The following is a 117,325-nucleotide window of genomic DNA, read 5'->3' on the forward strand; positions in this document are numbered from 1 at the left end:
CGAAGTCAGACATCTATTAAACACTGGAGTCTTATGGATTACTTTTGTTTCCTTTATGTGATTTTTGAAACTACAAAGGTCTGATCACCATTCACTTGCATTGTATGGACCTACATAGCTGAGATATTTAAAAAAATAAATCTTCATTTGTGTTCTACTGAAGACAGTCATACACATCTGGGATGGCATGAGGGTGAGTAAATGATAGAATTTAAATTTTTGGGTGAACTATACCTTTAAACTACTTATATATGTACATTATGCTTATGTAACAAATGTAAAATATATTGTTTCTATACCAATCTAAAATTAATCGTTTTATATATTATACATTACATTGCTTCATGGAATTGTATTTTGTGCCTTCATGAAAGACAGCAAGTACACAGTCTTGGACCTTTGTCTTTTTGTCTGATTTAAAAAAAAAAATTATCCCCTTTTCTCCCAATTTGGAATGCACAATTCCCACTACTTAGTAGGTCCTCGTGGTGGCACGGTTACTCACCTCAATCCGGGTGGCGGAGAACAAGTCTCAGTTGCCTCTGCTTCTGAGACAGTCAATCCACGCATCTTATCACGTGGCACGCTGTGCATGACACCACGAAGATGCATAGCACGGGAGGCTCATGCTACTCTACGCGATCCACGCACAACTTACCATGTGCACCATTGAGAGCGAGAACCCCTAATCACGACCATGAGGAGGTTACCCCATGTGACTCTACCCTCCCTAGCAACCGGGCCAATTTGGTTGCTTAGGAGACCTGGCTGGAATCACTCAGCATGCCCTGGATTCGAACTTGCGACTCCAGGGGTGGTAGTCAGCATCAATAGTCGCTGAGCTACCAAGGCCCCCCTTTTTGTCTGATTTTTAAAATATTATATGCCTCAAAACATTCATGTCTTTGAACACTTTTATGGAGGATTTTATGAAAAGCCTATGCAAAAAATAAATAAATAAATAAATGGGGAAAAATACTTCCAGAACCCAGACAGCTGAAAAAGTAGGCGGGCACTGTTGAGCACAAACAAAAGGAGTAAAATTTATGAAGACCCACAAAGTATGCTTCTAAATGAGAATCTTTGCCATGTTCAGGATAAGAGTGTAATCAATTAAAGTACTAAATTATAGCAACAAACTACACTCACCGCCCACTTTATTAAGTACACATGTACATCTACTTATGTGATTATATAATCAGCCAATTGTATGGCAGAATTGTAAGGCATAAAATCACGCAGATAAGGGTCAGGAGCTTCAGTTAATTTTCACATCAACCATCAGAATGGAGAAAAATGTGATCTCAGTGAATTTAGACCGTGGCATGATTGTTGGTGCCAGATGGGCTGGTTTGAGTATTTCTGTAACTGCTGATCTCAACATGGTCTTCTGATGTTGTAGGTCATCCGCCTCAAAGTTCGACATGTTGTGCATTCTGAGATGCTATTCTGCTCACTACAATTGTACAGAAGGTTTATCGGAGTTACCGTAGCCTTTCTGTCCAGTCTGGACATTCTCCGTTGGCCTCTCTCATCAACGAGCCATTTTTGCCCACAGAACTGCCGCTCACTGGATGTTTTTCCCCACACCATCCTCTTTACACTTTAGAGACTGTTGTGTGTGAAAATCCCAGGAGATCAGCTGTTACAGAAAAACTCAAACCAGCCTGTCTGGCACCAACAATCATGCCACGGTCTAAATCACTGAGATCACATTTTTTCCCCATTCTGATGGTTGATGTGAAAATTAACTGAAGCTCCTGACCCATATCTTCATGATTTTATTCATTACACTGCTGCCACACGATTGACTGATTAGATAATCACATGAATAAGTACAGTTGAAGTCTAAAGTTCACATACACTTAGATTAAAGTCATTAAAACACATTTTTTAACCACTCCACAGGTTTAATATTAGCAAACTATAGTTTTGGCAAGTTGTTTAAGACATCTACTTTGTGCATGACACAAGCAATTTTTCCAACAATTGCTTACAGATTATTCCACTTTTAATTGATTATCACAATTTCAGAGGGTCAGAAGTTTACATACTAAGTTAACTGTGCCTTTAAGCAGCTTGGAAAATTCCAGAAAATTATGTCAAGCCTTTAGACCAGGGGTGTCAAACTCGGTTCCTGGAGGGCCACAGTCCAGCAGAGTTTAGCTCCAACCCTAATTAAACACACCTGAAGTAGCTAATCAATGTCTTCAGGAGTGCTTGAAGATTACAAGGAGGCATTTTGGAGCAGGGCTGGAACTAAACTCTGCAGGGCTGTGGCCCTCCAGGAACTGAGTTTGACACCCCTGCTTTAGACAATTAGCTTCTGATAGGTGTACCTGTGGATGTATTTTAAGGCCTACCTTCAAACTCAGTGCCTCTTTGCTTGACATCACGGGAAAATCAAAAGAAATCAGCGAAGACCACATAAAAAAAATTGTGGACCTCCACAAGTCTGGTTCATCCTTGGGAGCAATTTCCAAATGCCTGAAGGTACCATGTTCATCTGTACAAACAATAGTACTAAAGCATAAACACCATGGGACCACACAGCCATCATACCGCTCAGGAAGGAGATGCATTGCATTCTATCTCCAAGAGATGAACGTGGTTTGGTGCAAAAAGTGCAAATCAATCCCAGAAAAACAGCAAAGGACCTTGTGAAGATGCTAGAGGAAGCAGATAGACAAGTATCTATATCCACAGTAAAATGAGTCCTATATCGACATAACCTGAAAGGCTGCTCAGCAAGGAAGAAGCCACTGCTCCAAAACAGACTACAGATTGCAAGTGCACATGGGAACAAAGATCTTACATTTTGGAGAAATGTCCTCTGGTCAAATGAAACAAAAATTGTACTGTTTGGCCATAATGACCATCGTTATGTTTGGAAGAAAAAAGGTGAGGCTTGCAAGCTGAAGAACACCATTCCAACCATGAAGCATAGGGGTGGCAGCATCATTTTGTGGGGGTACTTTGCTGCATGAGGTACTGATGCACTTCACGAAACAGATGGCATCATGGGGAAGGAAAATTGTGGATATACTGAAGCAACATCTGATAGCATCAGCCAGGAAGTTAAAGCTTGGTCACAAATGGGTCTTCCAAATGGACAATTATCCCAAGCGTCCCTCCAAAGTTGCTTAAAGACAACAAAGTCAAGGAATTGGAGTGGCCGGGGGGGTCACGTGACGCCATGCAAGGAGCAGACGTGTGAGCGACGAGCTCTGCGCACTTTGCTAAATTTTCAATTATTTTCATATTATAATCTGGTGAATTTGATACACCCAGTTACACAATTGCTCTTTGATGCAAAACATAGCAAAAAAGTCAAAATCCTCGGGCTCTGGAGACATTAAAAGACACTTACGTGTTCAGGATGAAAGCCCTGACAGACCTACAGACCTGGGACTCGATTTGGATGGCGCGGTGGGAGAGGAGATCCAGCGTCAGTTGTCCAACATGTCGGTGATGTTGACGATGGTTCTTGCTGACTTGGAGGGTCTCGCTGTAATACGTCGAACGATTATGGTGATGGAAATAAAATTCTCTGAGTTAGTCACAAGAGTGACTGATGTTGAGAGACGAATTGATTTTCTGGAATCTTCGGAGAGGGAATTAACCGCTAATCCGCCCGCGACCAAAGTTGATTTGGAACATCTCCTTGAAAAGCTTGAAATTCCTAGACGAGTTTTTCCAGAGTCTGCTCGACATAACAGGCCACAAGCTGGAAATCGAGCGAGCTCACAGAGTCCCAGCTCACAGATCTGCTGAGGGAGACAGGCCCCGATCGATTCTGGCCAGATTTCTGAGATCATCCGATAAAGATCTTGTGTTGCGCCAGGCGAGGAGCAAAGGGAAGCTTTCTTGGAAGAACCATAATATTTTCTTGTTCCCGGACTTTGCGAACTCGACAAGAGAGAAACGCGATTGGTTCAAGGAATGTAAGAAACTCTTACATCAGAAAAAGATCTCGTTTGTTCTGATGTTCCTGGCCAAACTGAGAATAGAAACGAAGGTCGGTCGCAAAGTATTTACATGTCCAAATCTGGCAATGTCTTTTATAGAATCAATGACTGAGTAAACCGTTGGATGTTTCTCATATGAGTGGGTCAACTCGCTGTACTTACTCTTGTGGAAGCTGGGTGACATTTTGGGTTTTTTGCATTGGCTCCGCTGAGCGGCTGGAGCTTTTGTGAGTTACACTTTTCCTTAAAGAAACTTTTGCATTGAAGTTCCCTGCCGGTTCGAGAGTGGACACTACAGATGACCGCAAAATATCTACATGCTCACACAAAGGATGTCTTTTATAAAGCTGATGGATTGTGTAAGTCATGGTATATATGTTTATAAGGCCTCCGAGTGAATTGACTTGACCATCCGGGGAACCAGGATGCCGGTTTTGTTTCTTTTTGTTTTGGTTTCCACCTAGCGGCTGGAACTTGTTCTGTTGAATAACACTCCTTTGGAACAGCTGTGGATTAATCTGTTCATTCTTCGTGCTTATTCCTCCTGCTGGCTGTAGTTTGTTTTGTTGAGTTTTTTTACGGGACGTTGGAATGATTACGACATCCGCTGAACTCATAACAGCCGGCTCACTGAACATTCACTTGTCTGTCCGAGGAATCTGAACGGTTTTATATCAGCTGCATTTGTTTTGTGGAAGATCACACCTTTGAGACAGTTCTGTGAATGAATCTACACATTCTTTGTGTTCATTCTTCCTATTGACTGGGTTTATTTTACAAAGTATTTTCTGTTATGTAATTTTGCTTCACAAATTTGTGAGGCAAAAGTGAGCAATCCGATGGCAAAGTTGTCGTGGGCTCTCGTGGGCTTTCATGGACCTTTTGAGTTTAGAGGGATTGTCGCTGGTTGGCGCTTTCGTGCGTGGGGTTAATGCGCACGTTTTTCTTTTTTCTGTTTGTTTTGTTCGGGGAGATGTTCGGGGTTTGATTGTTTCACTAATGGGGAATGTGGTCTGTATAATTTTGTTTTTGACACACAATTTATTTTTTCTACTATATCAAAATGTCATATGTTAATATGAGTGTACTATCTCTCTCCACATGGAATGTAAATGGGTTGGGGCACCCCATAAAAAGAAGGAAGGTTATTTCTTTTCTTAAATGTAAGAAATATGATATAGTGTTTCTTCAAGAAACACATCTCTCACCGCAGGAAGCGGAAAAATTTGGGAAGATATGGGGTGGACATGTTTTCTTTAGTGCTGGCTCAAGTAAGAGCAAGGGAGTCATTATATTAGTAAATAAACATCTACAATTCAAATGTCTCAAACAGACTAAAGATAAATTAGGAAGAGTAATTATTGTTTTAGCTGAAATTCAAGGGCAAAGTCTGATTTTGGCTAATATTTATGCACCTAACGCTGATGATCAGGACTTTTTTATAGATCTTGAAGGGATGTTGCAAGCCGCTGGCTCCCCTCATGATATAATATTGGGAGGAGACTTTAATCTTTTGATGGATTCAGTCCTTGATCACAGTGAAGCAAAAGTGTGTAAACCCCCTAGAGCAACATTGACGCTTCACAGGATGTGTAAAAATCATGGTCTTACAGATATTTGGAGACTTTTGAACCCATCCGGTAGGGACTATACTTTTTTTCATCAGTCCGTAAGATTTATTCTAGAATAGATTTTTTTTTTATATATATCCAAATCCCTAATTTCATCTGTTGTTGATTGCTCAGTTGGAAACATTTTAGTCTCAGATCACGCCCTGGTGAGTTTAGAGGTGATGCCTCATATAGAGAAAAATAAATCATATAGTTGGCACCTTAATGTATCCCTTCTGCAAAATCCTGATTTCCAACAAATGTTAAAGACTGAAATCAATGTTTATATGGAGACCAACTGATCCTCAGTATCCTCTGTGGGCATGGCTTGGGAGGCACTTAAAGCGGTTCTTAGGGGCCGGATCATACAGTATGCCTCATTCATCAAAAAATCCAAAGCACAAGAACTTGTCATATGATGGCCTCAGAGAATTGACCCGATTGAAATATAGATATAATACTATTTTGTCACGGAAAGTAGAGTTTTGGTTATTCAGGGCAAGACAGTCATACTTTGAGTCGGGTGACAAAGCAGGGAAGCTTTTGGCTAGATATATGAAGCAGAGAGAGTCTTTTTCTACCATTCCCTCAGTGAAATCTGCTGGTAGTGAAATTTTTACTTCAGCCATTTATATTAATAATGCCTTTAAATAATTCTATATTGATCTTTATAGTTCCACGCCTTCGTCTACTGATGAAGATATTAGAAACTTTGTGGAACCATTAGATCTTCCTAAACTGATGATTGAGCAAAAAAACTCTTGATTCTGAGATATATAGGAGGAGCTTGACGAGGTTATTAAGGCCTTACCTACAGGCAAGACTCCGGGGCCAGATGGTTTTGCTGCAGAATTTTTTAGATCCTATGATACAGAACTGGCTCTACTTTTGTTAGAAGTTTATACTGAATCATTAAAGAAGGGAAAACTTCCTCCAACCATGACACAAGCCCGGATCAGTCTGATTCTTAAAAAGGACAAAGATCTAAGTGAGTGTAAAAGTTACCGTCCAATCGCCCTGATCCAACTAGATGTAAAAATATTGTCAAAAATTTTGGCTAACCGATTAAGTAAAGTTATGACATCTCTTATACATAAAGATCAGGTGGGGTTTATTCGGGGCCTCAGCTCTTCTGATAACATCAGGCGTCTCATTAATATCATGTGGTCAGTGGCGAATTAACAATCTCCAGTCGCTGCCATCTCACTTGACGACGAAAAGGCGTTTGATATGGTAGAAATGGATTATCTTTTTAAGATTTTGGAAATGTATGGGTTCGGGAGTACATTTATTGGTTGGATTAAGTTATTTTATAAACACCCTGTAGCAGTGGTACAAACAAATCGATTAATTTCAGATTATTTTACTCTGAATAGGGGCACTCGGCAGGGTTGCCCTCTTTCCCCATTATTGTTCTGTCTTGCCCTGGAACCATTAGCAGCCGCGATAAGAAAGGAGGATGATTTTCCAGGGGTGGTGGCGGGAGGTGTGGCGCATAATCTTCTGCTTTACGGAGATGATATTTTATTATTTGTCTCTGAACCTTCTAGATCTGTGCCTTGCCTCCACAGAATTATTCATTCCTTTTCCAAGTTCTCAGGATACAAAGTCAGTTGGTCTAAATCCGAAGCTTTGGCGCTGACAGCGTACTGCCCAGAAATGGCTTTCCAGCCGGGCGCCTTCCAGTGGCCCAAACAGGGCATTAAGTATTTGGGGATTTTATTCCCAGCAAATTTGTCTGATTTAGTTAGAGTTAATTTTGACCCTTTAATATAAAGGTTTTCGAGCGATGTGGGCTGGTGGGCTTCATTACCTTTATCGATGATTGGGAAGGTTAATGTTATTAAAATGAATTGTATTCCAAAATTCAACTACCTGCTTCAATCTCTCCCTGTAGATGTCCCCCTCTCTTATTTCAAGCAATTTGATAGCATAGCGAAGTCCTTTATTTGGAATGGTAAGCACCCCAGGTTAAATTTCAATAAGTTACATAGGCCGACTGACAAAGGTGGGCTAGGCCTACCCCAAATTTTGTTTTATTATTATGTGTTCGGTCTTAGACATTTGGCTCATTGGTCGCATCCACCTGAGAGAGCCCCTCCCTGGTTTTGTATTGAAAAGGAAGTTCTTGCCCCTATCTCGCCACTGCAAAACCTTTCGATCAAACTAGCCGGAGAGGTTAAGTCACACCCCGTTATTTTGCATTTGCACTTGATATGGACAAAAGTGTCCAGAGTGTTTAATTCGGATATTTATTTAAACGCAGCCTCGAGCATATGGCTGAACCCTAAACTATGTATTAATAAGTCCCCTTTTTGTTGGTCAGATTGGATTGTGAGGGGGGTTATTGCACTTGGTGACCTATATGAGGGTGGAGTATTGAGACCTTTTGAAAATTTGGTTCAACATTTTTGGCATTCCCAGATCTCAGTTTTATAAGTATTTACAGCTTCACCACCTACTCTGCACTGTTTTTGGGAGTGGCACGCACCCCCCTAAAGTGGCAGGTGCTTTGGGAGAGGTGATTACTGCTTTTGGAAAAGGCCATGAAGCATCAGTGTATTACTCCGTACTAATTCAGAGTCTGGGGGATGGAGCCTTGACTTCTCTCAAGAGAGTATGGAAAAAAGACTTGAATTTGGTATTGGAGGAGGGAGTGTGGACTAAGATTCTTAAAAATGTCTGTATCTAGAGATGCAAGGGTTCGCCTTATGCAATTTAAGATTTTACATAGATTTTATTGGACCCCCTCTAGATTATATAGGCTTGGTCTTAAAGACACACCCACTTGCTGGCGATGCCAATCAGAAGTTGGAGACACTACCCATGTCTTTTGGGGGTGTGTTAAGATCCAGGAGTTTTGGTTGAGTGTTCAGAGGTATTTGTGTGATGTTTTGAATACTCAGGTTTTGCTTTGTCCCAGACTCTGTATTTTGGGTGATGGGGTGGTCATGCATTTAGGGGATAATCACATAAATAATTGGGTTCTGACCAGTCATGATCGTCAGGCAAGTAATTTTAAGGGGTTGGAAGTCAAGTGGAGCACCCACTTTATCGGAGTGGTGTGTGAAAATGGGGAGGGTAGCTGCATTTGAAGAAGCGGTAAGTAGAAGGCTGGGGTTTAGGGACTATTTACAAAAAAAATGGGGCAAATATTTAGTTTTTTTGGGGGACTCTCAGGGAGGGGATGTGGAGAGTGTAGTTTAGTTTAATTATGTTTGTTTATTATTATATTTATTTATTTGTGTATATATATATAATATAGTATATATATATATATTTTTGGATTGTGTGTGTCATGTGGGACTACAGGGGTATTCGTTAGGGGTCAGGGTGGGATTGTACTAGTAGGTTTTAAATGTAAAATGTTGATTATATATGTTGAGTTTTTTCCACTGTCATGTGCATATGAATCAATAAAAATGTTAAATTGCAAAAAAAAAAAAAAGGAGTGGCCATCACAAAGCCCTGACCTCAATCCGATGGAAAATTCGTGGTCAGAACTGAAAAAGCGTGTGTGAGCAAGCAGGCCTACAAACCTGACTCAGTTACACCAGTTCTGTCTGGAGAAATGGGCCAAAATTCCAGCAACTTATTGTGAGAAGCTTGTGGAAGGCTACCCAAAACATTTGACCCAAGTTAAACTATTTAAAGAAAATGCTACCAAATACTAACAAAGTGTATGTAAACTTCTGACCCACTGGGAATGTGATGAAATAAATCACTCTCTCTACTATTATTCTGACATTTCATATTCTTAAAATAAAGTAGTGATTCTAACTGACCTAAGTCAGGGAAAGTTTTCTACGATTAAATGTCAGGAATTGTGAAAAACTGAGTTTAAATGTATTTGGCTAAGGTGTATGTAAACTTCTGACTTCAACTGTAGATGTACAGGTGTACCTAATAAAGTGGCCGGTAATAATATGTTAGCTTGTTAAAAACCTTACTACATCTACTACTAGTACTGCAGCAAAAAAAAAAAAAAAAAAGAAGTGTAGCTTCACTTTATCCAATACCTTCAATATCACTGCACTTATTTCTCATGAATAACGGCACGGTTTGAAGTTGAGGTGAAATGCAAGTTGCCATATGTTTATTTTATGGAAGTGCAAAAAATAAACTTAAGTACACTCAAGAGTTGCTTGGTCTGAAGAAAAAAGATTTAAAAATTGCAAACTAAACTGTTGTGGTTTTGTAAAGCAACTCGTAAGTCAGATGAAATACAGCAAAACTGTGAGACTATTTTAGCTTTGACTAATAAAAACAAGACTAGAGTATAAGTGTGCTGGGGTAGATCATTAATCAAAAAACGGCCCATGCAACAAAGAAACCCAACCTTCAAAAAAATTCATTCTGTTCAATGTAGTCCTCAAACTTAACATGAGGACACTGTTAGAAGCAACTGTGCATTGAGTTAACACCAGAACATACAAGTTGAAATTAAAATATTGTCATAATGTAAATGCAATTTTAAACCAAACCTAAATTAATTCTTATTGCCAAACTCCACTGGGTCCCAGTGCTGTCAACTTTATTAATACACAAACATTGAAAGGAGGCGAAAATAAAACCAATACATATACAAGTTCTCATGTACATTTACACAACAGTTCAGTAAATATAATCCCACACCTCAGATAGGACAAACAGCAGAGTGTCAAACATTTTGTAAAGTGTTACAATTGTCCACAATCTATGATGGTTATCTTTTTTCTGGGTTTGCCCTCCTTAGTGCCCAGTTCTCCCATCTTCTTCACCACATCCATGCCATCTTTGACAAAGCCAAAAGCGACGTGTTTAAAATCTAAGTGCTCTGCCTTTTTCAGGGTGATGAAGAACTGAGAGCAATTGGTATCTCTTCCATGATTGGCCATAGACAGCAGTCCTGGACCTGTGTGCCTCACGTCAAAGCACTCATCTTCAAATTTTGCTCCAAAGATTGATTTTCCTCCTGTTCCATCCTGGTCGGTGATATCGCCCCCCTAAGAAAGCAGAAAATAGATATAAACACCACAATTAACTAACTAGCTAAATTTTTGTATTAAATCAAAAATAAACAAGGGCTTAGGCAAAAAAATGCCACCAAAAATGCCAAACATATTTGAAATGTGTGGGTAATAGGACTGGGTGATATGGCTACAAATAAATAAATACACTGGCGTCCAAACGTTTGTATAATGTACAGATTTTGCTCTTATGGAAAGAAATTGGTACTTTTATTCACCAAAGTGGCATTCAACTGATCACAATGTATAGTCAGGACATTAATAATGTGAAAAATTACTATTACACTACTTCAAAGATTGCTCATCAAAAAATCCTCCACGTATTTTTCGTACATTTTTTGAAGGGTCTCATGGAAACCAGTGATGGTTCATGGTGCTCTGGATATATTTTTCATGGTATGTTGTAGAGTATATAATATTCAACAAAATGCAATAATGTATAGCTTTGTAGAATTGGGTAATCTATTATGTACTATTGACACTGTAAACCCTTTTTTTTTTTTTTTTTTTTTTTTAGTTGTACATCTGGTCTTTCACATCTCTTTCTGTCCTTGTTAGAGCCAGAGACTGTAGTGTACACCTTTGTATGATATCTTCAGTTTTTTGGCAATTTCAAGCATCGTATAGCCTTCATTCCTCAAAACAATGATTGACTGATGAGTTTCTAGAGAAAGCTGTTTCTTTTTTTGCCATTTTTGACCTAATATTGACCTTAAGACATGCCAGTCTATTACATACTGTGGTAACTCAAAAACAAACACAAAGACAACGTTAAGCTTCATTTAATGAACCAAATAGCTTTCAACTGTGTTTAATATAATGGCAAGTAATTTTCTAGAACCAAATGATCAATTTAGCATGATTACTCAAGGATAAGGTGTTGGAGTGATGGCTGCTGGAAATGGGGTCTGTCTAGATTTGATCAAAAATGACTTTTTTCAAATAGTGATGGTGCTGTTTTTTACATCAGTAATGTTCTGACTATATAATGTGATCAGCTGAATGCCATTTTGGTGAATTAAAGTACCAATTTCCTTCAAAAACAGCAAAATATTTACATTATTCCAAATACATCCGCCAGTGTATGTATATACACACACACACACTTTCTTTTTTAGCCTACTGACAATATTCAATATTTATTGATTAAATATGCCTTTGCTCTGAAATGGCTTAACTCTTAGCATTTTAACCAACAGCCACTGTAACCAAATAGACTACAAAATTTGAATGCATGAAGTAAAAATCTAGTTAAATTGTCTTTGAACGCAAAGCCTGTCATCTGCTCTCGTTGGTCTGACTAAATAGTCTGACTAAATGGTCATCAAATAGTCTGCAGCTGACTGTTCCCGGGTCACGCCTAAAACTGAAGGGTGACTGTGCCTTCTCAATTGCAGCCCCACGACTCTGGAATAATTTACCTCCCCATATAAGGTCTTCCCCAACTTTTGATGGTTTTAAATCTCTTCTTAAAACTCATTTGTTTTCTGTAGCTTATGGAAATATGCAGATTTAGTGGTACTCTTATTGTCATTGTGTCTTTCATGTTGTCCTTGTGTTTTGCTACGAATTTTGTAATTACTGATTTTGTACAGCAGTTTGGCCAAGTGTCGTTGTTTTTAAATGTGCTATATAAATAAGTGACTGACTGACTAGATGTGTTTCCAGTATAGCTCAAGCTGAAGCCTCCTTCTGACTGCAAAAACATCAAGGCTTTTAACAGAATTTAGGGGGCATGATTTATTGCATGGTTTATTATTGGCTTTTTTTACATTAATCGCACTAAATTAACGTATTAAAAAAAATCTACGCAATTCATCATTGCACCCTTAATTCTGTAAAAGACAGTTGGGCAGAGCACAAAAGAATGCAGGAATCTTGAGACATGTTTTTAAAGCTTCAATCTGTTTTTCATTGACACAACGTCTTAAAATGTGCACTTATGGTGCAAGACAATGAAGCACAACGCAAGCAATGTGAAATGCTCTAAGAGTGTCCATCTTGTGTACACACTGAATAAACATTTTAAATCGCACAGACAATTTAATGGCATCCTGTGAGATTGTCGAACTCAATTGAAATTGGATTACTGTCTAGAGTTTGCTAACACAATCATTTATATATGGCCACTTTTTGTAAAGTCACAATGCAATATATTTTAATAATCTGAATTATTGTATTTATATATTATTTAAATTACATTAAATCATCTTTATTATCTTTCTCAGCAAATATTGACATAAGCAATTAATTGCAATTATTTAATAGCCACATCACAACTTGTTTGAAAATTTGAATCAATTTACTTTCAGTATATACCAAAATTTTTTTTGTGAATGACCAGGGTGTTCATAATTTATTATTATTACTATTGTTGTTGTTGTTTTGAGGATTCAATTCGTTTTATACAATAGTATAATATTGTATACAGTTTATGTACTATTGCGTGTCAACCGTTCACATTGAAGCACACAGACATGTATTAATTTAATCAAGTTGTAGCTTTTTGTGGTTTAACAAACACTTATCACAATACCGTGATTTTGATGTTATTTTGATTAATTGTGTAGCCCTGAAAGATAGTGAAATCAGTCTAACTTCTAGGCCCAGGGCTTTTTAGGAATGAAGTGGCCCAATAAAATGTGCATAAAAACCATTACGATATTCACTATATTCCATAAGCAAAATCATCACGATTATACTGTGAATAATATTCGAATTATTCCATATTGACCTGTAGCTGTCAGATATCTGGCATTAGCTGTCTCAGTGTTGTTGAATGCATAAAAATATTTAGTGATGTTTAATTGGGAAAAAAATAAAAATACAAATCAAAACATGAAAGCAATTCCAATGCAGCACTTACTTTAAAATAGAGCTATGCAATCTGAATACTAATATCATATTTATATTTTATGTAATGTGTTCTATTAAAACACTTATGTTATGACAGCTTGTGAATCATTTACTTTTGAAACAATATTTTGATGACGGTCAGACAGTAAGAGGGACTGTCCCCTGAAATTTAAAATGAAGGCAAAAAAATGCCCTCTGAAAGAAGTTTTTTTTACTTGTAACATCTGATATAGTTGTTCTTAAGTCAGTTGTAGTCCTAGTTAAACATATTACGTCATAAAATATCGGTGTTGATTAAATTCTTAGGGTAAGAGGTAATACATTCTCAATCTTGACAATTTATTATAAGTAATCGATTAAATTGACATTTAACAAAATGGGTAGAAAAAAAAATGCCCTCATGCCTCAAATCAAATCCAGGGGGCAAATATTTTCTCTTAAAAGTACATTTCTGACACTGATTTTGATGTTAATGTTATATTATAGATTACAGCAATAATTGCTCAGAATATATTTCAAATAACTGATTCACGTTTTGGTATTTGACATGAATGGATGTCTTTCTCTGTGTCTTTTAGGGATGTGCACGGTTACCATTTTTAACATTCAGTTAATCTTTTTTTTTTTTTTGTCTGGAGTTGGGACGTGGGAATAAAGGATGTTTACTGTAACTGAATTTCCTTAAACACCATTTAAAACAGCTGCAAATAAAGTGCACAGTGTGCTATGAGTCTAAATGGCATACTACATACACTAATCAGCCACAACATTAAAACCACTGACAGGTGAAGTGAATAACATTACCTCGTTACAATGGCACCTGTCAAGGGGTGGGATATATTAGGCAGCAAGTGAACAGTCAGTTCTTGAATTTCATGTGTTGGAAGCAGGAAAAATGGGCAAGTGTAAGGATCTGAGCGACTGTGACAAGAGCCAAATTGTGATGGCTAGATGACTGGGTCAGAGCATCTCCAAAACAGCAGGTCTTGTGGGGTGTTCCCAGTATGCACTGGTTAATACCTACCAAAAGTGGTCCACAGAAGGACAACTGGTGAACTGGCGTCAGGGTCATGGGCGCACAAGGCTTATTGATGCTCGTGGGGAGTGAAGGCTAACCCATCTGGTACGATCCCACAGAAGAGCTACTGTAGCACAATTTGCTGAAAAGCTTAATGCTGGCCATGATAGAAAAGTATCAGAAAACACAGTGCGTCGCAGCTTGTTGCATACTGGGGCTACATAGCTGCAGACCGGTCAGAGTGCCCATGCTGACCCCTGTCCACCGCCGAAAGCACCTAAAATGGGCACGTGAGCGTTAGAACTGGCCATGGAGCAATGGAAGGTGGCCTGTTCTGATGAATCATATTTTCTTTTAGATCATGTGGAAGGCCGGGTGCATGTGCGTCCTTTACCTGCCGAAAAGATGGCAGCAGGATGCACTGTGGGAAGAAGGCAGGCCGACGGAGGCAGTGTGATTCTCTGGGCAATGTTCTACTGGGAAAACTCGGGTCCTGGCATTCATGTGGATGTTAATTTGACACGTATCACCTACCTAAAGACTGTTGCAGACCACGTACACCCCTTCATGGCAATATTATTCCCTGATGATAGTGGCCTCTTTCAGCAGGATAATGCGCTCTGCCACACTGCAAAAATTATTCAGGAATGGTTTGACGAACATGACAAAGAGTTCAAGGTGTTGATTTGGCCTCCAAATTCCCCAAATCTCAATCCGATTGAGCATATATGGGATGTGCTGGACCAACAAGTCCGATCCATTGAAGCCCCATCTCACAACTTACAGGACTTAAAGGATCTGCTGCTAACGTCTTGGTACCAGATACCACAGGACACCTTCAGAGGTCTTGTGGAGTCCATGCCTTGATGGGTCAGAGCTGTTTTGGCAGCACGAGGGGGACCTACACAATACTAGGGAGGTGGTTTTAATGTTGTGGCTAATTGGTGTACATCTTCAAATTATAAAATTTTGCATTAAAGTCAAACAAAAGTAAATCAAACTTTCACTGTATATGTGCTCTGCACCGGCAGGTTCACACAATCATGAGGCAGCAAATGCAAATATATCATGTCCCTGCAGTTATACAGCCTCTTCAGGGTGCTTTGATTTTGAAATGGTTTTAAAATCAAATTACATTGAACTAGTCTAATTATTGTACTAAATATGCACACCAGAACAATAGGGAAAAACACTCTTACTGTTTATCAAGCGCTGAAACGTTGCTTAGTGAAAAACAAACTGTAATCATGTTTAATAGTGTAACAGTCATTTAAAAGTACTCTTCTTCAGAACGCAGCACTATATATGAAACAACGCAGGTGTTTCGAGATGTACAGTGCATCCGGAAAGTATTCACAGCGCTTCACTTTTTCCACATTTTGTTATGTTACAGCCTTATTCCAAAATGGATTAAATTCATTATTTTCCTCAATTCTACAAACAATACCCCATAATGACAACGTGAAAAGTTTGTTTGAAATCTTTGCAAATTTATTAAAAAAAAAAAAAAAAAACACATGTACATAAGTATTCACAGCCTTTGCCATGACACTCAAAATTGAGCTCAGGTGCATCCTGTTTCCACTGATCATCCTTGAGATGTTTCTACAACTTGATTGGAGTCCACCTGTGGTAAATTCAGTTGACTGGACATAATTTGGAAAGGCACACACCTGTCTATATAAGGTCCCACAGTTAACAGTGCATGTCAGAGCACAAACCAAGCCATGAAGTCCAAGGAATTGTCTGTAGACCTCCGAGACAGGATTGTATCGAGGCACAGATCTGGGGAAGGGTACAGAAAAATTTCTGCAGCATTGAAGGTCCCAATGAGCACAGTGGCCTCCATCCGTAAATGGAAGAAGTTTGGAACCACCAGGACTCTTCCTAGAGCTGGCCGCCCGGCCAAACTGAGCGATCGGGGGAGAAGGGCCTTAGTCAGGGAGGTGACCAAGAACCCGATGGTCACTCTGACAGAGCTCCAGCGTTTCTCTGTTGAGAGAGGAGAACCTTCCAGAAGAACAACCATCTCTGCAGCACTCCACCAATCAGGCCTGTATGGTAGAGTGGCCAGACGGAAGCCACTCCTCAGTAAAAGGCACATGACAGCCCGCCTGGAGTTTGCCAAAAGGCACCTGAAGGACTCTCAGACCATGAGAAACAAAGATTGAACTCTTTGGCCTGAATGGCAAGAGTCATGTCTGGAGGAAACCAGGCACTGCTCATCACCTGGCCAATACCATCCCTACAGTGAAGCATGGTGGTGGCAGCATCATGCTGTGGGGATGTTTTTCAGCGGCAGGAACTGGGAGACTAGTCAGGATCGAGGGAAAGATGAATGCAGCAATGTACAGAGACATCCTTGATGAAAACCTGCTCCAGAGCGCTCTGGACCTCAGACTGGGGCGAAGGTTCATCTTCCAACAGGACAACGACCCTAAGCACACAGCCAAGATAACAAAGGAGTGGCTCCAGGACAACTCTGTGAATGTCCTTGAGTCGCCCAGCCAGAGCCCAGACTTGAACCCGATTGAACATCTCTGGAGAGATCTGAAAATGGCTGTGCACAGATGCTCCCCATCCAACCTGATGGAGCTTGAGAGGTCCTGCAAAGAAGAACGGGAGAAACTGCCCAAAAATAGGTGTGCCAAGCTTGTAGCATCATACTCAAAAAGACTTGAGGCTGTAATTGGTGCCAAAGGTGCTTCAACAAATTATTGAGCAAAGGCTGTGAATACTTATGTACATGTGATTTTATTTTTCCGTTTTTTATTTTTAATAAATTTGCAAAGATTTTAAACAAACTTCTTTCACGTTGTCATTATGGGGTATTGTTTGTAGAATTTTGAGGAAAATAATGAATTTAATCCATTTTGGAATAATGCTGTAACAAAACAAAATGTGGAAAAAGTGAAGCGCTGTGAATACTTTCCGGATGCACTGTATTTATAAAAACGTTTTTTTTTTTTTTGTTTCTTTCCTTTTTCTCCCAATTTGGAATGCCCAATTCCCAAAGCACTTTTAAGTCCTCGTGGTCACGTAGTGATTCGCCTCGGTCCGGGTGGCGGAGGACGAATCTCAGTTGCCTCCGCGTCTGAGACCGTCAACCCGCGCATCTCATCACGTGGCTTGTTGAGTGTGTTGCCACGGAGACATAGCAACCACGCTCAACTCACCAAGTGCCCCACCGAGAACGAACCACATTATAGCGACCACGAGGAGGTTACCCCATGTGACTCTACCCTCCCTAGCAACTGGGCCAATTTGGTTGCTTAGGAGACCTGGCTGGAGTCACTCAGCATGCCCTGGGATTCGAACTAGCGAACTCCAGGGGTGGTAGTCAGCGTATTTTTACCACTGAGCTACCCAGGCCCCTAAAAATGTAAGTCTAAAAAAATGCGTAGTTCCTGTGAGGCGCTGAAAGAAAAAAGTGAGATTCAGCCAGCGCAACAGTCAAAGACGACCGTTCAGCGCATATCAGTATCACTGATCTATAACAGAAAAACAGCGCAGATGCACACAAAAGCATGTTTGAACAGCCCCTAACTCACCCTTTACTTGAAAAACTGACTCAAGCCCGGCCAGAAAACCTGCCGGTTTGCCAGAAATAGTCAAGCTCGGGTCAGGCTGCAGACCTGTATTGCACGTGTAGAATAACCGAATAGTGATTTTGGTATTCAAATAGTACCGCGTCGAATGGTTAGCCAAATGTTGACTATCCCTGTACATCCCTAGTGTCTTTATATAGTTAATAAAACATGCTTACTTGGGGTTTAGAGCACACAAACAAAACGCTCAGACAAAACGAATGTTTGTTAGCGTTAAGCAACCTTACGTCTGGAAGAAAAGTGAATCAGACATTTCAGGGAGGTAATAGCAGACAATCATTTTGATGACTGGCTGTGGCATTTCAGAATAACCTGAGCAACATTTAAAATGCTATGCAATGACGATGATATTCTCTGAGCAAATGATGTATTCAGATGGCTTGAGGCAGTCACATGACTTTTTTGATGTGCATCTACACTCCTTTGTAAATTCTATAAGTATTTATTCGATAAATGTGTTTCCATCATAGTTTCTGCGTATGTTTTACATAATAAAAATGTATCCACCTTAAGCTTATACGTTTATTATGTGCACTTTGTAGATTTTATTTGCATCTTGGTGTATCCATCTAGCATTTGTGCAATTTCCCAAAATTCACATAAAAATATGTGGATGGATAACCATGTAACACATGGACAGTATATCCTCACCTGACACATGAAGTCAGGGACGATCCTGTGGAAAATTGAATTTTGGAATCCAAAACCCTTTTCGCCAGTGCACAGAGCCCGGAAGTTTTCTGCTGTTTTAGGAACGATGTGAGTGAACAGCTCCATTGTGATCCTTCCTATTGGTTCATCATCTACAGCGATGCTGAAGAACACCACAGGGTTGGTGTCTCGTGAAAGTCCTTCAGCTATGGACATCTGAGACGAGTCCACCTGAGACATGCGTCTCTGACAGTCAGTGAAAATTCTTCTGAAGGACTCGGCCAGTTCAGGAGTTTTAAACTTGGCGGCGAGCTGCTCAACTTTAGCATCTCCCTCTGTTGGTGAGGAATAGAAATACATGCAACAGTTGGCAAACATTAACATTAAAGCAATATTTCACCCAAAAATGAAAATTGTCAATTTATTCACTCTCATGTTGTTCCAAAGCCATATGACTTCTATGAAACGCAAAAGGAGAATCTGGGATCCTAACTACTTTAAACAGCTCTTTCCGAAAAACACTTTAGTGACCATGTCTGTCAAACACCAAACAGAATAAAAAAAAAAAAAAAAAAAATAATAAAAAAAAAACACTTAAGTACTCCATGTGTGCTATATTCAAAGTCTCAGGTCAAACAATAACTGTGTGAGGAACAGACCCAAAATTAAGTCAGGATTACTAAATCTGATTTTATGTTTTTTTGCATGACCAAACTTCCAAAACTTTAAAATATTCATCACTGTTTTGAATAAGTCAAATCATACTCCTTATACATTACCACAAAATGAGTGACAAACAACATCTGCTTATTAATAACTCATAAGCTTTGGATAATTATTTAGAAATATGACAATTTTGAATGTGGCAAAACTGACTAATAACAGCCTGTAAAATAACATGTATAAATCTTAAAAAAAATACAACCCCAATTTCAAAAAAGTTGGGACAGTATGAAAAATGCTAATAAAAACAAAAAGGAGTGATTTGTAAATTTTATTCCCCCTGTGCTACATTGAAAGCACTACAAGAACACATTATTTGATGTTTAACCTTGTGAATTTAATTTATTATTATTATTTTTAAATATACACTAATTTCAAATCAGGTAACTGCAATATGCTGCCCCCCCCCCCCCAAAAAAAAGAAAAAAAGTTGGACCAGCCATGTGTGCACTGTGAAACATCATTTCTTCTAATAACACAAGCATTTGGGCACTGAAGACAAGTTTTTCAAGTTTAGCAAGCAGAATTTTCCCCCATTCATCCATTATGCAGGTCCTCATCCGCACAATTGTACGGGGCTTTTGTTGCCGTATCATGCACTTCATAATGCGCCACACATTCTCAATTGGAGACAGCTCAGGACTGCAGGCCAATCTAACACCTGCACTCTCCGATTACACAGACATGCACTTGTAATCTGGGCAGTATGTGGTTTGACGTTGTCCTGCTGGAAAAAGCAAGGACATTTCTCGAAAAGACAGCATCTGGATGGCAGCATTTGTTGTGCAATGATTTGTTCATATCTACCAAATATCTACCAAAGTATTCCCGAGCCCATGTCATGATATCCATTAAAGATGAAGGTTAACACGGTGATGTCTGAGGGATTAGAGATTGCACGCATTCAGAAGTGGTTTTAGGCCTTGTCCTTTACGCACAAGATTTGACAGGATTCCTTGCATCTTTAACTATATTGTGCACTGCAGAGGGAGAAATTCCCAAAATCCTTTCAATTTGTATTTGGGCAACATTGTTCTCAAAGTGCTGGATTATAAATTGACACATCATTTAGCAAAATGGTGAGCCTCGACCCACCCTTGCTCTTTAAGGACTGGGCTTTTATTGGATGCTACTTATATACTATAACAGGACTGCCTCACCTGTTTCAAATCACTGTGATATTTCAACTCATCAGATTGTTATAAGTCCTAAATTGCCCATCTCAACTTTTGTGGAAAATGTTGCAGTCATCAATTTCAGAAAAGAACGTACATCATCAAAAAGCAATGTTGTTGATTAGGTGATACATGAAGTACCTTGTCTTTATACTGTTTTTGTTTGAACACAAGTCAAAGTACATTTACAAATCACTCCTTGTTGTTTGTTTTTTTGCCATTTTGCACACTTTCCCAACTTTTTTGGAATTGGAGTTGTACTTGAATGTTTATATTCTTGTCAAAAGATACAGCTGCGAGGTAACAGTCGCAGTTAGAAACTGAAAACTCAATTTCAACATCATAGATAAAGCTGGGAGTTAACAGTTAGAGCTGTCGAACTTGTATTGCAAAAATAATGTATTCGAAAAATCCATGACTTTAAGTTGTTTTTCCATGACATTTCCAGGCCTGGAAAACAATTTCTAAATTCCCTAATGTTTCCTGATGGATTTTCAGCGAATAACTACTAAACTTCGAGTCTGTTCCTCATACAAGTCCATCAGATGACTACATTTGCCACATGAGTCATATGGACTACTTTCATGGCCTTTTTTTTTTTTGATGGACATCACTTTGAATAATTTTTATTTATTTATTTATTTTTAAAGGAAAAGAGCTGTGGAAATATTCTTAAAAAAAACTGGCTTTTTATGTTCCACAGAAAAAATAACAGTATGAAAAGCATGAGGGTGAGAGGATCTTAATTTCTGGGTAAACTCTCCCTTTAAACATTTTCTTGTGAATATTATTGTGAGTTGGACTGCTTTGTACCTGTATAGTCGGTAGCAGTCCATACCAGCGCATTGGTTGAAGTGTTCATGGGCTTGAGCTCAATGTTCTTGGTGATGGTGTGGTTGGCACACACTTTCAGCACCTGATCTCGTCGCATAAGCACACGGTAGTATTTCTTCAATGGATGGAAGAGGATCTTGAGGTCTCCCACACCACGCTCTTTCCACTGGTTGAGCTCACGGTCCCAGCGGTAGAGTTTAGTCCTCTCCTTGAATAGGATCTCCTCGTCCTCCTCACCAGACTTCACCTCAACCTGCAGATGCACACCCACAAATCCAACAGCTCCATCATTTAGCTGTATTACACTGCTTTACCAATCAATTTATGACCTTTCCAGTTATTCATGATTACCGGATAAGGAGTTTTTAGAAATTATTTTATAGATTGTTTTATAAAGATTTCCATTTGTATGTCAGGTATCAATCTTTTGAGTTTTTATGATTAACATTTTTTATTGATTCTTATACACAGAACAAAACATAAAATACAGTGCATTCATAAAGTATTCAGACCCCTTCATTTTTTTCACATTTTGTTATGTCACAGCCTTATGCTAAAATGCTTTAAATTAATGTTTTTTTTTAACACATCAATCTACACTCCATACCCCATAATAACTAAGCAAAAACCAGATTTTTTATAACTTTGCAATATCACACTGACATAAGTATTCAGACCCTTTGCTATGACACTTGAAATTTAGCTCAGGTGCATCCCATTTCTCTGAATCATCTTTGAGATTTTTCTACACTTTGATTGCAGTCCACCTGTGGCAAATTCCATTGATTGGACATGATTTGGAAAGGCACACACCTGCCTATATAAGGTCTCGCAGCTGAAAATGCATATCAGAGCAAAAAGCAAGCCATGAGGTCAAAAGGAACTGCCTGCAGAGCTCAGAGACAGGCTTGTGTCAAGGCACAGATCTGGGGAAAGCTACAAAACAATGTCTGCTGCATTGAAGGTTCCCAAGAGCACAGTGGGCTCCATAATTCTAACGTGGAAGTTTGGAACAACCAAGACTCATCCTAGAGCTCGCTGCCCAGCCAAATTGAGCAATCAGGACAGAAAGGCCTTGGTAAGAGAGGTGATCAAGAACCCGATGGTCATTCTGGTTGAGCTCCAGAGATCATGTGTGGAGATGAGAGAAACTTGCAGAAGGACAACCATCACTGTAACACTCCACCGATTTGGGCTTTATGGCAGAGTGGCCAGACGGAAGCCTCTCCTCAGTGCAAGACGCATGAAAGCCTGCTTGGAATTTGCAAAAAAAAGCACCAAAAGGACTCAGACTGTGAGAAGCAAGATTCTCTGGTCTGATAAAATGAAGATTGAACAGTTTGGCCTCTATTCCAAGCATCATGTCTGGAGGAAACCAGGCACCGCTCATCACCTGCGCAATACCATTCCAACGGTGAAGCATGGTGGTGGTAGCATCATGCTGTGGGTGTGTTTTTCAGCAACAGGGACTGGTCAGGGTTGAAGGAAAGCTGAACGCAGCAAAATACAGAGATATCCTTAATGAAAACCTGGTCCAGAGCGCTCAGGACCTCAGACTGGGCCGAAGGTTCAATTTCCAACAGGAAAACGACCCTATGCACACAGCCAAGACAACGCAAGAGTGGCTTAGGGATAACTCTGTGAATATCCTTGAGTAACCCAGCCAGAGCCCGGACTTGAACCCAATCAAACATCTCTGGAGAGACCTGGAACTGGCTGTCACTGACGGTCCCCATCCATCCTGACAGAGCTTGAGAGGATCTGCAGAGAAGAATGACAGAAAATCCCCAAATCCAGGTGTGCAAAGCTTGTCGCACCATAGCCGAAAAGGTGCTTCAACTGAGTTACAAAAGTACTGAGTTAAGGGTCTGAATATTTCTGTCAATGTGATATTTCAGTTTTTTCTTTTTAATACATTTATTTGCAGTTATCAAAAAAAATGGTTTTTGCTTTGTCATTATGGGTAGGGGTGCACCGATCGAAATTGGCCGACCTTCGTCTTAAATCCATGATCGTGCCTAGAATCAGGGCCGATCTAGGAATCACACATACATTGCTTTTCTAATAAATGAGCCCTTGCTCAGCCCTTGAAGCATGACAGAGTGACCTTTGGAGGGTGAGCTGTTGGCAATTCTAAGCATTCACGAATTTAAACTTTGACATGATGCAGTTCACATGAATATGCCGTTTTGTTTTTAAAAATGTGTAAGAATTACGCTTGTATGAAAAGTTAACCATTTTCTAGAGTCATTACGGTAGTAATGCTGACTGCAAACGGGTATAAAAACAGATTAAACAAATAAACAAGCGAATACAAATCTGATTACATGTGACAATCAGACACTGTGTGGAGCAAGAGAGACTTTGAGCCATCATGAGTGCTCTGTGTCAATCAAACATGCGGCTCTCCAGGTGCTCTTAATATCTCATCATCAGTCACTCATCTCAGTGCTATTCTGTGAGGATCCCCATTTAAATCAGATTAATGTTGGTCACAATACCACTAATAACAGATGTAACTGTTTAACCTTCAATAACGGCACCGCGTCTTCACGCATTTGCTTAATAATTAGCGAATTATGTTCCAACAAAACGCCAAAGACAGTAAACAAATCATAGATATTAATGATTTCTCACTGGAGCAGTTTTAGAGCTTGTAATGGATATATTTGGATTATTTTTGAAAGTATCTCTGCTTTTTACTGGTTGCCAGTATGTCACATCAAAAGGTCATTATTGACAGCAGAACTATTAATAACTGTTTTCAATACAAATAAAATGTTAGCAATTCACAATGTAATTTTAATGTAATTTTGGTAACACAATAAAAAGGTTTCATTTCTTTAACATTAATGCATTAGGTATTGTGAACAAACAATGAACAATATATTTTTACAGCATTTATTAATCATAATGTTAGTTAATATAAATACAATTGTTCATAGTGAATTAAAGTTAACTTAAACAACTTTTGATTTTAAAATTGTATTAGTATATGTTGTAACTTACATTAAGTTCATTAGTTTATGTTAACTACAGTAATGCTGTTAAATAATGTTAACAAATGGAATCTTTTTGTAAAGTGTTACTGTAATTTTACTGTGGTGCATAAACATAACTGCAGCATATAACTTGCAAAAGTGTGTCGGTATCAGTATTGGCTGATCTTAGTGTTAAAAAAAATTGGAGATCGGTATCGGCCTCAAATTTCAATTATGGGGTATGGAGTGTAGATTGATGTGAAATTTATTAAAGCATTTTAGCATAAGGTTGCAACATAAAATGTGAAAAAAATTAAGGGGTCTGAATACTGTTTGAATGCACTGTACATGTACAGAATCAACCATTAAATCTTTTGAATTAATAGATTTAAACAATTACAGTAATAAGTGTACACGTCTTCAATATGATTGTAAAATCTCATTAAACAATGAGGACTGATATTTCACTCTGGCTTACATGCAATGGAAATCTCAATTTCAAATTCCCTGACATCTGCAGGTTTTCCATGACCATGGAAGAAACTATTAAAAAAGCTTAACATTTTGCAGCAAATTCATTAATGCGAAGTGCGTACAGTAAGTTCTGTGTTAAAATACTTTCTCCTACTCCAGCTTAATAAGCAGAGACAACCATAAGTTTGCCATTTGTAGGTTAATTTCCTTAAGCATAAACACGATCTTTGTGGCATTATAAAAATTCCTCTGTTTTAAGCAACCCGTCCAACCAGACAAAACAGCATTGACTCAACCAATGACATGAGTTTGGGTTGGGATTCTGATTGACCAATGGAATACGGGTAAATTCAGAAAGCTGTTTGAAAATGTTTATTTTTGCAATTCGTGAGGTTAGCAAACTGGCTAGATGGGAAAAAATATATAGTAATAAAGAGCAGTGCACCTCTGGCAAGGAAACAATAGGCTCAAAGTGGATATCATCATTCTTAGGTGATTCATCATCACTGTCCTCCTCTTCTCCTTCATTCCGTTTCTCCGCTGGTGCACTTCCAAACACCGTCGCTCCAGCATTTGCCCACAAAAAATTAGTATCTACACAAATAAAACAGCTATGAGAAAACCTAATAGATTGCAAAGATAAGAGACTGCCAATTAGCCAAGACAAACACTTACACTTTAACATTAAAATAAGGTAATTAGTTTGGCTTATAAACACAGTAGTGAGAAGATATTTAAATGTACAGCAAGGACTCACCTTTTTGGCCAAAAGCAAATTCGCCTGAACTTTTTGCCAAGTCTGCAAATGAAAATCCACTAACAGACTCAAATGCAAAGAGCGGGGCACCTGTCAGGACACCAAAGTGGAAAACAATTCAGCAAAACTGTGACAATCCCTCAATATTATAGTTTACCCAATTTATAGGACCATTTTGAAAATGAAATGCTGGTTACTGCATGATGGTACATAACATATATGTCGATATATGGGATTTCAATATATGGCGAACCAAAAAAAAACAAAAACATGACGAACCATATCAAGGCAAAACTCTATATCTCGAAGATTGGAACATTGTTTTCTGTCCATGTGATCATAAATGACCCGTCAAACATAATCTCTCCCTTTTGCGTTTTTTTCTACACCGTTTACAGGGTTCACACAAGGTCCTTGAAGTACTTTAAGTCCTTGAGTTTAGCTTTTAGAAATTTAAGTACAGGAATACCTAGAAAATCACCTTTTGTTTTGTTGAAAAGTGCTTGAGATTAAAACGAACCATTTCTTCTGTGTATTGTGTGTCCATCAAAGATGAGATTCCCCACTCCACTTCCATTGAATAATGTGTCTTAATATCCTTTGTTCATTACAGTCAGAAAAAATTAAAAAGAAACATTAATTTTAACAACAAATAGGCCGGATGCGCAAAAAAAAAAAAAAAAAGACTTCTCCCTCGTTAATGAATGAACAGAAAAACCTATGAGTCTGTGAGATGCACATTAAACTCTTAAAGTGACAGTACCATTACAGCGCTTGTTATGCAAATGAATTTTTTATATTTTAAAAAAGTTAAATGTGATATCAAAATCAAAATATTACAAAACAAATATACACTTTCCTATACTTTTTCAGGACAGGTTCTGTTCAGTTCTATTGTTTGTTCTGCACCTGATCAGCCCGAGTTCATGCCAAATTTGCCGCAAACTTGCCACTGATCATTTTCACATGTAAATGAGTTTTGCTGCAAATTGTCCATTGTTGCAAAAGGTATGCTGCAGGTTTAGCACTACCGGCGAAGAGCTGCAAACATTTGCACCAAGTTTGCCAGAACTCTAGATTTTTGAAGGTTAATTTTTTTGTGATCTTTTCTTATAGTGAAAGGTATATGAGAAACTTTGAGCATACTGTGTATCAAAGGGGTCATGACATCCTCTTGTTTTCTTTTTTATAATTTCATTATCTTCCCTGAGGTCCACTTATAATATCAGTAAAGACTTTTGCACCAAATCAGTCATAATTTCAAAATATATTATCTTTTTTCATCCTGTCTCTGGCCCTCTGTCTGAAAGCTCAATTTAACGCTATCTGGCCCTTTAAGACTTCAATGTAAATGTCCTCTGTTCTGACTGGCTAACATCATGCAGTCCCTCAAATACAGCCATATTTGAAACTTCACATTATAATTGTACTCATTAAACTATATTTCAGGGTTAACGACACACAGCTAACACATTTCATCTGAATGTATCAAAATGTTCACTCAAATGTTCAGTCTTGTAGTGTTGAACTGCCGCATCTTTCAGTTCCTTTGCAAATCTTGAATCATATTGTGACTGTTCACAAGTAATCCACTCTGATATGAGCCAAAAACACATACAATCCACGATGAAATGTTCTGAATATGCAAATGTAATGCAGTCCATGGTGATGTTGGGTGCTTCAACAGGCCAAACGCTGGTCTTCACAGGAGCAACAACTCACATCTTCGGTGTTTGTTTACACACGGGACCGCATGTGTTTCTCCCAGTCAGTGGCTGCAGCTGAATGAGACGCGTTTTTAAAAGTTGTGCTTGTACCACTATTAAAACATGGCACACATCGCCGGAAACTTATCGAAACGATTAAAGACGTCCATCTAGTCCATGTTTACAAAAGACCAACAATTAGAAATAGCACAGATGTGTGCAAAAACGCCTTCAAAACAACAGGAAACAGCGCAGCAGAATGAAACACAATGGACTCCTACATAGAGTTCGAACTTGATATCGCATCTTTTAAAAGCAGCGCATGATAGCAGTCAAAGCCGTTCATCTAGTGTAGAAAAACATTTCAATCCAGATAGGCACATGAAGGTGTCCTGTGTAAGTCCCCTTTGCTATAGATGAATCTCCCATGACAGACCCATGTCTCTCCTCTTCACCTGTGTGACTGACTGTGAACACCAGTGGGTGAGGCCAATGGTGCAATGATGAAAAATAGGCATTGATGTCATGCTGAAAAGGCAGTCATTAGCAGATGTATTTGGTCCTTGTGACGTCACAAGTTCCACACATTCCAAACAGCCCGTTACTACAGCCTGGTTTAAATAAATGCTTTTTTTCTATTAAGGAGGTGGTTTTCAGTTCTGAAACTTACAGTATGTTTTTATAGTACACTGACCTCTTATGTCAAAAGATCAAGGAAAATTTGATTCCTCATGTCATGACCACTTTAAAGAACTTTAGTTTGATGAGAAATTAAATGTGCATTTTGCGCAAAGAAATAAATTAGACAATTTTCTGCCATACTTTGTCATTTAAGTGTTATACCAAATCGAGATATCGAAGCGTGAACCTCATACTGTATATCGAACCGAATCACGAGATAACCATCCCTAGTTGTCACGATCCTTTAATGTCTTGCGTTATGATACCAGTGAAAGTATCACGATACAGAGTACTATCACAATATCATGTAATTTGAATAATGGGCTGAATGCAGCAGTTCTGTTCTTGTATTAATTCTTTAGTTTCATACTATTGTTATTAAGTACAAAATAATGTGGTTCTGAACTTCTGACTTAATTTATTCACTTTCACATATGATGGCAAGTCGGTCTGGTTAAACCACAGAAAACTGAAGGCAATGCATTCTTATTTTCCATCTGCGCCATTTCTTTACACGTGCAGACATGCAGATGGAGATCTTTGGCTGTTGCGTCTTGCACCATAAGCAATGAGTTTTGAAAATGCTGTTTCTATTTGAAAGGAGTTCAATTTCCAAGTGTCTCTCGAGATCCCTGCTCTCTGTTCCATTCTGTTGTGTTTCATCTAGCATTCTGTGTGAACAGCCCCTGTTGCAGCAATGGGCCCATACATACTGTGACAACGGAGAGAATCAATGCCACTGCACAACTGAGTTCAGCTGAATACCAGTACTATCTGGGAATAATATTTCTGTATACTGTAATTATGGAGTACCGTAAATATGGTACTACCATTTGAAAAACACACTGGTACAGCCAGTATTCTGAAGAATGAGTACTGTCACCAGTATGCCGTGCAACACTAGTCGATACACTTACTCAACTATCAGTGGGAAGGACTGCCATTATTTACATGTGAGAGCAACAAGGAGGAATGTAAATACAAAGCAGGCCATGCAAAAGCAAATTATTCATTCGTAGCAACCCTTTATGGGATTATTAAAGATGTTATCAAATAAAAAAAATGGAAACTATTGATTTAAAGTTGTTGATAAGTACATGAACAATATAATTTAATTGCAAAAAAATAAGTAGTGTGAGTGTAGGGAGAACAAAGGTGGTTGAATAGGCCGATAACTGATTAATCAGCCGAAAGTTTTTCAAATCGATTTATAGAAAATCTTTGCTTTTCCTTACTACAATGGGCAGACATAGAGAGGCTAAGAGTCCAAAATGAATAAAATCCCAGATGCAGTTATAACAAGCAGAAAAGAAGAAAAAAAAAAGATCTGGTACATAATGTGGAAATTTTAACTAACACACTGGGGACTCTTATTTTAAAATTACGGCGACTTAGCTCCGTTACAATGCTCTATATTTAAGTAGGCTATTTACCAAATTAAGTTTTTAAATGCCTATAGTACCCAGACGAAGGGATTTTATATATAGTTTTATTTCACCACATGTTTTAATGAGGAATAAGGTTTATTATTATTCACAAGAAATGAAGCTGGAGACACAATGTATGTGCTGACGGAGAACATTTTTTTATACAGATGGTTACATTTTTGTTTGCATGCCAAGGCTGCTCGATTACAGAAAAAAAAATCATAATCATGATTATTCTGGTCAATATTGAGATCACGATTACTCATTGACTTTGGAAACATCATGCATTTATTGAACTTTTTTTTTATTGTCTTTTTAACAGTGGATTTCCTTGAAATGTAAACTGCACTGGGAAGGGGAAGAGGCTGCAGTCATATGATAATTATTTTATGTTAGGTATGGTAGTCAAATAAAGAAAAGCCTCCATTGCCACCATTAAAAGCAGGGGTGCTCATAGTTCTATGGAATGAGATCTACTTTTTCATCATGTTATTGCAGCAAGATCTCCCATGTATAATAAAGGCTATACATTATCACAATATCAAAATTTCAGTAGTCGGTAGTGAAATTTGTCGATTTCACTATGTAAAACAATTTTTGTTCCTGGGTAGTAAGTGTTATTTCCTAATTGCTTATGGCTCAAAAGTACAGAAAATGGCTATTATTCCCCACAAACTTTGCTTTTGTGACCAGGACAGTGATATTTTGAAATTTACCTATTTCCAATGAGAAAACAGGTGAATTTGTGTCTTTTCGTTCACATAAAGTCTGAAAAACCAACAACATATGATTCCAAATTAACATGTATTTATACTAAAGTAATACAAAAATGACTACAAAAGATTTAGGAGCGAGTAGTTTTTCGAGAATTACATTTATACTGTAAATCACTTTCATGAATCAGCCCCCAAATGTAGTCTCCCATCATGTTCTTGTTATACTGTCCTTGGTAGCGGCGTTCAAAGTCCAGTATATCCTGATGGAAGTGCTCGCCTTGCTCCTCCGAGTACGCTCCCATGTTCTGCTTGAATTGATCAAGATGAGCATCAATGATATGGACTTTGAGGGACATCCTACTGCCCATTGTGCCGTAGTTCTTCACCAGAGTCTCAACCAGCTCCACATAATTTTCGACCTTGCGATTGCCCAGGAAGCCCCGAACCACTGCGACAAAGCTGTTCCAAGCCGCTTTCTCCTTACTAGTGAGCTTCTTGGGGAATTCATTGCACTCCAGGATCTTTATCTGTGGTACGACGAAGACACCGGCTTTGACCTTTGCCTCAGACAGCTTAGGGAAAAAGTCTTGAAGGTAATTGAAGGCTGCCGACTCCTTTTCTAGAGCTCTGACAAATTGTTTCATAAGGCCCAATTTGATGTGCAGTGGTGGCATAAGCACCTTCCGGGGGTCCACCAGTGGCTCCCACTTGACGTTGTTCCTCCCCACAGAGAACTCTGTCCGCTGTGGCCAGTCCCACCTGTGGTAGTGCGCCTTGGTGTCCCTGCTGTCCCAAAAGCAAAGATAGCAGGGAAACTTGGTAAAACCCCCTTGGAGACCCATCAGGAATGCCACCGTTTTGAAGTCTCCTATGACATCCCAGCTATACTCGTACTTCAAGGCGTCCAGCAAGGTCTTGATGCTGTTGTAATCCTCTTTGAGGTGCACCAAGTGAGCCAGGGGAAGAGACGGGTACTTGTTATCATTATGGAGCAGCACGACTTTGAGGCTCCTGGATGAGCGGTCAATGAAGAGGCGCCACTCTTTCTGGTTACAGGCGATTCCGATTGCCTCGAACAGACTGGTCACATTGTGGCAGAAGCAGAGCCCATCTTGACGGGTGAAGAAGCTGGAACAAGATTGGTGATGCTCCCTCTGTTCTGCGACTTGCACACTTTCATCCAACAAGTTCCACTGCTTGAGCCTAGACGTCAAAAGCTTGGCATTGGACTTGGTGAGACCAAGATCTCTAATCAAGTCATTGAGGTCTTTTTGGTTGGGGTAGTATGGGTTTCTCTCCTCAGCTCCACCTCTGAAATCCCTCAAACTCCATATCATTGATGCTCATCTTGATAAATTCAAGGAGAACATGGGAGCGTACTCGGAGGAGCAAGGCGAGCGCTTAAATATATACTGGATATTGAATGCCGCTACCAAGGACAGTATAATGAGAACATGATGGGAGACTACATTTGGGGGCTGATTCGTGAAAGTGATTTACAGTATAAATGTAAATCTTGAAAAACTACTCCCTTCTAAATCTTCTGTAGTCATTTTTGTATTACTTTAGTATAAATACATGTTAATTTGGATTCATATGTTGTTTTTTTCTGACTTTGTGAACGAAAAGTCACAAATTCACCTGTTTTCTCATTAGAAATAGGTATATTTCAAAATATCACTGTCCTGGTCACAAAAACAAAGTTTGTGGAGAATAATAGCCATTTTCTATACTTCTGAGGTATAAGCAATTAGGAAATAATACTTACTACCCAGGAACCAATAAATAAATACAAATTTGTTACACAGTGTTCTCAATACCAGCTTCAAAACCACAAACAATAACACTAATATTTTAATTATGGAAGAATGGTTTCAAGTTCTTAAGTAATTAGTCAAGACTAGAAAACAGTCAGTAATAAAATAATAAAAAAAACAGCAATGAATCGAAAGATTAAAAATAATAGAACAAAAAATAAAAATTAAGAAAATTCAGTGCTTTTTTTAATAGCTTTAAAAGTTTTTAAAAGCAGCAGGCTATCAAGTATTCAAGTATACATTCAGAATGGAATGCAACAAAACTACTACTGGTCTCCACTGTATGATTATAATACATTAATACTTTTTAAAGCTACTAAAGTTACTCAGTCAAGAGTTTTCTTGTTCTGGTTGTTTGATTACTATAATGACACACTAGACAGCAGCAGGCCTATTAGTATACATTTAAACGTACAAGTCCGACATTTTAATAAAAATCCGTTTTTTTTCTCACTGTTTACGTTCACTTTAGACCTCACCAAGATGGGCATTTTGGTGGAATTTTTAAATGTATTTGACCGTTCAATCTGTCAATCAAACAGGGCGCAGCTGTTACTAGATTGCTAGCGAATTATAAAATTACATTCTGCAATCCAGAGCATAAGGACTTTCTAATAAGTGACACAGGCCTAGGCTATCACAAATATAGCTGGTTATTTTTTCGTTATTGACGTTTTAATCAGTCTGCTTGTCCGGTTGGGCAAGTAAAATTCTCTTTCACTCGCCCTTTCAAAAATCCTTGTCCCAGACAAGCGTTAATGTCGAGCCCTGACAAAATTCTTTCTTCTGCAGTATAGCTCCAGAAGCAAATGGATGTTGTTTTAAAAGGCGTTTTAGATATTATTTTGGAAAACAAGCCAAAAAAAGACTAATCAAAAACTTTTGTTCCAGTGTATAATGGGCCAAGACTACACTCTCTCACCTTTATGTTCACTTCGATCCATCTTCAGCTCACATTTTTTTCTTCTCTTAATAGAGCTGCGTATCGCCAATTTTCTTCATGATAAGGTACACAGTGAACGTGATACATATATTATGATTCACTACGTCGCGAGCCATCACGTTATAATCTAGCTGCAGCAAACGCACGTGAGTAACGAGTCCCCGCGCCAGAGTGTGCATCAGTCGGGAGAAGATTCAATCTCTTCCCCGGTCACGTCAAGCAACTCATAGACGCGGTGCTGACCGCACAGAGAAATGCCAGTTTCTGAGTTTATTTTTATAACAATCTTCCTTATTATTTGAACTGTAATAAAGGATGCTTTAAACATATAACGCCAGGGTTTTTCATTGTGAAACAGATTGCGGCACAATAATAATTTTATCTCGATTATCTTGTTTTCATAATCTTTGGAAGCCAAAATCGTAATTGAAAATTATATTTGATTAATCGCCCAGCCCTATTGGATGCCCTCGCTTCAATTTAGAACACTTGATAATCTAATTAAAATAAAATATGCAATGAAAATACAACTATAGATGAATATAGTCAATGATGAAAGATTTAGAAATAGCAAAATCCCCACAAGGTGTCAGTGATTGTTTTAATTTCACCTCTAGAGGCTGCTGTTATACTGTAGAACCAAACCGCTCAAACTGTAGAATTCTACAGCAATGACAGAGGAACTCGAAGGAATAGAAAAATAAAAAAATAAAAATACTCGTCAACTTTTAACACTGATTTTTTGCCAATAAATGATAGTTACAAAAAGCAACAATTGGCACAGATTAATCAGTAAAATCTTTTTACTGGGGAAGCCAACTTGATTTAGTCATTCATAGTACATCATAAAATTTAGCTCTTTTGCTACGGTTTGTTTGACAAGATTCTTCGATTGTTCTTTCTTCTTAGGATTCATGGGTAAGTGTAGTTCCAGAAATCCTGCTATTAAACAAGATTTTTTTTTTTAAATGAAGTTGAAATAACAGACTGATGGCTTCAACAGAAGCATATACCCTCGATTAACAAACTCAGAACTGAAGGAAGGATGGTCTTTAAAGTTTTGAAACAAGAAAGAATTAAACATTAATTCATCCATGGAGGAAATGAATGGGATTTTTACTTCCAGAACCAGACAGCTGTGCTCAGTAAGGATGTGTACAATTATACAGCGATTAGCCACATCATTTCCCTTTTCACACGCAAGTTTCTCCTGTACTGACGGATCTCCCAGCACGAATTCTTTAATGCGCACTACTTAAATTACATTTGACCTCATACTTCACAGCAGATGCACTGGAGGACACATTATATCACAGCTGGTGCACTGAAGGTCCGATTATATATTATCAAACATAGAATGCACATGCCGGCTAAGCACGCCACCATATTTTAGTTGCTATGCAAGATGGGATTCTGAGTTTGTATCATCTTAGAAGCATACAAAAGGAGGAGCATAGAAGGTTCTAAAAACCTAGCCCTTCCACTCTCCCAGCCCCGGAAGTGGTTGTGACGGACGAAATGGGAGAAGGCTCGAGTGGAGTGTATATTCTTTGACGTCAGAAAACATGGCCGCAGCGCTGCACCTAAACAGTGCGCTCCGACGGTAACGGTTTTATCCTTTTATTTAGTGATTGTTTTAAAGTTTGTAACATATAAAATTAAAGATATTGTGATGTTGAAAAGACTATTTGAGCAGCTGGTTCATGATGACAACCGATTTTGCTGGTAAACGGCAGCACGAATGCAGATAACACTGGTTTGATCGTCCGTGCGAAAGGGTTAAAATCACCTGCCTGATATCGTGCAGGTCTCCCTCATGCTACCCAAACAGCTCTGACCCGATCAAGGCATGGACTTCACAAGACCTCTGAAGGTGTCCTGTGGTATCTGGCACTAAGACGTTAGCAGCACCTTCTTCCATTGCTCCATGGCCCAGTTCTGACGCTCACGTGCCCACTGTAGAAACTTTCGGCGGAGGACAGGGGTCAGCATGGGCACTCTGACCGGTCTGCAGCTACGAAACCCCATACGTAGCAAACTGCAATGCATTGTGTGTACTGACACCTTTCTATCATGGCAAGCATTACGTTTTTCAGCAATTTGTGCTACAGTAGCTCTTCTGTGGGATCGGACCAGACCCTCAGGCCTCAATGAGCCTTGGGTGCCCATGACCTTGTCGTGATTCACCGGCTGTTCTTCCTTGGACCACTTTTGGTAGGTACTAACCACTGCATACTGGGAACAACCCACAAGACCTGCCATTTTGGAGATGCTCTGACCCAGTCACCTAGCCATCACAATTTGGCCCTTGTCAAAGTCGCTCAGATCCTTACACTTGCCCATTATTCCTGCTTCCAACACATGAAATTCAAGAACTGACTGTTCACTTGCTGCCAAATTATCCCACCCCTTGACAGGTGCCATTGTAACAAGATAATCAATGTTATTCACTTCACCTGTCAGTGGTTTTAATGTTGTGGCTGATTGGTGTATATTTTCAAATGGATCTGTGGTTGGTCAGATGGCCCCTTTCAATCTTGGGCAGTTTGAGCATTTACGCAGTGAGCAGGAGATATCATGAATATATTCAAAAGATATGTTGAAAATTAATGCTTTTCTCAGGCATGTTAAATGTATAGAAATTTTCAGTGTTAATTTCAAGCACTTTTAAGCACTTCAACAAAATGTCAATTTTCCAGTTATTCCAGTACTTAGATTTCTAAAAGATAAATTCAAGCACTTTAAGGACCTTGTGCGAACCCTGAATGAAACAATGTTTACATTTTATTGCGCAAACTGTCTAAAGCACTATTTTGAAATGCTCAGAGGACAGGAATCTTGCTTACTTGCAGTAGAACTGGAGTCCACCTCACTGCTCTTTTTTGTAGAGAGGTCAATTGGGCAGCTGGCATCAGTGTGCTCTGGTGACTGCTGCTCTTGCTGACTGTCTGCTGCATCATGGGAAGTGTTTTGCTTTACCTGATTAACCAGAACAAGCCATAAATCCTCTAAAGCGTTAATTCACCCAAAAATGAAAATTGTCTTCAGGGCTTCATAAAACCCCTATATGAGGTAAACATGATGCGAGAATGCCATTTCACCTGGGCTTGCAGTAGTTTCTGCACCTCAGTGTTGAAGTCATCTGGTTTATCCACTTCAGCCTCTGAATCACTGCTTACTCCACACAGGAACGTGGGGGGCAGCAGCAGGCGTCGGGCTCTCTGCTCCTCCTCTGGGGTGGCCTTCTTCTCCCACACAAGTGTGCACTCAAAGTCTGCAAAAATCACACATCAAATTAAGAAACGGAGACAAAATATTCAAACCCAAACTCAAATTGAAAGCAGTCAAACACATTTCACAGAAGCGATCTTCATTACACCCGTTTCTAAACAACCTACCGTGATCAGATGCTCCGTCACCTCCGTCAGGATACAGTTTTCCTTTCAGATTTTTCACTGCCGTTTCAAAATCTTCATCTAAACACAGATCCATGAGAATACAACAGAAATTAAAACACAGGAAGTGTTAGGAAAGAAGTTTAGGGTGACCAGACAGTTCTGTATTTGAGACCATTCTTTTTAGATCAGTTTAAATGTGTCCCATTTTTGTATTTTAGATCTAATGCTTTTAACTTACATTTTTGGGGCGATTTTTTGTCTTTATTTGACTGAACAGAAGAGACAAAGGATAGGAAGGAGAGAGTCGGGGGTGTGAACTGCTTTTTACTAAATATCTGTTTTGCACCTAAATAACAATTAGTGATAAATAGAAACATTTACCTCATATATTTGTACAAAAACTAGGGCTGGGAACTGCCACAGACCTCCTGATACTACAGCAATATTCAGCGGCCGAATCAATTTACATATAATGGGATTCTTTAAAGCTGATGTAACTTTTTCGGTGTTAAAATACTTTCTTCTATCCAAGCTTAATATGCAGAGACGACTATTTGTTATACATTTTCTCAAACTGTAAGCACTGTCTTTCTGTGGTACTTTGAATATGTATCTGTTTGTTAAGGACTATCTGACTGTTGGCACGATTGAAAACGAGCCGTATTCAAAAAGCTGTTTTAAAACCCTTGTTTACTTTTGCAATATAGGCCACGTCCACACTAATACGCTTTCATTTGAAACATCTTTTTCTCTACGTTTTGCCGTTTCAGTGTGGATGCTCTACCAAGTGGATACATTTTAAAATGCCGTCTTCGCATTGTAGTGTGGACAAGGAAAACGGATATCTGAAAACGATTACATATTTGTTGTCATGAGATGCAGCCATGTGATCCGTTCAACCAAAACAATCAAGATGGTCGTGCCTGATTTCCACGTTGAAAGCATTGTTTTGTTTTTTATTTTCCTCCCATTTTCTCCCCAATTTGGAATGCTCAATTCCCAATGCGCTCCAAGTCCTCATGGTGGCGGGGGATGAATCTCAGTTGCCTCCGCGTCTGAGACCTTTAATCCACGCATCTAATCACGTGGCTTGTTGAGTGTGTTACCGTGGAGACATAGCGAGCGGAGTCTTCACGCTATTCTCCGCAGCATCCACGCACAACTCGCCACACACCCCACTGAGAGCGAGAACCACATTATAGCGACCACGAGGAGATTACCCCATGTGACTCTACCGTCCCTAGCAACTATGCCAATTTGGCTTCTCTTGGACTACCACCCCTGGCTGACTACCAAGGGTGGTAGTCAGCGTCTTTACTTGCTGAGGTACCCAGACCCCCGTTGAAAGCATTAAGGATAAATGTTACTTTGCACAACCTTCACATTGCATTGCGACAGGAAGTTTACTCGGAACTGGTATCTAGTGACAGAACACAAGGACATTTGCGTTTCAGACTGTACATGCAACGCCGATTTTTTGCATGCACAGTAAGGGAATTTAAGCGTTTTCATACTTTTCAGTGTGGACGGGCAACTTACGGGTAACCGGAGCGCCTAGAGTCACAGAGTGATACCAGTTCCACATTCAAAGGTGCATAACTATTAGATTAATAACATTGCGGGGGCAAAACATGTACCTCACTGCATCCAACAGTTTAGTGTCTTTTTTTTTTTCTTTTCTGCAACTCCTGAAAAATACTCCCCAGAACTTCACAAATAAATCTGTTGATTATGCATAACAGGAACATTTATCACAGCAGAGGATTTGACTTCCGAAAGAGTGACGGCCTTAGAATGTATTATTGAATGCAGTGAATTTGAATAAGTGGCACTTTAATGGCTGAAGCAGCGGTGCATTAAAGGACTAAATGTAAAAAATTAGAGACAAAACTTCTGAGAGAAAACCTGTTTGTGTGGATCTCTGCACAAACATAGCTGCCTATATCAATCTGTAACTAACTTTTTATTGAATTTAAAACAGGTTTTTCCCATCAGGAAGTCCATTTTAAATGTGCTTGTCTCAAGAAATGCGGTTTGTAACAAATGTTTTTCGCCCACCCCTAACAAAACACTCCATTATATGATAAATTACACATTTTTGAGTGATGTCACTTGTCATATTTTGAGTGAGTTGAAACATAGTTTTGACTGATTAACAGAAAAATCACACTTTAACTAGACTAATACTATACCATATCATACAATCCAATGTACATTTCCAGTCATATTTTTTGTCTTTTGAAAAAAATGTCCTTCAAATTTTGTCCATATTTCATCATTTCATATACATACATTTCTGTAAATTTTACTGACTAAAATTGCATTTTATTTTAAAGGGGTGGGAATCCTTTGGCACCTCACTATTCGACACGATTCCAAAACAATTCCTGATGCATACATTTTTTCTTATTGATTATTCTGCTGTGATAAGGCAAAACACAGTAACTTCACATTTTGACCAAAATTTGGGGTTCTTAGACTAAGTTGTCCTGTGACTGACAGATCCATCTCAACTATAACAAGGGACCTGTTTACACTTGGCCACTTCATACATTCAGTAATCGAACAGCTATACGATCATGAAAAGACCAGCTATAAATGCCCTCTGAAACGCATTCGAGACAGATTGCATTCGATCGCTCAAACCACTTCAGGAGGTGATTTGAGACGCATTCCAGATGAAACTGGTCAAGTGTAAATGCATCTGGCTGTTCAAGTCACATATGTAAACTTTACTCCACCCAAACAGCATAACAGAAGTAATTGAGAATTTGCGCAAGGTACATATTGCTGAAAAACTTAATGCTGGCCATGATAGAAAGGTGTCAGTACACAGTGCATTGCAGCTTGCTACGTATGGGGCTTCGTAGCTGCAGACCGGTCAGAGTGCCCATGCTGACCCCTGTCCTCCGCCAAAAGTTTCTACAGTGGGCACGTGAGAGTCAGAACTGGGCAATGGAGCAATGGAAGAAGGTGCTGCTAACGTCTTAGTGCCAGATACCACAGGACACCTTCAGAGGTCTTGTGAAGTCCATGCCTTGATCGGGTCAGAGCTGTTTGGGTAGCATGAGGGAGACCTGCATGATATCAGGCAGGTGATTTTAACCCTTTCGCACGTACGATCGAACCAGTGTTATCTGCATTCGTGCTGCCGTTTACCAGCAAAATCGGTTGTCATCATGAACCAGCTGCTCAAATAGTCTTTTCAACATCACAATATCTTTAATTTTATATGTTACAAACTTTAAAACAATCACTAAATAAAAGGATAAAACCGTTACCATCGGAGCGCACTGTTTAGATGCAGCGCTGCGGCCATGTTTTCTGACGTCAAAGAATAGACACTCCACTCGAGCCTTCTCCCATTTTGTCTGTCACACCAGGGCTGGGAGAGTGGAAGGGCTAGGTTTTTAGAAATGACTGTTACACCATTAAACATGATTACAGTTTTTTTCACCGAGCAACGTTTCAGCGCTTGATAAACGTTAAGAGTGTTTTCCCCATTTTTATCTGGTGTGCATATTTAGTACAATAATTAGACAAGTTCAATGTAATTTGATTTTAAACCACTTAAAGCACCCCAAAGAGACTATTTAACCGCAACAGTGTAACTCCACACATGATAATATTTGCATTTGTTGCCTCACAGATGTGTGAATCTGTCTGGGGCAGAGCACATATACAGGTCAGGCAGTCACTGTATGATTATTTTTGTTTGACTTTAACGTGAGATTTTATCATTTAAAGATGTATGTATCATGCTATTTTCACTGTGCACTTTATTTGCAGCTATTTTGAGTATTGTTTGAGAAAATTCCACTACAACATCCTTTATTCCCGCATCCCGAAGAAAAACCGAACATGAAACCTCACGGTTAACCGAATGTTAAAAATGGTAACCGTGCACGTCGCTAGTGAAAATAAACTTTACTAACATTATCAGTGGACCTCAGGGAAGATAATAAAACTAATATATATATATATATATATATATATATATATATATATAGTATTTAATAATTACTTAGAATAAATCTATCCCAAGCCTTTTAATTTTTTATATTAAGTATAACTAGAGGTTGCTGGTCCAGGCTACATGATCTGCTTCTGTGAGAGTGCAGATGACAGCTTCTTTTTTCCACACCAAAGCTGATAGTAAAGTGACACAAACAGCGGGATTAAGAAATCTTTTAAGCATTGTGTGTGCTGTTACATCTGTTTGCTCCGCGAGAAGTCGTCTGAAATTTGTCTGAGTCACTAGGTGTGTACACTATCCCGACAAGCGAGAGACCGGCAAAGAGCAACAGCCAAAGAAAGAGCACAAAAGGAGATAAAGACATTGGGAAGAAGCAGACAAGAAATAATTAGAAAATAAAAACATCACCCATGTCTCCTGAACCACTGTCACATCATTTTCAGCTGTTATTTCCCCATTCTGTGCAATAACGGGTGCAAGCTCATCTTTCATGTTGTTTCTTAACATGAGTTTGTAAATTAATTTTGGGATTGTAGTTTCTTTAGAAGACGAATGGTTGTGTGGTTGATACAGTCTGTGATCAGTTCTGTAGTGTGCGCTTCATTTTTGTAAGGTATATGCAGATTTCTAACATCTGTCTCTGGCGTATGCATTAGCGTCACTGCGCTGCCACAGTTAAAACTGATCTCAGAATCTATTCTGAATTTTTGAGAAACTATCCAGAATCGTTGGAGAATCACAATGCATCAGATAGTAAATTTTTTTTTTAATTATCCCACCCCTATTATTTTAGTCAATTTTTTGTCTTTTGACAAAAATATCCTTTAGATTCAGTCAATTTCATCATGTAATTTTCATTAATTTTAGTAAATTTTACAATGTGTTAGAGTGAGGTAATTAACCTACTAGTAAAGTTCATTGTACAGGTGTTCAGCTTTTTCAGGGAAATTCCCAACATACTATGACTGGATATACAGTATATATACACACACACATATATATACATACACGTGTGTGTGTGTGTGTATATATATATATATAAATATATATATATATATATATATTACACACACACACACACTATAAAGTTAGTGCACTGTTAATACCTTGCATTCTTTTTTCTCATTATTGTTAACAGCATGTTTTTAAGAAAATTAAAAGATTTTGATGAAAAAGATGAGTCATTAAGATTGCAGAGATCGGGGCCTGGGTAGCTCAGCGAGGGAGTCCTGACGTTTAACTCAATGAAGCTGAATATAGTACTCTCATACTCGTCAGATGTAAAACAAGACTAAGACAAACTCTTCAGGAAACTTAAATGTCAAATAAAAATGCATTAATATCATCTTTATATTCACAATACTACAAACCATTTATAATATCTAGTGAATTTTCAATATATTGCACAGCCCTAGTTAGCAGTACTGGTGATGGAGGTCATGTGGCATTTATTCACTTCAGAGGATTTGTGCTTAACAAGAGTTTAGTCCGGACTTGGTGTTTTGCTTCTACTCACGGGCTATAGAAATTATACATAAAAAAAAAAACTACAGTAGTTTTGCATGAATAGAGCTAAGAAATAACAGTTTGAAAAGCAGTGCTGATAGTTTAGCTCTTACTGTCATCATCATCATCATCATCACTGATGTATCCAGGCACGTTTTTGTAGCAGAAGAATGTAGGAGGAAGCCCGAGTCTGGCAGCCAGTTCAGCTTGATCTTTAGTTGGTTTACGCTCAAATATAATCTCAACATCAGCATCACCAGCAGCAGTCTGCTCTGATTGAGAGGAAACTACAGGACAAAAAAACACACAAAATAGATTTCAACTAATGAAACAACAAATGCTCTAAACACATTTGTGGTATTAGGTGAGAGTATTCCCATCAGTAGCACACCTAAATACTGACAAGCTTTAAAGAAACTAACCAATCAGGTATTAGATGGACATAAGGAGGCCACAGCACAAAATTACTTATTGTTCTATCTTAGCTCTGCTATGACATAACACTTCACGCATTAAATCAATGACTTCAACAAAGTGAACTGCATGCAAACATTCTTAAAAGGATCTTGAAAGTGTTTCTCAATAACACTTACACCTGCCACAGCTCTCAAAATTATCTTCTGTACGCACCGATTTAAACTTAAAAATGCATTACTCCAGGTTTGACATCAATAATGGTGAACAACATTGGGCAAGTTGTTGATGTACAAATGAGATTTGAGAGCTGCTGTGGTGGAAGACTTTCAATGAATGACTCATTTTCGATGAATGACTCATTCTCAAGTCATACCGACTACTTTTCTGGTACTTTGTCCATTTTGGAGCTTGAAAGCTCCTGGTGACTGCATGCATTCCTACCATTAACATTCATTTGAAAAATATCAAAACTTAAAGGAAATACTTTAGCTGTATCAAAGTTGGAAAACATTAGTTTGTACAACATTTGTTTAAACAGTTTTTAAGGGATAATGTCATGAGGAATCAAATTTTCTTTCAAATCTGGACATATTAGAGGTACTATAAAAACATAAGTTTCAGAACTCAAAGCTTCCTCTCCAGTCCAAAAAAAAAAAAAAAAAAAAAGCATTTATTGTTCCCACTCAGCAAAAATGACTCGTTTTGAAATCTACTTTGTGACATCACAGTGCAGTGTAATTTGAATATGCCCACCTCCACAACATACATTATGGTTGCAGTGAGTTGACAAAGAGAGCGGCTGGGGTAATGCAACACTGAAATGGTAGCAGTTAGCTTTTAACCAACAAAAAAAAAAAAAAAAACAAGGTTCCAAACCTGCATCTCTAAATAGCCTTCTGTAAGATCCCTGCATTAGGAATGAGTAGCTAATTCCAACAAAGTTCCTGAACGTGTCAATATGAGATTATATGTTTGGATTCTTTGGATTCAAAAATGAATTCTTTTGAGATCCAAGGATTCCAACTTTGCAAAGAAATATGTATTAGAAAATTTAGCAGAGGCAACAATATTGAACAGGACAGTAATGCCGGTGAGTAAGAAGTGTAATTCTAATGTTTCATCTGCCAGAGTTTTTTTGATATGTAAGGAATTGTACAGATCAAGACATGGAGAGGATCATGCTTATTACAAGGTTACTTATCAATGAACTAAGGAATTCCTCACGAAATACTGATTTGAGATTATTTAAATAAAGTAGAAGAACGTGTAGCGCAACAAAAAGCAATTGTGTATATATAGTAAAGCTGTCTGCTTTCCCATCCGTCTCGTATTAGCCTTGATGTCCCGTATTTTGGCTTAAATTAACTCAAGACACCCATTTTCCTGTATTTAAGTGGCAAATTTATCGAGGGAGACCCACTACCCCGGTCGACTGGCAAATCATTTCAGGGAGATTCCCCAACCGACGAACATTTCCAGACACGGGATGCGTATTGAAGCCGGGAGATCAAACAGAGGAGTCCCCGGGCCGGCTGACCCTTATTACACTCTGCCTACAGCTTGATACACATTAACCCAACACATTCACAGCTTGAGATCGTCTGGATTATTTTCGTTGTTTATATAGCGTTTATCTCCAAACTTTGTATGCCTGATTAATACTGGGAAGAAACGGTGACAGTTTTGTTCAGTTTTCTATTGTTATTTCAGTCAAACAAACTGTTGTAATTTGATTGTGTGCTTAGAACATATTAGGATATTTAGCTATTAATGATTACCTGGACTGATTGCTTTTAGGTGATTTTGTAAATTGCTTGTAAGTTTTCATTTTTTTCATTCTAGGAAACAAAATACATTTCCACACTTGTAATGGCAGGAGGGCATGTTTTTCCAATCATAACAGTGGGAGTGTCTTAAAACATAGTACACAGAAACAGAGCGTTTCAGACAAGAGGGGCAAAAACAGGGTGTAAAAAGGTCATGCAATACAATATTATAACCGTTTGTTCTGCAAAAACCTTACTAATATTACAAGTGAACCTCAAGGAAGAAAATAAAAGCATGACATGCTCCTTTAAGACTGGGCTCAGCTGTCATCCTGATCAGTGTCAAAATGATGAAAAATAGGCCTAAATGCTTAAGAATGCAGTTTTATTTTACAAACAGTTTGTCACATCAATCCTTTCACTCTGCAGAGCATGCACATCCACCTGATGGTTAGTTAGTTAGCCGATTAGCAGTCTCAACCAACCACAACTATACATACAGTACAGGGACAGGCATCCTGCATACTTTATCCTGATCTAGACAAACATTTCAGTGTCTAACTGATCAAATGTTTGAGAATTTTGCGACTGTGAAACGCAAAGCGACTATCTATCCACCATCATAATTACAGAAATAATTTGCATAATTTCTCTAGTAAATACAGCCAAAATGAAGCCAAAAAAACTATGACAGTAATCACCATATGTTTTTGATGGGTCATATCAACATCTATAACAACACTGTTTAGCCGAGATTACAGTAACTGTGTTGAATGGTGACTGCACCACCTACTTGTCAAAATGTTAAAACTAGCCAAAAATGGTCTTAAACTTTGGAATAACTGTCTAAAATCTTGCTTCATCTCTCAATATTCACATGGGGGCCTGCAGAATACTGCAATTTCCATTTTACGGTCTTTGAAAATGGCTTTTCTGCCACTTTGAACGGATCTGTGTTTTACTTTCCAACTTATTCAACGTTTGTCTAATCTTAATATTGCCTCAGATCAGTATTTTGTCTAATCCTTATAAAACCAACTGGATGGATTTTTTTGTGTGCGTGTCTGACATAGCCCAGAAATAACCTAATAAATTTGTTGGTAAAAGCGCCAAACAGAAAGCTCTCTTGACATCCCTTCTGCGGTTTGAAAAAACTTTGTATGTATCATCGTTGCATTGCCCTAAGAATTCCAAATAAATTGGGTTACAGCAATACCTAATGGCCAAAGTACTTATGAATAATGGTAAATCTACTCCATTGATTGCAAACTATACATTTATTCCATAACCACTGAATTTCTTTTCCTTAAATCACCACTGGGGGTGCTATGATGGTCATTAAAAAAAAAAAAAAATTGTCACCATGCTCTCCCAGCTAGTTCAGGTGTTGATGCCAAGGAACGATCACAATTTTTTTTTTAGTTTCGGTCAAAAGGCCAAAATATTTGTTTTTAAATCCCTTGCTGCTGCTAAATAATAAAACACTTTTTTCTAGAGACATTTGAAGAGTGAAGACCTTATTTACAAAAACAATAAAATAAAAACCTTAATACAATAAAAAAAATAAAAGCCAGATCACGTCAGAAACAGCGAGTGTATGTGGTATTGAGAGTTACAGTCCAAACAATGGACTATCTTAATGTATGATAAATCATTTGTGCCAATGAAGATGGCCTGTTGCGCTGTTTTTTCTTCTTCAACAAAAATAGCTCAGCTCATTTGCTATCCAAATTCACCTCAACACTCTCCTTTACATCTGGTTATAAGATTGGAACACTGTTGCTACACATACTGTACTAAATATGTAACGGATACAAAAATACTTGCAACAGCAATTTCCTGCAATGACACCTTTTGGAGTCTCATTTCAAGAAATCACTTTACAAGACAGTCACTGCTGAATGCTTTAAGGATGTAGTCCCAGTTACTTCACTTTAGTAAACAGTCAGTTCTACTGAAGCTTCCAACAAACAGCAACAGGTTAGCAGATTTTAGATCATGCAAACGTTGGATTGAGGCCAGGGGACTAACGTTCATGTTATGATATCATTCAGTCATGGTCAATTTTTCCGGCTCATGCCAGTCAATAAGAACTCAGTAAACAGTGACCTGAAATACCTTGGTGTTCAAACTGTGTGGTGGATGAACAGGTCCAAAATGCCATTGGATTATCTTTGAAAAGCCTAAAATCCAAACCTAAAAGATAATGGCTTGTTTGTTAAAGATGCCAAAGATGGGGCTAAATGATAAGGGAATCTTTGCGTTGAGAATTAAACTACCAAGACAATTTTAATATAAAAGTTGACAACAGCCCATTTTATGGTTTATTTTATAAGTAAATCACTACTATAACATTTTAAAACACTAATCGCAAGTTCAAATCCAGGGTGTGCTGAGTGACTCCAGCCAGGTCTCCTAAGCAACCAAATTGGCCCGGTTGCTAGGGAGGGTAAAGTCACATCGGGTAACCTCCTCGTGGTCACGATTAGTGGTTCTCACTTTCAATGGGGCGCGTGGTAAGTTGTGTGTGGATCGCGAAGTGTAGCATGAGCCTCCACATGCGGAGTCTCCGCGGTGTCACGCACAACGAGCCACGTGATAAGCGGATTTACGTCTCAGAAGTGGAGGCAACTGAGACTTATCTTCCGCCACCCGGAATGGGGTGAGTAACCACGCCACCACAAGGACCTACTAAGTAGTGGGAATTGGGCATTCCAAATTGGGAGAAAAGGGGGTACATTTTTTTTTTTCTTTACATTTAGGAGGAAATTACTAACTATCCAGTCTTTGATTTCATTAATACATTCTGCTAACTTGGAAAACTGGGAAATGTTATCAGGTCTTAAGGAAATATAAAGCAGAACCATTGGCATAACAGTGAATACTAATTCTGTATTTCCTGATAATGTCTCCCAAAGGAAGCATATACAAGGGAAAAAGCAGGACCTAATACTGAGCCTTGTGGCACTCCAAACTAAACTTGTTTTTTAACAGCATGATTATGCATAAAAGATGGCAAATGGCAACTGTAAATGTTTTTTTTTTATTTACTTAAAGATATGGTTAAAAGAGGGTAGTTAAAATATATGGATAAAATAATGAAACTGAGAAACTAGAATAAAAACAGAGGTATGGAGGGACGCATTAAACTGAGTCATAAGAAAAAGCTCACCTCTGGCTGAAGTGTTGAATGGGGTCACAACTGATGGTTGACTAGTTACGGTCTGTCCAGAGGTTTTTGATCTTGAGGCACTGGCTACATCATCATTTGAACTTGAAATCAAAACGGGGGACTTTTCTTTAGATGATGAAGGGCTTCCAAAGATCTTCTGTACAGTGTCTGATCCAAAGACAAACTTAGGAGGGGAGACCACAGTCTTAGTTATTTGAGGACTGTGTTCCACGCCTGTTGTCCCATCAGGTTTAGGACTGCCATCTTCAGACAATCCTGTACGTTCTTTTGTGGTTTCCTCAAGTACAGCAACAGCAGCCTTGCCACAAAGCGGCTCTATGGTGGCTCCAGGAACTCTTGAAGAAAGCAGGGTGAGAAGGGTTTCTTTGTCTTTAGCATACTTTGCTTCCTCAAAGACTTCTTTGAAAATATTTGCAGTCTCCTGCAGTTTAAACCGCACGGCTAACTGTTCAACCTTGCCCTCTCCTTCAGCAAAATCAACGGCACTCCAGATCCACGCTTTCTCAGCTCCTTTCATTGGCTCGAGCTTCATATTTGATGTTATCCAATGGTTTGCACATAGTTTGAGGACCTGGTCCCGCCTCATCACAAGTCTTACACGCTTGGTTTCATAATGTTGTAGTATTTTAAGCTCTCCAATACCTCTTTCCTTCCACTGACTAAGCGTTTTATCGTAGCGGTATAACTTGGCTCTGTGACCAAAAAGCACTTGCTCATTCTCCTCCCCTGTTGAGACCTCAACAATATCAGGCAATGGCACAACGGGCTCAAAGTACTGACTGTCTCGCTCTTCCTCTTGTGATGTTTCGTGTTCATCATCTGTGCCTACAGATGCCTGGCTCTGGTTTAGCTTAGATGGAGACTTGGAGGGACTGAGAATAGGCTGAAAACTGAAACTAAAGCCTGCTGATGATTCCCCAAAACGGAATAAATTCTTTGGACTTGGAACAGGTTGTAAAGGGGAAGCGTGCACAGAGGTGTTAGCACTGTCATCAAGTGCTTCCTCGTGCAAATCATAATTGTCCCACTCTAAAGTAGGTCCAGTTGTTTCAGAGTCAGGCTTGACTACAACTTCAGGGTCACCAATGGTTACATTCCTTTCATCGTTCTTGTTTTGGAACGTCAAGAATGTTTTGAGGTCTTTGAGACCAGATTTCATCTCTTCAGCTCTTTTTATAAGTTGGGCTGTTTTATCAGAGTTTACAAGCTTGTGAGGGGTCTGTAGAGGAATATCCAGAAGTAGCCGTTGGCATTCCTCAAATTTCAGCTTGAACTCTTCAGCAAGTTCTGGTGTTTTGAATTTTGCAGCGAGTTGTTCCAACTTGGCATCTCCATCCGAAAAATCATTCGCTTGCCACATCCAGGCTCGGTCTGACCCAGAGAGGGGCTTTAAGTTCATTGTAGTTGTGATCCAATGATTAGCACATACCTTCAGCACCTGCTCTCTCCTCATAAGAACCCGAAGTCTCCCATTTTCATTGTTCTTCAGCAATTTAAGGTGGCCAACCCCTCTTTCTTTCCACTGACTAGTTTCTGTATCAAATCTGAAGAGCTTGACACGCTGTGAATACAATATTTTCTCATCTTCCTCCCCTGTAACAATATCAACCTTTTCAGGCATCTGAACAACTGGCTCAAACTGAATATCATCATTCTCCTCGGTTTTGTATATGTCCTCATCCTCTTGATCAATAGAGGTGTCCACCTTTTGGATGGACTGAAATGTTGGAAAGAGTTGCTCGCCCGCCCCAGCAAAGCCTTTGAAACTGGGATCCTTTTGGCCAAACTGAAAAGCACCTTGGGAGGATTTTGCCAAGTCTGCAAAACTGAAGGAGTTTGGCTTGCCGGTAATAAGTGGATTCTCATCAAGACTACCGCTGTCTACAGACTGATCCAACGTCATTTTGGTTGCCTCTTTTTCTTTCACTTTGTGCTGTTCTGCAATATTTTTGAGAAGAGCAGATGCAGATTCATTTTGTGATGGTTGGTCAGCTGTTCTCGCCTCTGATTCCCCAATGCCAAACTTAAATTCGCCAGAAGTTAATGGCATGGAAAACGAAAAAGTTGAACTGCTGAATGACTTATCCTCCTGAGTTGTAGAGGACTCAAACTTCAAGCTTTCTGAGGATACTTTCTCCTTACTCAGACCAAACTGAAAAGCAGGGCCTGATTTGAAATTGGCTTTAAATCCTGTTGCAGCAGGTTGGTTGGTAGAACTATCAAAACTAAAGGTAAAAGAGGAGCTTGATGATGCAGCAGAGGTTTTGCTTTTCATATTTGGTTTTGGTTTCTGACATGAGACACAATGGCTAGATGCACCTTCATTTCTTACCAGGCAAATGTCACAATCCCACTGCATGTCACACCTAGAGGGGGTTTTGCAAGAAATGCATTCGGTTGCAAACGCGTCATTCCTGACCAAGCAGGTGTCACAGTCCCATTGACCCTCTTTCTTGGCAAACTGCTGGCCAAATCCAGAGCCAAAGTCTAATGCTTGAGCTGAAGACACTTTCAAAGGTTGTGGTGCATCAGACTGGACTGCTTTTTTATCAGCATGACTTTCAAAGCCTACAGGTGTCTGAACGGAATTTGATCCAAATTTAAAAGACATCGGTATTTGAGATCCAAATGCTGAGCCCTTTGTGCTGACATCAGTGCTAGCACTCTTTACATTTGGTGCCCCAAAAGATTCTGTTAACATCTTGGCTGAAGGAGCCATAGAAGAAGAACCTTTGAGTTCATCTCCAGGTTTATTCTTTGCCGTAGATGGACCTGCACTACTGCAGGCTACGCATGCTGCAGATGTGGCAACATTTCTTACACAGCACACACTGCAGTCCCATTCACCCTCTTTCTTGGAAAATCGGGCTTTAAGATTCATTTCTTCGAATGACCCGTGAGGTTTGAGAGTTTCACGTGTCTTTTCCAGGTTTTGGTCTTGCTTTTGGGGAGATTTTAATAGAAATTTCTGAGCATCTTCAAATTTTAATTTGAACAGTGCTGCCTCATCTGCTGTTTTGAAACGAATGGCCAACTGCTCAGTCTTTGGCATTTCATCTGCATAGTCCACAGCATACCACACCCAGGATTTGTCAGATCCAGCGTTTGGTTTCAAGACCATATCCGCAGTGATATAGTGATTAGCACAGATTTTGAGAACTTGCTCCCTCCTCATTAACAGACGAACCTTCCCAGATGTTTTATGTTTCAGGATTTTGATACTGCCAATGCCCCGCTCTTTCCATTCTTTCATCTCTGACTCAAATCTGAACAGTTTTGCTCTGTTACAGAACATCTCCTCTTCCTCCTCCTCACCAGTTTTCACGTCAACCTTATCAGGTAAGGGCACAATGGGTTCAAAATGAGGTCCGTCCTCATCCTCTTCCACATGGGTACTATCATCACTTTCTCCACTTTTTTCTTCTCGTGCCTCTACATTTCCAAATATCGGTTTGGTTCCACTTCCAAAGCTAAACGTTTGGTCGGTGTTGCCAAAAATATTTGTTTTGCTCTTAGCAGCATCAGTAAATGAAAATCCTGCTGCATTTTTACTCCCAAAGTTAAAGACTTCGCTCTGGCTAGGCGGCTGGTCCAGGGTCAGATGTTTTGGTTCTGACAGTCCTTCAGTTTTGGGAGGAATATCTGATGTCAGAAGTCCAAAGAGACTTTCACTATTTTTCTGAGAAGATGAAAAGGTGAAATCCCCATCATTGGACTTGAAATTAGAGTTGAACTTGAATGCAGTTGTTGCTGAGGTAGACGGAGCAACTACACCTCCGAAGTTTGGAACCTTAGGAGGTTCACCGGAGAACTGCTGCCCAAAGCTCATCTTGGGCTCCACTGGCTTGCTTTCACTGCTCCTCGATGGCTGGGCAGAAGTAACTACACATGGCTTGGTGAAATATCCAGGTTCTGGTAATGTTGGATTGGTTGTAGGCTGAGGAACATTGTGACTGTAATATTCTTCACTATACGGGGAGAGCAAGGATGTAGCTGGTGACTCAAATCGGATGGGAGCACCAAAAACCTGCTCTTGAGGATATATGCATGCGGGTGTTGTCTGAAGAGGTGGTGTGTGTGTCGATTGTTGGTATGCATACATATGCTGCTGTGGAGGAAGACGATTTATCCCATATACTGGACCCTGCAGAGATAAACAAATATTGGAGATGTGATGCCTGCTTGGTCCATTTTTGGTAAGGCAGAACATATCTTGTTCACATTAAAATAACTTGTTTACCTTTGTTGGCGTAACATTTGCAGCAGTGCGCAAAAGATACTGCGAGTTATATGCTGGAGACTGATTGTAGTATACAGAGGGACCTGTAGTGGCAACTGTGACAAATAAGCAATAAGAGTCAGTTTTTAAATGTGTGTAATGTAAATTTAAAGATCACTAACTATTAAGACACTGGTTTAAGGGATAAGGTAACTTATTGAACAGACCTGTAAGAGGAACTCCATGGAACGTCTGTGCTCCTTGAAATGCTTCCTGAAGTCCTTCTGCAGCATAACTTTCTCCATACATCCTATATGCGGATGCTGTAGCATCAGATGAATTATGGCGCAAGTCATGAACCTCATTCTGCATTAGAATAAAAAAAAGAAAAGGTTTATAACCAGGTTTAGACGGTTGTACCGTATTTTCCAGAAATAAAGTTGCACCTGAATATAAGTCGCACCAAATCAAAATCACGTTGAGATAAAAAAATAGGTTGCATCTGTATAAGTCGCAGTGACAGAGGTTCCATCATGCAGGCACTAGGAGCCGGGAGAGGCCGCCCGACTTCTCTTCAGCTGCCCAACAGCATGTCAACATTCCCCAAGTAGAGATTCCCCTCAGGATTTACACATCGTGTCAGTGTTTTTGGGCTTATTTTAATCGATAGAATCTGCTTTAAGTAATCGTCTATAACAGTATTTCACATAATGTTTATGTTTCATGAAAAATTTGCAAAAAATAAGCCCTATCTGTTAATAACCGATAACTCATTGCTGTATACAAAAACAGCTTTTAGTCTGTAACACAATATGCCTGTTGTATTCTATTCATTCATTAACTTTAGCGTCTGTCTATCTGTGAATATTTCTGATATTTTACCCTGTTGCTGTGCACCAACTATCATTGACTGTTTTTACTATGAGTGAGATGAAAATTTGTGAAGGCAAAGTACCACTTTATTTATACCACAAATTGGCCACTTTAAAACAATACAGTCTCTATGGCTTATGTTTTCATCTGTTTGTATGCAAACTTGCATGTTTTGGTGTGCCTGCATTTGAACGGCCTAGATTAATTACGTTTAAATTGTGTATAAATTGCTTCGGACTAAGTCACAGGACCTTTTAAATAAAAACAGGACTTATATTCCCGGAAATACGGTACTTTCCTCATACCTAAACCAAGCACATTTCTAAAATAATAACCTACTAAGTTAAGCAGATAGCAGATTATTTGACGATTTACACATATCCCCTTTACTAAAGCAAGCTGCTTAAAACTGTACATAAAATTCTAGAAACTTCTAATTTTTTTTCTAAAAAGCTGCAAATTAGTAAAACGGGCAATTCTCACGAAACCTGGTCAAAAAAAGACTCTGGTTATATTTAATCTCAAATCAATAAATAATGACATCATATTTTGCATGAAGAAACTGAAGCCATTTAGGAAACTGAAGCCATTACATTTAGGACCGCTAAGATTTTTTTTTGCATTGTGACACTATTTTCAGCACACTTAAGCACATTTTACCCCCAGTTCTCACCTTGTGACACTGCTACATTAGAACCATAATCATACACATACACTCACCAAAAAGAAAAAATGAGTAAAATTTATATTGCTGTTGAAAATGTGTGTGTAATTTAGTGTGTGCTTTTAAGTCTGAATTTATGTTCGCTATTTCTCACAAGCTGGTAAATCTGTTGAGTTAGGTTGACGTCATATTTTTGCGGTAATTTATTTTGGGTTTTGGTTATTTGATTTGGGAAACACCTGGAACTTTTATGTTGTACAGACTTCCTGTAGAGTATAACAAGGGCTTTTATTTTGACAGTGGAGCCACCTGAAAAGGAGGGCCTAATGGAGTTAGCAAGGAGCAAGCTAATGGGGCTTTTCCACTGCACGGTACAGCTCAACTCTGCTCGCTTTTTGGGGTTTTCCCACTGTGGATAGGACCTGGTACCTGATACTTTTTTTAGTACCACCTCAGTCAAGGTTCCAAGAGAGCCAAGCCGATACTAAATGTGACGTCAAAACCCTGCAGATCACCGATTGGTCAGAGAGAATCATCACTACCAGCGTCACAGGATTTGCGACACGGGACATCAACCCGCTAGTTTTAAAGTTAGCGACAGCGAAAGCAATATCATTTGTTCACGCGACTTTCGAATTGTACAAAAATGGCTGTGCACAAAACCACAGCGTGGTCAATAAACGAAGTGCAGACGTTCCTCTCATTAGCGACGAACGAAACACGTGAAAAAGTCTTTCAGGAAGTGTCTCAGCTGTTGGCCTCACACGGCTACCACCAGACCTACCAACAGTGTAGGGAAAAGTTGAAAAAACTTAAGTGACTACAGAACCATCAAGGACCACAACAGCCGGAGTGGTTCAAACAGAAGTGGTTCGACCAAATGGACACTATGGCAATAGACCGGCGAGCAATGGGAGGGAGAGTGCCCTGGACTTGGCCACGGCATTGTTGGAGTCCACGATGGAGGATGGTACGTTTTGTTACGTTAACACTATATTCTGCTTGAAAGCTTCACTTTATTTGACCAGCTACTGGAAAGCTTGCTTCTAAAACAACCAGGCCAATATAACTGTTACACTTGTGTAAAATCACCATGCAACAACTGCTTTATGCAGCACAATGAGCTAGTAGCTAACAGCTAGCAGTCGTGTTATTGTTTATGGTCAGTAATGTTTGTGTTGCGTTTAAGATGATGTCACGGCAGTAGAGGCGGCGCAACTATGACGATCAGCCTACAATCCAACCCACGTTGAGGCGGCACTAAACTGCAGTGGAAAAGCAAGCTCAGAAAAGTAAATCGAGCAGAGTCGAGTCGAACCGTAACGTGCAGTGGAAAAGTGCCATAAGAGAAGAATACAGCACATGCTGGAAATAATACTGAGTATCTGGAGGATTACTTGTTTTGGGGCCTGTTGACAGACTATTCTATTCTCTTTTTTTGGAACCACTTGTGGATTACTTGCTTACAGATATCAAAGTGTTTTTTTTTTTTTTGTTTTTTGCTTTGGGGAAATCTTTCTTTTAACTCAAGGACTGTGAACTCTGTGGACTACTCTTTCAAGGACAATTCCATTTATCATTTGGACTATTGGCTCATGGACTCTTCTTTGCTGGACCTTCAAACAATTTTTGTATTTTGTTGTATTGCTATTGAGTTTAATGATATGATTTATTTGCTATTCAACTGATGCTTGATTGCAGTTTTTTTCCCCTCAATAAGAGTAGCATTTATTTGCTTGTGTATCTGAAACACAGAGCTTTCCGAACTTTAGTGACATTTGGTTTATTAAATTTAGTAAGCCAAATTTGTTACAACCTACCGTAACATGTCCAGATGGTTTACCTTTACTATTTCCATTTTTTTCAATGATAATTCTCATTACTGTAACATTACCGTAATTATTTTACGTAATGTGTTAATGTAAAAATTATTATTGTACAATGTTTTTTTTTTTTTTTTAAATCAGCAAGAATGCAAGGCAGTGCCAAAGAAGTGCTGTTTTAACAGGGGTGTGGACTTTTTAAATTCACTGTACTGGCAGCCAAAAGTTTGAAATAATGTACAGATTTTGGTCTTATGGAAAGAAATTGATAATTTTATTCACCAAAATGGCATTCAACTGATCAAAATGTATAGTCAGGACATTAATAACATGGAAAATGACTATTACAGCTTAAAAAAAAAAAAAAAAAAAAAAAACTACAAAGAGTTCTCATCAAAAAATCCTCCACATGCAGCAATGACAGCTTTGCAGATCCTTGGCAGTCTAGCTGTCAGTTTGTCCAGATACTCAGGTGACATTTCACCCCACACTTCATGTAGCACTTGCCATAGATGTGGCTGTCTTCTCGGGCACTTCTCACACATCTTACAGTCTAGCTGATCCTGCAAAAGCTCAATGGGATTAAGATCCAGAACACTCTTTTCCAATTATCTGTTGTCCAATGTCTGTGTTTCTTTGCCCACTCTAACCTTTTTTTGTTTTTCTGTTTCAAAAGTGGCTTTTTCTTTGCAATTCTTCCCATAAGACCTGCACCCCTGAGTCTTCTCTTTACTGTTGCACATGAAACTGGTGTTGAGCAGGTAGAATTCAATGAAGCTGTCAGCTGAGGATATGTGAGGCGTCTATTTCTCAAACTAGAGACTCTGATGTACTTATCCTCTTGTTTAGTTGTACATCTGGCCTTCCACATCTCTTTCTGTCCTTGTTAGAGCCAGTTGTCCTATGTCTTTGAAGACTGTAGTGTACACCTTTGTATGAAATCTTCAATTTCAAGCATTGTGTAGCCTTCATTCCTCAAAACAATAATTGACTGACAAGTTTTTAGAGAAAGCGGTTTCTTTTTTGCCATCTTTGACTTAACAACCTTAAGACCAGGCCAGATATTGCATACTGCGGCAACTCAAAAACAAACACAAAGACAATGTTAAGCTTTATTTAACAAACCAAATAGATTTCAGCTGTGTTTGATATAAAGGCAAGTGCTTTTCTAGCACTAAATTAGCAATTTAGCATGATTACTCAAGGATAAGGTGTTGCAGTGACGGCTGCTGGAAATGGGACCTGTCTAGATTTGATGATAAAAAAAGAAAATAATAAAAAAAAAGTGATGGTGGGTTTTTTTTTTACACCAGTAATGCCCTGACTATACTTTGTGATCAGCTGAATACCACTTTGGTGAATTAAATTACCAATTTCCTTTCCTACAGTACTGTGCAAAAGATTTAGGCACTTGGGAAAAATTTTGCATATTGAAGATGTCTTCAAAAAAAAATTACAAATAGTTTTCATTTGTCACTTAATGTCATAAAAAAAAAAGCTAAATCAATATTCGGTGTGAACACCTTTGCGTTTAAAACAGCACCAGTTCTCCTAGGTACACCTGGACACAGTTTTTCTTGGTTGTTGGCAGATAGGATGTTCCACGCTGCTTGGAGAATTCACCACAGTTCTTCTATCTATTTAGGCTGTCTCAATTGCTTCTGTCTCTTTATGTAATCTCAGACTGACAAGATGTTCAATGGGGGGCTTTGTGGGGGCCATGACATCTGTTGCAGGGCTCCCTGTTCTTCTATTCTAATCTTTTCTATTTGCAAAAGTAATGTTTGGGAGTCTAACATTTATATTTCCTATTGAAACACTAAAGCTGAAGATATAAATAGCCATCTTAAGACAAATGCTTTTGTGAAATCTTATGTGCCTAAGACTTTTGCACAGTACTGTATGTGTGTGTAATATATATATATATATATATATATATATATATATATATATATATTTATATATATATATATATATATATATATATATATAGCAATATCCAATTACATCGGCAACCCCTGGGCTGACGGATCGGTGAATATTCTTGCTTTAGTGATTTTGCATTGAAAATTAAATTACTTCATTTAAAAAAATGAAAAACTTGAATCAAAGACATTTCTAAATTCAAATTGCACTCCAAACGAAACAGCAATTAAAATAAGGTCATCAAAAAATAAAATTATATATATATATATATATATATATATATATATATATATATATATATATATATATATATATATATATATATATATATATACATACATGCATTATATATAAACTCAGCAAAAAAACATCCCTTTTTCAGGACACTGTATTTTAAAGAATTTTGTAAAAATCCAAATAACTTTACAGATCTTTATTGTAAAGGGTTTAAACAATGTTTCCCATGCTTGTTCAATGAACCATAAACAATTAATGAACATGCACCTGTGGAACGGTCATTAAGACACTAACAGCTTACAGATGGTAGGCAATTAAGGTCACAGTTATAAAAACTTAGGATACTGAAGAGACCTTTCTACTGACTCTGAAAAACACCAAAAGAAAGATGCCCAGGGTCCCTGCTCATCTGTGTGAACGTGCCTTAGGCATGCTGCCTGGAGGCATGAGGACTGCAGATGTGGCCAGGGCAATAAATTGCAATGTTCGTACTGTGAGACGCCTAAGACAGCGCTACAGGGAGACAGGAAGGACAGCTGATCGTCCTCGCAGTGGCAGACCATGTGTAACAAAACCTGCACAGGATCAGTACATCTGAATATCACACCTGCGGGACAGGTACAGGATGGGAAAAACAACTGCCTGAGTTACACCAGGAACGCACAACCCCTCCATCAGTTCTCAGACTGCCCGCAATAGGCTGAGAGAGGATGGACTGAGGGCTTGTAGGCCTGTTGTAAGGCAGGTCCTTACCAGACATCACCAGCAACAACATCGCCTATGGACACAAACCCACCTTCGCTGGACCAGACAGGACTGGCAAAAAGTGCTCTTCACTGACGAGTCCTGGTTTTGCCTCACCAGTGGTGATGTTCGGAACTCGCGTTTATCGTTGAAGGAATGGAGCGGGATCGATTTGGAGGTGGAGGGTCTGTCATGGTCTGGGGCGGTGTGTCACAGCATCATCGGACTGAGCTTGTCATTTCAGGCAATCTCAACACTGTGCGTTACAGGGAAGAGAACCTCCTCCCTCATGTGGTACCCTTCCTGCAGGCTCATCCTGACATGACCCTCCAGCATGACAATGCCACCAGCCATACTGCTCGTTCTGTGCCTGATCTCCTACAAGACAGGAATGTCAGTGTTCTACCATGGCCAGCGAAGAGCCCGAATCTCAATCCCATTGAGTATGTCTGGGACCTGATGGATCGGAGGGTGAGGGCTAGGGCCATTCCCCCCAGAAATGTCCGGGAACTTGCAAGTGCCTTGGAAGAGTGGGGTAACATCTCACAGCAAGAACTGGCAAATCTGGTGCAGTCCATGAGGAGGAGATGCACTGCAGTACTTAATGCAGCTGGTGGCCACACTAGATACTGACTGTTACTTTTGATTTTGACCCCGCCTTTGTTCAGGGACACATTATTCCATTTCTGTTAGTCACATGTCTGTAAAACTTTTTCAGTTTATGTCTTTGTTGAATCTATGTTCATACAAATATTTACACGTAAAGTTTGCTGAAAATAGAAGCAGTTGAAAGTGAGAGGACGTTTCTTTTTTTTTTTTTTGCTGAGTTTTATATATATATATAAATTGTGTGTGTGTGCACGTGTGTGTAGTGACATGAAAAAGTATTTGCCCCCATCCTGATTTCTTCTGTTTTTGTGTATCTCTCATACTAAATTGTTTCAAAAATTCAAACAAAATCTAACATAAAACAAATGCAATCGGAGTAAACCCAAAATACAGTTTTTAAATGATAAATGTTATTTATAGAAGCAAAAAAGTTGTCCAATACCAACTGGGCCTGTGTGAAAAAGCATTTGCCCCCTTAGTTACGAAATCCCCAAATCTATGAAACTGTCAGTTCAGCTGGACTAGACACACCCAGACCTGATTACTGCCAGCCCTGTTCAATCAAATCAACACCTAAATAGAACATTTTCAGCAGCATGAAGTTGGCTAAAAGGTCTCGCACAGTAGAAATTCCAGAAATGAGGAAAACGGTGATGGAAATACATCAGTCTGGAAAGGGTTACAAAACTATTTCAAAGACTCTGGGACTCCAAAGAACCACAGTGAGAGCCATTATCTCCAAATGGAGAAAACTTGGCACAGTAGTGAACCTTCCCAGAAGTAACCGAACTTCCAAAATTCCTCCAAGAGCACAGCGACGACTCCAGGAAGTCACAAAAAAGCCAAGGACAACATCTAAAGAACTGCAGGCCTCTCTCACATCAGTGAAGGTCACTGTTCATGACTCCACTATCATAAAGACACTGGCCAAAAATGCCATGCATAGAAGAGTGGTGAGACGAAAACCACTGCTAACCCACAAGAACATTAAGGCTCATCTGAATTTTGCCAAAACACACCTTGATGATCCTCAAACCATTTGGGAGAATGTTCTGAAGACTGATGAGTCAAAAGTGGAACTGTTGAACTGGAAGACAGGGGTGGAACTGGAAGACAGGGGTCCTGTTACATCTGGCACAGATCAAACACAGAATACCACAAAAGGAACTTCATACCAGTGGCCAAGCATGGTGGTGGTAGTGTGATGGTGTGGAGATGTTTTGCTGCTTCAGGGCCAGGGTGACTTGCAATAATTGAGAGAAACATGAATTCTGCTCTCTTCCAGAAAATCCTAAGGAGAACCTACGGTCATCAGTCCGTGAGTTGAAGCTTAAGCGCAACTGGATTATGCAGCAAGAATATGATCCAAAGCATAGGAGTAAGTCCACTTCTGAATGGCTTAAAAGAAGCTAAATTTAAGTTTTGGAGTGGCCTAGAGAAAGTCCTGACTTGAATCCAATTGAGATGATGCGGCAGGACCTTAAACGGGCAGTTCATGCTCAAAAAACCCTCCAATGTGGCTGAACTAAAGCAGTTCTGCACAGAAGAATGGGTCAAAATCCACCACAGCATTGTGAAAGACTGATCTCCAGTTATGGTTGCAGTTATTAAACCAGCTATTATATAGGGGACAGTTCATTTTTCACATGGGTGATACAGATGTTGGATAATTTTTTTGCTTTAATAAAAAAAAGCATGTATTTGAAAACTGTATTTTGCGTTTACTCAGGTTGCCTTTGTTTTATGTTATATCTCGTTTGAAGATCTAAAACAATTTAGTATGAAAAACACAAATGTAGAAGACATCAGGAAGGGGGCAAATATTTTTTCCACAACACATATATTAGGCATGTAACAATACACAAATCTGACTATACGATATGGTTAAAAGAAAAACAGCACCCACAAATGTTTTGCTCAAACATATTCAAGGATTCAGCATAAATGTCTTTTAAATCATAAATAACACAACAGTGTCTGACACTGAAAACAAAAAGTAGAGCTCTATAATAAAGTTAAACAGCACTGCATTTATATTGTTTGCTTGTAATGAGGAAAAACTCATGAAATCAAAAGGTTCATGATTTTCTTGACAGAAATGCTAATAGTTTCAAAGCAGCTTTATAGAAAATCATGCCTTAATGTCCTAAAGTCCCCAGAGAGCAAGCTAAAGTGACTATAGCAAGGAAAAACTACTTTAAGTGTTATTTAGTGGTAAAAAAAAAAAAAACTAGAGCGGAACCTGACCTCTGGTTTTATGATATTGGTACATAATCCAATATTATTTAGCGGCTTGAGCAAAAACCGATTGGCACACAATTTTTTACACTCATGCCCCAGTTTTGAGTTGCATGTAAACTTAACCGGCGTTACTTCCGGCTTGTAACATGTGTGCAAGTGTTGTACTCATACCCGTTTACATTTTGATGACAAAACCACAGAATAATAAGTCTTATGTAATCACGGATTTCTTACGTTTTCAGATTTTTGAATAAACTTGTTTGTTACATATGAGCGTCTTGCTCCATGTCTCTGGGAGAGGTGCAACTTTGTTGCTGCTGTGTTTCTGCATCGTAAATCCACCGATTTGCACGGTGATGTCGGCGTAAATAAAACGGCATGTTTCGTGTACTATAGCGCCGGGACATGACACCGTTGTTCAGCAAATTCTACAAGCTGTAACACTACAATCTACTTGCCGTTTGCCATCGATCTTCTCGCCCATGTACTGTAGATCTGTTGCTCAGTTGTCCTGTGAATGCTCATACTGTGTATAAATAAATAATTCTCATTTGTTTCTTTTAATTTTGGAGCAAAAAACACCAGGACATTTTCCATGAGAATCACCCAAATACACAAGCAAGTTTGTATTATCTGCAATTGGCAGATGTATATATCAGCAAGTATTTATTAACATCTTGTTGATTTTGCTTGATTTTGTTGATTTGTGTTTCAGTACATAATCTCTCAATCCTCTCATACATCCCATTTAATTTCAGTGGAAAAGTAAACAGTGCATAATTCTACAGGCAGTAGATGTCTGACTGACCTTCAAGGCCTCAACCTGTTGACACAACATCTGCAGCAGTGACTTCTGATCCTCAGCCCAGTAAGGGGGTGTTTTGGGGGAAAACTGAAGGAGACAATAATAACACCTTCAGCACAAGCATGCCCAGTAAACCACAAATGTCTTCAGGAACATTAAAAATGCCATGACGCACCACAGGTCTTTTGGATGGTGATGTGAAACTTTTGGTTGGGGATGGAGTGGAGAATTTCACATGTGCTTCTGTGGGCTGACTGGGGCTGGATGTCAGTGGATGGTCCAACTTATCTTCATCCATCCCTCCATCATCTTCTAGCTGCTGGTTGACCTCGTTCAATAAATCCATCACTTCCTCCATAGATACGGGTAACTGGACAACAAAATGAGTGAATAAATCAATGAATACCTCCCTCACATAAAACACTACGAAGTTTACAGGAATAAAGTAAATAAACAGGAATCAAGTAAATAAATACATCTGTCTGAGAAAGGACTGCTCTTCAAAAGCATTCTAGTTCTCATGGCTTCAGTGAGTTCACTGCTGGTAGTTTTGGTTGCAATATCATTCAGGAACACTATATCATGCTAATACAGATCGTTTCTTCTTAAAATAAAAGTTTAAGTAATTTTTTGGATATTTCAGTAAATGTATACATTTAAAAAAGGCACAGAATTAACAAAAACGTTTACGAAATGTTAAATTATTTTTCTCCTTAAATGCAATAGCTAACTGTACAATGTTTTGACAAATACGGTTGTCTAGGCCGGGTGATACAAATGAGAAATCTTAAAAAAAAAAAAAAAAAAAAAAATCTGGTTTTAAAATACATGAACCATTATCCAGTTCATAGAATGATAGTTTAATAAGTGGTCTAACCATCAAGTAAAAAGGTATTAAAATACTTTCCTTGAAGTGTACACGGCTTGAAGACATTTCATTTTTTTATTTTATTTTTTTACCAATATCATGAATTTTTGAGTCAAGAATATCAAGTGTTCTTACGGTTACTTCATTAGACTTGAACAAAATGTGCCTTTCTAAAAATGTCAAATCCGATATTTTGAAAACTTAACACAGTCATAAGCGTCAAAAGGTGTCCTTTTTGTTATATGTTTTTCACTACCTGCATTTAGGTTCCACCACTCAACTTTGATTTGTTGGACAAAAGCTTTAAGAATTAATAATATTTTGCAACTAAATGATTTCACTGCTTATGTGAAGAAATAAATAAGTATTCCGAACTACTTAAGCCAACATTTCTTTCTCATTTACATGAGACCTTTTTTTTTTGTACGGTCCCTGGACAATTACAACACTTGACTTTTCCTCTTTTTTTTTACTTTAAGCCCCAGAAAAATATATCAACATTATTTTGAATTGATATATTAAAAACATGTTCATTGTAGGAGATGTATATTTAAGCCAGGGACTGAAAATGAAATGTTTTTCATTTCGGTTCGTTTGGAGCAAAAACGGAATTTTTTCGTTCCCGTTCAGAAGGTCCACAAACTTCTTTCCAAAAGGTTACCGTTTAGAACTGAATAAAAGAATGGTTAATAATGTTCTTTTAAAATGACAGTACTCTGCACTAAGGGGTGGGTGAAATATAAATTGCAGTGTTGCCAGATCTCGCAAGAGAAACAAGCAACATGGTCTGGAAAAACAAGCCCAAAATAAGCAATTATTTTTTTCCCTGTGTGGTGGATTTATTGGCATAGAAATCATAAACATACAGTTTTAATTAACAGTAAAGTATCATTTTAATTACAGATCTACTTCTCAGTCATAACCCGGCAGCATCAAATCTGTATTATTGCATCATATCTAACAATAATTCAATGACGACTTGGAAACAACTGAGAAATATACTTTTTTACTAGGGCTGCCCCCTGATAGTCGACCAAATGTTAGTCGATGAGAAGAGTCTTGGTCGACCAAGTTTTGATTGGTTAGTTGGTCGCGCAAAAAAAAAAAAAAAAAAAAAAAAAAAAAAACTCCACAGGAAACCGACAAACACCGGTATTACTGCTGGTTAGACGCTAGGTGGTACTATGGGGTAATTTTCGTTAAGCAGGGTTAGGGTTAAGCCTACACAATAAAGCAAGACACCTTGATTTCAAACTTTGAAATTTATTTTGTATTTATTTTAACTAAAAATAAAAATGTGTGTTGTTCAACTTTTTGAAAGATGGCTTTACAACAGTTGTGAAGGGCAACATATTTCGTTATGTTCCCTTCTTCACGAGAGAGATATATATACAGGTGCATCTCAATAAATTAGAATGTCGTGGAAAAGTTCATTTCAGTAATTCAACTCAAACTGTGAAACTCGTGTATTAAATAAATTCAGTGCACACAGACTGAAGTAGTTTAAGTCTTTGGTTCTTTTAATTGTGATGATTTTGGCTCACATTTAACAAAAACCCACCAATTCACCATCTCAAAAAATTAGAATACATCATAAGACCAATAAAAAAAAACATTTTTAGTGAATTGTTGGCCTTCTGGAAAGTATGTTCATTTACTGTACATGTACTCAATACTTGGTAGGGGCTCCTTTTGCTTTAATTACTGCCTCAATTCGGCGTGGCATGGAGGTGATCAGTTTGTGGCACTGCTGAGGTGGTATGGAAGCCCAGGTTTCTTTGACAGTGGCCTTCAGCTCATCTGCATTTTTTGGTCTCTTGTTTCTCATTTTCCTCTTGACAATACCCCATAGATTCTCTATGGGGTTCAGGTCTGGTGAGTTTGCTGGCCAGTCAAGCACACCAACACCATGGTCATTTAACCAACTTTTGGTGCTTTTGGCAGTGTGGGCAGGTGCCAAATCCTGCTGGAAAATGAAATCAGCATCTTTAAAAAGCTGGTCAGCAGAAGGAAGCATGAAGTGCTCCAAAATTTCTTGGTAAACGGGTGCAGTGACTTTGGTTTTCAAAAAACGCAATGGACCAACACCAGCAGATGACATTGCACCCCAAATCATCACAGACTGTGGAAACTTAACACTGGACTTCAAGCAACTTGGGCTATGAGCTTCTCCACCCTTCCTCCAGACTCTAGGACCTTGGTTTCCAAATGAAATACAAAACTTGCTCTCATCTGAAAAGAGGACTTTGGACCACTGGGCAACAGTCCAGTTCTTCTTCTCCTTAGCCCAGGTAAGACGCCTCTGACGTTGTCTGTGGTTCAGGAGTGGCTTAACAAGAGGAATACGACAACTGTAGCCAAATTCCTTGACACGTCTGAGTGTGGTGGCTCTTGGTGCCTTGACCCCAGCCTCAGTCCATTCCTTGTGAAGTTCACCCAAATTCTTGAATCGATTTTGCTTGACAATCCTCATAAGGCTGCGGTTCTCTCGGTTGGTTGTGCATCTTTTTCTTCCACACTTTTTCCTTCCACTCAACTTTCTGTTAACATGCTTGGATACAGCATTCTGTGAACAGCCAGCTTCTTTGGCAATGAATGTTTGTGGCTTACCCTCCTTGTGAAGGGTGTCAGTGATTGTCTTCTGGACAACTGTCAGATCAGCAGTCTTCCCCATGATTGTGTAGCCTAGTGAACCAAACTGAGAGACCATTTTGAAGGCTCAGGAAACCTTTGCAGGTGTTTTGAGTTGATTAGCTGATTGACATGTCACCAAATTCAAATTTTTTGAGATAGTGAATTGGTGGGTTTTTGTTAAATGTGAGCCAAAATCATCACAATTAAAAGAACCAAAGACTTAAACTACTTCAGTCTGTGTGCACTGAATTTATTTAATACACGAGTTTTTCAATTTGAGTTGAATTACTGAAATAAATGAACTTTTCCACGATATTCTAATTTATTGAGATGCACCTGTATATATATATATATATGTGTATGTATGTGTACATATATATACACACACACACACACACACACACACACATATATACACACACACTCACAATACTGTGCAAAAGTTTTAGGCACTTGTGAAAAATATTTCATAGTGAGGATGTCTTCAAAAATAATGACAAATAGTTTTCATTTATCACAATGTCAAAAAAAAAAAAAAAAAAGCTAAATCAATATTTGGTGTGACCAACTTTGCCTTTAAAATAGCACCAATTCTCATTAGGTACACCTGGACACAGTTTTTCTTGGTTGTTGGCAGATAGGATGTTCCACGCTGCTTGGAGAATTCACCACAGTTCTTCTATCTATTTACGCTGTCTCAATTGCTTCTGTCTCTTTATGTAATCTCAGACTGACAAGATGTTCAATGGGGGTCTTTGTGGGGGCCATGAAATCTGTTGCAGCGCTCCCTGTTCTTCTATTCTAATATTTTCTATTTGCAAAAGTAATGTTTGGAAGTCTAAAATGTATATTTCCTATTGATACACTAAAGCTGAAGATATAAATAGCCATTTTAAGACAAATGCTTTTGTGAAACATCTTATGTGCCTAAAACTTTTGCACAGTACTGTGTGTGTGTAATATATATATCACAATATCCAATTACATCGGCAACCCCTGGGCTGATGGATCGGTGAATATTCAGTGAATAATTTGTTATTAAGTAAACACCTTAACTTTGGCTTCATGAAAAAAATAAAAAAAAATAATCGGAACGAAAATAACCGATTACATCCGGTTAAAAGCATTTAAAAAAAATATTTAAAAAAAACATTTTCACACCGGAAAAATTTAAAATCACTTTGTTCCTGTTTAGGTTACATTCCGCCAAAAAAAAAAAAAAAGGCGGTTTCTTTCCCCTGAAATGTTTTAAGCAATTGTTGTGCGAATTGCTTTAATGTATTTTTGAATAACAAAAAATTTGCATCACATCATTGACCCTCTAGCTTCCTCAATTTCAGTGCACTCGGTCTAAAATTATAAACAGCAAACACAAGCAGTAACATTAAATGCATTTTAAACTATCACACGTCATACCTTGTCCATATCCTCTGCATTGGCCTGATAGATCTTTGTTAAGTATTTCCTGAACTGCCGCAGAAAGTTGAAGCACCTATCCTGAGTCTCCTCAACCCCGTTACCTGCTTCCTCTGAGAGCCGCTGGTAGATCTGAAAACAAAGTGTAATATAAGCTTGTACTAACAATAAAATTGGAGGATGAACAAATACTCCTTAACATTACTATTTGAACTAATATAATGCTTGTCCTGTAGTTTTCAAAAATAAAGTTGCACATGAACATAGGCTGCACCTGGTCAAAATCTCATTAAGAGAAAAAAAAAAAAAAAGAAACAGATGAGTCACACTGACAGAAGTTGCATGTGGCAGGCATTAAGATCTCGGAAGCAGCCGTCCGACTTCCCTTCAGTTGCTCCTCAGCTTGTCAAGACGCACTCCGTGAAAATAACCTCAAGATCCTCACATCATATTAACGGTGTATTGGGGCTTGTTTCAACTGAAAGCATTTGTTTAAGTAATCGTGTGTAGGTTTTTTATATCATGTTTTTTTCATGAACATGTGTGACAAATAAGCTGCATCTGTTTATAACATCTGGAACTCTAAAGCCCAAAGTATACTTCGATTTTGATACAAACGCTCAGTGTCTGCGTACAGTTGACACGAGCCTGTCAAAGTATGCTCCATTTGACAGTGTGCACATACACAGGGGGTTGGCGCATGCATACTACAACTGCTATAAGACGCTGGGCCTTTTCTCTTCAGTAGTTTAGACCCATAAAGATGTCTTTATATTCCTTCAGACTTGAGTTATACAAACGCAGGTATCTCTAGATCTCCTCACACACACACTCTTGACGTGCACATCTAATGTTGTTGTTTTTACCTTTGTCTCCTGTTATTTACCGTCGATTACATCTGTCTAGCATTTCTTCAAGACAGCAACAGGCTCAAATGTGAGTATTGCCATCTCTTGTGGATCCACTAACTTATGCAAATATTTCCAGGCGAATGTGTATTTTGCGTTTTTAAAGACACACGGTTAGAAAAATCTGGCTGCACGCTTTCAGCACTCAAGCACTCTGCTGATGACGAGATTTGTGTCACACGTCCTGTACGCAAACACTGAACAGCTTGTAGTCTGTGACCGCAATACTGTTTCAACACAAAAGCAGTTTATGCAGCAGTCTGAGGTGTCTCCTCCACTCACTCACTTGCATTCAAATCATGTTTGAGCTCTCCATGTTGAACATTCTAAGATATCGCCACAGTTGACGTATCCAAACCAGCCGAATGAGGAATCTTGGTACGATTCTCTATGCTCCTCTGTTGTAAACAACACTGCACTTCCATTTTTTCGTGTTTTACATCAGTTCTCGCATGAACTTGCCAACGCGCTTGACCTCGACCCTCGTGAATTTTTAGTAAAAAAAAAGATTACAATAATGATCTATTTCTTCTTTCGCTTCGGAAGACCGTAATTAATCCACTGGAGTCAACAGATTGCTTTTATGATGGCTATGTGTGCTTTTTGGAGCTTCAAATATTTGGCACCCATTCACTTGCATTTTACGGACCAACAGAGCTGAGATATTCTTCTAAAAATCTTCATTTGTGTCAACTGAAGAAAGAAAGTCATACACATCTGGGATGGCATGAGGGTGAGTAAATCATTAGAGAATTTTATTTTTTGGGTGAACTGAACTAAGCGACTGTTGATCATTGACCTATTTGCTCTGCATGAACTATCCGGTTCACTGACTGAATGTTTTGACCACAAGTGTAATGAAACAATTTTGTGGGCATGTGAGGAGCTGTGTTTGACAGCATTCTAGAATTTGTTGGAACAATGTTATGACAAGACAGAATATTTAAACTGGCAGCATAAAATACTTTTGTAAAGGCAAACATTTCTGAATTGGCAACTTTAAAAATGTAATAACAAAACCACGATTTATATTCTGGAAAATACAGTATGCATCTGTATCTACTTTAACAAACCAATGTCACCTTAGCCAGATGCCAGTTAGATGAGATACTGTTGAGTGTCTTGAGCTTTGAGATGGCTTCATCTGTGTTCCCCTCAATATCAAGCAGTGTGGCAAAACTGATCTCTGCCTCTTCCTCATACACTTGGACGTCAGATGGCTAAAATTCAAATAAAGATAAAAAGTAAACAATCAGCATTTATTCCACCCAGCTGACATTTATTGACTATTAATACATGCACACTTACACAGAAGTAAACATATCAACAGTTCACATCCAACAATTTAAACTTTTACAACATTACTACAAGACTTAAACTGCATGTTTGTTTATTAACTTTTAATGCCACGTCAGCAACAAGGTTATTCACATGGCAAACAATAAATATATACGGTTTACAAAGCTATATAGGACATTTGAGATTAATACAAGATAAAAATTCTAAAATACATTCAAGTGATACCTTTATAAATATTTCCATTAAGTATGTCTCTGAATAAAATCGTTGTCTGATGGTTTCAAAGAAGTTACAGTTCAATAAGATGTGTTTGATAGTCAAAGGGGTTTACTTAAACTGCATGAGAAGTATATTACCCTGTACCCTGCATATTAAATAGATAAAAGAAACTTCAGCTTTAAACTATCCAGCGTTATGTGGAATCAGCACACCTGTATGTCTTTACTTCTGAAGTGCAGAAACATCGGCTCAAGAGGTTCAGGAATGCTGCGTCTCTTTCGGATTTTCACAAGCAAAGGAAGCACTACTTGCCAGTAGTGAACACTACGACCAACGTACTCCTTCTGATCGTAGTAAGAGTTCACACTTTCACCCTGTAAAAGCATTTTACACAAAATAAATCTAGGGGAAACTGGACACAAACAATTTCCAAATTACAGAAACAAATTTTGCTTGCTTGCAGCTCAAAACACAGAAAATAAAAAGTTGTGGATATGAAATTGAAGGCGTTATTGAGAGCTGAGTGTATTGACAAGTGGTGTACCGTGTTAGTGAGGTGCTGAGCCCAGTGTATGAGCAGCGCTGGCTGAAGACCGTGTTTCTCTCCAGCTCGCAGCGTGCTCAGACCATGCTGGACAACCAACCGCAGTTTAGCGGAAACACCCGGCCTGTCAGAGACAAGAACACAAAACATGTCAGATATTTGACTAAATATATATCAAGATGCTGTCTCTCAGGACTGCCAGTGAACCAGGGTTTCTGCAGGTTTCACATAGTAAAATTTAAGCCTTTAAAAGGGTCAGTGAACTGAGAAATCAAAATTCCCTTGATCTTTTGACATAAGATGTCATTGTACTATAAAAACATCCTGCAAGTTTCAGAACTCAAAACTCTCGTTAGTCTAAAAACAGCTTATCTTGAAGCCAATCAGCCAAAACGACGGGATGTGGAATGTACCACTTTATTACGTAATAGTGTGGCTAAACACCGCCTCCGCAGAAGATCAACGCCTGCTTCTCATCACTGCCTGTTTAGCCCCGCCCATCGATTCACGTATGTAGTAGGTAAATAACGAGAGAGGCAAACGCAGGTCTACGCAGAAACCAAACGATAAAGATGGCTCCGAAGACAACAAGACGCTGTGCCTTGCCAAACTGCCTTCCTTCTGATCCCAACGTTAGGACAGAGTGGATGAACTTTACTTTTAATGAAGTTCCAGACCGCGGTAGTAAGAACTTGGTCCTTTGTTCACTTCATTTTACCGCGGACTCATTTACAAACAAGGCACAATTCGACGCAGTATTTTCAGAAAGAATGAAACAAAAAACCGATGCTGTGCTGACTATATTGGATCCGACAACAATGTCGCACCACACAAGCGTGAGTAACTCTTTTTATTACGTGGTCACAATTGCTTTATCTGTTATTACAGATCGTTTGATATGTACGGAGTATTTATGCGTTTTTAACCTAAATCACAGCAGCGTCAATCTATGAAGGATGTAGGCTGTCAAACATACATGCAGAAGTTTACATTGGTGGGCACACAGCTGTCCTTTGGAACAAGTTTTTTACTTTAATGAAAATGATGAACGATGAATATAAGAACAACAGCTTGACAAACGATGGTATATTCATTTACACGAAGCAGCGCGAATTATCCTTTGTCGGCTATAACTGTATTAACGCCTAGTATCTGAACTTTATATGCAACAACCAATGAAATATAAAACGTGTAATATGCCTAAATGTTAACAACATAACGACACAAACAGCGTTCTGTAGCATCTTTGGCTAAACTCTAATATAATGTAATAGGCTAACTACCTCACAAATATATAAAGTATAAATAAAGATGATTATTTACCATGCTGTCGCCGGCTGTAGTATCCTTGCCATTTGTCTTCTGATTCGGGATCAGACTCCGGCTCAAACATGTATGGCTGAATTTTACTGGCTGCCATTTCTCAACATCGCAAGTTTTCAAAACAATTCCACATGTGTACTGACGGGGGCGTTGACAATTTTTAAATACGCAAAACTGTTAGCCAATCATACCACTGGGCGTTTACTTCCGAGTCTACAATTCGCCATGCCTATTCAAACGGTGTGTTATGATGAGGGGGGTCAAAACAGGACAGAAAATAGCCTATTACTTCTAAATTATGATGTTTCTTTGATGTAAAAATCTTGATAACATAAGTGGACCTCAGAGAACAGTACAAAATAAAAAAAATAAGACAGTTCATGACCCCTTTAAGACATCAAAAAATAGTCAATGAGTTTGTTTGCTCTCACGTGGAGGCACTGAGCAGGCTAGATACTGAGCCATGGAGAGCAGAAAAGAACTGTCAAAAGACCTGCGTAACAAGGTAATGGACCTTTATAAAGATGGAAAAGGATTTAAAAAGATATCCAAAGCCTTGAAAATGCCAGTCAGTACTGCTCAATCACTTAAGGGGATCTCTTGATACCAAGTCAATAAACTCATTGACTATTTATACACAGGCACTAATTGCAATTTAAAAATCCACAGGTGTGGGAAATTAACCTTTAATTGCCATTTAAACCTGTGTGTGTCACCTTGTGTGCCTGTAACAAGGCCAGACATTCAAGGGTATGTAAACTTTTGATCAGGTCCATTTGGGTGATTTCTGTTATCATTATGATTTAAAAAGGAGCCAAACAACTATGTGACAATAAATGGCTTCATATGATCACTATCCTTAAATAAAAGACAGTTTTTTTTGCATGATCAGTCATATTTTCAAAATCAATGCCAAAATTTCACAATTTCTGCCAGGTTATGCAAACTTTTGAGCACAACTGTGTGTGCAACTGTGTCTGTGTGAGATATACATACATACACACACACACACACACACGCACACACGCGCGCGCATATATATATATATATAAAACAATATCCAATTACATTGTCAATTGTGCGTGATTGAGGAGAGGAAGAACACACAGCTCAGAGACGCACTCCAAACAGCTTAAGGTGATACTGATTGCAAAGTATGAGGAATTATGCAAAAATACAAAATACGTGCATACAGAAGCACTCTCTTTGTGAAATAAAGCAGAGCCAGAGCTGCCGTTCCACTTAAGCAAAACTTGCATGTCAGAGCATCTTTAAAGGAAACACCCTGACATTATATTTTTAATGCATCCTTTATTAAAGTTCAAATAATAAGGCAGCAGGTCGTGTAATTACAAACTCAGGAACTGACTTTTCTCTGTGCGTTCAGAGCCACTTATAGGAGTCACGTGAGAAGTGATCCGATCTAAGGAGGAGAGACTGGAACTCTACCTGGCTGATACACACTCTGGCGTGGGCACGCTCGTCCTTCGCGCGCTCTGCTCACGACATATTGAATCAAAATGTGCTGCGGTGTGTATTTTATCATGAAGAAAATCAGTGAAACACAGCTCTATTAAGAAGAGAGTTTTTTTTTGAGTTAAAGATGGATTGAAGTGAACAAAAGAGTGTGTAGTCGTCGCCCATAATATAGTGCAACAAAATACATTTTTAATATGTTGTTGTTGTTGACTTGTTTTCCTATATAAAACTCCTTTAAAACAACATACATTTACTTTAGGGGCTATACTGCAGAAGAAAACTGTCATCCGAGAATGTTGAATATAATTTAATATTTTAATATTTAAAAATATCTAAAAATCCTTAAGATACATTTACCTGAGAAGCAACATAAGATATTTAGACTTTCTTTCAGAGAATAAACAAGTCTAAATATCTTCTATGTTGTTATTTAAGTAAATGTATCTTGTTTTAAGGATTTTTAGATATTTTTAAATGGAAAACAAGACAAAACACTTGATAAAAGGATTTATTTGCTGTGATTTTTTCTTAATAAAAAAAAGTATATATTTTTTCCTTTAATTCAGTGAGTGCATTGAGGTATTTTTAAAAGATGATTTTATCCTCTTTATTGTTAGTAAGCACGTTTAATAAAACCTTTTAAGTCAAGGCACAAGCTGAATAGTCGGTAAAGAGCTAGAGATTACTCGTTGCAATACTCGTCCGAATAGTCGAATAATCATTCGATTAGTCAATTATCAAAATAATTGTTAACTGCAGCACTACCCTGCAGAGTTGCGTTCACAATGAACTGCTCTGTGGAAATAAAGCGAACTGAACTCAAAACATCTCCTGAGCTGAGATGGTCTGAGGCTATTTGCAGCATTCTCATACAGTACTATTCTTGCTAATTTAAATGCACATTTGAATGCTAAAATGAGCATTTGAATTTTAGATGTGATACAAGCACTTATGATGACTAACATTCTTGGGCTAAAATAGACGCAGTGCAACAAATAAAGCAGAACACGGGTAAAGGTTGAATCTCCTTTTAAATTGACAGTGTCTGAAAAAAATGAATCGTTACTGCACCTGAAGCTGGAAAAACCTAGAGACACGGCGCAACGGCCAAAGACGTCCGTCTAGTGCATGAGTACGTAGAAAAGACAGACACGTTCAGAGTTAATGCCCCCCCAGAGGTGGAGGTCTTTGGCGGTTGTGTCTTGACTATGCCTTGCTCCCTTATCTCGCTACATAAGCATCAGGTATATACCTTCAACACTGTGGTACCACGCATATTAGTGTTGTCAAAAGTACTGGTTCTTTGGTACCAAGTCGGTACTAAAATAAAAAAAGATGTAACGATACCAGTGTTTCTGCAGTACCGAGCACAGACTCAATCCGTTACCAGCACGCAATATGACTGGTACACGACTGCTTTAAAATGCTCATTTTGAGCACGTGCTCTGTTACTCCTTACACTGAAATGGACAATTAATCAAATTAAAATCGTGACATGTCCAAGTGTGATTTATTAAACCGCTGAAGGCTGCAATCTTAGTGTGGAAGAGCTGCGTACTTTGAATGAATGTATAAATCCAACCGCTCATACACATTGAGAATCATTCACGACACGTTGTATCAGATGACAGAGCAGAGCACTAATCTACTGTGAACCACGCAGCACATGTAAACTATATATTTATATAATTAAAATCACAGCATTTGCACTTTAATCTCAACTCAACTTTATTTATATCGCATTTAAAACAACAGAGTTGACCAAAGTGCTTCACAGTAATAACATTTGAAACATAACTTCAAAATGATCACATACACAAACACCAGTAATCTAAAATACAAACAGTCCAAAACTGTGTCCTACATTTCATTTGTCAGACTCACAGGACAGTGTAAAGAGATGAGATTTCAGATGTGATGTAAAAGTCTACAATGATCACACTGGGCTGTGTCGCGAACTGTTTATCCAGAAAAGTCAAGCTTCCGGCAAAAAACACGTCAAAATAAAAGGACGATTCAAAATAAAATCTAGATCCTTGAAATTGAAGAAATTAAATAAATTGAATAAAAATATATTACATCTGTATAGTAAAATGTAATATTCTCTGTAATAATAACAATAATACATTTATCACAAGCAAGACAGCTGCTGAATAAAAGTTTGGCAAAAAAAACGCAATGTTAAAAAGTTCTATTTTTCACTTATTAAAAGTTTTAAGAATTAATTGATTAAACACTATTTTGATGAAATAAACTTTCAAACATGTTCTGGAAAATAACAATTATTAAACTATAATTATTAAAAATAACTAAACCTGTTCAATATCACATTATCATATTTTTGCTGTGGTATCGAGAACCAGTCAGGTGTGTTCCTTGCAATAAACGCTCGCTACAAACTGTGCTGACTGGCTGATATTGATTTGTTGCGCCCTCTTGTGGATGTAAGAGACAATGTCGATTTAAAAATTAGATGTCTTGTACATTTTTACCCCTACCTGAAATAATGTCTTAAATTCAAATATCATTCGAAAATTGGAAATATTTCAGTGAAAAAAATCAGAATTTAGTTTCTTATGCCCTATTGACAGCACTCTTCCACACCCTTACAATGGACCTTGCACATTCATATCCGTCAGAGCTTTCTCTAGTGTGCAGGTGCCCTAAAGCTACTTAAGAGAAATCAATCACTACTGCATTCTCTCTTACAACATTTATTACAATTACATTATGAATTTAAGACATTTGGCTCCAATTTAAGACTTAAGATGCCGGTCTTAAAAGCTACACAATGCAACTTTTGGCCCTCTAGCGGTTAAATAACTGCATGCGTATTGCGGAAGGACATTGTTTTGGTTGTTTTTCGGCTCTGCTCCTCTGCACGGATGAATGTGGTTCAAGGCACCGGTGTACACATGAATACAGGACATCTTATCAGTGCGAATGGAGAAAATAAATAACAAAAGAAAGGAAAAGACGGATATCCGAAAACATGTCATCTGAGCAGGTAAGTGCCATATCTTATGCTGTTGTTTTGACTTATTGGGAACATTTATGTTTTGAAATAAATGACTACAAAAGTTAGGCAACGTTCATTAAAATTAGCTTGCTAGTCTGATCAGGTCAAAAGTTGTAAATTTTTTATAATTGCATGATATTCTGGCCAAACAGACCACAGTAGTATCTAATTTATAGATTGTCATTGTTACCAACCAGTGGTCAACATCATTTCAAGACTCACATGTCCTTGGCAAGTCTAGGACTAAAGGACTTATTCATATAAATTGCAGTTATAAAAGAAAAATACACACGTGTGCTAGCAAGTGAAAAGTTCTGCACCGATTACAGTGTAATTATTGTATTTATCTTACCTGTTGAGTAAGAAAAAAAAAGCCATCTCTGGGTCGCTTTCAAATCCTTTCAGATCTCAGAGTTGTCGCCACCGATGTTGATTCTGGTTTTATTACGGACTCTGTCGCATTCCCTTTTTGCCTGTAGACTCTGCTCTGTTTGGGGTTTCTTTGTTTTTACCACCGGTGATTCCCGGAGGTTTGCTGTTTTGAATGATCCATGGTCAATTTTTCTTGTTCGTTGTGATAAACTTTTAGCTTCGCTACTCCCACACACGCGCTACACTAGCCTATTTAGCCTAGCTTATTTTCTCTGTGTACGGATATGACGTCAACATGCACTGGCGAATGACATGTATGCAATTTCCCGCGAAATCCTGTTCCGACAGCTCTAAAATATAAATCATTATTATAGGTTTATCAAAGTGTATTTGGGTAAGACATGGTTTGGAAGATGGATTTTTGTTGCACTCTCTCATTAATAAAAATTAAAAACAAAAAAAAGTTAATAGTGTAGACTTTAAGACCCACAGAAACTCGCATGTCTACTGATGTCAAACACAGACGTTCTTCAGCTTCAATGTAATGCACATTATGGAGATGATTAAACACTAATAGAGTGTCATGAACTCACAGTGCTCTCTTGTGAATGAGATTGTAGACTGCATCCCACCACTCTCTCTGTTTCTCTGAGGACAACAGCTTCATGATGTGCATGGGCAGACATCTGGGCTCATGTAACTGGGAACTCGCTGTTATCTTTGCAGTCTCCTGCAGCTGAGTGTGACTCGTAAACACAACACCACACAAAAAAACCTGAAACGACACATTATTCCAAGTTAGAGCTGGCAGGCACCCACCCTGGCACCCTTGGAATAACATTCCAATAACATAGCACTGATTAACTATTCACAATAAGAAATGTCGTATGCACCTCCAGGTCGAGCAGGCAGATGGATTCAGGGGTGTTGGTGTTGAGTTTGGAGGTCTCTAGCGTGAGCCGTGGAAACAGCTGTTTGAGCCAGTCATTTAGGGTCACCTTCTCGTCCATCAGTGTCCACTGCAAACCCAGCCACACCAGGTGCTGCAAATCCCCACCATACAACAACACCGAACCTACAACAACAAAACAAACACCACTCAAATCTCAAATCATGAGATGACATGACAATATGCTATACTTGATCTTAAACTATTTTAATTATTGTATAAATTACTGTCAATTCCGTTTCTGGAGCTCAAATTAATTGAGACTACATTTGCCCTTTTAAAAAATGATTTGTCACCCCACAGAACTAAAGTAAATAGATAAATAAACTGGTGAAAAACGTAATTAGTGTGCAGTCAGAGCACCCAAAATGAACATTTTCTCTTATTAGGGTGATTGACAAATAAGGATGTCCGAGGTGATAAAAATGAGAAATGTAAAAAAAATCTAGTTTAAAACATGTATCCAGTTAGTAGAAATGTAATGTCTCCCCATTTTGGTTTAATAGATAGAAAAAAATCTGTCACTCTGAAGCACTGTTTTGTTAAATTTCTGCCATGGTCTTTTATCCTGTCATACTTGTTTTTATTTCATAAATACTGAGGCTACATTTAGAGGTGAAGCTAGGAGTGCAATGATTCGCTCTGACAACGATTTGATTATGATTCTTTACCTATAACAATAACGATGCATTGTGAAATCTGAAATTTGGTCATAATTCGATTCTTTTGGAACAATTCATAATTATTTAAAAAAATATGCTGAAAAAAGATTCAAAGTTTTTACTGAACATTCCTAATGTAGAAAGCACAGAAATGCACCAGACTTGAGCACCAGAGTCACAAATGCATTTAGGATCAATGAGGTTTGGCTTATATGGGAGGCTGTATACATTAACAAAAAATGCATTACATGACATGCATTATAAATATGATTATATGTAGACAATACGGTACAAACAGACACGTCTCATGCATAATAGATAAGGGATAACAATGTCTGTTGCAACATAATGACGATGCAAACACACAAACAGACGGAAAACCGTGAAACGAGAATAATAGATTTACATATCATGTAATGTTAAGATTTATTGCACCAATAATTAAAGATGAAATGTCATGTGCAGGCAGATAAGATTCATCTTTAAATCGAGCAGGGTCATAGAATGAAAACATTCTATTTTAGGTGGTTATACACAGGATGAGGTAACCTTGAGTTCCCTATTCATTTTGGGATAGGGAGAGAGATGGTAGGCGGCTAAACAAAGGCGCCTTCGCTTGTCAAGTTCATTTATGAGAAATAATTTGCATTGTCATGCAGAACTGTTTGCGGCACTCACCGCGAAAGATACATTTTTTTTATATATATATTTTCGCGGCTTGATGTATGTCATTGACTAATCACAGGTGACTCTAATCAGCTGAACAGTCTGAAGTCACACCATATTCCCTGTGACATTCACTATAAAGAGAATGAATGAACAAGTGAGTGTTTTTGTTTACAGACAGATTTCTGCCTAACAATCACATTTATTTAAACTATTAAATAAAGCGTTCTCTTCATGGTTAAACTGTTTTATGGAGAAATAACCAATTTAATGGAGATGCAAAAGCAATATTAACATTATCATAATCGGAGAAGGTGACAACCTTTGGTCAGATGGATGCAAACAGTTTTGAATAATGACACAGGAAGCCAAACTCGGCAGCATCCAGTGATTTATTTTATCTAGGTTCACGGGGTGATCTCAGCAGCACAAACGTTCTTTTTCAAAGTGAGTTTTCTTTCCATTCAATCTCGCATGCTCTGCTCTGTGTCTATTGCGAGAAGGTTTGTGTAATGTTAGACAGGTATTAATGTAGTAATAATCAATTCTTAAAATTACAATGCATCAAAATGTATTTGATAGATCAATGCGCTGCAATGCATCAATGCACTTTTACACCCCGAATATACACATAACTGTGGATATATGATAGATTCATGATTCAAGTGCAAGTCTGATGAAACAGGAGTTCTAGAGTGAAAATTCTACCTGTCAATCAACCGCTGCGCTAAAACAAGATTTTTAAACTATGCCGGTTACGTTTAGCTTAAAAGGAAAAAAAACATCTGGTCTGAAAATTTGAAAAGTGCAAACACTCATGTAAAGACTTCACAGAACTTCAGTGTGCCTGTTTTTTCTCACTTTCTTTTTGTTCTTATACTTTCTGCGTTTTATCATGCAGAAACACACTGACATACTGTAATAATTGATGTATGCCGTCATGAAATCAGAGACACTACTCTTGAAATCCAAACAGAAGTGGCCCAAAGAGATGCTCTGTGATCAAGTGTGAACGGTGATGCGTCTGTAAATGGAGATGATGCCTGTCCACCTGTGATCGGATCGCCCTAAACGCATCTAAATGCCAGGCAACAAACAGGTGCAGGGCACACACACACAGCGAAATCGTGAAATAAAAACTGATGTACTAGGTTTAAATGGTTTTCTTGTTTCTTTTTTTATCTGTAAAAATGATAAATCATTTTAAATTATCTGTCAATGTTTCGAAAATGCAACCCCTGGCTATCAGTCCCTAAAATCACATTTTTTGTGTCATGGAAGATACTCACATGTGTTTTGAAACAACATGAGGGTGAATAAATGATCGCATTTCATTTGAGTGAACTTTCCCCTTTAAAGGGATAGTTAGGGTGGAGTCCAAGCAGTCTCGTGTGACATTCGCACTGCCATATGGGTACAGATGTAATCTCACATTCTCCACTCGGATGAGACATCCAGAAGAAGCACACAAACACACCATTGTGAGTAAAGAATAGAGGTCGACCGATATATCAGATTTAACGATTAATCGGGGCCGATAGTTGCGTTTTAAACTATCGGCAAAACATAAACTCTGATAGTTTCCGATAGCTATTTTTGGTTTCATTTCTCCGTGGCCGACGCTGGAGGGTTCTACAGTCTGAACTCCTTGTTTCTACAACACTCTCTAGAGGTTACATAAAAAACAATCTCTGACTCCGCATGGAGTTTGTTGTGCAACAAACAGAGAAAATCAAGGTAATGTATATAATGCACATTATTTTCATGGTACAATAAATCAGTAATTTAAGACAACCAAAGGTAGTTTGATAATTTGTTTATAACTAATCGCTGCACTGGAGAATTGCATTGCCGGCAAGGTCAGGCAAATGGACATTAGCTGTTCGAATGGAGTTAGAACAATGTTAAGTCAAGGCTGCTTACCTTTCCTTTTAATACGCTGTTTTGAATATATATATATATATATATATATATATATATATATATATATATATATATATATATATATATATATATATATATATATATATATATATATAAAATAAATAAATAAATAAATAAAAAAAATTCACTTATAAAATGTGCAGATCCGTTGAGTGTTTTTTTTTTTCAGGCATTGTAAATCAGTCATTAAATGGCAACCTTATATGAATATGCTGCCTGAGTTTTTGCTCGGCTGATTGTTTGCTTTAGAAGACCAAGCGCAAGCACGGTTCATTGTGTGAATGCACCTGCACAGGAACAGTTTTATAGTTTTACGTTTTATAGTTTTTTGACTATGAAGTTCCCCAATTTTTTCTCCATTCTGACAAAATAATCTTCTGTCTTCATTTTATGATGTAGGTAGTTACGTACAAATAAAACTTAAGAGCATGGTAAAATATATCCATCTGAAATTAATTTGATATTCATGAGTGGGCACATTGTAATACAATGTGTTCATTTGAGGGCAAATGGATAATATAGACAATGCCATTCTAAAATTATCTTTAAAAAGGCAAGACTTGAGTAGAGTTTATTTCTATCCCTTTTTCTCTCTCCCTTTCTTGGACATCATTTATAGATTTAATATGACAATAAAATAATATAACAAATATTGTCAGTAGTGATGAAGTATACAGTCACTATTTGGCTTTGTAAGGCAGTGTTTTATGTTACTGCTGAACAAACACATTTGACCTGTAATATTTTAATTAATATATTCATTAATTTCAGGTGGCAAAGGCTTTGAAGAAAGTACCAGTGTGGGAGAAATTTCTTAAAGTATAACCATGGAAAGTAATACTTACAAAAGATCAGCACTATTTTACATTGAATGGAAAGTTTTCAATCTTAATATAAATGTTAAAAACTATCGCCCGATTAATCGGCTATCGGTTTTCCCACCTTAGTTATTGGTATCGGCAAAACCCACTATCAGTCGAACTCTTGTAAAGAAAAAAATACAGATCTAAACCAAAACCAAAGCTATTGTACAGAGTTCCTCCTCCTCACTTGTAAACAGCGCTGTTCTTCCAGCGGTGACGCACGTGCCTTAGTTCTCATGTTTCAAATGCCAATGCGATTACACCACACGAGTGTACCACTGCTCACCGGAATCATGATTTAGAGTTTTAAAAAAAGTATATAAATATTTATCTTTATCGCACCTAAAGCGATCATGTTGCTTTAGAAGACATTCATTTAACAGCTGGTGTCATATGGGTGACGTTTATGCTGACTGTCTGTGATTTTTGGAGCTTCAAAAGAGAAATCTCCATTCACTTGCATTTTAAGGACCTACTGAGCCAAGATATTTTTCTTCAAATGTGTTCTGCTGAAGAAAGTCCTACACACCTGGGATATCATTTGGGTGAGTAAATAATGAGAGAATTTTCATTTGTGTGTGAACTATCCCTTTAAATTCCATATAATTTGCCAACTACCTCCAATTTTGAAGAATTAACATTAAACTAGGGATGTTAATGATTAATTGAAAATCAATTAATAATATTAATTGTTATTAATTTGATTAAGCTTATCAATCGTCGATTAAGTTCAGGACAAATGCATTCAGTAATCATGACAGCTGACGTTGATAAGACTGTCTATACAGTCAAGTGCTGCTAGAGGGAGCTTGCGCTCTGCATGTCATTATCCGGTTCACAGAAGAGCACACACATGAAGTGGGCAAAATGTAAACGATGATGGAGCGTTTCTCTATAAATGAACATTAATCTTTAATGCACATACATTGATAGTGTGTCAAAATTACAACATGACAACAAACACTGTTGATCTCGTTTCATCCCAACCTATATTTACGTCAACTGGGAAAGCAGGAAGGTACATCACGCCATCACCAGAGAAGTGGTAGCCTATGTTATGTACTGTGTTCATGCAGAGCGTTATGATTTGACAATTTCTAATAAAACTAAAATAAGTCCAATGATACTAAATATCCCACGATCCACAATGTGAAGTTTTAAGGAACTCATATGTATACAAATTATATATCTTAAGTACCTTAAGATAGAAATGACTGTACTTACTACTAACAGTATTTCTTTAACAGTAATTAAACAATTCAAACTAAATATAGCCTAAATGTGTTTAAATACACTGAACTAAGAATATTTTAAGAGGAAAATGCTAATGAGCATTTCTTTAGTGTGTTAATGTAAATTATATTTAAACAATCGGCTACATGCACATTATTTGGAGTCCTCCATGTGCATTTTGCAATATTAACGTTAACGATTAATCAATTAATTTCCATGACGATCGATTATGAAAAAGTTTGAAAATTGACATCCCAACATTAAAGGTTTCAATTTATGAATATAGATATTAAAAATGTACATGGCAAGTTATATACTTCAATTTACCATTGTCCCACTTGGCAAGCTCTGCGATGTCTGGAGCGTGTGCGCTAATGTTGTGGATCTCATCATTCCAGATGAATGAGAGATTATCATGTGCCTGTGTGCTGAAGAGCAGCTCAAACAGACTACTCAGCCCGCTCCTGTTCCCGAACATCTCCAGCACTTCCTTGAGCAGCTGAGGATTGTCCTGTCTCAGGTTCAGCAGCATGTGTCCCGCCTGACTCTGACGATCACAGGCCAGAAGCTCCAAAAGCTGATGAGATGCATGCTCACCTTTCAAACTCTTAGTTTTGGGTCTTGGAGTCTGAGGAACAGAGAAGGGAACAGGCCTTAAGAGATTAGGCATGGACAGTTTGGTCATTTTGTCTACTCGAGTACTGATTATTAAGTGACTGAATACTGAAGGGGGAAGGGTCAATATGTCATACAGACATAGGCATACATCAATGAACAACCTCAGAACTCACGGTAAGTCTGTCTTTCAAGGTTTATAAGTTATTGTTCAAAATAAATGTGATTTCTACTTCGGGAACCAGACTGCTGACTATAGACTAGTCGCCCATCCCTAATATATCAGCATGAGATAGAGGAGATGACGTGTTGTACCTGATAAGCAATGAGATAAGACAGAGCCGCTAAATCAGTGACTGCTCTCCACTGCTGCTGTTTCTCCTGAGCCATCTTCAGCAGCAGTGTTCCAGCATACAGGTACAGCTGAGCTCGCATCTCTGTGAACACCTCTGACAGCTCATCTGCAGTGTTTGTGGCAGTGTTCTTCAAAGACTGCAGTGCACGGTCAAAACTGCAATCACAAACACAGGGTCTAAATACACTCAAGAACTATGGGCTAAGTGCAGTGACAAAGCTGCATACTGCTTAAAGTGATAGCCCACCTAAATATGAGTTTTCACATGTCAAACCTGAATGACTTTCTTCTGTGGAACACCCAAAGTAGATGCTAGGCAGCCTGTTAGCCTCAACCACCATTCACTTTATTTTATGGAAAACAAATACAGTGAAAGTGAACGGTGACTTAGGCTGTCAGTCCCTGACATTCTGTCCAACATCATTCTTGTTATACAGAAGAAAGTCATGTGGGTTTGGAAGAACAAGGAGGGTAAATGATGGCAGAATTCTAATTTTCGGGTGAACTAACCCTTCGTCTATTTCATCTACAAGAACAGATCTTTCTTCACTAATAAAAGAGAAAACTTTGATAACTTGAACAATATTATTTACACAAAGAATTCAACTTGATATTTGGGATAATTCAGTCAATGTGCTTAGACTAATTACTGTAATCAAATTACGTTTTTGGCTCAAAAGTAATAGAATGCATTACATTTAAATTTCTGATAATCTGATTACACTGTGTAAGATTTATGTTTTATTTTTCTGGGTAGTAAGTGTTATTTCCTACATATTTCCACAAAAATTGTGTTATATAGTGTTAGTTACTGACTTTAATATAATTACTTTTAAAGGAATATTCCGGAATCCGGAATGTTGTAGGTCCTTAAAATGTAAGTGTAAGCTTCCGGTCAGCTGCAGTATATGCATTCACGAGAGCGCTGTGTACATGTCTCTCGTGTGCCGAATTTGCGTTGGCATTTTACTGGCATAATCTCATGTTTTTTCTTGGTTGAGACATCCAGGATAAGCACACAAATGCACCATTATGAGTACAGAAACAGATAAATACAGATCTAAACCAAAACCAACAAAGCTTCTGTACAGCGTTCCTCCTCCTCACTTGTAAACAGCGCTGGTCTTCCAGGTGTCGCATGTGCGTCAGTTCTCACACGAACATGCCAACGCGATTATGTCACACGCATACGGCTGCTTAGACTGGAAGCGATGCATTATAGTTAAAAAGTACTTCAATATTTAACTTTTTCACATCAAAAGCGATCGTATCACTTTAGAAGAAATTAACCGCTGGAGTCGTATGGATGACGTTTATGCTGACTGTCTGTGATTTCTGAAGCTTCAAAAGATCACCATCCACTTGTATGAGATATCCATCCAGCTGAGATATTTTTCTAATTCTCTTCAAATGTGTTCTGCTGAACTTTTTGAGTAACTTACAGTACCCAACACTGCTTAAGAGTTGGACACATTCTTGTGAACATTCTAGTATTTAAAAAAGCAACCGCAACGTAAACTTACGTCCACAGTGCATCAGCGCTCTCCTGACAGCTCTTTGCTGTGAGTGTGAGTCGCATCAGACTGCAGTGCGCCAGCAGAAGTTCTTTCTGAAACTTGCGAGATGCCTGCTCATTAGACGACATGCTCGGCTGCCGGAGGTAATCCTGTAAAATACATCACAATGAATCACTACTAGCAAATCATTACTGATTATAACCACTTAATGCAGTGCAAGCAGACTTGAAGAGACATGCTGTGTTTGTGCTTGACAAAGGGATACAAAAATGAAAATGATCTCATGATTTACTCACCCTCATGCCATCCCAGATGTGTTTGACTTTATTTCTTTGGCAGAACACAAATGAAGATTTTTTCAAGAATATTTCAGCTCTGTAGGTCCTCACAACGCAAGAGAATGGGAGCCAGTTTGAAGCTCCAAAATCCACATAAAGGCATCATAAAAGTAATCCATGTGTTCAGACACGATATGATAGGTGTGGGTGAGAAACAGATCAATATTTAAATAATTTTATCATCATAAATTCTCCTCCCTTCCCATTAGGGGGCGATATACACAGAATGTGAAATCACCACAAACAGAAGGAGAAAGTGAAGGAAAAAATGACTTAAATATTGATCTGTTTCTCACCCACACCTATCATATCGCTTAGGAAAATATGGATTTAACCACCAGAGTCGTCTTATGTTGAGAATACTTATGTTGCCCTTATGTGGATTTTGGAGCTTCATGGCACCCACTGACTTGCATTGTATGGATCTACAGAGCTGAAATATTCTTCTAAAAATATCTGTTTGTGTTCTGCAGAAGAAAGTCATACACATCTGGGATGGCATGAGTGTAAGTAAATGATGAGAGAATTTTCATTTTTGGGTGAAGTAACCCTTTAATATACTCCACTCAAGTCAACTTAAAAGATCCTAAAGCAAGATCTCAACTAAACGTCACTCACCTGAAGGGTGCTGAGCACATCCCTGTACCACTCCAGACTGTCTCGAAGTATTCCAGTTTTCTCCACAGCAAGACAGTGTTTCACTGCTTCCTCATACCGGCCGTCAGAGATGTACAGCTGCAACAGTTTGCTATTAATGTAAGCATCATTAGGCCGTAGCTTCAGTTCAGACACCAGCAGCTCGTAAAGCTGGTTTGAGCCATTCTGGCCTTGAGCGCTCAGAAGCTTCTCCTGAAAGAAACAGAGTATGAATTAAGGACTAATTTTGCTAGACATGTCGCAATATTCATAAACATGCTGTGCTTTATTAAACAATGTATATGCAGTGAGAGAACAAATATGAAGTGTGATACAAATTGATTGTAACATGAATATTTGTGTTAAAAAAGGTTAAAAGCTTCCTTCGTGTGCACTGACCTTCAGATTAAAGACAGCTGGATGTCCTGGCAGAAGCCTGGAAGCTTTTTCCACCCAAAACTCGGTTCGACTGTCATGCTCAGGTTTACTACAGAGTAGTTCGGCTACTTTCAGAACCAGATCTCGCTGGACTGGATTCAGATCCACTGAACGCTACGAGTTTGTGACAAACAGATCATTAACTTTATCACATGAAGCCCTTCATTTGTTACAACCCATACAACAGGAACCAGCACCCCAGTTTGTTTAATACTTGTTAGATGTGGAAATCTTTAGGCATCTCACTATTTCCATTCACAGCAGTGACATTTAGCCATTTTGGATTTGGCAGTGCATCTGGGAATCAAACTTTTTTCCCAGCCCTATTATATTTACAAAAGACTGCCATAAACAGCTTTAACTCAATTAGTTCAATGATCTTTTGCCAGGTATGAGAGCTCATGAATATTTTTTATAGACTGGCTATGGGAGGCATGCATGCATTGAAATAATGAGACGCCAAACCTTGTAACATCCAACAGCTTTGTCTATTTCACCATCACGCTCGAAAAGCTGGCCGAGGAATTTGTGTGCTTTAGGATCCTTTGGCTGCACTGTTAAATACTCTGAAACATACCTATGAGAGAGTGAAAGAGCGAACAGCGTTAAATACTTCCAACACACAGATAAACAGAAAATAAATTATGCAAAGCGCAAACAACATACCTTTTGGCAAGTTCATACTCCTTAGCCTCCAAGTACAATTTTGCGAATAAAAACCCTTTTACTGGCCTCTGTAAAGAGCAAAACAAGAGGTTACAGTACATGCTGTAAAAATTATACAACAGTGAAACTGCAATTTCAGAATGGCGGCCCACGAACATATTTTTGCTTGCACCGTCTAGTGCCGTCACAGAGAATGGTGAGATATCTCAGGACACCTAATTCAGTAATATCTTTCAGGGAGTAGGAACATTTTCCCCATACCATTCCACCCACCCACACAAAAAATGCTTACAGTACCTATAAGCTAAATTAATAGCATTTGTAGCCTGTATGTTGAACATTTTTAAAAGCTCTCTTTAAGAGATCCAATGTCAGACAATACTAGTGTTTTATACTGTAAATCATTTTCTTTAACACTATCTTTGTTCCCTTACAATTCAGTAAACGACATTGCATCACTAAGCTGATGCTATGGGGAGTGTCCTTCTACACAACCTAGCTGAAACCTTTCTACAATAACGCCAATATTGGCTATGGTGTTTAAGCCCCGCCCTTTTAGGCGCAAAGCTGTCCGGTATATAAAAGTGGACATGCAAACACCATTCCTCAGACTTTTCTTCCTTCAAGACAGCGATTCATCTCTTGTCTTGAAGCCTTCTATGTCACCGTCAACATACGAGTCAGCGGGAGGGATAGTCAAGGCAACGAGAAGACTCTCCGCTCCCCTGCAGTGTTCCGGCAAACATTTACTCCGCCTGTTGATAGTGTGTATATATAAATATAACTAAAAGAGCCTCTTACGTGTTCACGTATTTTTAAAGATGTCGTTTCGTAAGTGTTCCTTATGCGAGGGACACATCCGGCCATCAGATTAGCATGAGGGCTGCATTCGCTGCCCACGCTGAAACAGATCTCAGAGACAGACCACCCTCATTCTGAGGGCATGAGTCTCAAGACACTTCGCTCACGAATTGCCCTCATTCCGAGGGACAATTCAGCCTCCAACCTGCCTCTTCTGTGGCTCCCGAGGGATCATACGAGGAGGCAAGGCGGGGCCCGTGAGGTCGAGCAAGATAAATTTGAGGTGGACCTCATGCCGGCACATGCCCCGCGAACCCCTCAATCTCCATATACTGCGTTTATGCCGATACAGTATGTGCGTGACGTGCTTCGGCTCTCTGCATGAGCGTACAACCTCGTCACGTTTGGCGGTTCCGATGCTGGGGATGATGTTTTGTTTCGCTGCATCTGGCGAGTGGTCAATAGAGGATGTTGCCAGCCATTCCCCCAGCGAGGGCGAGGAGCGTGCATGCGCCACTGACAAGGAGATGTGTCGCGTCCTTTCAAGGGCAGTCGAAGAGCTCGGTCTCGAGTGGTCTCCTCCAGAGGAACATGAAAAATCTTACCTTGATGAATGGTTCTTGCAGTCCGGACGCCGTCAAGCGAGTGCGTTCCATGGATTTGCTGAGCGCTATGTCAGCAACACTCACAGGCTACGAGACATTTTATGCCAAAACAGAGCAATAATTCATCACAACCAGCTTGCTCCCGCTCTGTCTCGGGCCAGAGCCCAGCTAAAAGCCTCACGCCTGCTGCCTCAGCGCCGCCACCACTAAAACCGCGCAAGCTGTGGCCCAAACGAAGGCAGTCGCCTCAGCGCAAGCACCGTGGGTAAAAACCTCCCGCACAACAAAAGTGCTCCTGATGGGCACAGCCCTATGAAGCGGAATGCAGAGCAGTCCATTCCTTCCAGACCTGTCCCGAAAAGTACGAGACACTCACACCTTTTCAATAAAGTGCCCTTTTCCACTTCAAAGCCCACACATTATGCACAACCACTTCCCAATGGTGAGCGGCGCAATGAACAAACCAAATTACCCTCAGTCCCGTTACGCGGATGCGTGGCGAGCCCTTACGGGCATTTCTGTCTGGGTACTAAAAACTATCCAACATGGTTATACTATCCAATCTGCACGTCGGCCGCCCTGTTTCAACAGTGTTCTGTCTTCCACGGTCCCATCTGAAGACATGCCAGTTTTACGAGCCGAAATACACAATCTTCTCGCAAAGAACGAGAGGTTGTTCCAAATTGCCTAACCCACAAAGGGTTTTACACCTGCTATTTTCTTGTCCTGAAGACAGACGGTGGGCTTTGGCCAATTTTAGATCTGAGACATTTGAATCACGCACTTACGAAGCGCCCATTCAAAATAATTACTCAAAAGATCTTATCGCACGTCCGTCCACACGACTGGTTTGCTAAAAAGACACGTACATTCATGGTCAAACTGTACAACATCACAGGATGTTTCTGAGATTCACATTCGATGGAGCTACGTATCAATTCAAAGTCCTGCCCTTCGGACTGTCCCTTGCTCCTCGTACATTCACAAAGTGCTTCGATGCAGTACTCGCCCCTCTGAAACTGAGTGGCACATGCATTTTGAACAACCTTGATGATTGGCTATTACTGGCCCATTCAGAGGCTCTATTATGCCAGCACAGGGATTTATTGCTCCAACATCTGAACAGCTTGGGCCTCAATGTCAACTGGGCAAAGAGCACGCTTTCCCCGAGCAAACAAATCTCCTTTTTAGGAGTGTGTCTCGCCTCCGTGAGCGAGCGCACGTATCACACGAGCAAGTGCGTTCAGGCCATTCTCCAGTGTGTCTCAGTTCAAACTGGGGAGAACACTTCCACTGAAGACGTTTCAAAAAGCACTGGGGCTTATGTCGGCGGCATCTGCCATCATTCCATTAGGTCTCTTACACATGAGACCTCTTCAGTGCTGGCTCAAGCGCCGTGTGCCACAGCGTGCTTGGCACTAAGGGCACATGCGAATCACTCATATGGGCAGATTTTCAGATGTGTTGGGCCTCATGTATTCAGATAGAAGACAAAGGCAGGCCTAACAGTCATAAAAAACATTCCTCAAGCCCCCTCCTTCTAAGTCAGATGTTGTACTGATAAAAATTGCGCCAAAATCAAACAAAGGGAGTCCAAAACAGACTACAAATCCATGAAGCCTTGCCCACTAAAGGATCGAGCACTCAACTCCTATTGGATGAGGCACACAACAGAACGTCCCTCAAACATGACATCATCAGGACTTCAAATAATTCTGAAATGCTTCCGAAGTTGCTTCCGGCGACTTCGTTCACCGAATACGGACGTAGCTTTTTGCTGCTCTCCGGTGCAACCTCGTGGCATAAGGAAGTAATGTCCAACTTGAAACTGTAGCCATACAATCTCCATCTCGCTGGACGAGTTGAGATTACTCTGTGTTCGACCGAACACACTAACGGATCCGAAGGAGACCGCCGAGCAATTCGCATCTTCATCCGTTGGCCTACAGAAGTGAAGAGATTAAAGATTTCTTCCATCTTCAATCAAGCCGACATTTCTGAGTTCTCCGCCAGCCCGCCGAGAATCAACAGCCGTACCGCCCGCCGACAGCGCGAGGAAACGGCCCGTCATCACCCGAGCCTCAAGGAACAAGGTCAAAGTTAAAGGACGGAGGAAAACACATTCTACCTGTGTCCTCATGCGATTCAAGTAAGAGGTTTACGTCTGGGCAGAGATAGAATATTATAGCGTGTTATTCTTGTGTTTCAAGGTTTTTTGCTTGTACAGTTTACGGATCGCCATGTCCGCTCATTATTAATACTCAGGGTATTAATTATCACGAATTTGTTTTGCTTTATTGTGGTCCAACCAGATTGGACTGTTGTGCATTTTCGCCATCGCGGGTGAGACAGCAACCGAGTTCATCCATTAAAGAGTCAAATAACAAGGGACTTTTACGAGCCTCGCTCGTAAAACCGCGTCTCTGAGTGATGAACGCGGCTGCTTTATCTTCAGCTATCGCGAAATCAGCTTTCGGGCTGTCACTGAATAATCTCTCTCTCTCTCTCTCTCTCTCTCTCTCTCTCTCACTAACCACACTGACACACACACACCTTATGTGTTATAGGATTATTTTATTTCCATATCTAATCATATCACTGTTTAGTTTGTAGTTGTAAGTCGGAAGTTCATTGACTGCATTGTATTAATTATTAATTGATATTACTGCATAAATAAACTTCGTTTATATTACAAAGAGAAGTGTTTTGGTTTGTTTTGCATACGCCTGTGTCATGCTGACGGGATGTCAGTGCTCGGATTCAAACCTTCATTCATTGTTTTTTTCTCCGAAAATCGATATTCTTCGGATGTCGCTTTTCCTAAGAAAACAATCTAATATTGAGACTGTTTTAATATTCGGTTATTAGTCCCTGATTTCAGGGTGGTGCCCCGTCAATGTTAATCCTTATTAATATTCTATAGATTTTTGATATTTGATAATTATCTTTGATTGAATTAGAATGATCAATAAGCTAGTGTTAATTTTAATGTTTCATCGATGTTAACAATTGATAAGTGTTGATTTTAAAGGATTAAAAAAAAAAAAAGCTAACACTGATTCTCATCAATGTTCTATTAATTTTAATAATGAATAATTATCTTTGATAATTATTAATTATTGCTAATAACCAAACTTGCTCCTAAACGTAGCACACTACATTTACTGGAGTCCTATATGAGGTTTTAATGAGTTAGATCCAATTAATTTAAATATTGATTAATAACTACAGAAATAATTATTAATTATTTCTGATAGTAACCCTGATCTAAACAACCAGTAAAGCCCTACATAATAATTGGTGCCCCGTGTGAGGAATCCTACGTGCCAGTTCTGTCACAGTGTGTATGCATAAGAATCCAAAGTAATAACTTGAAATCCTTACTTCAAAGTTTGGTTCTGTTTGACAATTTACTTCTCACAACTTGCCACACATAAGCCAGTGTGGTGTGAAAGTGCTCTTAAGAGTGAATTAGGGGTTGGTAAATTTACTATAGTCTGCTTAAAACCTGCTGTTGTTGTTATTTAACTCCTAACGCTTTCATCTAAATGTTACAGAGAGGTGCCAAGTCACTTCATTGACATCCACCAAAGAGAGAACACAGTGAAATTTGCACATTACATAACAGTAGACCGTAAGCCACAGGTCAAAACCTCTCAACTGTGCTTTCGTGTTAGCATTATATCAACTGAAAAACAACAAGCTGTCAGAGCCACTATCACAAGAATTTTTACGGCCCCAGTAAAATGAGTCACCAATCGCCCTGCGTGACTGGAGCTAAAGCTTCACAGAGGTTAGTCGACCCAGCACTGCAAGATGTAGTTGCTGCTGTCCTTCGTCTCTCCATAGAGGAGAGAGATAACCTTAACGGCTACAATATTAGTCATTGTGATGAAGCATTGCAGGAACTAGTTGATTATGTCAACAACCCGGTCGGGAAGCCAATGCGCACAATCCTGGACCTTGTGGGCCAAATGTTCCTTCTTCATCACCGCAAAACCCAACTGCAAACCGCCGAGCACCAGGCCCAGCTCGCACAGCAGCTATCATGCGGTGCAGAGGGAAAATCTCAGCCTGCACCAAGAAATTAGGTGCACTCAAGCTGAGAAAGTCCAGGCACAGAAAGATAATGCCCGGATGCAGGAGGAAAACGAAGCCCTGCGCAGGCAGCTTCAAGCTGCCCAGCTAAAAGTAGAGTCAGATCAGGTAAGTGCAGCTGAAATGCACCGCACGACATCTGACATAGAAGAGGGCTCCCTTTTTAGCGATACGCGTAGAAATGTGCCCCTGAGAAACCCAGGAACACACGCTAGGAGCCGAGCTGCCCCTAGTGGTACAGTCTCTGACTTCGTCCTCCAAGACACCTTTCAAAATCCTCCAGCAGCCCGCTGGTTGGATGCAGGTGCCCCTCCTTATAGTTGCCCTCCTCAGTCAGTTTTCAGTCACGCCACCTTGCGTTTCAAACCGACTGATTCCACACCACGAAGGGGGGACAATTATTTTCAAGCCCAGAGTGGTGTAAGTGGCTCAAATATCCCATTAGCCAGGGAGCTGTACGCAACCCGGGGTCCACCCCCACGCGTCGACTGGACTCCTTCCCCACCACGAAGGGGAGGAAGTCGTCCTCATCGCTATAGCGATCCGAGTGACTATGATGTTTCGGATGACTCGGACGACCCATGGTCATACCGACACCAGCGCTTGCGCATCCGTCAACTTGAGTCCCTCGCAGGGGACATAGAACGCTTTGACCCAAATAATCGAGATTCAAACATCAACAATTATCTTAGGGAAATTGAGCACTGCCTGATTGATTGATTTGCCTTGCGCTTCCTCGCACGAAAAACTCAAGCTCATATGGAAGACCACGGTAAGGAGTGTCCATGCGTTCATGGAAACGCTACCGACTGGTACACGAAACCGCTACTCAGCTCTGTGTAAAGCCCTACGCGAGGAGTATTCGCTGTATATCGACGAAGCCTCCGCTACCATAGCTGCTTTCGCCATCACCCAGAAGAGGCACGAGCCTCCGCGTGAGTATTATAGACGCCTGAGAGCCACGTACTTCCAAGGAAGTAATGCGCCAGGTCTGGAGGAGGAACGAGCTTTCAAGTCTCTTTTCCTTCACAACCTCCACGAGTGCGTGCGATATGACGTCACAATGCACTGCAGAATGGGCAACCCCACCATGCAGGAAATCAGAAAGTACGCGCAACTGGCATGGGAGACACGCGTGCGCCCTGCCCGAGGGCACGAAGGCGACGCCAGAGCCCTGGGGATCCAAGCCTCATATGCAGACCTAGCGCTTGAAGGCAACGAAATGCCTCGCATTAAGGTGAATGCTAGAACCGGACCCCAGAGGCGCCGATCACCCCGCCAGCAGGGTAAGCAACAGAACCAGGGGGGTTGTAACCAGACACACCCCCAGGGTCACGGCAGGCCTAAACAACAAAACGTTCGCCGGCCGAAAGGAAATGCGTGTTTCAAACGAAAACCCAAACAAGAAGGTGAGTGGGTAGGAAAGGTTTCAAATCCCCTCAGAGAACAAGATTTGAGAGAGGAAATGGAGAATATTAGGAGACGCTTGACTGAGTTAGTAACTAAGCTTGACGTGCTCCGTTGTTCACCAGGTCCGTCGACCTCCTCAAAAGGAACACGGCACTGAAACCCCGTCAGTATGACTAAACGATGTACCCCCTCCCGTTAACGCCAAAGTTTACTTTGTAGGTCGGGAAAAAGGGAACAGTGTCCAAGTTGCTCCCCAAAACAGTCACTCCTAACATGCCACACCCTCCTTCTCTGACCTTCTTGGGCGATCTGTACCGTAAGGGCAACGCCTGACACATGGGTCATTCAACTCCCACGCACAACTCGACACCGGTTCCGAAATAGTCTAATGGGTTCCAACACCTTCGCAGAGGTGGCTAGAGCAAAGCTCTCCCTTGGCAAACCGTTATAGACAGAGACCTGCAACGTAAGCGTCACAAGCTACACGCAAGATAGGTCGTCTATCACAAAACGGGCCTGGATTGACACCTTTCAAGGGATGATGCTAACAGACCCTGTTTACATATGTCCCATTAATACGGAACCACTGTTAGTTGGCCAGGACCTACTGAACCGATTGGCTCCGCTCATTGACTGCCGTCGTGGACACATGGGCTCAGGTTGACATACCGAGACCACTTGGTCCAGAAAACAGTTCGCCAGCTTCAGATACACACGTCGCCATCGTCCAAAAATCCAGCAGAGACGACGACTCCAATAAGAACAATTACAGGGCCTGGGTAAAACCCTTCAGGGTACTATAGTCACTGTAAATTTGCAATCTGTTCTTATCAATAACACTTTGCACTCTTTAGGGATTTTGTCAGAGAAAACAACTTATGCGTGTATCGATAGAGATCTAATGCAGGACCTCAGGGAAATTAGCTCCTCAGTCAACAGTCTGAGTGATGGAAGGATTCCAGCTTACCTGGTCTCCTTAAACCTTGTCAAACAAATCCTTAGATCTGCAACTATCTCCATTGTGCAACCTTCACAGATACACATGGCATATAGTTTTGGCATTGAAATTCCAATCCATGTAAATCCTCAGAACCTCAAAATAGGATTTATCCTCAATCTACCATCATAGGCAGAATATATATAGACTAAAATCTGTATTTAATGTTGGTTTTCAGAGAGGTAATGCACACATTCACCTCAAAACACCACCAACACTCGCCTACCATGATGACGACCCCTCGCTCTACCTTATCTCTAACCTAAACATGTGTACTAAGACAAAGTACATTCATTGGGTTTGTCAAAACGCAACCCCTTTGTTAGAGAGGTGACTAACTACCTCTGCGGCCAAAGAGCCGAATTCCATGAACAAGCATGTCCATCAAAGATGAAGGAACAGAGACAAAGGTAGAGCGAGCAGGCAGTCGCTGGCTCGTTAACACACCAGCCACCGAAGTCATACGACTGCCATGATACAGCCACTAAACTAAGGCCACTAAACCAAGGCTACCAAACCAAATGGTGTTCTTAATGGTTCCCCAAGGAGCCAGCGTGCACACTGACGATATTGTCCTCCATCATCTCAATGTCAACAAACATGACGCAGAAATTGAGATCATGGACGCATTTAGAGGCCACAGCCTCATCGTTGATGACACCCTTCGACAGCAGCTTCAGGCTGAAGGGATGGAATTAGTGAAGTTCAGTCTCAAACCGACTGGCTTGACCACTATATTTCATAGTCACATAAGCAGATCGTCATCTTACCGAGAACACCCTATCGGTTTGGTTGCCCTCTGGCTCCTCCTTAGTGGTTGGATCATCATCGCAATTATTGCACACGCCATGTACAGGTACATTCAACACCTACAGGCCAGACTGGACTCACTTCTCATACAGCCGCGTTTTACACACCAGTCTGAGCCCATCACACAGGTTAACTCCACCATTTCCAAGGATAAGCCTTTTAACCTTTAATCCTCCTTTCCTCTAACATTTTGTTCCTAGTAACCAATGTCAGGTTCTACTTTGATTTTGTGTTATGACCAAAGAACAACAAAGGATTGTGTTATGGTTAATGCTGTGCCTTCCAATAACTTGAAATGTTTATGTGTGATGAATGTAGTTTTAGAATTAGCTAGAAGTTCTATGCCCAGATGTGCCTCAATTTCTGTCCAGACGATAAAACCTCTGTGAACTCTAATTAACTGTATGGACTGTGCAACCATTTCTCTTTCCTATCAGGAATACATGGATGGCGTAACCCACAGGTTACTGTGAACCGACAAGAACTGTTCGGCCCTTCAGTTGCTCTAAAGATGCTGGACAACAACCAACTCTTCAGAACAAAGGGGGGAATGTTGGGCCTCATGTATTCAGATAGAAGACAAAGGCAGGCCTAACAGTCATAAAAAACATTCCTCAAGCCCCCTCCTTCTAAGTCAGATGTTGTACTGATAAAAATTGCGCCAAAATCAAACAAAGGGAGTCCAAAACAGACTACAAATCCATGAAGCCTTGCCCACTAAAGGATCGAGCACTCAACTCCTATTGGATGAGGCACACAACAGAACGTCCCTCAAACATGACATCATCAGGACTTCAAATAATTCTGAAATGCTTCCGAAGTTGCTTCCGGCGACTTCGTTCACCGAATACGGACGTAGCTTTTTGCTGCTCACCGGTGCAACCTCGTGGCATAAGGAAGTAATGTCCGACTTGAAACTGTAGCCATACAATCTCCATCTCGCTGGACGAGTTGAGATTACTCTGTGTTCGACCGAACACACTAACGGATCCGAAGGAGACCGCCGAGCAATTCGCATCTTCATCCGTTGGCCTACAGAAGTGAAGAGATTAAAGATTTCTTCCACCTTCAATCAAGCCGACATTTCTGAGTTCTCCGCCAGCCCGCCGAGAATCAACAGCCGTACCGCCCGCCGACAGCGCGAGGAAACGGCCCGTCATCACCCGAGCCTCAAGGAACAAGGTCAAAGTTAAAGGACGGAGGAAAACACATTCTACCTGTGTCCTCATGCGATTCAAGTAAGAGGTTTACGTCTGGGCAGAGATAGAATATTATAGCGTGTTATTCTTGTGTTTCAAGGTTTTTTGCTTGTACAGTTTACGGATCGCCATGTCCGCTCATTATTAATACTCAGGGTATTAATTATCACGAATTTGTTTTGCTTTATTGTGGTCCAACCAGATTGGACTGTTGTGCATTTTCGCCATCGCGGGTGAGACAGCAACCGAGTTCATCCATTATCCAATTATCTTTGATAATTATTAATTATTGCTAATAACCAAACTTGCTCCTAAACGTAGCACACTACATTTACTGGAGTCCTATATGAGGTTTTAATGAGTTAGATCCAATTAATTTAAATATTGATTAATAAATACAGAAATAATTATTAATTATTTCTGATAGTAACCCTGATCTAAACAACCAGTAAAGCCCTACAGATGGAAAGTGGTGACCACTTGACGCTTCCAACACAGGTTGGGAGTGTGGTGTGCGATGGACACCCGGCTTTCGACACCTGGACAGATGCGCAGAGGGCGTAGCACATCAATCGCCTGAAGCTGTCGGCTGTTTTCTTTTCAGCCCGAAATAGCAAATTATGTTCTAATTCACCCAGACAACGCGACAGTTGTGGCATACAAAAACCGCCAAGGTGGAATTCATTCCCTACCAATGATGAGACATATGTCCCAGGCCGTTTGAATTACAGTGTGGACCTATTGTCACTAAGGATGGGCATTTTGTTCATTTTGTCTACTCGAGTACTCGAGGGGCAACTACATGTTCATAACTGTATATATAATAACATGTCTGACAAACATCTATGGCTGCTGCATTGTGCCTTGTTCTAGTTTATGGTCTATTCATTATTATAGCCCGTTATAAAATATTGTTACAAAATGTACAAAAAATTGCATAATCAAAATATAATGCATCATATTTTGTCATTATGTGAAGATTTGCTGACCAACTCTGAAAGAATGTGCACAACGCGCATGTCTGTTGTTCCTTCAGGTTACCGTAGTAATCTTAGTTAGCGCACAGAAGTCTTTTTAGTGACCGTCTGAACCGTCTATTTTCAAATAACAGGAGATGCCATAACCATTGCTTTTTAATATGCATGTTAAGTTGAAGTTGCTGCATTGAGTTCCATTTAACTGCGCTCTATCTAGCTGTTTGAAACATTCGCCTGCAGTATACTGCCACACGCGCCTGGTGTGTATGTGTGTGTTCCCAAATGTTCGCTTGTGAGGAAAGCCGCGATGCTCTGTATTGTTGCTGTGATTCGTGAAGCATTCCATTCAACTCGGAGAGTCTGAATTTCCACCTTTCAACAGAGGAAAGTGCAACGGAATGTCACTTTATATCGGACATCTAACTTGAAAACTCGAGCGATAATCTTCATTCATTTCATCGAGATGCAGGTGTGTGTTACATCACGCAGGGCAGGGAGGTTTAGTCAGTGACAAACATTTACTTTTATTAAATAATATCCATTAACGAGTCAAAGTTCTTACATTAAATGATAATAAAGCGTGTTTAGCAAACGTTTTGCAGAGACAGGTGTTCAAAACACGGTTAGAAGTCTCTGATAATCAATGTACCCCTCAAAGTCACAATGTAATCAATCTCAAAATTAAAAATAAGCTCCCTCTTTGACACGTTTGTGTTTAGTTGTCAGGTAATTGTCACTGGATTTCGAATTAAGTGAAAAGTCACATCATGCGTGATCACTATCGATCATCGTTTTCATGATCGATCATTGCTGCCACGTCCGAGTACCCGAGTCCACATGCCCATCCCTAATTGTCACACCATGGGGCGATGTCGGGAGAGTGGAGACTTCACCCTCACACTGTCCTGAGGATTTGGGAAATATTTGGCAAAGTGGAGATCAATCTATTTTCCTCTACGGAGAACACCCACTGTCCCCTCTGGTACTCCAAGTCCCAAGCTCTGCTAGGAGTGGACGCAATGGCCCACAAATGGCCTGTGAAACGCAACTACGCGTTTCTCCCAGTGTGACTCTTTCACTCTGTCATATTCAAAGTCCAAGAGGACAAGGAAACGATTCTATTGGTTGCGCCGAAGTGGCCCAACCAGTCCTGGATTCCAGAAATGACAGAGATTTAAGACGGCCCTCCATGGGAAATACCGCTGAGGAGGGATCTCCTCTCTCATGCGCAGGGCACAATCTGACATCCCCAGCATGTGTGGCCCCTGAACGGGGCGCGATAAACGTAACAGAACTGACTCAGTCGGTTATGAACACCATTTTACAGTCTAGAGCACCGTCTACAAGGTGCCTCTATGCACTGAAATGGAATGTGTTCACTAATTGGTGCTTTTCACACGGTAAACACCCAGTGAACTGCCCCATACCTGAAATTCTCACATTTCTTTAAGAGCGACTGGACACAGAGCTCACTCAGTCAACGCTCAAAGTTTATGTAATGACTACATCTGCATATCACACACCCGAAGCCAGCACCACTACAGGCAAACATGATTTAATCAAAGTTTCTTAGGGGAGTGAGGCAGCTGAATCCCCTCGCCTGGCTACAGTTCCAACTTGGGACCTAAGCTTTGGTCCTAAAAGCCCTCACGAGGCCCCCCTTCGAGCCTCTGGACTTGTTGGAATGTTGAATTGCGTGTGCTTTCTATTAAGACCACATTACTGCTGGCTCTGGCCTCAGAAAAACAGTTCAGTGATTTGCAAGCACTGTCAGTCGACAATTCACGTCTGAAGTTTGGTCTGGATCTTTCAAAAGCCACTGTCAAACCCGGAAAAGGCTATGTGCCTAAGGTTCTAACCACAGCCTTTAGAGCGCAGGTGGTTCACCTTCAAGTCTTTTTCCCTCCATTTTATTCTGATGAGGAACAGTCCTTGCATTTGATATGCCCTGTGCAAGCGCTAGACACATATGTTGAGCGCACTCACCAGTTCAGACTGTCTGGCCAGCTCTTTGTGTGCTATGGAGGACGCACGAAAGGAATGTCCATCTACAAGCAAAGACATTCTCACTGGATCGTCGATGCCATGTGCTTACAGGTCGCAGGGTGCAAATTGCCTAATTGGTGTTAAAGCACACTCAACTAGAGGCATGGTTTGAAGGTAAATTGGCTGCAAAACTCTAGAGCTTGTAGATTTGAATTTGAGAACTTGTTCAATAAATATTTGTATTCGTAAGTTGAAATTTACACTCACAGCAACGATGTGAATACTTGTAAAATAAAAATCTGAAGTTGAATGTTGCAATCTGCACTCATAGACAATATAAAAAAACTGTTTTTAATTCAAAGTTGTAGACAAAGTCACAAATGTGTTAAATGGCATTCACATAAATACAACGACAGCAAAATAAATTCTCCCTATTTTCACATGAATGGATAACTATTAATCAGGCTTGCTGACTATCTTTAGAAGATCAAAAATCATGCCTTTATTATTTAATTATCATCATTTCAGTTAGTCGTTTCCCTTATACGTATTTCTACTTCAATGCAGCAATATTGCATTGCTGCAAATTAGCAAGCAAAGCTTTAATCTAAATAAGCCATACTGTACTTGCTTAGATGAATTTTAATTATCCTGTTATTACTGTAAGAAACCCACTTGTGAAATAAAGATAATATTGTGCACAGTGCGCATTCTTGTTTGAAATAAGATGTTGTTCGTATACATTCAGAATAAAACTAAAGTCATTTTTAAATGTTTTTTACATGACAGTAATTCATTTCTTAGTTCTAGTTAAAAGTCTGTTTAAACTGTTTTACCAGCCCGTCCATGCTGATCAATCCTTAAAATCAAGCAGTAAGAAAGTACACCTTGACGCCTTAAGAATAAGATAATTTAGAACTTATTTAAAATACATAATTGCCTGACCGCGATGACTTGCTTTAATCATGATTATTTGAGATTACTTTGGTCATGTGCGCTTTTAATTTAAATCACATATTGACATCTAAATAAGGAAAATGAGCGAATACTAAAAACACCAGAAAATACACATTTCCATATCTCTAGTTCAGATGCAGTGGCCGATATTAGCCTAATACATCGGTATCGGCATATATGTTCACCGATATGAAAACTTTTTTCAGAACATATATTGCAGAAAACAATGCTTTAGAATTGGTGTCATAGTGTAGTTTGTCCAGCAGAGCACGCTCCGACTTTGTTTACAGAGCTGACTCTGAACTGACGGTGGCTCTGCAGACAGGACGGAGTCTCTTCGTGGTAAGTTGCTAACTAGTTTGTGAAATACATACTGGAAAGTTAAACAATGACTCCATTTTCCCTTTTCAATATTACTAATATAACGTTAACCCTGTCCCTGACAACCATGTCACTCATGTACAGGTGCATCTCAATAAATTAGAATGTCGTGGAAAAGTTCATTTCAGTAATTCAACTCAAATTGTGAAACTCGTGTATTAAATAAATTCAATGCACACAGACTGAAGTAGTTTAAGTCTTTGGTTCTTTTAATTGTTATGATTTTGGCTCACATTTAACAAAAACCCACCAATTCACTCTCTCAACAAATTAGAATACATCATAAGACCAATAAAAGAAACATTTTTAGTGAATTGTTGGCCTTCTGGAAAGTATGTTCATTTACTGTATATGTACTCAATACCTGGTAGGGGCTCCTTTTGCTTTAATTACTGCCTCAATTCGGCGTGGCATGGAGGTGATCAGTTTGTGGCACTGCTGAGGTGGTATGGAAGCCCAGGTTTCTTTGACAGTGGCCTTCAGCTCATCTGCATTTTTTGATTTCTTGTTTCTCATTTTCCTCTTGACAATACCCCATAGATTCTCTATGGGGTTCAGGTCTGGTGAGTTTGCTGGCCAGTCAAGCACACCAACACCATGGTCATTTAACCAACTTTTGGTGCTTTTGGCAGTGTGGGCAGGTGCCAAATCCTGCTGGAAAATGAAATCAGCATCTTTAAAAAGCTGGTCAGCAGAAGGAAGCATGAAGTGCTCCAAAATTTCTTGGTAAACAGGTGCAGTGACTTTGGTTTTCAAAAAACACAATGGACCAACACCAGCAGATGACATTGCACCCCAAATCATCACAGACTGTGGAAACTTAACACTGGACTTCAAGCAACTTCGGCTATGAGCTTCTTCACCCTTCCTCCAGACTCTAGGACCTTGGTTTCCAAATGAAATACAAAACTTGCTCTCATCTGAAAAGAGGACTTTGGACCACTGGGCAACAGTCCAGTTCTTCTCCTTAGCCCAGGTAAGACGCCTCTGACGTTGTCTGTGGTTCAGGAGTGGCTTAACAAGAGGAATACGACAACTGTAGCCAAATTCCTTGACACATCTGTGTGTGGTGGCTCTTGATGCCTTGACACCAGCATCAGTCCATTCCTTGTGAAGTTCACCCAAATTCTTGAATCGATTTTGTTTGATAATCCTCATAAGGCTGCGGTTCTCTCGGTTGGTTGTGCATCTTTTTCTTCCACACTTTTTCCTTCCACTCAACTTTATGTTAACATGCTTGGATACAGCACTCTGTGAACAGCCAGCTTCTTTGGCAATGAATGTTTGTGGCTTACCCTCCTTGTGAAGGGGGTCAATGATTGTCTTCTGGACAACTGTCAGATCAGCAGTCTTCCCCATGATTGTGTAGCCTAGTGAACCAAACTGAAAGACCATTTTGAAGGCTCAGGAAACCTCTGCAGGTGTTTTGAGTTGATTAGCTGAATGGCATGTCACCATATTCTAATTTGTTGAGATAGTGAATTGGTGGGTTTTTGTTAAATGTGAGCCAAAATCAATCACAATTAAAAGAACCAAAGACTTAAACTACTTCAGTCTGTGTGCATTGAATTTATTTAATACACAAGTTTCACAATTTGTGTTGAATTACTGAAATAAATGAACTTTTCCACGACATTCTAATTTATTGAGATGCACCTGTATGTTTGCTGTTAGCCAGCTACAGTTTGTCATGCAGTCAGTAATGTAGCAGATTGAAAGGTAAACAGAGCATCTTTTTGCAGCTCAGCAGACAACAGTGCGGTGGTGAATTGTGTCTGTTTAGTGTTGATTTCACGCTGTTATTACCTAGTTGGTGAGACACAATGCTGGAAAGTAAAGTAAACAATGTCCATCTTTTACTCTCCATGACAACGAGCTTATAGCTAACTAGCTAACCACGTAGCTACTTTCATTGTTGTCAGCTGAGTGGAAGCTAATGAGTAAACATGTATTCACCAAACTGTTTGTTCAGGATTCACAGTTTGGTACCCCCTTCAACCAAACAATTCCAGTCATTGCATTTACAAAATGTAAAATTTAAAAATCTGGTTTTCCATTGTTTAAAGTTTCCCCTGAACTTGTATAGCAGAATACACTGTAACACCACTGCCACTGTTTATCTTGACTCAGCAGTAATATAGTCAGCTTTTGACTGATACTAAACAGTAATACTGATGTTTATTTAGCTATTTATTGTATTTTTATTTATTCTTTATTTTCTCAGTGTTAATTTCTAGAATCTGTTGACAAATATATAATAATAATAATAATAATAATAATGTGAAATATTCTTTGATAAAAATATTTAAGAAAGCAGCCTTTGGAGTACCTTTGCATAGTGATATCAGTGCAAAATCAGTGAAAAATCCACATAGAAAAGGTCCGTTTTCATTCCAGCTCAAAAATTAACTATATCGGCCACCATATCGGTAATCGGTGAATTTTCCCTCTCTAAAATCGGTATCGGTCTCAAAAATCCCATATCAGTCAGGCTCTAATCAAAACCTGTGTTTTGTATTGTCTGCGAGTGCCGAATGCAACATTCAACTTCAGATTTTTATTTTACAAGTATTCACATCGTTGCTGTGTGTAAATTTCAACTTACGAATACAAATATTTATTGTACAAGTTCTCAAATTCAAATCCACAAGCTCTCGAGTTTTGCAACTGATTTACCTTCATACATGACCTCCTCATGGGCATGGACGAACGGTGTGTCCTTACAAGACATTTTGCAGCAGGATGGTCTTCTCAAAACACATTCACTAGGTTTTACAACCTAGATGTGACATCTCTCTCATCACAAGTCCTCTCTGTCTAAAACGCTTGCTATTTCATTGGCCAAACTTAAATTTATGCCCCTCTTTTAAAGTACGGGCTCCCTGTAATTTTACACAACCACTTGCATTCAGGCTGTTGCATTTCCCAAAGTCACAAGCACTTTCATTATAAATAAAACCTCCTTCCCGTCTGGTTTCGTGAAGGGGTTAATTCATACTATATGGCCATAGTTCATATATATATATATATATATATATATACACATACACACACACTGAGTGTTTCCCTCCTAGCTCACTATGAGGGTCATTCACTTGTGGCATACTCTGTCTCCTCCCCGCGGGACTGCAGCGTCACATTTCCTATCTGGAAAGGTTATGTCGTGTAGTGCGGTGTGACTGGAATCTGTCAGATTAGTAACGCAATGTCAAGTGTAAGAGTCGTAAGGGAACGTCTCGGTTACATATGTAACCTCGGTTCCCTGAGATGAAGGGAACGAGACACTGCATAAGCTGGCCGCACTATGGACTCAGAGTTTTTTGAGGTGTGAGCGATGCGCTCTTTGTCTCTCAGTCAGAAAATTCTGGAGGAATGGTGTTTGTGCGCCCGCTTTTATACCGGACAGCTTTGCACCTAAAAGGGCAGGGCTTACACACCATGGTCAATACTGGCGTTATTGAAGAAAGTTTTAAACTAGGTCGTGTAGAAGGACACTCCCCATAGCATCAGCTTAGTGATGCAAAGTTTCGTTCCCTTCATCTCAAGGAATCGAAATTACATACATAGAGACGTTTTGTTTCAAGCTAAACATATCTTTTAAAGATCTATAAAATTATCCATAAATATAAAAATTACCCAAGAAGCAAAAGTGCATAATTAAGGGTTAGTTTTATGGTTAAAACAATCACAAGTAATTTGCCAATGGGGTGATAGTAGGCTACACTTAGCTAGTGTATTATATACAGTATTACTGATTTCTTCTATTTTTGTGTATTATTAATACTCAATTGTTTTAGATCTCTTCAAACGAGATAAAACAAAGACAACCCAAGTAAACAGAAAACACAGTTTTCAAATATATATATTATTGAAACAAAGAAGTTATCCAACACCTATATCACCCATGTGAAAAACTAACTGTCCCCTTAAACTGGCTGTGCCACCCTTAGCAGCAACAACTGCAACCAAACTGGAGATCAGTCTTTCACAATGCTGTGGTGGAATTCTGGCCCACTCTTCTTTGCAGAACTGCTTTAGCTCAGCCACATTGGAGGGTTTGAGCATGAACTGCACATTTAAGGTCCTGCTACAGCATCTCAATCGGGTTCAAGTCAGGACTTTGACTAGGCCACTGCAAAACTTTACATTTATTTCTTTTGAGCCATTCAGAAGTAGACTTACTCCTATTCTTGCTGCATAATCCAGTAGTGCTTGAGCTTCAACTCACGGAGTGATGACCAGACATTCTCCTTTAGGATTTTCTGGTAAAGAGCAGAATTCATGTTTCCCTCAATTATTGCAAGTTGCACTGGCCCTGAAGCAGCAAAGCATCCCCACACCATCACCATGCTTAACCGTAGGTATGATGTTCTTTTTGTGGAATTCTGTGTTTGATAAACGCAAGATGTAATGGGACCCGTCTTCCAAACAGTTCCACTTTTGACTCATCAGTCCATAGAACATTCTCCCAAAAGGTTTTAGGATCATCAAGGTGTGTTTTGGCAAAATTCAGATAAGCCTTAATGTTCTTTTGAGTTAGCAGTGGTTTTCACCTCGCCACTCTTCCATGGATGGCATTTTTGCCCAGTGTCTTTCTGAGAGTCATGAACAGTGATCTTTATTGATGCTAGAGAGGCCTGCAGTTCCTTGGATGTTGTCCTTGGCTTTTTAGTGACTTCTTGGATGAGTCGTCGCTGTGCTCTTGGAGGAATTTTGGAAGGTTGGCCACTTCTGGGAAGGTTCACTACTATGCCAAGTTCTCTCCATTTGGAGATAATGGCTCTCACTGTGGTTCTTTGGAGTCCCAGAGTCTGAAATATCTTTGTAATCCTTCTCAGACTGATGTATTTCAAACACCTTTTTCCCCTCATCATTTCTGGAATTTCTACTGTGCGAGACCTTTTAGCAAACGTCATGCTGCTGATAAAGTTCTATTTAGGTGTTGATTTGATTGAACAGGGCTGACGGTAATCAGGTCTGGGTGTGTCTAGTCCAGCTGAACTCCATTATGAATGCAGTTTCATAGATTTGGGGATTTAGTTACTAAGGGGGAAAATACTTTCACACAGGCCCTGTTGGAATTGGATAACGTTTTTGCTTCAATAAATATCATTATCATTTAAAAACTGTATTTTGTGTTTACTCAGATTGTATTTGTTAGATTTTGTTTGAATTTTTGAAACAATTTATTATGAGATATACACAAAAAAAGAAATCAGGATGGGGGAAAATACTTTTTCACAGCACTGTATATTCTCTGAAAAAACATCTTAAGCAAAAAGTATAGATACAGTGAGACACTTACAATAGAAGTGAATGGGGCCAATCAGCAAACATTAAAAATACACACAGTTTCAAAAGTACAGCCACAAGACATACACATATACATGTTAACATGATTTTAGTGCGACAAAATTGCTTACAGGGTAGTGTTGTCAAAAGTATCGGTACTTCGATACCAAGTCAGATGTAAAAAAAGATGTAATGATACCAGTGTTTCTGCAGTACCGAGCACAGACTAAAATCTAGATGCTTGAAATTAAAGAAATTAAATTAAAAATGTAATAAAAATATATTACAACTGTATAGTAAAATGCTATATTCTCTGTAATAATAAAAATACCACAAGACAGCTGTTAAATAAAAGTTTGGCAAACAAAATGCAATGACATGTTAAGTTATATTTTCATTTATTAAAAGTTTTAAGAATTAATTGATTAGACACCATTTTGATGATGAAATTAAACTTTAAAACATGTTTTGGAAATAATTTGGAATTACACTACAATCATTAAAATAATTACTACAAATAACTAAACGTGTGTTCAATAGAACATTATCATATTATTATATTTTTGCTGTGGTATCGAAATTGGTATCAAGACCCGTGAGATTTCACTGGTATAGACTACTGAAATTGTTACCGTGACAACACTAGCACATATAGTGTTGTGTGGAACTCTGTTTACCCGGCTACGAAGTTGTAATATTGGATATAAAATCTTACACAGATAAGCAAGATATTTTATCACACTAAAATAATGTTAACACGTATAATGTGTACGTCTTGTGGCTATACTCTGAAATAATGTGTATATTAATGTTAATGACTGGCCCCACTGACTTTGACTGTAAAGCCTTGTCGTAACCTCCATTTTGATTTTCAAAAAAAAGAGGGACGAGTTAAATTTTCTTCATTTTTGAGGAAATCTACATTATGCCACAAATGCTGTCGATTGAGCTTAATTTGTATGGAAACCGGAACATGCCTTTAAAATTTGGGACGGTTATTAAACAATATACTATTATTGCACCACGTAACATTCCAGGCGGTCCTGGAAAACTCTTTAGCTTTCATTTTCACGGAAAACTGAAGTTACACCTCTGTTTGAGTTTCGGTTAGCTATTATGTCCCTCAATCGGTCAGAAAATAAAGGGAAGCATGATGACTTTGCGTTTATAACGCGCGATATAAGCGAATAACTCCAATGATATCGTTTGGTTTTAGCTCGTTCACATTTGAATCTACTCAGAATAAACAACTAAAATAACAAATTCGGTACAAACAGATATAGTAATGAACTCATTCAAATGACATTCGGTCTACACTTCTGAAGTAATAATCGAGTCAGAATAACCTCCAAAACAATTAACTTAAACATAGCTGATTCACAATCATAATAATGAACTATTAACATATGCTGTGAGTCAGTTCACAGGACTGAAAGATTCAGTTCGGTTGGTATCGCGCGTTGAAAATGTTTTGACGCGTTTTCCAGACAGCAGAGAGCCGTTAGTGTTTGAACACACAGAGGGACAGCACGTGTGTTTATCGATTTATTTTACTGTAGAATTACACATCAGGGCCTCATTCACGTGCTCATCTTACCTCTTTCTGAGATGGAGAGGCGCTCTGAACTGAGGAAATATAGCGCTCGACATCTGCTTTACTCCGCCTCATGATCCTGCGACAGAGCGATCACCGCTACCAGCTCTATTGATCTAAACGTTGATCATTTAAAGACTGATCAACAACTTTGATCACGTCTGTCAAACGCCGCGCCGCTCCGTTCATGCGATCACGCAACTGCTCAGCCCTGAAAATGGCGCTATCACGTAACGCCGTCTTCTTATGAGGCTTATTGGCGGTTGGCAAACCCACTTCTTGGTGCATTACCGCCACCAACTGGACAGGAGCGTGAAGACGATACCTAAATTCTGTTACATAGACCTAACTACTCTGAGGTAGTTCAGTAATATAGCATGTACTTTGCCTTGTCCTTCATTACTTTTAAGAAGCTTCTGCAGTGTGATATTGACTATACTATACCCATATTTTGTAATTTTTCTTTAAGTACAGATCTTTCATTCTCACATGCAGTGCAGTGAAGCATGTGCTCAGCTGTTTCTGCTTGGCTAAAATACAAACATTTTCCCGTTTCATGTTTCTGTATTTTCAACAGTGAGGGATTTAGACCAGAACACCCTAATCTGAGACATCTGATAATTATATCCTCTTTCAGTGTATTATAACATATTGCTCCTGTGACTAAATATTGTATTACTGCCTTCCTTTCATTTCTCTATCCCATTTCTCTTGCCATTTGGTATTAATATATGTATAATATATGATTGTTCTAACTTCTGATTTACTTAGCGGCGCTTATATTTCAATATTTGGGTGTTTTAATGCTTCTTTGTCCAATGTGTCAACTATTTCAATACCCTCTACTCCAGGGGTCAGCAACCTATGGCACGCGGAGGGGTAATCACTGGCACGCCAACAATGGCGAGAGAGGAATAGACAATTTTATTTATATAAATTCCGCACCTGCATTCCACTTTGCATCTTGATGTAATCCTTCCTCATGATCATGCAGCGTGTTTTCATGAGCTGAATGGGAGGCTAAACAAAAAGTTCAGATGTGACGAGACTGCAGTATACCCAACAGACTCGTGCAGCGCCTGCAAGCCATTCATGCATCACGAGCCGGCAGCGCATCACTTTCGGTTAATCGTGAGTAAACACATCCACTCTGCTTTGTTCAGACTGTGCAGATGACTAACAGCCTACATTCCGTGTTTCATTTGTTTCTTTTTGCTTTCAGAACAACATGTGATGTAATAAGGAAAACAGCCATTGACCAGGAAAATAAAAAATGGCACTCCATGTCAAAAAGGTTGCCGACCCCTGCTCACACATGTGCTGGTACCCACAGAAATGACATAACTAGCTGCATGTTATGGATTCTGAATAAACTTACAAGAATCTCATATACTATATCTTGTCTCGATGAATTTTGTACACTTAAGAGGTTCGTTAATGCGGAGAGAGAATCAGTACATATTACTACATTAATTGGTTGCACATCCTCCACTCAGTGAAGGGCTAACAGACTTGCTTTTAATTCTGTTGAATATACAGATAACTGATCTGTTGTCCTTTTCTGAATGTTGATATTGAATTTGTGAACATAAATTGCTGCAGCTGTGTGACCTGATAAGGGATTCTTGGAGCCATCTGTGAAAATGTGAGTTGCCGAAAAATATGTTTGATTTAGATGTTGCTTAACAACAGCTTCCTTAGGAACTTGTTTCTCATTCATTATTTTTTCCTTATATATGTACAGTATATATATATGTTATAATTATTCTTATATTATTTTATTTGTATCAAATCCTAAAGGAATACCACTGGAATTCTATCACAATTCGAGACAATCGAAAAGAGATCAAATGAAATAAAAATTGTTTTACATTCACACCAAGGCAGATATTTCATAACATTATTTAATTTATTTTATTGATTCATATTTTATTAACTCTTTGTACCTGTTCGAACCTATTATCATAACTTATTGTCGCCTACTACATTATGTAATTTATTTTAATAAAAAATTACATTTAAAGGTGAGCTTGTTTGTCAACAAAAACTGCTTTTTTGCTGTGTTGTTGCACATTTGACAAATAAGAAGATTGCCCAAAGATCTTACTAGATAAACTGAAATTCTGAAAGACAAAAAATAAAATCTCAGAAAATGGGAATTTCATGGAAGTTTTTATCCAAATTATGACAATGCCATTAGAGGAACAGTTCATCGAAAAATGAAAATTCTCTCATCATTTACTCTCCCTCATGCCATCCCAGATGTGTATGACTTTATTTCTTCTGCAAAAAGAAAATTAAGATTCTTAGCAGAATATGTCAGCTCTGTATAGGCCATACAATGCAAGTGAATGGTGGCCAGACCTTTGAAGCTTCAAATAGCACATAAAGGCCACATAAAAGTAATCTTAGGCTGCATCCAAAAATGTAGGCAGATGACTTGCTGCCTCATCAGTTAATGGCTTAACTTACATTTTGAATGAATGGAACTCTTAAGTAAACTGGTCTCCGAACAGTTAGAAAAACACCTTATTTTCATCCTGCCATGGTATACAGCCTCCAAAGGCAGCATTTTCCTGGTTTCGGATGCAGCTTTAAAGTAAAAGGCGCTATAGGAAGTGTAATCGAGCATGACATCATGATCTCCAGGGAGACTGCTATCAAGATTTCTTGTGAAAAAGGAGTAATATTTTGATCTGTTCTCACCCAAAATCGATTAGATCGCTTCAGAAGACATGGATTAAACCACTGGAGTCATATGGATGACTTTTATGATGACTTTGTGTGACTTTCTGAGTTCTGGTCACCATTCACTTGCATTGTATGGGGCTACAGAGCTGAAATATTCTTCTAAAAAACGTAATTTGTCTTCTGCAGAAGAAACAAAGTTATGCACATCTGGAATGACATGAGAATGAGTAAATGATGAGAGAATTTCCATTTTTGGGTGAACTATTGCTTTCAGAGCATAATAAATGTGCTAGGGAAAAATTATGAATAAATGACATGATTCAATGTGTAATTTTATGGGTAAAATTAACTCTTTTGTTTTGGCTCCACAATGGAGTTTTTACATTCACAACTCAATAATATATTATTACATTTGCCAAATTAGAAAAATAATTAAACAGTGTTAATTTATTTAGTGTTTGTGAATAAAATGTATCAAAAACATACTGTCCCTGTAACTCAGAAGACACTGGAGACTGGATAGGATCCATGTGCAGAGGATTTATTGGAAGGAGCAGACTCAAAATACAAGAGGCAAGGAATTCCATGTAAAAACAGATCAAATGGGCAAGGCGGGTATCAAGGTAGAGAGAGACAGCAAAAGTTCAGGATAACTGGGTAGGCAATAGACAAGATCAATGCTCATATTTGCAGCAATGAGAGGCAAACAATATTTAGCAGAGAAACATTGAGAGAACAGGGCATACATACTCTTAGTTTAACAAGCAACAGATTGGGCACAGGTGTTGTGAATCATGATTAGTATTGGGGCGATGAGGACCTCTGGTGATGAACAGGTGTATCTGCTGGTGTGAACGTGACAGTATTCTCCTCCTACAGGCAGCTCTTGCCATAGATCTGGGCTGTGTCTTAGGTCTTCCCCTAGTCCAGGGAGCAGGCCCACTGGGATTATACCTGTGAAAGTCTGCTATTAAAGAGGGATCCAGAATGTCATCTGTTAGCACCCAGGAACACTCCTCTGGTCCGTAACACTCCAAGTGAACCAGGTACAGTAATTGCCTATCCAGTCTATGAGAATCTAGTATGGTCAGTACCAGGTATGCAGAGCTGCCTTCGACATCTAGTGGAGGAGGGGGTGTAGACCCCTGCTCATTGGTCTGTGTGGGGGAATTTGAGGAGTTTGAATTCAGGTTTGAGGAGAGAGACATGAAAGGTGGGAGCAATACGATAATGGGGTGGCAACTAGAGTATAATCAGTAAGTGACATGGTTAATCTGTTTATCAATCTTGGAGAATGGGCCCACATACCTGGGACTGAGGTCTCGTGTTGATAACCATACCTGCTGGCCTGGTTGGAGGGGTGGCACAGGTCGGTGGTGGCAATTGGCTTTAATCTTCTGCCTTCTGATAGCTCTCCGTAGGTGTACATGAGCTCTGTCCCTGTTCACTTTACTTTAACCAGTCATCCACTGCTGGGACGCCTGAACTCTCTCCTGACCAGGCGAACATTGGTGGTTGGAATCCCAAAATACACAGAAAAGGTGTAATTTAAGTAGAGGCATTAATTTTGGGCATACTCTGCACAAGGAACAGACCTGCTCCATTAATGTTGTTCCTCACTGCAGCATGATTGTTGGAACCGTCCCAGCTCCTGGCTGAGTTGCACAACCTGGCCGTTCGCCAGGGTGGTACCCTAAGGTGAGGCTCACACTGATCTGAAGCTGGTTGCAGAAAGCCTTCCAAACTCTAGAGATAAACCTAGGTCCCGATCAGACACGATATCCTCAGGGAGACCATAGAAGCGAAACACATTATGGAAAATGGCCTCAGCAGTTTCAAAGGCGGTTGGCAGATCCTTCATATGAATTAGGCGACAGGCTTTAGAAAATCTGTCAACTACTACTAGAATAGCTGTATTACCTTGAGACCACGGAAGATCAGTAAGGATGTCAAAGGAGAGGTGTGACCAGGGACGGTGTGGGATGGGCAGAGGCTCAGGATGACCAGCAGTGAGATGCTTAGAGGGTTTAGACTGAGCACAGACAGTACAGTTCTTAACATCTTTCACAAAAGACTGCCACCAGAATTTTTGTAGTGTTAACTTGATTGTTATTTGAATTTCTGGGTGCCCAGAACTGAGAGAAGAGTGTACCCATTGAATCAGCTGTGACTCAATGAACATACACTTGACTGTCTGAGGAAGCTGGGCACCATTTTGTTTCTTTTTGTGCTGGCTCCGCCTTGTGGCTGGAGTTTGTTTTGTGTAGTAACACTCCTTCAAGAAACTCTTGCATCGACGGAGGATTGCTTTTGCACTGATGGTTCAGGCCAAATTAAGAATAGATAATAAGGATGGCCGCAAAATATTTACCTGCCCACAACAAGTGATGTCTTTCATAAAATCAATGGACTGAGGAAGTCATGGTGTGTTTCTCACATTGCCCCCAAGTAAGCTTGTCTCGATGAACATAAACTTGACCGTCCGAGGAAGCTGGGCGCCTTTCTTGTTTCTTTTTGTGCTGGTTCCGCCTAGCAGCTGGAGTTTGTTTTGTGGAACAACACTCCTTCGAGACAGTTGTGGATGAATCTGCTCGTTCTTTGTGCTTATGCCTCCTATTGGCTGGAGTTTGTTTTGTGGAGTATTTTTTGCAGGACATTGGAAGGATTAAGTCATCTGCTGCACTCATGAACACTGAACATTCATTTGACTGTCTGTGGAAACGTGTGCTGGTTCCGCTAGCGGCTGGAGTTTGTTTTGTGAGGAACACACCTTCAATACAGTTTTGTGAATGAATCTACACGTTCTTTGTGTTTAATTCTGTCTCACAAAATTTGTATAGAAGCACCAGACTTGAGAAATCCGACGGCAAAGTTGTCGGGGGGGTTCTCATAGGCGTACATGGACTGTTTGAGTTAAGAGGGATGGACTGTGGGGTGAAGAGGTTGGTGCTGTTGTGCGTGGGGTTAATGCGCACGTTTTTCCTTTTTTTCTGTTTGTTTGGTTCGGGGGGAAGTTAGGGGTTTGATTGTTACACTAATAGGGAATGTGGTCTTTATAATTTTATTTTTGACACACAATCTATTTTTTCTAACATGTCAAAATGTCAAATGTTAATATGAGTGGATTATCTCTCTCCATGTGGAATGTGAATGGGTTGGGGCACCCCATAAAAAGAAAGAAGGTTATTTATTTTCTTAAACGTAAGAAATATGATATAGTGTTTCTTCAAGAAACACATCTTTCCCCACAGGAAGCTGAAAAATTTGGGAAGATATGGGGTGGACATGTTTTCTTTAGTGCTGGCTCAAGTAAGAGCAGGGGAGTCATTACATTGATAAGCAAACATTTACAATTCAAATGTCTCAAACATAGTAAAGATAAATTAGGAAGAGTCATTATTGTTTTAGGAGAAATTCAGGGGCAAATGTTAAAATGGCACCTAACGCTGATGATCAAGGCTTTTTTTATATATCTTGAAGGGATGTTGCAATCCACTGGCACCCGTCATGACATAATATTGGGAAGAGACTTTAATCTTTTGATGGACTCAGTCCTTGATCATAGTGAAGCAAAAGTGTGTAGGCTCACTAGAGCAACATTGACGCAGATTGAGCACAGGATGTGTAAAAATCTTGGTCTTACAGATTTTTGAACCCATCTGGTAGGGACTAAACATTTTTTTCATCAGTCCATAAGATTTATGCTTTGATTTTTTTTGGTATCTAAGTCCCTCATTTCATCTGTTGTTGATTCCTCAATTTGAAACATCTTAGTTTCAGATCACACCCTGGTGAGTTTAGAGGTGTTGCCACATATGGAGAAAAATAATCATATAGTTGGCGCTTTAATGTATCCCTTTTGCAAAATCCTGATTTCAAACAAATGTTAAAGGCTGAAATCAATGTTTATATGGAGACCAACTGGTCCTCAGTATCCTCTGTGGGCATGGCTTGGGAGGCGCTTAAGGCGATTCTTAGGGGTCGGATCATACAGTATGCCTCATTCATCAAAATATCCAAAGCACGAGAACTTGTGGAGTTGGAAGGGAATATTAAAAGTGCCGAGGCAGAGCTGAAATGGCGAATGTCGTCTGATGGCCTCAGGGAATTGACCCGATTGAAATACAGATATAATACTATTTTGTCACGGAAGGTGTAGTTTTGGTTATTCAGGTAAAGACAGTCATACTTTGAGTTGGGGGACAAAGCAGGGAAGCTTTTGGCTAGATATATAAAGCAGAGAGAGTCTTTTTCTACCATTCCCTCAGTGAAATCTGCTGGTGGTGAAATATTTACATCGGCTATTGATATTAATAATGCTTTTAAAGAATTCTATCTTGATCTCTATAGTTCCACGTCTTCGTCTACTGATGAGGATATTAGAAAGTTTGTGGAACCATTAGAACTCCCTAAACTGATAACTGAACAAAAAAATTATTTTGATTCTGAGATAAACTTGGAGGGGCTGGGTGAGGTAATTGCCTACAGGGAAGTCTCCGGGGTCAGATGGCTTTGCTGCTGAATTTTTTAGATCTTATGCTACAGAACTGGCTCCTCTTTTGTTAGAAGTTTATACAGAATCTTTAAAGAATGGAAAGCTTCTGCCAACTATGACAAAAGCCAGGATCAGTCTGATTATTAAAAAAGACAAAGATCCAAGTGAGTGTAAGAGTTATCGTCCAATTTTCCTGATCCAGCTAGACATTAAAATATTGTCAAACATTTTGGCTAATCAATTAAGTAAAGTTATGACATCTCTTATACATATAAATCAGGTATAATTTATTCGGGGCCACAGCTCTTCTGATAACATTAGGCGTTTCATCAATATCATATGGTCAGTGGCGAATGATCAGACTCCGGTCGTTGCCATCTCACTTGATGCTGAAAAAGTCGTTAGATATGGTAGAATGGGATTATTTTTTTAAGGTTTTGGAAATATACGGGTTCGGAAATACTTTTATTGAATGGATTAAGTTACTTTATAGACACCCGGTAGTGGCGGTACAAACAAATGGATTAATTTCAGATTATTTTACTCTGGATAGGGGCACCCACCAGGGTTGCCCTCTTTCCCCATTATTGTTCTGTCTTGCCATGGAACCATTAGCAGCCGCGATAAGAAAGGAGGATAATTTTCCAGGGGTGATGGCGGCAGGTCTGAGTTAAACACTCTGGACACTTTTGTCCATACCGAGTGCAAATGCGAGATAACAGGATGTAACTTAACTTCTCCGATTAGTTTGATAGAGAGGCTTTGCAATGGTGAAACAGGGGCAAGAATTTCCTGTTCAATACCAAACCAGGGAGGGGCTCTCTCAGGTGGAAGTGACCAATGAGCCAAATGTCTGAGACCAAATGCATAATAATAAATAAAAATCTTGGGTAAGCCTAGCCCACCTTTGTCATTCGGCCTATGTAACTTATTGAAATGTAATCTGAGACGCTTAGCATTCCAAATGAAGGACTTCGCTATGCTATCAAATTGCTTGAAATAAGAGAGGGGGACATCTATAGGGAGAGATTGTAGCAGGTAGTTAAATTTTGGAATACAATTCATTTTAATAACATTAACCTTCCCAATCATAGATAAATGTAATGAAGCCCACCTGCCCACATCGCTCAAAAACCTTTTTATTAGGGGATCAAAATTAACTAACTAAATCACACAAATTTGCTGGGAATAAAATGCCCAAATATTTAATGCCCTGTTTGGGCCACTGGAAGGTGCCTGGCTGGAAGGCCGTTACTGGACAGTACGCTGTCAAAGCCAAAGCTTCGGCTTTAGACCAGTTGACTTTGTATCCTGAGAATTTGGAAAAGGAATGAATAATTCTGTGGAGGCAAGGCATAGATTTAGTAGGGTCAGAGACAAATAATAAAATATCATCTGCATAAAGCAGAAGCTTATGTGCCACGCCTCCCGCCGTCACCCCTGGAAAATCATCCTCCTTTCTTATCGCGGCTGCTAATGGTTCCAGGGCAAGACAGAACAATAATGGGGAAAGAGGGCAACCCTGACAGGTGCCCCTATTCAGAGTAAAATAATCTGAAATTAATCCATTTGTTTGTACCACTGCTACAGGGTGTCTACAAAGTAACTTGATCCAACCAATAAATGTACTCCCGAACCCATACATTTCCAAAATCTTAAAAGATAATCCCATTCTACCATATTAAACACCTTTTTGGCATGACGATGCAGTTTTTTAATGTCTTCATGTAAACCTCCATTCATATTTATCTGCAAAACCTCAGATGTTGCCTTTATCTATTAATTTAAAAAGGTCTCCCATTTATTCTGCCTGTGCAACATTGTGTGATGAGACTATGGCAAAATGTGATAAATGGTGGAACTATTTGCACTACAAACCAGTTTGTTTATGAAAATAATGATTAATTGTAATAATATGATGACATATATTGCCACCCTGGAATATAAAGCAATATAATGTAGTATTTTTGTATAATAAAATAGCTAAAATAGCTGGAGATGGTTTGTACCAGAAGAGGTCCACATTCAAGGTATTACCTGGGACTGAGTCACACTGAAAAATAAGGTGGATAGCAGAGGGTAAGTGGAACCGGTATTTCACAGTGACTACATTGAGGCCTTGGTAGTCAATACAAGGACAGAGCTCTTGACGGAGTCTCTCTTTTCACAAAAAAAGAACCCTGCAGTGGCAGGTGAAGTGGAAGGGCGAATAAATCCTAAACTCAGTGCCTCCTCAATATACTCCTTCATGGCTTTGGTTTCAGGTTCAGACAATGAATATACTCTGCTCTTCAGTGGAGCTGTACCAGGCAACAAGTCTATGGTGCAGTCCTAGGGCTGGTGAGGTGATAACTGTATGGCTTTAGTTTTACTAAACACTTCTGATAAATCTCTGTATTGTTGAATGGTGATATTAAACACCAGGCTGTAACTGGAGAAACTAAAAAACAAAACAAAAATTATGCAGTGATCCTTATCTCATTCTAATAAATGGGTGATGAGGCTTCGTCATTTATACAAATGAAATAATGATTAAAGATCTGAATAGTTTATCCCCTTTTCTCCCAATTTGGAATGCCCAATTCCCACTACTTATGAGGTCCTCGTGGTGGCACGGTTACTCACCTCAATCCGGGTGGCGGAGGACAAGTCTCAGTTGCCTCCACTTCTGAGATTGTCAGTCCGTGCATCTTATCACGTGGCTCACTGTGCATGACA

The 117,325-nt window shown here is 39.3% G+C and overlaps 1 protein-coding gene across 2 annotated transcripts; it reads right to left on the reverse strand.

Annotated features, from left to right (window-relative positions):
- Nucleotides 1-9,646: 9,646 nt before the first annotated feature.
- ranbp2 (RAN binding protein 2) lies at nucleotides 9,647-107,646 on the reverse strand. 2 transcript variants are annotated; one of them, XM_051709774.1, is made up of 29 exons: nucleotides 107,425-107,646; nucleotides 86,315-86,382; nucleotides 86,114-86,225; nucleotides 85,610-85,762; nucleotides 85,193-85,423; nucleotides 84,243-84,385; nucleotides 82,680-82,875; nucleotides 82,077-82,377; nucleotides 76,326-76,507; nucleotides 76,026-76,207; nucleotides 69,240-69,363; nucleotides 68,908-69,069; nucleotides 68,260-68,397; nucleotides 66,270-66,401; nucleotides 61,527-61,721; nucleotides 61,355-61,438; nucleotides 51,657-51,795; nucleotides 51,451-51,545; nucleotides 47,190-51,354; nucleotides 46,136-46,213; nucleotides 41,948-42,121; nucleotides 36,353-36,430; nucleotides 36,056-36,228; nucleotides 35,801-35,933; nucleotides 25,665-25,754; nucleotides 25,353-25,501; nucleotides 21,432-21,705; nucleotides 18,721-19,055; nucleotides 9,647-10,563 (listed from the first exon to the last, which is right to left on the reverse strand). In XM_051709774.1, the coding sequence occupies exons 1-29, from the start codon at nucleotides 107,494-107,496 to the stop codon at nucleotides 10,258-10,260; spliced, it is 8,664 nt and encodes a 2,887-aa protein (XP_051565734.1). In that variant the 5' UTR covers nucleotides 107,497-107,646; the 3' UTR covers nucleotides 9,647-10,257. The 2 variants fall into 2 exon arrangements, with proteins under 2 accessions (XP_051565734.1, XP_051565733.1); XM_051709773.1 differs by lacking the exon at nucleotides 46,136-46,213.
- Nucleotides 107,647-117,325: the final 9,679 nt, after the last annotated feature.

Source organism: Myxocyprinus asiaticus, chromosome 11 (assembly GCF_019703515.2).
Source record: "Myxocyprinus asiaticus isolate MX2 ecotype Aquarium Trade chromosome 11, UBuf_Myxa_2, whole genome shotgun sequence".
In the NCBI taxonomy this organism is placed as follows: Eukaryota; Metazoa; Chordata; class Actinopteri; order Cypriniformes; family Catostomidae; genus Myxocyprinus; species Myxocyprinus asiaticus.

Coding starts and splice junctions, on each gene's coding strand:
- ranbp2 (XM_051709774.1), bottom strand. CDS start 107,496: ATGAGGCGGAGTAAAGCAGATGTCGAGCGCTATATTTCCTCAGTTCAG. Junction 68,398..68,907: donor TCAGAAGTAAAGACATACAG/GTGTGCTGATTC, acceptor TTTGAATTTTAG/CCATCTGACGTCCAAGTGTA. Junction 35,934..36,055: donor AGAAACTACTGCAAGCCCAG/GTGAAATGGCAT, acceptor CTGGTTAATCAG/GTAAAGCAAAACACTTCCCA.